General features: G+C 37.8%; 23 protein-coding genes, 3 long non-coding RNA genes and 3 pseudogenes across 32 annotated transcripts; 10 read left to right on the top strand and 19 right to left on the bottom strand.

Moving 5' to 3' along the window:
• Window positions 1–1,679: 1,679 nt before the first annotated feature.
• Window positions 1,680–5,101, top strand: LOC130510970 (MACPF domain-containing protein At1g14780). Of its 2 annotated transcripts, none has more exons than XM_057007724.1 (8): window positions 1,680–2,021; window positions 2,131–2,375; window positions 2,785–2,968; window positions 3,096–3,170; window positions 3,275–3,467; window positions 3,549–3,718; window positions 3,835–3,899; window positions 4,251–5,101. In XM_057007724.1, the coding sequence occupies exons 1-8, from the start codon at window positions 1,755–1,757 to the stop codon at window positions 4,921–4,923; spliced, it is 1,872 nt and encodes a 623-aa protein (XP_056863704.1). In that variant the 5' UTR covers window positions 1,680–1,754; the 3' UTR covers window positions 4,924–5,101. The 2 variants fall into 2 exon arrangements, with proteins under 2 accessions (XP_056863704.1, XP_056863707.1); XM_057007727.1 differs by having other exon boundaries at window positions 1,682–2,021; window positions 3,275–3,458.
• A 209-nt stretch (window positions 5,102–5,310) lies between these two features.
• Window positions 5,311–9,347, bottom strand: LOC108863590 (RNA-dependent RNA polymerase 1). Its single transcript, XM_018638068.2, has 4 exons — window positions 9,052–9,347; window positions 6,586–8,967; window positions 6,350–6,500; window positions 5,311–6,255 (listed from the first exon to the last, which is right to left on the bottom strand). Exons 2-4 carry the CDS (start codon window positions 8,946–8,948, stop codon window positions 5,437–5,439), a joined length of 3,333 nt encoding a protein of 1,110 aa, XP_018493570.1. The 5' UTR covers window positions 8,949–8,967; window positions 9,052–9,347; the 3' UTR covers window positions 5,311–5,436.
• Window positions 9,348–9,854: 507 nt separating this feature from the next.
• LOC108851442 (uncharacterized) lies at window positions 9,855–12,029 on the bottom strand. The gene is made up of 7 exons (XM_018624910.2): window positions 11,359–12,029; window positions 11,142–11,228; window positions 10,996–11,040; window positions 10,821–10,916; window positions 10,600–10,701; window positions 10,227–10,381; window positions 9,855–10,129 (listed from the first exon to the last, which is right to left on the bottom strand). Exons 1-7 carry the CDS (start codon window positions 12,019–12,021, stop codon window positions 10,048–10,050), a joined length of 1,230 nt encoding a protein of 409 aa, XP_018480412.1. The 5' UTR covers window positions 12,022–12,029; the 3' UTR covers window positions 9,855–10,047.
• Window positions 12,030–12,199: 170 nt separating this feature from the next.
• On the bottom strand, window positions 12,200–13,715 carry LOC108851538 (CRAL-TRIO domain-containing protein YKL091C). The gene is made up of 6 exons (XM_018625016.2): window positions 13,525–13,715; window positions 13,159–13,414; window positions 12,993–13,029; window positions 12,764–12,881; window positions 12,551–12,661; window positions 12,200–12,449 (listed from the first exon to the last, which is right to left on the bottom strand). The coding sequence occupies exons 1-6, from the start codon at window positions 13,594–13,596 to the stop codon at window positions 12,306–12,308; spliced, it is 738 nt and encodes a 245-aa protein (XP_018480518.1). The 5' UTR covers window positions 13,597–13,715; the 3' UTR covers window positions 12,200–12,305.
• Window positions 13,716–14,558: 843 nt separating this feature from the next.
• Window positions 14,559–17,820, bottom strand: LOC108813139 (microtubule-associated protein 70-4). 2 transcript variants are annotated; one of them, XM_057007735.1, is made up of 11 exons: window positions 17,438–17,820; window positions 17,248–17,333; window positions 16,934–16,999; window positions 16,676–16,846; window positions 16,423–16,593; window positions 16,157–16,312; window positions 15,921–16,067; window positions 15,761–15,832; window positions 15,166–15,687; window positions 14,894–15,087; window positions 14,559–14,817 (listed from the first exon to the last, which is right to left on the bottom strand). In XM_057007735.1, exons 1-11 carry the CDS (start codon window positions 17,634–17,636, stop codon window positions 14,781–14,783), a joined length of 1,821 nt encoding a protein of 606 aa, XP_056863715.1. In that variant the 5' UTR covers window positions 17,637–17,820; the 3' UTR covers window positions 14,559–14,780. The 2 variants fall into 2 exon arrangements, with proteins under 2 accessions (XP_056863715.1, XP_056863718.1); XM_057007738.1 differs by lacking the exons at window positions 17,248–17,333; window positions 17,438–17,820 and adding an exon at window positions 17,113–17,217.
• An 826-nt stretch (window positions 17,821–18,646) lies between these two features.
• Window positions 18,647–25,161, bottom strand: LOC108808518 (nuclear pore complex protein NUP155). The gene is made up of 13 exons (XM_018580649.2): window positions 24,755–25,161; window positions 24,436–24,605; window positions 24,229–24,355; window positions 23,864–24,126; window positions 22,105–23,722; window positions 21,803–22,015; window positions 21,462–21,709; window positions 20,865–21,228; window positions 20,408–20,601; window positions 19,958–20,306; window positions 19,558–19,776; window positions 19,139–19,464; window positions 18,647–19,048 (listed from the first exon to the last, which is right to left on the bottom strand). The coding sequence occupies exons 1-13, from the start codon at window positions 24,911–24,913 to the stop codon at window positions 18,940–18,942; spliced, it is 4,359 nt and encodes a 1,452-aa protein (XP_018436151.1). The 5' UTR covers window positions 24,914–25,161; the 3' UTR covers window positions 18,647–18,939.
• A 5,153-nt stretch (window positions 25,162–30,314) lies between these two features.
• Window positions 30,315–31,329, top strand: LOC130505094 (uncharacterized). Its single transcript, XR_008941574.1, has 2 exons — window positions 30,315–30,540; window positions 31,061–31,329. It is a non-coding gene; the product is annotated as an uncharacterized LOC130505094 (long non-coding RNA).
• Window positions 31,330–33,598: 2,269 nt separating this feature from the next.
• On the top strand, window positions 33,599–35,056 carry LOC108855411 (nudix hydrolase 18, mitochondrial). The gene is made up of 4 exons (XM_018629223.2): window positions 33,599–33,938; window positions 34,039–34,144; window positions 34,262–34,345; window positions 34,449–35,056. Exons 1-4 carry the CDS (start codon window positions 33,868–33,870, stop codon window positions 34,719–34,721), a joined length of 534 nt encoding a protein of 177 aa, XP_018484725.1. The 5' UTR covers window positions 33,599–33,867; the 3' UTR covers window positions 34,722–35,056.
• Window positions 35,057–45,819: 10,763 nt separating this feature from the next.
• On the bottom strand, window positions 45,820–47,023 carry LOC108861633 (protein PLANT CADMIUM RESISTANCE 2). The gene is made up of 4 exons (XM_018635542.2): window positions 46,866–47,023; window positions 46,570–46,641; window positions 46,240–46,452; window positions 45,820–46,144 (listed from the first exon to the last, which is right to left on the bottom strand). The coding sequence occupies exons 1-4, from the start codon at window positions 46,951–46,953 to the stop codon at window positions 46,062–46,064; spliced, it is 456 nt and encodes a 151-aa protein (XP_018491044.1). The 5' UTR covers window positions 46,954–47,023; the 3' UTR covers window positions 45,820–46,061.
• A 9,459-nt stretch (window positions 47,024–56,482) lies between these two features.
• On the bottom strand, window positions 56,483–57,434 carry LOC108861624 (protein PLANT CADMIUM RESISTANCE 2-like; annotated as a pseudogene).
• Window positions 57,435–61,730: 4,296 nt separating this feature from the next.
• On the top strand, window positions 61,731–62,618 carry LOC108861616 (pectinesterase inhibitor 11). Its single transcript, XM_018635519.2, has one exon. It carries the CDS (start codon window positions 61,776–61,778, stop codon window positions 62,379–62,381), a length of 606 nt encoding a protein of 201 aa, XP_018491021.1. The 5' UTR covers window positions 61,731–61,775; the 3' UTR covers window positions 62,382–62,618.
• A 147-nt stretch (window positions 62,619–62,765) lies between these two features.
• LOC108861605 (putative clathrin assembly protein At1g14910) lies at window positions 62,766–66,773 on the bottom strand. Its single transcript, XM_018635509.2, has 15 exons — window positions 66,585–66,773; window positions 66,429–66,498; window positions 66,242–66,339; window positions 65,939–66,077; window positions 65,715–65,842; window positions 65,501–65,593; window positions 65,354–65,404; window positions 65,152–65,217; window positions 64,993–65,058; window positions 64,834–64,914; window positions 64,664–64,744; window positions 64,419–64,580; window positions 64,251–64,329; window positions 64,049–64,164; window positions 62,766–63,928 (listed from the first exon to the last, which is right to left on the bottom strand). Exons 1-15 carry the CDS (start codon window positions 66,672–66,674, stop codon window positions 62,954–62,956), a joined length of 2,295 nt encoding a protein of 764 aa, XP_018491011.1. The 5' UTR covers window positions 66,675–66,773; the 3' UTR covers window positions 62,766–62,953.
• Window positions 66,774–69,464: 2,691 nt separating this feature from the next.
• Window positions 69,465–70,292, bottom strand: LOC108861637 (MLP-like protein 328). Its single transcript, XM_018635555.2, has 2 exons — window positions 69,997–70,292; window positions 69,465–69,916 (listed from the first exon to the last, which is right to left on the bottom strand). The coding sequence occupies exons 1-2, from the start codon at window positions 70,181–70,183 to the stop codon at window positions 69,636–69,638; spliced, it is 468 nt and encodes a 155-aa protein (XP_018491057.1). The 5' UTR covers window positions 70,184–70,292; the 3' UTR covers window positions 69,465–69,635.
• A 1,060-nt stretch (window positions 70,293–71,352) lies between these two features.
• LOC108861646 (MLP-like protein 328) lies at window positions 71,353–72,765 on the bottom strand. The gene is made up of 2 exons (XM_018635566.2): window positions 72,499–72,765; window positions 71,353–71,756 (listed from the first exon to the last, which is right to left on the bottom strand). Exons 1-2 carry the CDS (start codon window positions 72,683–72,685, stop codon window positions 71,482–71,484), a joined length of 462 nt encoding a protein of 153 aa, XP_018491068.1. The 5' UTR covers window positions 72,686–72,765; the 3' UTR covers window positions 71,353–71,481.
• An 829-nt stretch (window positions 72,766–73,594) lies between these two features.
• Window positions 73,595–75,425, top strand: LOC130510998 (uncharacterized). 4 transcript variants are annotated; one of them, XM_057007776.1, is made up of 5 exons: window positions 73,595–74,271; window positions 74,474–74,588; window positions 74,759–74,930; window positions 75,013–75,091; window positions 75,172–75,425. In XM_057007776.1, exons 1-5 carry the CDS (start codon window positions 74,191–74,193, stop codon window positions 75,280–75,282), a joined length of 558 nt encoding a protein of 185 aa, XP_056863756.1. In that variant the 5' UTR covers window positions 73,595–74,190; the 3' UTR covers window positions 75,283–75,425. The 4 variants fall into 4 exon arrangements, 2 of the variants coding, with proteins under 2 accessions (XP_056863756.1, XP_056863759.1); XM_057007779.1 differs by having other exon boundaries at window positions 73,765–74,271; window positions 74,368–74,588; XR_008944784.1 differs by having other exon boundaries at window positions 73,772–74,271; window positions 74,368–74,575.
• A 1,278-nt stretch (window positions 75,426–76,703) lies between these two features.
• On the top strand, window positions 76,704–77,428 carry LOC130511010 (uncharacterized). The gene is made up of 2 exons (XR_008944792.1): window positions 76,704–76,925; window positions 77,124–77,428. It is a non-coding gene; the product is annotated as an uncharacterized LOC130511010 (long non-coding RNA).
• A 441-nt stretch (window positions 77,429–77,869) lies between these two features.
• Window positions 77,870–81,374, bottom strand: LOC108861671 (O-fucosyltransferase 4). Its single transcript, XM_018635601.2, is given in 11 exon segments — window positions 77,870–78,385; window positions 78,481–78,671; window positions 78,771–78,938; window positions 79,063–79,230; window positions 79,344–79,548; window positions 79,709–79,906; window positions 80,009–80,097; window positions 80,185–80,252; window positions 80,417–80,486; window positions 80,724–81,071; window positions 81,074–81,374. Coding segments are annotated over 11 exon segments (1,680 nt in total). The 5' UTR covers window positions 81,101–81,374; the 3' UTR covers window positions 77,870–78,237.
• A 377-nt stretch (window positions 81,375–81,751) lies between these two features.
• Window positions 81,752–82,826, bottom strand: LOC108861681 (10 kDa chaperonin). The gene is made up of 3 exons (XM_018635612.2): window positions 82,642–82,826; window positions 82,395–82,534; window positions 81,752–82,067 (listed from the first exon to the last, which is right to left on the bottom strand). Exons 1-3 carry the CDS (start codon window positions 82,744–82,746, stop codon window positions 82,016–82,018), a joined length of 297 nt encoding a protein of 98 aa, XP_018491114.1. The 5' UTR covers window positions 82,747–82,826; the 3' UTR covers window positions 81,752–82,015.
• Window positions 82,827–83,663: 837 nt separating this feature from the next.
• LOC130511012 (uncharacterized) lies at window positions 83,664–84,773 on the bottom strand. The gene is made up of 4 exons (XM_057007791.1): window positions 84,531–84,773; window positions 84,355–84,436; window positions 84,143–84,259; window positions 83,664–83,955 (listed from the first exon to the last, which is right to left on the bottom strand). Exons 1-4 carry the CDS (start codon window positions 84,653–84,655, stop codon window positions 83,905–83,907), a joined length of 375 nt encoding a protein of 124 aa, XP_056863771.1. The 5' UTR covers window positions 84,656–84,773; the 3' UTR covers window positions 83,664–83,904.
• Window positions 84,774–84,937: 164 nt separating this feature from the next.
• LOC130511015 (serine carboxypeptidase-like 50) lies at window positions 84,938–86,563 on the top strand. Its single transcript, XM_057007793.1, has one exon. It carries the CDS (start codon window positions 85,061–85,063, stop codon window positions 86,423–86,425), a length of 1,365 nt encoding a protein of 454 aa, XP_056863773.1. The 5' UTR covers window positions 84,938–85,060; the 3' UTR covers window positions 86,426–86,563.
• A 1,088-nt stretch (window positions 86,564–87,651) lies between these two features.
• Window positions 87,652–88,300, top strand: LOC130511020 (uncharacterized). The gene has a single exon (XM_057007799.1). The coding sequence runs from the start codon at window positions 87,707–87,709 to the stop codon at window positions 88,139–88,141; it is 435 nt and encodes a 144-aa protein (XP_056863779.1). The 5' UTR covers window positions 87,652–87,706; the 3' UTR covers window positions 88,142–88,300.
• An 849-nt stretch (window positions 88,301–89,149) lies between these two features.
• On the bottom strand, window positions 89,150–92,284 carry LOC130511017 (sulfhydryl oxidase 1-like). Its single transcript, XM_057007796.1, has 11 exons — window positions 91,892–92,284; window positions 91,666–91,690; window positions 91,448–91,540; window positions 91,153–91,334; window positions 90,906–90,975; window positions 90,758–90,826; window positions 90,582–90,658; window positions 90,372–90,519; window positions 90,245–90,285; window positions 90,005–90,151; window positions 89,150–89,917 (listed from the first exon to the last, which is right to left on the bottom strand). The coding sequence occupies exons 1-11, from the start codon at window positions 92,113–92,115 to the stop codon at window positions 89,380–89,382; spliced, it is 1,614 nt and encodes a 537-aa protein (XP_056863776.1). The 5' UTR covers window positions 92,116–92,284; the 3' UTR covers window positions 89,150–89,379.
• A 1,472-nt stretch (window positions 92,285–93,756) lies between these two features.
• Window positions 93,757–95,113, bottom strand: LOC108856268 (uncharacterized). The gene is made up of 4 exons (XM_018630038.2): window positions 94,783–95,113; window positions 94,225–94,419; window positions 94,009–94,146; window positions 93,757–93,896 (listed from the first exon to the last, which is right to left on the bottom strand). The coding sequence occupies exons 2-4, from the start codon at window positions 94,417–94,419 to the stop codon at window positions 93,816–93,818; spliced, it is 414 nt and encodes a 137-aa protein (XP_018485540.1). The 5' UTR covers window positions 94,783–95,113; the 3' UTR covers window positions 93,757–93,815.
• Window positions 94,027–94,499, top strand: LOC130511031 (uncharacterized). The gene is made up of 2 exons (XR_008944808.1): window positions 94,027–94,150; window positions 94,232–94,499. It is a non-coding gene; the product is annotated as an uncharacterized LOC130511031 (long non-coding RNA).
• Window positions 95,114–95,502: 389 nt separating the features above from the next.
• LOC108818217 (uncharacterized) lies at window positions 95,503–97,687 on the top strand. 2 transcript variants are annotated; one of them, XM_018591234.2, is made up of 6 exons: window positions 95,503–95,865; window positions 95,996–96,192; window positions 96,263–96,515; window positions 96,868–96,953; window positions 97,048–97,139; window positions 97,263–97,687. In XM_018591234.2, the coding sequence occupies exons 1-6, from the start codon at window positions 95,680–95,682 to the stop codon at window positions 97,481–97,483; spliced, it is 1,035 nt and encodes a 344-aa protein (XP_018446736.1). In that variant the 5' UTR covers window positions 95,503–95,679; the 3' UTR covers window positions 97,484–97,687. The 2 variants fall into 2 exon arrangements, with proteins under 2 accessions (XP_018446736.1, XP_018446656.1); XM_018591154.2 differs by having other exon boundaries at window positions 95,504–95,865; window positions 95,948–96,192.
• A 13-nt stretch (window positions 97,688–97,700) lies between these two features.
• LOC108818128 (putative glutamine amidotransferase GAT1_2.1) lies at window positions 97,701–99,316 on the bottom strand (annotated as a pseudogene).
• A 277-nt stretch (window positions 99,317–99,593) lies between these two features.
• On the bottom strand, window positions 99,594–105,606 carry LOC108843679 (auxin-responsive protein IAA34-like; annotated as a pseudogene).
• A 17,198-nt stretch (window positions 105,607–122,804) lies between these two features.
• Window positions 122,805–124,232, bottom strand: LOC108843699 (putative F-box protein At5g62660). The gene has a single exon (XM_018616957.2). The coding sequence runs from the start codon at window positions 124,218–124,220 to the stop codon at window positions 122,943–122,945; it is 1,278 nt and encodes a 425-aa protein (XP_018472459.1). The 5' UTR covers window positions 124,221–124,232; the 3' UTR covers window positions 122,805–122,942.
• Window positions 124,233–128,017: 3,785 nt separating this feature from the next.
• Window positions 128,018–128,701, bottom strand: LOC130511044 (uncharacterized). Its single transcript, XM_057007831.1, has 3 exons — window positions 128,572–128,701; window positions 128,248–128,457; window positions 128,018–128,171 (listed from the first exon to the last, which is right to left on the bottom strand). Exons 1-3 carry the CDS (start codon window positions 128,644–128,646, stop codon window positions 128,070–128,072), a joined length of 387 nt encoding a protein of 128 aa, XP_056863811.1. The 5' UTR covers window positions 128,647–128,701; the 3' UTR covers window positions 128,018–128,069.
• Window positions 128,702–135,491: the final 6,790 nt, after the last annotated feature.

Below are 135,491 nucleotides of genomic sequence, written 5' to 3' on the forward strand. Positions count from 1 at the left end.
TTCAACCGAAACCTTGTTAGCATTACATAAACGATACACAGAGATTAGATTTTTCTTAATGTTTGGAACACATAGAACATCATTTAATCTTAGAGTGCGAGTAGAGGATGGGAGAGAGATGGAACCAGTGTGTGATATAGGCAGACCAGTGCCATCTCCTATCATAACCGAGTCGTCTCCGAGATAAGGCTGATGGAGAGAGAGGTTGTGAAGGTCGCTGGTTAGGTGGTGTGTGGCGCCAGAGTCCATGAGCCATGAGTTTGTGGGATGTTGAGCAGCAACAGCTACATTCGCTCGTGGTTGCCATGGTCGGACCTGAGAGCCGCCTGCATTCACGTACTGCTGAGCCATCTGTGTACAACGACGTGCACTGTGACCAAAGACTCCACAGATTTGACATCGTCCTTGGTAACCTTTTGTTTGACGTGGCTCTTGTTTCTGCGAGGAAGAGCCGTTGGATCTGTAGCCATTGTAGCCATTGTTCCAGTTTGAGTTGTTGTTGCCTCTGTTTTGTTGCACTTGATGTTGTTTGGGACGAGAGGAAGCAACATTAGCGGTCAGTGGAATTGATGTCGGAGTCGGGGCAGAGACAGCAAGGAGTTTAGCTTCCTTGTTGATGAGTTTTTCATGGATCTCAATGATGGAAGGGCTCGTGTCTCGTCCCTCGATCTGTTCAGCTACAGATTTGTACTCCTCAGGCAACCCATCAACGATGTACTCTATTTTGTCCTCATGGTCCAGTGGCTTGCCTAGAAGACCAAGTTGATCAAAAACGGCTAGTCAATCCGCGCATGTACTCGTCGATGGTCTTGTCGCCTTTGGTGTAGTGCTTCAGCTGGAGGCGAAGTTGTTGAATGTGTCCGCGACTTGGCGTTGCATAGGTGGTGCTCAGTGCCTTCCAGACATCTAGGGAGGTTTTGGTATTGGTAACGAGCGCCTGGATGGATGGGGAGAGGGTACCAATGAGACCGCTGTAGACAAGGCGATCTTGACGTCTCCACTTGGTGTATTCAGGATTTGGAGTTGTCTGCTCAGCAACTGTTAATGTGGGAGGTGGTGCTGTCTTGGTGCCATCGATGTATCCAGCTAAGTCATAGCCATCAAGGAGGGCATTGACTTGTAGACTCCACGTCATATAGTTCGTAGAGGTGAGTTTGGTCACGTTGATCATGTTAACATTCAAGAGGTTGAGGGTAGCATCAACTTGATCAACAGGAGGAAGATTCATGGTGTTAGAAGATCGAGATTTGAAAGAGAAGGAAGAAGTGAGGAAAAACGAGGAAGAGAAGAGAAGAAGAAGGGTGGCGGCTGGAAAAAAAAATTTAGGGTTATCGGAATGCTCTTGATACCATGAAAGAAGAGTATATATCTTATTCATTCATTGAGAATACACAAGGATATTTATACAGACTCAAGTCTTGTAGCTCAAGTAACTTATTAACAGAAACTTCCTAAAACATATGACTCGATATATACAATGATAAATGTAACATATCTTGTGTATCTTCTGATATACTAATCATTACGTGTCCCTCCGGAGACTTCGTAAACGCTGATGTTTCTCGTCGTTTTCATACTCTAATCAAAATATCACGTTCTTTTTCTTTTAATGTTAAAGATTATATAAATAAACAATAATTAAGTAGATGATTAGCCAACATTACAAGCTATCAACCATTATCTAGTTCTGTCTTATATATTTGCCTTTTTCCCACAAAAGACTCGAAGCTTAATAACAACCAGAGGAAACAGAAATGAACAGAGGAGGCGGCGGGGATGTGGTCGAAACTGTGGTCAAGAGTCTTGGCAAAGGTTTCGATTTAACGGCGGATTTCCGGTTAAAATATTGCAAAGAAGGAGACGGCGCCTCCGGAGATGACAGATTGGTTGTCCTCGACGAAACTCAAAACAGAGAACTGCATGTTCCTGGCTTTGGAGCTTTTCAGAATGTCTCCTCCGATATCAACTGCGACAAAGGAGAACGCACTCGGTTTCGTTCTGACATTCTTGATTTCAACAAGGTTCATCGATCATTTATTTACTTCATTAATTTAAAACTCTCAAACTCTTATTAGTTTATAGTTATAAATGTTTTATATGTGTGTGTATGTGTGTTGTTTCTGAGTTCAGATGTCGGAGTATTTTAATCAGAGATCGTCGGTGACCGGAAAAATACCGTCGGGAAATTTCAACGCGACGTTCGGGTTTCAAAGTGGGTCATGGGCAACCGACGCCGCTAACGTTAAATCTTTAGGTCTTGACGCTTCTATGGTAACGCTTTTTAATATACACATCCACAATCCCAATCGTTTGCGTCTCACTGATCGCGTTCGAAACGCCGTTCCTTCTTCCTGGAACCCGCAGTTACTTGCCAGGTTTATAATTTTTTTTTATTTTTTTCTAGATATTTAAAACTTTTTTTTTCATTTGATGCTGGCGGCATTACAGTGGAGCACACATATCAAGTTCTGGGTTGAATTCTGATAGAACAGCTGGGACATTTTTGACTAATTCTATGTTATAATTTAATGTGGAATATATCTGTATTTCTTCAATTTTTTTTTTTCAACCTAAGTATCCAAATTCAACGTTTCCAACTAAAGATCATTCAGTTCTTCCGGTTTACAGTTATTCAAAGTTTTATTAGTTTCCTAAACGAGTTTCTTCCTGATTATTTGGTATGAAAATGTAAACTATAACCACCAGCTTGGTTTTAAATAATTTTGTTTTGTCAGTATTATCGACTTATCGTAAGAGTAAAAATATAATTTTAAAATGGAATAGATTTATAGAGAGATATGGGACACACGTAATAACCGGGGTGAGCGTAGGAGGACAAGACGTGGTTGTTGTGAGACAAGACAAGTCCTCTGATCTCGATACCGACCTCCTCCGTCACCATCTCCATGATCTCGGAGACCAATTGTTCACCGGCTCTTGTCTTCTCTCTACTCGCCGACCTAATAAGGTCAGCGCAGTTTAAGTTAATTCTATAGAGTCAATTTCAACGCAAAACAAACGAGAATGTCTCCTCCTAAATAATATTGTTTTTTTTTTTTGCAAACTAAATTCATTATTGGAGTTTGATATTGCAGTTTCCAGAGGCGTTCAATGTCTTTGACGAGAAAGAAACGGTTGCTTTTAATAATTTCTCGATGAATTCCAAAGATGTAAGTTTCATAGAATCTAAACAACATATTGTGTCGCACAAAAAAAACCAACATATTGTATGATGAACATTTTCATCACTAGGAAACCAACTTTACATTTTCAGGGGATAACAGTTATATGCGCCAAAAGAGGAGGCGACGGGAGAGCAAAAAGCCATAGTGAATGGCTAATAACAGTTCCGGAAAAGCCCGACGCCATCAACTTCAACTTTGTTCCGATCACATCACTGCTCAAAGACGTTCCTGGCTCTGGTCTTCTAGCTCATGCCATGTCTCTCTACCTTAGATGTAACTTCAGTTATATACTCTCTAACCCTTGATATGTGACTATTGAAGGGAGTAGTAGTTTTGAAGGGGTTAATTTGGTAATTTTGACAGACAAGCCGCCGTTAATGGACTTACAGTACTTTTTGGACTTCTCTGGGCCTAGAACGTGGGCTCCGATTCATAACGACCTTCCGTTTGGCGCGGCGCCAAATATGGCTTCTGCGTATCCAGCTCTTCATATCAACTTCATGGGTCCCAAACTATACGTTAATACCACTCCCGTACGTAAATATATACACCCCTAGTTTTTTTGTGATAAAGGACATTACACCGCTAGTTCTTGCATTTTTTTTTTAATTTCTTTCACAATGCCCCTTATTTTGTTAACTAATTATAGGTTACTACTGAGAAGAATCCAGTAACAGGAATGCGATTGTTCCTTGAAGGCAAGAAATGCAATAGGTAAAAGGTTCAACCAAAGCAAACTTAAACTTGACATTTGTTTTTAGAAAATTACTGTGATTATTAGCCTAAGAAGGAACTGGTTATAACTTCTTGGTTATCAAGTGTATAACTAGAGCTAAACTTGAAGATAATATGGCTTGAAGCCAAACATAAGTTGGGCAGAGAAGGAACTAATGCAATAATTCTCTAGATAAGAAGATAATATATATGGAAGTCTAGAAACTTTTGGTCATCAAAAAGAAAAAGAAACTAGGTTTGATAATCCGCGTAACGATGCAATTTGTAATAAAAAAATATCTTCATGTACGTAGATATTGATATAATATAGTAATGTATTTTGTTCATCAGGCTGGCTATACACTTGCAACACCTAGAAAATACGAGGACAACGGTTGGTGAAAAGATTACCGACGATCATAGATGGAGAGGCTCCGACGAAATATCTGATAGCAATCGTTACTTCGAACCATTAAACGGTAAGATATTCTCACACGTTTGTACAGCTCCAGTGAAGTACGACCCAAACTGGATCACAACAACAACAACAACAACAAGCAAACACTCAAACAATGTAGCTTACATAGTCACCGGAGCTCAGCTCGAAGTGAAGAAACACGGCTCAAAATCCGTTCTCCATCTCCGTCTCCGTTTCACCGGAGTCTCTGATCACTACGTGGTTCAGAAAGATTGGGTCCATGGACCAGGAACTTCCCAGAGATCTGGAATCTTCTCTTCCATGAGCTTACCGTTGACTAGCGGGAGTGTTCATCATAACATGGTCACTAACAAAGACAAAAACGAGGTCGTTTTGGACTCCGGTGTCTACCCAAGAGGACCTCCTGTGCCGGCAAATAACAAGATCGTCAAATTCGTGGATCTTTCGCAGTTATGTCGAGGACCTCAAAACAGTCCTGGTCATTGGTTAGTCACTGGAGTTAGGCTTTATTTGGATAAAGGGAAACTTTGCTTGCATGTCAAGTTTGCGCTACTACATCACCAACGCCTTCTTGGCGTTTCTTGACAAAAAAAACATATCAGAAAGAATAATTTTGTTTGTTCTCTTTATTGATTTTGGCGTCTGTGTAAATATGGAGGCTGCGCATGTGTGTTTGATGGGCCTGGCCTATTCCAAAAAAAACTGTTCATGCACGTATAATGTTGAGAGGTTATTTGCAGTAGTAAACTTTTTTCTTCTAGTATATGTTATAAAAAATTGGAGTTATTTGCCAAAAAACAAAACAATTTTTTTGAAAGAAGGTAGAGAGAAATAGGAAGAGAAAAGAAGAGAGAGAATGTAATGTTGATCAATCAGTGAATTTTGATATTTTTGGTGTTAGTGGGTGCAATTTCCATAGAAATTCAGAGTCAATATTATTTTTTGTCATCAGCTTATTGATAGATTGCAAGATACGAAACTACTGATTTATTATTACAAACCAAACATTTAGTACAAAGAGCACTCCACACCAAACATTTTGTACATAGAAACTCACAACCAAAGGAAAAAAAAAGTTCATAAAAATCAAGCTAAGAATCAACTCAAACGCATGAGGCCCAACCGCTCAAGAGTCTCCTGCCGCTGACGCCTCCCAACATTCGCCTTCTTAATCCTCACAAGCTTATCATAAACGCACCACGCAAAGCTCAAGAAATGGTCGCGGTTCAAACCTTCATTATAAACTCCCCAGTAACTTGGGTGGTAAGTCACGTGATACCATGCCGAGGCCTTTGCAGATTCATCAACCACCTCTTCATCTTCTTCAGAAGCATTGAACCATGACAAAGCTTCCTTCCTAAGTGACCTAACCGCCCTTCCAATAGATTCCGCGTCCCGTCGCTTGGTGAAAGACTTGGACATCCTCATGATGCCACCACTAAGTATCTCAGCCTCTGTCTTAATCCCATAGTAGTCCATCAAATTGCCTAATTTGTAATCGTAGTTTCCCTTGTGGAAGAAAGCTTCATCAACATACTCCTCAAATCCGTTGACTTCCATGTCTTTATCATAAGACTTGGCGGCAACATCGAGAGTAAACGATTTGATCGAGATCAACGGTGGAGCACGCTCTTTCACCTCTCTGAAAAGCTTACCAATCACGTTTTTCGACTCGTACGTTGGTTTATCTGGCTTCTCCATGAAATCTGGATACTCTTTCACATAGAGATGCTGGGGTATCTCGGCTGCAACACCGGTTTTTGGGAAATCAACAGCGATAGAGAACTTTCGTGCAAGCTCAATGCATGGATCACTGAAAGCTTTGAGTGGTTCCTTATCAGCAAATGCCGTATGAGCATTTGCGATGATTCCAAGACTATCATTCACAATGTAGTTAGTGAAGTACTCTTCAATTTCCTGGGAAAAAGATTTAGCATATTCAAAATTATACTATCCAAATGCCAAAACAACTAACATGATATAATAAATAAACAAGTGATCTATATTTTACCTCAATAGTGACATCATGATCCAAGATTTGAGTTGGTTCAGGAGTGTAGTCCATTGGTTTAGACGTTCCTGTTGGAATGAGTTCAGGATCCCAACATACAAAGTATATATCTCCATCTAAATCACTCCCTGAACACTCATTCGGGTGTGGCCTATGCACAAACATTCAATGAACATTAGAGACTAATAAAGAAAATTTGTTAAAAAAAAAAATAATAATCAGAATCAAGAGTTTACCTCGAGCCCTTCTGAGGGAAAACAACACAGTCCACCATGTGACTCAAAGATAGGACGTTGACAGCTTGAAGAACACGCACGTCGCCGGGATGCAGACACGGGTTTTTCGCAACAACAACGAGTCCCGTGACGACGTATATAGTTCCAGGCTTAGTGGGATCCGTATACTGCACCACCACCTGACCGTATTCAAGCGTCCTGGTCTCGTCTAGGCAACCCATCATCGATCTTCCGCGAGGAACGAAAATCCGAGTTTTGGTCCGTAGCTCCAGCAGTTTCGACGCTCTGAAATTCTGAAGCATCATCGAGAGGAAAGGCTCGGCGTCGGGTTTATAACCGCACAAGATCAGCTCCTTGAGAATCTTCGTGTTCTCCCCTGGAGCCATCAAACCGAGAGCCTCGAAAGCCTCCAGAGGATCGGTCAAGATAGCGTCGAGCTGGTCCACGACTTCCCGCTGTTTCTTCTCAAAGACCTTGTCTTCGACTCCGAGAGTAGACAGAAGCGTGATCAGCTGTCTGTTCATATAACAAGGTTGGTACTTGGTCCACGCCAACACATCCAGCTTTGTGTTTTCTGACTCGAATTTGCTCATACTTTTCCTCAGAGACAGTTTCTTCGACGAGTTCGGATCCACAGCCACCACTCCTTTATACCCGCCGTAACGGATTTGATAAGCAGACGGAAAGAACTCTGTCAAGCCGCATTTCTTAGCCACCCGCCTAGCGAACTCAGCTGAGATCTTCCCAATTCCGTCTGAAAACACGTAGTGCGCCTCAAAAGTTCTGATCTCGACATCGGGAATCACTTCAATCTCATCTCTCCTGACAGTGAGCGTCTCCCTCGACGAGCTAAACGACTGGCCAAGCCTCGCAGCGTATTTGGCCACGTTTCGAATATTGTCGAACTCGCCCATCCAAGCTCTGATATCAGCCGCGGTGATATCGTCTACCGGCGCGAACATCCACGCGGAGTTCTCCCTCAGCTGGGAGGAAGAGAACGCGAGAAACTCAAACCTCTTATCGCCGATAACAATCCCATCCCTAAGAACAGAGTTGATCCTCTCGTATAGCTTGGTTCTTTTCACGGTAGAGGAGCGGGGAGAGAGGTCCATGGAGCGAACCTTCTCGAGGTCTTCGTCGACGAACGACACACGGAGGAAGTTGTTGATGTAGTTCGAGTAGTGTCTAAGCACGCGATTCGAAACATTAACCTCTGGGCCAGAGAAGTAGACTCTAGTAGGCGTGACTTGGACGCGGTACATGTACACGAGCCCGTCGTCGAGAGATATCATAGGAGACTGCGGAAGCTTTCCTTTCTTGATCCATTCCGAGTACTCTTCGCGTAGCCAACGAGCGGGAGCGTAGCAGCATTCAGGGAGGTGGAAGAGCTTCTCGAGACAGTGGTCTATGAGAAACCTATGGAATTTCCGCGGATCGAGGAGGTCGTAGAAGGCGTGATCGAGAGCCGGACCGGGGATGCAAGCGTTCTGTACCAATGTATTAACTTTGAACAAGATCTCGAAAGGGAGGTAACACCCCGGAGGAGGGTCGACAACGGGGACGAGCTTGTTCGCGTTTGACGAGTAGCTACGCCCGGATTCGACGGAGAAAGTGCTTGCTTCGTGCTCCGTGTAGTTTGCGAAGTTCTCTCTGAAGTCAGGGACGTTGAGATGAGCGGGAAGCTCTAAACAGAAGGCTGACGATTGGCTGATACACGAGGAAGAAGTGAAGTCTGTAGTTCTTATCCACTGCTCGTCGGACCCGTCGCTGTAGAAATCTAGTGACCCGAACAAGAGGTTGTTAGCAGGTTGTTGATCTTCCTTCTCGAAGATCTTAGGAGCGCCGATCACTTGAATCACAAGAAACTTGGAGCCCCTTCGTCGAGAATGCAGATCGATCTGCCATATGTTCTCGTAAGGAAGCTCGAGGCGGTACTCTTTCTCGTACCAAGACATGGAGAAGTGAAGCTTCCTCATCCCGGTTCCGAACGAGACGGCGACGTTTTGAGCAGTCCAGAAAACAGAAAGCTTCTTGGGAGAGACTTGACATCCGAAGTACATCTTCAGATTCGGGATGTTGTGCAGCGAAGCTCTGGGTTTGGGGACGATGTCTTGTTCGACTTCGAAGGCTTTGAGGTAAGACCTTCCGTAATCGAGACGTTGACTGGCTAGAGTTAGGATGTGTCTAGCGTGTCTCTCGGATGTGAACTGGACGATGGCGTAGACTCTAGGACCGCCTTTTTTGGGTTGTCTGACTTTGATTGCGTAGACAGTGCCTGTGCCGGTGAGCCTTTCGAGAAAGTTTTTGACATCCTCTGCGCTCACACCAACGGGGAAACCAAACACTTGAATCGTTTTCCCCATTCTTAGTAGAGACTTAAACCTAACAACAAGTACACTCGATTTTACTAAACAATCCAAGAACAGAACCTACGCTTCCGACAGTTAAAGAAAACAGAAGACTTACCGATTTACCGGAGGAAAAGGGTGAGGACGGAGATGACTGATCTGCGATCACAGAAGTCCGATATACTCGCCGAGTAAGTAGATGATGAGTGATCGCCTTAGGATTTCTCAAATATTTTAATTCTTTATTTATAAACACTGAATTGACCAAAGACAGTGCTTTGCTTTTTCGTCTTCTCTTGAGTCGTCGTCGTCTTCAAGGGTGGTCCCACTTGTTTGAGCCTCAATACTCTGCTTCAAGTATCCCGAACTGCTTATGTCCGATTGCTGACATCATCGTGGTAGAAACCTAATCGGACGGTGGGGAACTCTCGCTGATGTGTATTAAAGAGTCCTTAAGCATTATTTATAGGATGCAATCTAGAAGATTATTTTAAATATTCAAAAAAGGAATTTTTAAAAGGATAAAGGAAACAGAGATTGGAGGTGGAGATAGATAGGTTAAATATATAAAAACCCAATTAAAACAGAAAATCGAGAGACATTCGTTTTCATAATCACGATATTACTTTCGGTTGTATATCCCTTTCATTTTTTGATGTAGGGTAATGATATAACGACAAAGTAACTAAGCTTCTTAGCGAAGGAGTTCATCAGTATTGGATAACACTTTATTCAATTTAATAAGTAGAAAATAAAAATATTCGCAATCGTACGGGCTAACTAAACTACAAAGCGAAAAGGAAGGACAATGTGGGGTCTATTGGTGACTTGACTTGGTTAGTGCGTAGAATAATTGAGGGACCAGAGATCCTCTGTGACTAGGTCTATTTTAAAAGCAATCTGAACTTCTGAAGACCCACCTGATAAATTGAATCTTCCATTGATCAAACGGTACTGGTTCGAACCGGAAACTGGTAATGTTCAAAGCGTAGGGATGATTTCCAGGGACAATTCGTGTATGAAAAAGTAACAAAAACTGGTCCAAACAGGGACACAAAAAAAAAGAGACAAAGTCTGATACAGAGATGTCATGCCAAGTAAGGCGAAAACGAAATCAGAGAAGCATCTCAGCGATCTGAACAGCATTGAGAGCAGCTCCTTTGCGTATTTGATCTCCACATACGAATATGTCCAGTCTGAAATTCACATATAGTTTTATTATTAACCAAATGGAAAAAGAAAAAATCTCAATCGGTTCAATAGTAAATAAGAGTGAAGCTTTTTTTGAGTTACCCGTAATTGCCATCTTGAGACACGTCTCGCCTGATCCTACCAACGGCGACATCGTCTTTGTTAGAGACATCAAGTGGAGTAGGGAAGGTGTTAGATGAGCGGTCGTCTATGATATAAACTCCAGGTGCTTTCTTCAACAACTCCCTTGCTGTGTTCTGTTAAGATACAGTTACAAATACCGTTATAATATAAACCTGATGATAAGATTCTTTCTTCTTCACAGAACCTATTTTAACTTAACTCTGCCTACTAACGCTGATACCTTATAGAACTATCCAAGCATACAAACTTAAAAGAAACTAATGCTTCAAATGACTATTGAATTGAATAACAAATTTAGCAGCAAAATGGGTTTAACGTGTAATATTATTACCTCATCGAGGGGATTCTCAAACTGTAGATTCACACTCTCTGCATGAGCACGCATAACCGGAACACGTATACACGTCGCTGTTACTTTTACTTCTGTGTCATTCTGCCAAGAGCAAGAAAGGTAAAAGAGCCTCTTAAACACAACCAACATTTTGAAGAAAAAAAAGATCACAGTGAAGTAAATATGTAGATGTAGTAGCTCTTTATGTAAAACACACTCACCCAGATCTTCCTTGTTTCTTTAACTAGTTTTACCTCCTCCTCGTTGTAACCATTCTCAGTAATCGGAGCGTTATGTGAAAACAGATTAAATGCATACTGTAGAAAACATACAACCATCACAACTCAGAATCAAAAAAATTGAAATTATAATTCTATAACCAAATTAAGTATCAACCTGCTGCCCGAAGATTTTACAAGTCGGCGGTCTGCCCGCTAAAACCTTAAACAACCCCAATCCAAAAGAAGAAGCAGAATCACTACTCAGCACAATCATTAAGACCAAACCAAAGTCAAATGGATATGACTAAATAGAAACCAAACCTCGCGGGTCTGCTGCACAAGCTCCTCCATAGCTGCAGCACCTGCACCACTAGCTGCTTGATACGTACTAACCACCATCCTCTTCACCTATTGAAACCCAACAAAGATCGTTATCGCAAAAAAACACAAAGATGCAGACTTTTACCATCCCAAACGTCTGCATGCAAACTCCAAAGATCCAACCTTTCCATAAAAGAATAAGCCAAAAAGACCGAACCTTTGCGTGACGATGAAGAGGCGTAACAGCCATCAAACATATAATAGTGGAGCAATTAGGGTTCGCAATCAACGCCCCTTTACCGTTCCCGACTTTAATCCCATTCATCGCCTCGGGGTTCACTTCGGGTATCACGAGCGGGACGCCTTCGACCATCCGAAACGCGGAGCTGTTGTCGACGACGATCGTTCCTCTCTCCGCCGCCGCCGGCCCGAACTCCTTGCTTATGGATCCCCCGGCGCTGAACAGCGCGATGTCCACGCCGTCGAAGCTCTCCGCCGTGAGCTCCTCCACCGTGTACTCGCGCCCGTCGAAGGCGACGCGTTTCCCGGCGGAGCGTTTGGAGGCGAGCATCTTGACGGAGCTGTAAGGGAAGTCTCGGTCGGTTAGGACGGAGAGGAACTCTTGCCCGACGGCGCCGGTGACGCCGACGACGGCGAGGGAGGGGGCGGATTCCTGGAGAGACATTTTGACTCTTGCGGAGATGGCTCTGGGTTTAGGTCTGAGAGGGAGTTTGGAGAGGAAATGGGTCTGTGGGGTTTGATGGGTGAATGTCGCCATTGTCGCCGTCGCGAGGAGAAGGGAGAGAGACGGAGAGAGGTTTTGGCGGCGGCGCTGGATAGAGACGAAAGTTTGAGACTTCGGAGTACTATTCATTTTCATATGCTCTTCAAAAACTAAAAACAGCAGGCTTGTTAAATATAGTTGTTTAGAACGACACGCGCTTTGTACTTCAAAACATGAAATAGCAGGCTCATGTATTTTCATTGATTCTTTTGGGAACCTTTTAAGTAGAAAAGTTGTAACGATGATATTTTTGTTCTAATCATTACAGAACAGAAAGAGTAAAGCAGTACTGAAATTTAATAATAATGGATTAAAGCAGGGTTTAGTGTTTTATAATTGCTTCTCAAGAAGAGTTAAACATGGTTATTGTTTTGGCTTGTTCACATTTGTGGAGCAGTCTGAGGAAGAAGAACATCTTGGATTAGTGTGAGTTTAGCTCGGCCACCATATTCTTCCGGCAAGGCATCTACTCCGATCTCTTCTTTGAATTTTATCTCTTCTTCTCCATCCGTTACTATCACAATCTATACAACAACAACAAAAGGTTAACGTTCTGAGATTTTTTTTCAAGAACCTGTGGAGTGGAGATAAGGTACATCATCAGGAAATGGTTAAAGATTTAGACCTTTTCTTGAGTAGATTTCTCTAGAAAACGGCAGACGAATCTCCAAACGGACACGAAGAATCCAGGCATATGCAACATGTAGCATTTTGCAAGGCGTTCCGGGTAGTAAGACTGGAGAAACAAAACATGTTCCAAGATTTTAAAACAAGATGCGAGTTTGTTCGGTTGTGGTCTAAAATATTTTTTTGAAGAGAGGAAGAGTAGATGGGTTACTTGTAAGAACTGAAAGCTGGTGATTAGTCCACGAGCATCAAGGTTCTTGTATGTAATGTTAGCAAGATCGAAAACGGCTACTAACTTCTCATCTCCTACTTCTTTGTCTTTGATGCCACTGAAACCCATATGAACGAACCAAAAAGAAAAACAATTGTAATACAATCAAGGAACCGGAATATTTGCGTTTTAAAATGTTTTTGGTTTTAACTGATGTGTAAACAAACACCTTGCTATTGTTTTGTCTAGTACATAAACAACAAACTCTGCAACACCAAAGACATGAAAAGATTAGTCTCAAGAATCCACTGACTCGAAATGAAACTACTCAATAACAAGAGAACATGAATGCTGATATAAAAAAAAAGTCTTTTAACAGAGTGAAAAGTGATTACTCTTGAAGTTAACTGCATTCTTGGCAGGAAAATGCTTGGAGCATAAGACAAGCACCAAAGGGTGTCCGGATTTGGTTGGACCCTGAAGACAGATCTTTCCGAACTCCAACTCATCTCTCACTTCTGAGTCTGGGATCCCATTTGGAGGAACCATGGAGGCTCTCCACTTTTGCCAGTCTACAAACATCTTTGCTGCCTTGTCTGGATTCATTGATCTTGCCACCAGGAACCTCATCAACGTTGGTTTCTCATATCCCTTACAGAGTAGGAAACAACATAACAAAACAAAAAACAATCAGATATTTTTTGATATGGATTAGAATGGCTAAAAAGAACACCAACAAGTTGTTTCGGACTTTATATTACCTCTGTGGAAGAAGAGAGTTTCTCGACCGATGTTCTCAACTGGGTCAAAGCAAGTTCTTGACTTTCCTCCATTGTGTTTGGCTCTCAGATCCTCAGAACTCTAAAGGCTTTTCTGCAAAGATAATAAAGAGGGAGAGAAAGAGAGACAGCCTTTTGTGTGTTGGGTTGTTGATGTACAAACTAGACCTAGTACACACATACGAATAAGTCAGTTGAAAAGTAAATAGCTTTTATGTTTTGATGTTGACAGAAGCCTGAAAAAATATCAAAAAAGACTGGACAGGGCAGGGCCATAGAGGATGGTTTACTTGTTTGTATCATTACCCCGGTTCACAGCAAAAAGAAAACAGACAGCTGGAAGTTGAAGGTCTTTCTCTCTTTGACTTTTATTTTATTGCCTTGAAAGATTATACATGTGATTAGTTCCATGACTTTACTACTAAATCCTGAATCTTAATTATATCTACACATGTTTTTAGTTGCTTCTTTTGGAAACTAAAAGTCGTTAAAACGTTTTGACAAAAGTTTTGTCCTAGGCAGGCATGAGAGAAAAGTTAAAGAATAAATAAATCAGTACTAAAATTAAATAGTGTGCATTAAGGCGCCAAAGTTTTTTAAATGTTCCCAAAACTAATAGTTAAGCATAGTTTGTTGGTTACATTCCTAGAGCAGCCTGAGGAAATAGCATAGGTGGTTACGCTAACCGGTGAATGATACGGGACCGGTTCAATTTATGTGGTTACGTTCAGTTAAATTGTGATCAATTCTCTTTCTTGCCAGATTTGGTTTTGGGTTATCAGTTCTTAGAAAAAAAGAAAATATTAGGCTACCAAATATTTGACTAACTGAACAAGGGACAGATGGTTTGCTCTACGAGTGAATCTTTGTTTTTCAAAATTAGGTGGTTCAAAAGACGGTTTGCTTCGTAGAGTATATTTGTTTTCGTAAGGTGATTCTAGATCGATCTATTATATTGCGGTTGAATCCTTCTTGAGATCTAATTCGTTTGTTTGATATTGGCAGCAGACAAACAATCACACTGAAAGCTTAAAATGTTACATAATACAAAAGCCTTACCTCTTACACCAACACAACAAAATAAGCAAATACATAAGCCAATTTCTTTTTACACCGAACCAAACCGGTTTTTTTCTCTTACAGCTTTCACATCCAACCCCTCTTCCTAGTGATGGTTCATCAATTTGGTCCAAGAACAGGGATCAACCGGTTATTGATCGAATTGATTGTGCTTGTTATTATGTGCTCTTTGTCATCCCAATTCGTCCAGACAGTCTGCCAAATAGCCAAAACACGTAAAAAACAAAATGCCATAATTTTATATAAAGCTCATAGTATATGATATTGTTACCTTCCAGAAAGCAGTTGAGCAGTGTTTGACGATCCTTTAGAGATGGAGGAGGTACGTCTGGTTTTACTATCTTGCTGTCCTTTATCGACACGCATGGCAGCAACTTCTTTCCCCATCACAGCTACTTCTCTTCTCATCTTCTTTGCCTCAACTTCCATCGCCTTTGTTAATGTTTCAACCTTCTTCGCCAACATCTATAACATATGTTAAAGACTTTAGTATCAAAAACATTTCACTTAAAAAGGCTAGGAGAAGGCCCAAACTAAGCAAACCTCAATAGCATCATCCTTGTCTCTGAGGCTTTGATCTTTCTCATGAGCAGCTTTTCTTAATGTTATCACCTCTTTCTGCAGCAAATCGTACAAGACACCTGGGACACTATCCTTATTATCCGTTGACTTGTCATCTGATTCTTCTCCTTTTATTGAGCTAGGCGACTCGACTCTGCTGGTTCCTTCAGAAGACTGGTGGTGCGAAGGAAACTTCGATCCAGGTCTATTCATTACCACTTTGTTTCTATCCAATGATCTTGTTCCCCCATCGAAAGATGTAGAGGTTCCTTTAGCATGCTTCAATACAGTGCTCGCACTAGCAGTTAATGATCTCGACTGAGAACTTGGTCTGCTCTTGGTCACAGAACCATTTGATGATGAATATTTTGAACTCGGCTCAGCTCCAACAAGGGACTGTCTTCGTGAAGGCCCAGTGCTTGAACTTCGGACAACAGGCGCGCCTCTGTTGCTAGGCTTCTTTAGACTCTCTTCCAACACTCTAAGCCGCAGTAAAAATTTCTCCTGTAAATAAACCAGCAATCCCAAATTAAGTCCGTATTAAAAAAAAAAGTGCCGTTAGGTATGATTCTTATACCTTCAGCTGAGCTTCAGATTTTGCAGCTCGGTCAGCTACGGCAAGTTTGTCACGTAGTTGCTGCATTTCTCCCTGTCAAGACAGAAACAGGAGACGGCAACAGTTATAGTTAGCCACCACCATAGCAACAAGGGAAGTAAGGAACAAAAAAAGCAAAGACCTGCATGAATCTCCGTTCTTCGAGCCACTGCCTCACAGGCATCACTTGGTCGTTAGAGTCTTTCCACTCGTTTGCTACTACAGTAGCAACTCTGTTTGCATTAACCTTAGCACGGGCAAGTTCCCTTTCGAGAATTTTTCTCTCTTCCTAAGGAGGAAAATACCAAAAAAAAAGCCACAATTACAAAGACCAAAGATAAGAACAGTTCGTTTGGCAACTATTAAAGAAGTTGTTACATTCATTTCTTGAAATCTCCTCTGGTAATCTCTCACTGCATTTGCGGCTGCACCACCAGCAAGAACAGCTTCTTCTAACTCCCGCACACTCTGCATAAGCTTTTCAACTTCTGCAACCTTCTGTCTGTGCATCTTGTCTATAATTCTATTCTCTTCCTATTTTTTAACCAATGTAGTAACAGCAAAGAAGACCACTAACGTGGTAAGCAAAGGGAGATATCTCTAGTCTAATCCAATGAGGTAAAAAAGAGATGATAGAGACATACCTGACAAATTTCTATTTGTTTCATCAACTCTTGGTTCTTGTTCTGTAGATCATCAACCATTGAAGCCTTTGCCAATGCAGACTGAACTGTCCTTTCGGCGTCTAGCAAAGCTGCTTCCTTTGATTTGGTAAGGCGATCCAGTGATCTGTTGTCGTCTTGAAGTTTAGCAATCTACCAAACAAATAATGCGAAAAACAGATGAGAATGCTGCTAATGAATATCAAGCTATGTTTTTGGAAAGGCTGATTGATACCTCTTGTCTAGCGAGCTTGAGTTCAGCCTCTAAAGGAGCAAGAATGGCTTCAATAGGAGGCATGTCATCATCCTTCTGAGCAGCGTGAACCCTACGAAGAGAGGCTTCTGCTGCAAACTGAGCTGCCATGGAAGCCTTCTTTTCTTCATTTATTTTCTTGATTTCAAGGTTCTGTGACAACAAACGGTTAGAGAGAAATAGAATCTAAGAGAAATAAAAAATTAAAGAAATGAATAAAGAAATATCACAAAAACATACTTTACTCTGAAGAAGGTTTTCAACCAGTTTGAGTTTTCCGGACATCTTTCCCAGCTCATCGGTGAGCTTCAACAACACACACAAAATTAAACAACAGAGAGAGGTCAGTATACTTTCATATCTTATACGATGGTTGAGCAGTAGCCAAATAAGATCAAACTGAAGTGGAAATCACATACAAGAGATAAAAAATGAGATGAGTAAACCAGAGAAACTACTCCATCTTCAGGTTCAATAGGAAATGAAGTATAGATATTATGCAAAATCATGATAAAGTTGGGAGCCTTTTTTAAGTTAAGAGGATGAATGAACACCTCTTCAACAGCCTTCTCTCTTTGGCGTTCAGACAACTTCAATGCTTTGATCTCAGCTTGTGCTTCAGACAACTCTCTATCCTTGTCTGAGAATTTCAAAAAAAAAACAAGAATGATAAAAATCCCCCAAAAAAAAAACCCAAATTTCAAAAATCGTCTAAGAGAAAACGCAGCAGCAAACTCTCGTTACCTCTGAGTTCGTTCTCGAGACGATTTAGCTCGATTCTAACGGGATCGGAGCCGTGGAGTAAGGTAATGAACTCGTTATCAGCATCAAAGCTCGGCCTCATTGGCCTCCGTCGCGACAAGCCTTTGCTTCCTCCTCCTCCTCCTCCTCCTTCCCGATGAGACGCCAATGAAGGTGACATGTATCCTCCTCTTTCCTCCATTTTCTTTTTTTTTCCGATCTAAAAAATCCTCACCACAGTTCCAAAATCAAAACATGATTAAGAAGGAAGATCGGCGCGAAGCAGAGAAGAGTAGTAGTAACTCATTAGAATGCTTTGCTAGGGTTTTTAAAATCGCGAGAGTGAAAAGAACACTTTTGGTTTTTAGTTTTTTGGTAGAGAGAGTAGAGAGAGAGATTTAAAAATGAGGTTTAACTGTTATTATGCTTGACAACGATAGATGTCACTGTTAATTACGTTTAATCATCATCATATATGTACTACTGTTTAATTAATGTCGTCTTCGTCTTTGATCTTATTCGTTAACGCAGATATATAATTGTACCGTCTGCTTGTTTAGCGGGAAACAGTATTTGTCCTTTTCTGGGCTTATTTGCCAAATTATCATTAAAAAGGATAATTAAATTTTTAGTGAGAGATTAGAGAAAAATATAAAGAAAATGAGAGAGGGGTGTTTTTGGTTAGATAGTGTTTTTTGTGTGTGTAGGGGACGATTTTCCTTATTAAAAGTATTTATGTTTTATTTTAATGGTCACAAATTAGCAAAGGTTTAATCAAGTTTATCGCATAGCTTATGGATAACACCGGTTGGTGTATAATTACATTGAAGGATTAGGGACCATCTGATTTTTTGTATGTGTTGTCAGATTATTAGGGACCATTTTGCTATTCTGTCCAAACACATGTACGACAAATCACTAGAGACCATGATGTTTCATCATTCCAGTTTACCACTTTACTCCTAAATCAGATTTTTTGTTATCAAGCCTCAGATTAATTTTTGAGCATGTGTAATTGTTTTTCTTTTGTCTCGTCTCACTAATCCACATATATTACACGACGGTGGGTGAGAACTGCTTACCTTGCAAGATTGTTAGCAATAATTGTTTATCATTATTTCATTGAGTGAGTGAGCAATTGGGTGGCTCTAAAGCACTTGCAAAGAAAGACCTTCTGATACATCATTTTTGAAGTCAAGCATACATATACAATAAACTTACTAGAAACTTGAATAGTACGGTATGCCATTTATAACCAACAACACTCGGTAAACAAAATTACAGAATACAGATAAAAATGACACAAGGCCTCAAATTTTTAAGAGGGATTACAGAATAAAATTGTTTCTCTTTTAGTATTTTGATTTCTCTCTCAAGACTAAAGAGGGGAGAACTTTCCCCCCAAGAGTTGTTTTAAAGTTAGAAGAAAGCTGCTAAAAGCCACCTATAAAGTGAAGAAATTGGATGCAAACAGGGAGGAAAAAAACTGAAAAAGTGATGATGAATCAGAAGGAGAATGGACTTAAAAGAGACTCGTCAAGTTTTTTGAAACCTGCGTATACACTCTCCGTCATCGTCGGTGGCAGAGTCAGTCTCCTAACCTCTGTCATATACCTGTCCGTTATCATAAAAAACAAAAATTATATCTGATAACACCGACTATTTAAAACGAGTGAGCTTTGATCATAAGCCAAAGAAACTTGCCTGTTTGCGGCGGTTGCGATCTTATCACGGACCCCTTGGTTAACAACGGCTTTGTTCTCGTGCGCAAACGAGCCACCTAATATCAGTGAAGACCTTGTTGGACTCTGTCCCATTCTGTCTGATAATACAGACATTGCCCATTCCAGGAGTACCACAAGAACCGAACCAAGGAGACGGATTCTTAGATTCGGAGACGGTACAATGGCTACATTGGATAATAAACGGTCATAAGCGTTGAGCACAGGTTCAGCTGCGCCTTTGCAGGCGGCTAGTAGAGCTCGAGCTATGTCTTCGTCCCCGACGATTTCATTCCTCTCTGATCTCTCCTGTAAAATCCACATCCACCACAGTTTGTATTCAGATCCAGTTTTAACCTGATGAAAAGAATCAAACGACATAACGAGTAGAGAGGAGCTTACAAGTGCAGCTTTCTCGAGGTGAAGGCACAAAACATCGAGCGGTAAAACAACTCCATCGCCAGGATATATATGAGATCCCACTCTCTTGAGCACTGAACATGCTTCAGCTATCCCGCCTTGTGAAAGAGCTTGCTCCATGAGTCTAGCCCATGTTTCTCTTATTATGCTTGAGTCAGCATCGCCAGAATAGTTGGCAAAATAGAGCATTTCCAGACAGATCTGCATATGAGTGAGGCCAGAGAAGCAAACACTCAATAATAAAGAGAGCCGAAGATACTAGCACTGAATCTTTTCCAGTTAAACAATTTGATCTTATGATTTCCATTTGAAAACTACGAAAAAATGGTCCGAAACTACATTGAAAGATATATATATGATAGTTTGTGATTTTTAGACGTACCTCCCAGAGCTCAAACGGGACAGCATATTCATTATACAACTGCGTTATGCTTTTAAGTTCCACGGAGAGCTCCATGGCCTTTTCATTTGCTGCATTTGCTAAGCTGGCATCATCACTAGAATCACCATTAAGTTCTGGCTCAGAGTCCTGCATGGCAACCGAGGACTCGAAATCGGAAGCAATAGCTTCAAGTTTGTCTCTGATCTTAATTTGGAACTGAAGAACTGCGAGTTTTCCTTCAAGCAGATCAAGCAACCCACTATCACAAGCACTTTGAGCAGAACCTACTAAACCATCACTATTACTTGCATTCTTGGCCTGTAACACTGCCTGACTAAGGTATTGTCGCCTAAATTCACATGGCAGCAACCCATCAGAGATAGAAAAGGGAGAGTAGAAGGTATCAAGGTAATGTGTGACTTAGGGCAACTTTCAAGATATATTGTTTACCTTTGTTCGAGAGTAGGACTGTCCCCTGTAACAATTGCGCGTCTTTCTGCAAGCCGTAGAAACACATGAGCAGCAAGCATATGCTGTCTCTTCGACACATAGTATTTCGCAAGTAGATCAAAGTATTTTGCTTGATTTGATGAAATCTGTGTCCCTGACTGACCCAGCGGAGATGATCCAGAAACAACCCCAACCTATGGCATAAGAAGACAAAAATGAATAAGTCCTCGAAAACAGTTGCAGTGTCCACCGCTAAATCAGATTTGTTTTCATTTTTGCAGTTAGTGGAATACTGACGCTGCTAATTTCTAGCTATGTAGGATTTCAGTGTTACAGGAAGACAATGTTTGAACATTTAACCCTATACCTCTTCTATTTACAAAATTTGAGAGGAATCCTGATAATATAACATTAGAAATAATTTGAAGGGGTAGCCGCTAGCGTATAAATAACATACCTCTGATGCAGAATGACTGCCAGCATTCTGTAGAAAAGGTATCATATCTGGGCCTCCGTACTCCAGGAGCTCGTTTTCAAGACCAAGTTCTATCATGGCCGTGTATAGGTACTCCCGGAATGCTCTGTCAGTTGATTGCACACCAAGGTGAACGATCTGGCATATATATTGTCTACGTGAAGCCTCGTCTAGCATGGAACTAGCTAGAGATCGCAAGGCATTGGCAATAATTTCATAGCATTGTTTTCGCTGAGCAAGAGCATGTTCTCTGATGGAAGCATCAATTTGGTCGTTGAAAGCATCGCCATCAGGATCAAGGGCTTGCGCCTTCTGCAAAGGCAAGCAGACAACAGCTTCGTAGAACCTGTAGAAAATGATTTAAGCGTATATCAAAAGAATGAAATATTAGAAGAAAGGGCAACAAAACATGCATCATGTATCTGCATTAAGCTGACCGTCTCATCATAATGAATTAGATTTATGATTTTACTCTACTCTTGTGTGAATGCTTATCTGCGAAGTTCTAGATTTTTCCAATCATAAGCTAGCTTTACTGTCACTGAGAAAGCACTTTGGAATATTCTTTGAAAAACTAACCTCAATTCCTCAAAACGTTTGCAGACGGTTCTGAGATCAGCAGATCCAGGTACTTTACTCAAGAAACTGAACGCCTCTCTAGCAACACTCTCTTTCTCCTCAGCATCTACAGCTAAAGCAGCTCTTTCAAGGCGTTCAACAGCTAAGAAGAATTTGTAATCCGACTCCTTGAAGTAGCTTGGGCAACCTTCACGTAGTCGCCCACTAATATCGTCGACTGTTCCCCTGCCATCAGAGCCAGTATAATACTGGGGAAACAATAGTATCATATTTAAGTTAGCCATTCAAAACAATTAAGAAGAGGGAAAACTAAGGCTAGTCTAAATTTTAAAGAGAGGTACCTCCATGACGGCAGATATGAGCCTTGTTGCAATTTGGTCACCCTCTTCAGAACAGACTAACTGATGGAATGTCAACTGAACCAAAGCTTGTTTTAAGTTCGCGTCAAGCGCCTGAACTAATCTGGCAACATGATGTTGAGAAAGAAGTTGGAGTAGGAAAAGGGCTTCTGCAGATCTGAGAAGCAACTGCCTAATGCACTCCATCGCCCTAACCTGCAGGAGGGAAAGACTAGTTAAAGTAAGCGGACCAACTGAAGAGGACGAAAGTTAAACTAGATTTATCAGAATTCAACAAATATTACCTCCGTGGCAGCCAATTCAGCAGGACTATATGGCAAGCGCTGTCTTTTATTTGCGGATTCGGCTCCATTGGAATAGGCTCCAAACAAGCTCCTAACCATATTCCTTTCCGTAGCTCCCAACTCTGTACCAGTACCATACAAAATGGAGCCAGTTACACCTCCTAACCCAGCAACATATCCATAAAGCCCCCTTCTCTGGTTCCTTCTAGATCGTAAGAATTTCTCCAACGATCGAATCTTGCTTTCCAGCATATGCATCGCGCTGGTAGAAAGTCGACAAATCACCAGTCCGTCCGCAGACATGGTATCAGAACTTGGTTTTTTAGACATCACAGAAAGCTCCCATATGGGAAAAAGTAATCTTGACGTGCAAAGGCAGAGGCCTTCGTGAGCACCTGAGAAAATGGGTTCGGCTTCTTGAACAACTTGGCCCATGCTGAAACCTCCAGTTGCTGTTCTAGTGTTTGACAATCCACTACTGCCATCAAATTGTGGCATTCCTACCATTCTCGGATCCTCAAAAGCCTCAGCTGCTTTATCGGCAACAATGTTACTAATTAAATCTTCAAAATTTATTATCCGAGCAGCCAACATCAAGCACATTGCAGCTGCTTCGCCTGCTCCAAAGCGGGTGAAGAAATCTTCCAGAAGGGACCTTGGAGAATTAGATTCCAGAAGTCTTCTCAAGATATCAACAGGCCTATTAAAGACCAGTTCCATCATACCCATGGTGGTAAAAAGGACAATCTTTCTCCTTGGCAAAATATGCTGGGTCGAAAGATCACCTCTGGCCCAGAGTTTTCCACAAGCCTTTTCATAAGACTCTCCCGAGACTTCGAGTCCACAGTATTCAAGTTCTGAGTATAATGATTGAACAGTAGCAGCAGTATCGGGAGAGGGGAGTACATCTGCTACAAAAAGCATACGGCCTTCAATGGGTAGGGACGAGACTACTTCCCGTAACGCCCGAGAACTCCTTGAACTTGACCCTGAAGTGCCGCCAACCTGAGAATGCGCGCTCGAATCTTTGCTAACAACCAGAAGAGAAGACATAGCAGGTGGGGATGAATCTGAAAGGACAAGGGTTCCAACAGAATAAAACGCTGTGTCAACCTTCATGGAGAGATCCTCATTCGGAGTTCTACCAGCAAGAGATGCAGCTCCAAAACCAAGCCCAACACCGGCCCCCAGTGGAGGAGATGGCCTAGTTGAAACGACTTTTAAACAGTTCGGAGCCTGGCGGTGGTTGTTGAACCCACTGAAACTACTTCCACTCGAAGAGGTGGAGAGATACATCCTCCTACCATCTGATAAGGAAGCAACAAGATGCAACCACTTGGATTCGAGCATGGACAATGGTGAAATGCTAACTATAGTTGGCTTGTTAGCTCGACCTGCCGCTGCTGACTGTCGATTACCTTGGCTCACATCCTTCTGGTTTAACAGATTCCTTTCTTCTGCAACCATCTTGAGAGGGCCTTCCCCATTCGGCCCAAAGACATATGCTTGAAGTTTCATCTCTTCAGTTCGGGCATATAAAATCTGCCTTTCATTATCAATTACCATCTCCACAACAGGATCTACAGCTCCAAACTTGAATACATTTGGTACAACCCACCTAACATTGACAGAATTGGAGATAAATGTTTAAAAAACGATCAGAAGTAACATATGAAAGCTTGCTTTTGTCCTAGATCCCACAATCAAATATAAAATAGAACAGAAAGAAGGAAAAAGAAGACAAAAAGAATATGGGTACCTCGAGATCATACTACCAACACCTGCAGTAAGGCACACCTTACGGCAACGTTTATGCCATCCTGAGCCAGTTGTATACAGAAGCTCGTATATGTGACCATCACGTCCAGCCATGAAAATACGCCCTTTATTGGTACATGAAACGCATGTCATGGCTACTCCATCTGATGATATTGTATAGTCAGGCAGAGGCTGTACTGAAATCTCAGCATAAGGATCTCTACCATCAGGTCCTTCAATGCAGCAAACTCCAACAAGAACCAACTGATAGGAACGCACAGTTTTTTTTTTTCTCTCAGAAAAATTATATACAATACCACAAAACTAACAAAAAGTTGTGATCAGGTTGAAAAAAAAAAGTGTCACCTCAGCAGGAGTGGCCAACACCAAAAGATATTGAATAGCTTCAACAAAAACTCCAGGTCTACATTTAGCTAATCCAACCGCACAAATAGCCTGTTCTTCCCCGCTATACTCAGGACACTGCCCATCCCTAATATGACACTCGCTTATCAGTAACATCTCAAACTCTGAACTCCCCCCATGTAACTTAAAGGAAAAGAGCAACTTTACCTCTTGTCAAAACGCCACAAGAAGAAAGAGTTGTCAACGGAAGCCCAAGCCCGTCGAATCTCCGGAAAAATTCCACATAAGGCCGTCCCTTCACCACCTGCTGTATTATACCTCTCGATAAGTACAGAAGGCAACTCCCAAGTGTCACCCACTTCAATCAACGGTGGCCACTGCATCAAAAGTAAAACACACACACACACACACATATGTCAATGCTCAAATCCCAACGATATATCCCTTTCTTGTAATTGCTCGAATTAAAGAACCCAATAGCAACAAACTAACTAATTGCTTCAATTAAACCATTCATGAAGCTAACCTCTCTGGGATGAGTGGAGTAGGGATGACTAGCGTATCTGGAAGCTTCTAGAGCTTCTTCTAGATCGAGCTGAGATGCGGCTTCTCGGCCAATGCGGTCGCCGACGCAGAGACCCGCGTTCGTCACGTCACGCATCACAATCTCCTCGTCTTGCGACATGTTGATTGAATAACGAACAATACTGAAAAAAAGGAATCGGAGAACCCTAGTTGATACTTGGGAGCGAGAGAACCCGAAACCCTAGATCGATTTTGGCTGGTTCTCCCCCAAAAAGAGAGCGGGAAGAAGAGAAAGGTACGAACTTTTTTTTGGTTCAAATCTGGGAGCGAAAAAAATCGATTGGAGAAGAGGGAGAGGGAGAGGGAGAGGGAGAGGGAGGAAAGTGAAAGTGTGTGCGGGAGCAAAAGCCCACAGTAAGAAAGGGTTTATGATTTTAAGTAGGGAGGGTTTCTCGGTATATGCCAAACTCGCCTTTCCTTTTTCCCGGCTTGTTTTTTTTTTTTTTTTTTTTGTAGACAGGTAGAAAACAGACTCATATAGACTCTGTAATCCAGTTTGGTAACTCAGCATCCATGTGAACGACGAAACACGATTGCTGTCTGACACCTCGTGCTAGACAATCCGCCCTTGAATTCTCCGTTTTTTTTTTCCCGGCTTGTTTTTCGGCTCGAACTTGCGTCCCGGGTCGGGTTTTCTATTTCTCAATTTGCTAGCTATGAAGTTGTTGGAGAAGTGGTAAGAAGTAAAAAAAATTTGTCTCTTTATTAAAATTTATTTTTGTCATTTTCTTTTTGAGGTACTCTTTTGGTGACAAAAATAAAAGAGGCTTTTGAGATAATTGCCTCTATTATTAACATAAATTATTTTCTTTAGTCTATGTTCTTATATTTTGGCCATTTTAATTTTATTTTTAGTCAATACAAAAAAAAAATTGTATTTAGAATTTTTTCCATTTTCACTGGTTCAACGATTTCAACAGAAATATCAATAGAATTTCCTTTCTTTGGGCCGAGTCCAAAATACTTGTTTCTTCTTTTTTTAAAAAAATTCCATAGTTGGTTTTTCTAAGACCTTTGTTTAGTATGCGGGTGACTATTAAAAACAGTATAACTGTCTGATATTTCTCTATTTAAATATGAAAGTTTTTTAAAAAGTCACCAATCATTTACATATTAAAAGAGAAAAACTTGACATTTTTAAGTTGTGACTTAAGTTTTATTGGTAAGATGTCAACACCACAATTCTTCTCATAACCCTTATTAGAATGAACCTATTCTCTTTTAATTAGAAAGATCGGAACCCGAATCCACACAGACGAAGATTTGGATTGATTTTAATGATTTAAAACGTTAACCAAAAATTTAAACCAAGCGAAATTGAAAAAAAACTAAACTAAGTAAAAAGTTCAAACAAAATAAAAAACAAACCAAAGAAAAAAGATTAGACCGACCTGTTTTTTTGGTAAAAAACCCTGACCTGTTACATCTTCCTTCCAACATCTACATATTTCTTCTTCTCATACTTTCTTTTCAAACAAAAAAATCTTGAAATATGTAACAACTCCTAACAAAAATCAGATGGAAACGGCTAGAAAAGCAAGAAAAAAAAGGATGAAAACTTAGAAAGCCATTGTCAAATTGCGGGTTTGCAGAGAGATTGGAAGAGAGGAACGATAGAGGTGTTTTTGTCAATTTTCTTTTATCAAGAGACATAAAAAGTAACTTTTGCAGATGGATGTCGAATCCGCTACACATAACATATAACTATCTTAATTGAACCACTGGACTAAAAAATGTTTACAAAATATATATTGGATTGAGTGAGCTAGGGTTCGTCGCAAGAGAGATGATTTAGGAATTATGACTTTAAGGTTTTTATTTACGGGTTAAATTACATGGGTTAAGGGTCCGGTTACTATTTCAGATCATTAGATTATGTAATCCCGGTTTTTTTCACAAAAAAAAAAAAAAAAAAATCCCGGTTTACTATTTCTAATCGGGTCATTTTTCGTTAACTACGGTAGTCATTGGTTTTCATTTAAATCATTGAATATTAAATTCAGCTTAAACTGTTATATCTCGATATCAATTTTCATCTTAAACTTTGTGTATAAATAGGTTTTGAACTCTCAAAATGGAAATAAACAAGTTTGTATACTTATAAGGTGTGCAATTGAGACGAACATGAAAGATTGTGTGCAACTGTTAGTATATGATATTTATACCGTAGAAATAAGTCGTTTATCCAGCTTTTTCAGAAATTTTTGATAATTTTTTTCTTTGCAAGTAAATTTTTTGAAATTTTTGATATTCACTAGATAAATATGATATTCACTAGTTATTCCATCGTATGGTTGATAAGATATTGGTTGTATTTGTGTATCTAGTTCTGTCAACGATACGTGTTCAAACAAAAAAAAAAGTTCTGTCAACGATGTAATATTTGCTTTAAATTAATAAAATAATTGTAACTGACAAAAAAAAATACGACTCAATCAATGATGGATTTCGATGGAAATTAAGTAACTTATATTATTAGGATTCCAGGACCATGCATACCGATTGACCCCCCCCCCCCCCCCTCCCCATGATGGATTTCGATGGAAATGTAACTTATACTCCCTCTGTTTTTAAAGATGTATGTTTTAGGAATTTTTTTTGTTTTAAAAAGATGTATTTTTCATATTTTCAATGTAATTTTTGTCAACTAATTATGAATAATTGTGAATCTCAAAAATATTAATTGCATTTCTTGAGATTTTATTGGTTTAGAAATATAGGAAATATAAAATAAAAAACTATGCACTAATAAGTAAATTTTAATATGTTTTATTAAAAAGTGTGAAAATCTCAAAACATGTATTATTTAAAAACAGAGGGAGTAATTATTAGGATTCCAGGACCATGCATACCAATTGACCCCTCCCCCAATCCCCCCCCCCAACCACCGATTGGATTGGTTGTATTGTAATAATGTGGTATTACTTGTTGTAAGTATACTTTTCAAATAAATGTTTGGTTGGTTCAACAAAAGTGCCCCCACACTGGTCATGGTCTAGGGACAGTCCATCATCAGTGCACATGGTTTAAGCACGACCATCCTCACCGGCAGAATCAGGAACTCAATCTCACTTCACCATTTCTTATTATATTTAATTTATGATTGCCACATAATTCCAATTCATGTTGGAGGATGATCAAACACTATAACTAACATGGCCTTAGTTAAATTAGTTTGTCTTGTTCTCCAACAAAGTTATATATCAAGCTTTCTTAATTTAGTAGTATGATCCTTCAGGATATTTAATCATTGATGATTTATAGAAAATTATTAAATTAAAATATAGCAAGCTGATAATAAATGACAAGGAGCATACTGCTGTGTTATTGCCCATATAATCATAGGATAGCCTCGTGTGCTCGTGTCTACGTCCTAGTTTATCGGAATATACATTTTTGGATTATATTAAAGTATTAAGTTTATGAATACATGTGAGTTCAAATGGCTTTGCTATTTTGTCATCTATAACTACGACTTATCATTGCACCCAAAAAAAACTACGACCTATTTAAACTGTTGTGTTTTTTTTTTTGAAAAAAACTTTCAATTTAAAAACATACAAGATACAAGGTATGGTTTTTACACCAAAGAGTTTTAGAAAATGTGATGAGACAATCCTCATATTCAGCTAAGGCGTTAACTTAGAAAAAAAAGAAGCTCATGATACACAAGCCTAGTGAAACAAGAAAGGAATATGAAAACACTAAACAGTATGGTATCCACGGCTTCGACCTCGTTTACCTCTCCCCCGTATCGTTTTCGTTTTCTATTCCATATCTTGATATTTTGAAGTGGTTTATTGGCCTCCCATCTCTTTGACATGTTAAGATAAACTAAACTGTTGTGTTAGAAGTTTTCATTTGCTGAATTTCGTCAGAAAAAACTTAGTTAAAAATATAAAAAATCAACATACAAACACAAAGTCAAACCAGAACACCAAAAAACAACTAAACGGTGGCTTAGTGGTTGAGGATTAACTGTGTGAGTCGAGACAAGCGTTAAAGTATGTTTATTGCTACTTCCATTTAGTCACCATCAATATCTTACCGTATCTAAAGAGGATTTTATCACTCGATATCCTATAGAAACTTGTGGGCTGATGAATAGGTCTCGGGTGAAAAATCATAAAGGAATGGCTGGAAAGTTGAAAAGTAATGATAAATTGAAAAAAAGTAAGAAAAATGAGAAATTGTATCCACGTTTACCTCAGACACAATTTTCACATTTGTAATTCTGATTAAACATAATACAAAACTGAAATTCGTTGAACCTTGATGCATCTAGGTACAAGACAAAAAAAATCATATAGCATACACAAATATTTAAATCTCAAAACAAATGAACATGTATTAAAGTCCCAGAGTTAATTAGTAAAACGTCGTGTATATTTATATTCTTAAATGCATTTAATAAAATCATGTTACTAAATTAATAATAGTTTTCTCATTATTGTGAAAATGTTTTTTTTTGTTTTCATGTTAATAAAATACAAAAGGTGAAAAAAAATACAAAAGGTGTTTTGTTTTTCTCTTTAGAAACTTATATATCATATTGTTAACATATCAAAATCGTTGTAAGAAATAAATAAGAACATATTGTTTAAGGTGATTTTGTATAATCTCAAGAGCCTGAGCCATGCCATCTTTCGTATATTTGACCTGATATAATGTATGAAGTAAAATCATGTTTTATTCTTGTTCAATCTGATCTTGTTAAACAGAGGTGATGATGATAAGTGCTTTAGAAATTAGAAGTAATGTAGAATCTTGCATCTAAAATTGTCTCTCAATCACAAATCTTTTATAAATTAAAGGTACATAATTTTCTTTCCTTTATTTTCCTTTTTGGCTTTAGAAAGTAAAATACCTAAAACACTTATGTTTTGGTTTTAGCAAATTTATAAGTATAAATCTAATCAAATTTTCCAACCAAAATTCTATAGCAAAAATTTATACAGGTACAAAAAATTACAACATTAATTTTACATCAAATATATAAAGCTAAAGCTCGTTCCAATAAACCTCATTATTTGGTTTAACATTTTACAAACAATAAAATCTTATGTAGTAATTTCTTGTGGGTAGTCGTATAATCTTATCTACAGAGAATCTTATCACGCAAGATTTTACATAAACTTGCAGATGGTTGATACATTTTGGATGAAAATTCCTAAAGAAGTGGCTGAAAAGTTGGAAAAAGGAGGAAATATTAGGTTTCGCATCCACAGCTTACTTTATCACAATTTTCACATTTGGTCATTCTAGCTAAAAAAAAAAGGGAAATTAGGCCGTATAACAAGGAAAAAACGCATAATTCACTGCATAACCATTTTCCCTAACGTTTCTATATACAGCGTTAACTTTATAAATTAATACTATACTGCCCCTTCTTGAAACCGGTAAAACCTGGAACAAATAAAAATAATATTCTTAATTATTATATCTAAAAAGAAAAATGTGGCCTTATTGAGTTCACATATTTTTTTTTACTTTTTGGGATCTTCGTAGTCTTTAAGTTCTCTCTCGCACAGCTTCGCTTCACATCGTCATCTCTACCGGATTTGTTTTGAATTATTGATTTTTTCTTCATTCTTTGTAAACGCATCATCTTCTTCTCGTCTGAAATCGTCAAGCACACGATGGTGTTAAAGTTTCAGCGGCGAGTAAAACCAAATCGTCTCTATTCCACTTCATACCGTTGATTGTTGTCAGATCTCTGTAACTACTGTAAGTTTTCGGGTGTTTACCTTCAAATCTCTTCATACAATGTTATTTTTCTCTACTTGAGCTATTGTCGGAATTCGGGTACTATAATTGGTCATTACTATTGCATCTCGGATCTGATTTTTCAAATCAAAGTTTATCAATCGATTTAGGGTTTGAGTTTCCCCGGTTGTTCTTAGTCTTGTTAAATCTGAATTTTGGATTTTAGGGGAGATACACAGTGAATAGTATAGTAATATAGTTTGTTGTATGGAATAGCATCTATAATGCAACTTTTGTGTGAGATCTCTTACGCCTATTTTATTTGAGATGGAATAGAAAAACTATATGTTGAAACTATTCTATTTGAGATGGAATCGACTGACAAACTATTCTACTTGAAATTGAATTGATTGATATGTAAAGTACGTGCTACCATTCTTTATCAATAATCATATTGTTGAAATATAAAATGTTATTTTCTATATAAAATATAATGAATTATTCTTTCATAACCATATTTCCTTTTTACTTTGTTTTTCAGGTTTAGCATAGACGATCTAGATCTTCCAAATACATTGCTTGAGATATGCTTTGAACCCACTGAAAAAAATGATTAACAACGATTTCAACTTCTGTTGGATTGAGGTGATCAAGAATACATTAGTGGGTTCATGCATGTTCATTGTTATTTCATTTTCTCTTGATATGAGTTTTGTATCGGTGTATATATATGTTTTATATTAGTGTGTATATGATTTTGTAAAGAGAACAAATATATCAAATGTAAATGGAATAGAATTTATTATGACATCCAATAAAACATAATATAATGTAATATTGGACGAGAATGATATTCATATGCCGCCATAATGAGCTATACTATTATGCCACATAGAATAACAATGCATGTTTCATCTATTCTCCGTTTCGTTAATATTTGGACTGTATCGTGTATTATTATCATCCATTATTTGATACATATTCGTCTATCATATATGATAGAGACAATTGGATTCCAGCTGTGAATTGCTATGCGCGTGTTTATATTCCATAATAAGTCACCACGTCGTTTATTTTATGTATTGCTACTGGCAACCTATTATTAGAAGGGGCATAACCGGCTAGAACATGATCAAAGAGTCTGATATTAAATTATGTCAAAATCAATGTTAGTTACCTAATTTGTCATCAAAATATGGCTATTTGGCCAATAAGCCCTAAAAAAACTTGTTGAACCTCGATGCATCTAGGTACAACAACGCACATATGAGTGCACTGTGCACCTACATACGTATCCAATAGTGGAATGATTCCAACTTTCAAGATAAACCATGTAATCCCTTTTCTTTATGTAACCACTGTGAAATGATTAAATTGTAACTTATTACTCCTTCTGTTTCTAAATAAGTGTCATTTTGATATTTTCACATAGACTAAGAAAATGACAGAAATACATGTAAGATGTTATTAATTATACCTCTTTTACTAATAGTATTTAATATATATAAAATTATTTATAAAATCAATGTAGTTTACAATTAATTTCCAGTTGAAAATAAAAATAAATTATTTTAGAATTATAAAGTGATACTTTTTTAGTTTTTATATAACAGAAAATGTTAGAATGAAACTTATTATGAAACAGAGTAAATATTAGTTTGCAATTTTTAATAAACTATAATAAAATATATCACGAAGCTGGTGAAACCATTGTTTCATGTCGATAATATTTAATTTTTCATGTGCTAAGTTTTCAGATGGTAAAAGTAGTTCAAGATCAAACAGATCAAGTGAGACAAATGCAAATCAAACGGATCAAATGATTTGATATAACTGTGAATATATAATCAATTCAAATAATGAAGATTATATATTTAAATTATAAAGTTTGTAACTAAATAATCAAATATAGAATATTAGATACAAAACATAAACAAAATTAAATAATCTAAGAAAAAGTATTTTGATTTTTCTATAATATATTTGCAATATTATCTGAAAGTATGGTACATATGATATTTAATAACTCAATTTTGAAAAGATTAGAAGGAGCTAAAATATTTGTCTGAATTAGTTTAGAGGTAAAAAAAATTCTGAATCTAAAAACCGAACAAAATCCAATCAGAAAAAATGGTATCAATCAAAATCGACTAAATATTTAAACAAATTATCCAAATCAAACCCGAACAAATATTATAAATATTCAAATGTGACAAAAACTTTTAATTCCGAATGGAAGAGATGTCGTCCCGCGGTGTAAACATTAACGAGCCGCGTACGGAAAGCGACTTTCGTTTATTTTGTTTTGTAACTTTGTAAGATTATATTTATACTTTATAGTTACGTTATGTGTGTTCTCTCCTTATTAAATACACACATGTTGACAAAAAAAAAAATACAATGACATAAACCTGAACACCACGAAACGACGGAGAAATTTACATGCAGTGACTAAATCTTAACTACTTCTATGATTCTATCATTTTCTTCCATACCTCGATTTATTTATTTTATGCCTTACTCCCTAACTCCGTAACTATACGGGCCACGGCACCATTATTAAAAAAGTTGTCGTTTACGTTTCAAATTTTCAATCCATAATGCACATCCAATCAATATGCAATCGACAGATTTTTAAGTAAATTATTCACGTTCATATTTGCTCCTTTTCTCTCAATGATTTTTTACTTGACAGTCATCAAATAGCTCGAGAAATATGAAAAAAGAATTCTGAAAATTTAATCAATTTTTTTTTTCTGAACTAGGGCGGTTTTGAAACTAATGAATGAATCAACAATTGATTTGAATATTTTGTGCAAAAACATAACCATTGAAGTACTAAATATGTTTGGTTGTTGAAATGACCAAACGTCATTCACCATCCATATTTCTCTCTAATGATTACACCAAACACAAGTTTCACAATATACACAAAGTAAAAGATTACCAAATAAAACGAAAAGCGATATGGAACCAAACAAAAATGTTTTAGAAAAGTAAAAGATTATGAATTATTTTTGGAAAATGGATAAGAAAATTCGGCCGTTTCTCTATAAAAAGGATAAGCCACACAAGAGGCAGAGACAACGCCTTTTGTCTCATCTACATCGTTTCTCACTCACCTATCATAACTTCATAATTCCTATCCACTCTTTTTATTATAACACTCAAAACAGTTTTTGTAACTTCGATCTCCATACCGGCAAAAATACTTCGTGGGTTCTTCTCTCTTGTCCATATTCGTCTTCCATTTTAGCCGTCCAAACAAAACCGTGATCATTCTTGTTTTATACAATCCAGAGGTTTAGGTTCAGATTCTTCAAGCCCTTTGTTTAAAAATAAAATAAAATGGTGTGCGTGGTTTCTCGTACTGGTCGTCAGTTCCAAAGATACAACAAGGGACGCCGTCAAGTCGTAGGGTACGTAGACAGATCTGATATCGTATAAGTTAACCAATCTAGGGTTTGTCTTTCGTGTGATTTAAGCATCTGATATTTGACGATTGTGTGAAAACTGTAGGTGTATACCGTATAGACTCAAGATTTCGAGCGATGGCACAATTAGCGACGAATTTGAAGTTTTGGTCATCTCATCGCAGAAGGGTCATGCTCTAATGTTCCCGAAGGTACTTAACTGTTTTAACACCCAACATGATTAAGTACAAAAAGAATTAAACCCTAAGTCGTGGTTATTAGTCTTCAGGGTATTAACTATGTACTTTAATTTATTTGAATAATGTCAGGGTGGTTGGGAGCTTGATGAATCTGTAGAAGAAGCTGCTTCAAGAGAGTCTTTGGAAGAAGCTGGAGTTATTGGAGACGTCGAGGTAAACTTTAAGGCTGATCGTATAATACCGTTTTGGGATTATCATCTTACTGTAATCGTTTTTAAAAGTTTACTAAAAAGTATGTGTGTTGATCTTTGAGCAGAGACAACTTGGAAAATGGGATTTCTTGAGCAAAAGCAGAGGAACATTCTATGAAGGACTAATGTTCCCGATGCTTGTGAAAGATGAGCTTGAGCTCTGGCCTGAACAACATCTTCGTCAAAGAATATGGATGAAAGTAGATGAAGCAAGAGAAGCTTGTAGAGATTGGTGGATGAAGGAAGCTTTGGATGTTTTGGTCCACAGGCTTTCTTCGTCACCATCAATGAAGCCAATGGAAGAAGACACGAAGATTCCATTGATCTCCACCTGCTGAAATGAAGGCTAATCTCTCATGTGCTCGTGATTATTATTAACATCTTAGGCCAGAGCAACGAGAAGATTGTAGACTTTTAGGTGTTTGAAGCAAGAGTACACCATGTGAACTCGACCGACCGACAGATACGTGGCCACGTGGGGTTAGTTGGAACTTCGGTTTGTTACCAAAGAAAAACGTTTTGTGATTGTTGTTGTATTATGCTTGTGCAACTGCTTAAGATGGGAGGAAGAAGATTATAAAAAAGTAGAGACTGCAAACAAAAAATTTGTATAGTTACATTTCCTCTCTTTGTATCTCTCCCCATCTTCGTATATGATCTGATTCATTTTACATTTCCTCTCTAAATAAGATTAATAAAGATAATAATATGCAGAAAATAAAATTTCACAAGAAAACATTTAGTTATAAAATTAAAATAATTTTGCCAAATTTTAATACATTTAATGTCTCTATGTAGCTCGTAATCACTTTTTTAAAAAAAATAACGATTATGATAAGGAGAAGGCTTTGCAAACCCACCACTTAAATGTAATACATCTATTCTACAAAGATAAACGTTTTTAGAAAGAAAAAAGTCACTAGATTAATTTTGTGAGTTAATTTTTAGAAATTTTATTGTTTAATAATAATATATACTATTTTAAAAATCAATTGAATTACAATTGTATAAACTTTCTTGTAAACTGATAATAAAATAAAATGTTGCATTTATGTTATAAAATTAATTAATTTATAATATAAGTTATCATGCAAAATTTATCTTTGTATAAGGGAAAATTTTTTATTAAAAAAAATATTTTTAGTTAAAATAGAGACATGCCACCAAGTCCTCGGTAATATTTGTTTAGGAGTTAGCCAGTCGGGACAATAAAAGTAACACGAAGAACATGATGGTGATGTATTACACGTGGTTAGCTCATCCACTGAAATTTGGCTTCTTCGACTTCATCTTCTGAAGAACTTCCGTTCGCATTTGGAGATGGTCGTATAAAACTGTTTTTCTCAACTACTTGAAAGTGTCATCAGCCAATAACTTTGATTAGTACTTCTCACCTGCTTTAATGAAAACTGGAAAGTTAAAAATACTTATAAGTCTTCGAGTTAAACAGCGATTTTGTTATTATAAGTTGTGGAAAACTCGGATGTTCCACGTCTTAGATGTCATCCGCTTTGTCGGTACACAGCAAAAAATAAACATCCGGTGCGAAACACGCCATCCACAGTATGCAAACGATCAAAGTTCTGCTGAATTTTGTCGTTGACACAGACCCATAGTATTTGATTTATTGGACTAAACGAAATATTCGACCGCTTTAGGGCCCATTACTCATTTACTCTTGTTGACCCATTGCTGATCATGCAAAAAGTAATTTGTAGAGTACGACCGACTGCCACGCAGACTCGACTGATTCAGGCTTGTCACGGTAACGTACGACCGACCCAAAGCTTAAATAGAGGAATTTGTTAAAGTAGCAAAGCTACACAAATCTTCGAAATCACCGCCACGAAGATTGTATTGGGATCTCATTTTGCCTCTGTAGAAATTTGAGTAGATACATTGGGATACATCATGTTACTATGCTTACACACGCTAACGCATAGAAGGCTCCAACCTTAACGCTGCGTTTCCAGACCGCTATTACTTATTGCCATATCTCCCCTTTAGTATCACTTGAGAACTCTTTCACTATGGATCTCGGAGCAACATTAGCATGCTCCCATTAGATATCTAACTAATATAGCACTATTAAAAATAATACAATTATCTCATAAAGCAAAACATAGATGAGCGAACCAACAAAAATATACAAGTGGTAGTAAAGTATCTTAAAAGATTTTTTTTAACAAAAAAATTCTTTACACCTAAGAACATCAACATTAGTTAGAAATGCACTAGAACTCTCAAAAAATATATTTTATTGTTCTAAAAATTCATATAACAATTTGACATGTGTAGAACTATGTTATCAAAGAAGAGTTTTTCCTATTTCTTCTTTTTTCACCAACTATTTTTGTGTTCAAAATAGTTTAGAGAATTATTGAGAACATCTAAACGCTTGATCATCTCCAAATCATCCATATAATAAATATCTCTAAAATAGAATAAAAATAGAGACGAAGTTTTTTTTTCCAATGTATTTCTCTATAATATAAAATACTATATTTGCTTTTATAAATAGATGAATGTTATTTTCTCTTTTAAATATAGAGAAAAATATCATTTCTATATTTATAAATGCAAATATAACATTTCTCTATTATAGAGGAACCTATTAGAGCAAAAGTTCCATCTCTATTTTTTTTTAGAGATTTTTTTTATAGAAATGAGTTGTATATACTCTTAGAACATCATTATCGCTTGGGACTTTTGTGATGGGGCCCATACCAAAACAGGCAAGACGTTCATCAAATCATGTAGGACGTTTCTTATTTAGGGACAAATAGAGGAAGTCTAGGACTTTTAATGGCGGGACCCACGTCAAACCACGTTAAGGACGGAAGATTGAGACGTGCGATACTTATGGTCTTAATGCTCTAATCGATTTTCACTGTTTCATTCTACTGCATATTGATCCGTGCAATCTTGCGAATATGCGATCCTATGACGGAAGCAAAGGAATCCACTATTTAGGTCTGATTATTTGTTGGGTCAAAGCTATGGCTCAACAATTTTGGGCTAGATATTTTATATTTTTGTTAGGTTAAATTTTAAAATATTTGGGCTAGAGTTTGATTCTTGGTTAGATTCTAAAATGCTTTGGGTTAGTGTTCAGATTTTGAAGTCCAAAACTGAAACTCGTTTATTCTTCTGTGTTTTGCTTCAGTTTTTTTCTTAAGTCTCAATAGTACTCTGTTTTTCATCTTAACTTTTTCTAATGAAAAATAATTCTCTGTTTTGAAGAATTATTCTCTGTTTTCTTTTTCATTTTCTTAATATGATCATATAAGATAAAAAGTTGGCATTTGGTTATAAGTAATAACTAGATTTTGATCTGCACTTTCAAAATACGACATTATATTTAGTTGATAAATTTATTGATTTTTTTTTGCTTACTAATATGTATAAGCATAGGTGGTTGGGTTTCAGTTTTTTTTATAGTCCGGTTCCAGTTCTAATTTTTGGTTTTTTGGTACAAAATATATAAGTACCATTGGTTATTTGTGAATCTCGATTTAATATTTTAGTTTTTTTTGCTTGGTTTGGATAATAATTTTAAGAACCCATTTTGAGTGTAACATATGTACATTGTAATATGATATATACATATTGAAATGGTTAAATGATTTGCTGTAAAATGTTAGAATGCCACGGATTTGTATATTTGTTTGTTGTAGATTATGGTAAAAAATTGGTATATGGGAGAAAATATAGTCTACACATTTTTTAGTATTCTATGATATAAAACCATGATCTATTTTATATAAGAAAAGTGATTGAAGATGGGTCGTGTTTACTATAGTAAATTATCAAGAAGAAAACTAAATAATATGGGTGTAGGACCCGGCCAGTAAATTATACAACGTGGGATTCAGTCGATTTTCATATTTTGAAATGGCCGGCCAGTAAGTTATTATGTTTTCTGGATATTCCCTTAATTAGATAGATTTATTTTAGGCAATGATATAACTTGTAATATTATAGCAAAACCAATGGAAAAATTCTATGAAGGATTCTGCTTTAATAGTATAGATATATTTTGATCCGCATTTAAAAATGCGAGATTTTCTTCTTTTAAATATTTCACTGAAAATTTTTTATTCACAAAATTATTTCTTATAATTTTTGCCTAATATACGATTTGGACATAATATCTACATCCGAAAAATCGATTGGAAAATAACCCGAGAATCAAGATATCAAACTCGAGTTAATCCGACCTAAATATTTTTCAATACCAAACCTCATACATACCGAGAACCGAATGTATATACATATCCAAACATATAAATATAAATATAATTATATAGTTATAATTATACTTATAATAATATTAGTACCTAAAATTAAAATTATAAATCGAATATATCATTTGTTTATGTATTTATAGATAGAAATAAATGCTTTGGATATGTAATACACATATAAAATTATATATGTGATTGTTGTTGGGTAGTATGCGTAAATATTTTTGAAATAACTAATATAATTAATTAGCCATAAATATAGAAGTGATATGCTATTATAAATAAATTAGAAAAGTATGAGCAAAATTTGTGGGGAATTCTGCTTTAATAGTATAGATGTATTTTTGATATGGATTTTTGGAAATGATAACATTTTTTTTTGACTAAAAGGCTTTCAGAAATAATACCATTTGGTGTCAGTTATAGTCATATAATTGTAAAGTTGAACCATGCATGTGTTAACCATATTAATTGATGTCAGATTATAGTTATATAATAACCCGTTGCTATATACATTGACTTAATCGTTTTACAAAAAACTTTGTTTGCAACATGTTGAAGCAATGATGATTATTTAAACATCAGTTAGGCCTTTGTAACCACGATTTAAAATACAGTTTGTTTGGGTTTTATTTTATTATATATTTCTATATTTTGGTGTCATATTAATTGATGATAGATTCCTTTCTACAAAAGAAGAAAAAATATTTTGATAACTTTCTTTTTTCCCAAACGATAAAAACAATGATTTGGTTTGTATTTATTTTTGTCAGAATTTTTCTTTTAAAAAGATTTAATAAGACAATGGCATTTTATTATAAATAAGTTAGATTTTCTAATTTCGATTAGGGTTTCCGATAGACACAGATCAGCTCTGCGAATACGTATTTGGTTTAATTTATTTTGAGATGTAAATTTTTTTACACCATAGTATAATATGTATATTTAAAATTTGAGCTTATATTCAAATAAATATACTTACATCTTCTGCTCCGATCAAACCTATACTATGTTGTCAATGATAATACCTGAGCAGCAAAAAAAGTTAATAGAAACCATGGTCATTGACGCCCAGTTTCCAGTATACATATGCATGTCATGGCTGTCTCAGCTACATACTTGGCTGTTAAGGTGACTAAGTAGCCAGCAACTGCTGCTGTGGCAGTTCCATGGATTCCACCCGCAATGACCTGCTAACACAAAAAAATATGGTTCAGGTATGATCTAACATGAAAGCCAACTCTGCCAATCTGAGGTGCATCAATTTTCCATTATTAACTGACCTGTAGAAGGGTATTTATCCAAAACTGTAACTACGGCAAAGTTTATATTTTAATATCATTTTAGCTTAGGAAGTATAAAAAGTATTTTATCAAAAATGTTTAATCAAATTAGTTATCTTTCATATATTATGTTTCCAAGATTTTTTTTTCAGTTTTAGAGAAAAATAATTAAAAATAGGCTTTTAAAATTCAGAAGTTGAGTATATATTCACAAAATATAGTCATAGGAAATGACTTAATGAGGATATGTTTATATGATTACTTGCTATTATTTATTTTTTGATTTGTGTTTGAAAATAATGTGCTTTAGCATGTTTACTAAAGATTTAGAAAATGTATTAGTTAATAGTAAAATTAAGGAATAATTAAGGAGTACATTAGTAAAATAGTAAAAGATAAAGAGTATAAAAAATATGTTTATTTATTATTTTAGTGACATTCTATTATAAACAATTAATAAAATTTAAGATTTTTTTTATATTTATACTTCTGTTTTGATATCATAGATAATCATGAAAAACTTGTTTTCATTATCTCTCTTTATGGAATGTATCTAGATAATTTACAGGTGGATTCGCGATCAATAATTATAGCTATTTGGCTAAAAAGTAATGCATGGGTACCAACATGTGATGCAATATGTTTCACTTTGTAAAATCAACATTGATTTTAGTTATTTATATCCGTGCATTAAATGGCACATGCCAGTGTAAATTAATTGTTTTCAGAAATAGATAAAGTAGAGAATGTGAAACCTAGAGAACCTTACGCAAGATGTAAACTTTAGATTCTCTTATTCAGCTTAAGGTTGAGTTACAACGTCACTACTCTTTATATACACAGACACATGAGCTAACCCTAGACACATTGTGTCAGCACATGATTGGCGACTGAATAAGACAAGAGAACCTATTGAACGTTGGAGAGGTCTTAGCTGGATACGTTGTACGCAGAGCATCCGCTTTACATGAGCGTTGAACGTTGAAAGCTGTTGCAGAGCTGTTGCAGAGAATGGGCTTCACAGAAGACATTTCCGGAGTGGGCTTTAGCTTCATCTCAGTGGGCTTTATCACTTCCGGCCCGTTGCTCTCTATACTCCCCCTCAAACTTGGAGTAGAAGGAACAGAGACACCAAGTTTGTCTCTAAGCTTAAAGAACGAAGCTTGAGACAGGGACTTTGTAAAAATATCTGCAAGCTGAAGAGTGGCCGGAATGTGCTTTACCTCAAGAGCTTTTAGAGCAACTCGTTCACGAACGTAATGATAGTCCACGTCGAAGTGCTTTGTTCGCTTATGGAATCTTGGATTTGCAGTGAGACACACAGCTGAGAGATTGTCACAGAGGAGTAGAGGAGTTCGACACTGTGTTAGCCCCATCAGGCGCAAAAGGTTTTGAAGCCACACGATCTCAGAAGCTGCAGAGGACATGGTTCTGTACTCCGCCTCCGTAGAAGATTTCGAGACAGTATCGTGCCTTTTTGCTGACCATGATATAACATTAGAGCCCAGAAGCGTACAGAAGCCCCCTGTTGATCTGCGTGTATCTCTGCATCCGGCCCAATCACTGTCGCTATAGCAAAGCAGTGTTGAGTCAGTGTCTGCAACAATGCTGATTCCCATGTTGTATGTGCCCTTCACATACCGCAAGATGCGCTTTAGGAGAGAAAAATCTGCTTGAGTTGGCATGTGCATCCGTTGACAAATGTAGTTTACCGCAAATTGCAGATCGGGCCTAGTGATGGTTAGATACTGCAACTTGCCGGCGAGGCTACGGAAGTAGGTAGGATCGGGGAAGATCTCATCCTGACCACTAACAGTGCCAAGCTTGAGAGGCAAAGGCGTGGATATGGGAGCACAATCTGCCATTCCTGCAGTAATCAAAAGATCTCGGGCATATTTTTCTTGATTCATAAACAGCCCATTAGGAAGACGATGAAGCTGTATACCAAGAAAGTAGTGAGCCTCTCCCATGTCTTTCATTCTGAACTGGGTATTCAAGCATTGAAGAAGACTCTGAATCAAATCGTTGTTGTTTCCTGTCACTATCATATCGTCGACATACAGCAAAAGATAGATGACGTCTGATCCTTTGTGAAAGACGAACAGAGATGGATCAGGAAACCCACAAACAAACCCATACTCAAGCAGGAACATGCTAAATTTGTCAAACCAGGCTCGTGGTGCCTGTTTTAAACCATAAATAGCCTTCTTGAGTTTGCATACATACTCTGGCTTCTCTTCATCTTCAAAACCAGGTGGTTGTTTCATGTAGACAGTTTCCTTTAAGTCACCGTGTAGAAAGGCGTTTTGAACATCTAGTTGTCTGATGTTCCATTTCTTGGTGACAGCAACATGAAGAACAGTTCTGATAGTTGCAGTTCTGACCACCGGACTGAATGTCTCCAAGTAGTCTAGTCCCTCTTCCTGTTCATTACCTCTCGCAACAAGCCTGGACTTATACTTGTTGACAGTGCCATCAGCATTTAGCTTTAGCTTATGAACCCATCCACAACTCAGAGGATTTTGTCCTTCACTTGGAGGAACTAAATCCCATGTCTCTGTTTCATGCATTGTGCCAATTTCAGTTCCCATTGCTCCATTCCAACGCGGATCACGTAAAGCTGCTTTCAGTGTCTTTGGTTCCATATGCTCAGACTTGACAGTAAATAGAGCATAGCGAGGATTCGGCTTGATAATCCCTGCACGAGCCCTTGTAGTCATAGTATGAGTTGGGGGCTGTTGCATAGGAATCACTTCAGGGGGTACGTCTTGATCAGAATCCTCAGAAGAGCTACTAGAATCTGTTTGGACAGGAGAAGGAGGAGCAGCAGCGTCTGGTGCAACTGGAGGGACAGTGACAGGAATGGATCCAACAGTGATAACAGTTGACCGTTGTGGAGGTAATACTTCTTCAGGAACATTAGAAACAGAAGGAGGATCAGGCTGTTGCTGGTTCGCAGAGCGCCAAGCAAGCAGAAGGGCAGAGTCTGTCGGTTTGTGAAACTGACTGTAGATGTCGGAAAACGGGAAGACAGATTCTTCAAATAAGACGTGACGACTTATGTAAACACGTCCTGTTGGAGGATACAAGCAGCGATAACCCTTGTATTTTTCATTGTAGCCAATGAACACACACGCCAGAGACTTGGGGTCCATTTTGTTCTGCATATAAGGCCGTAGATATGGAAAGCATTTGCAACCAAAAGTGCGGAGAGATGTATAGACAGGAGGAGTGCCATGTAAAGCTTCGTAGGGACTCATGTTGTTACTCAGCACCGAGGAAGGAAGAAGATTCGCAATAAAAACGGCTGTGAAAAATGCCTCTACCCACAGTTGGTGTGGTACTTTACTGTGATAGAGCATTGTCAAGCCAAGCTCAGTGATGTGCCTATGCTTCCGTTCAGCCAAGCCATTCTGCTGTGGCGTGTGTGGACATGACATCAGCTGTTGGATTCCATGACTGGCAAGATGATTCAAGAAGACAGAGCTGATGAATTCGCCTCCACCATCACACTGAAACTTCTGTATTTTTGTGGAAAACTGATTCTCGACAAGGTTTTGAAAACGAACAAACACTGCGTAGAAGTCAGATTTCAACTTGAGAGGGTAAAACCAAGTAAACCGAGTGTGATTGTCAATAAAAATAACATAATATTGAAATCCTTGTGATGAAACAACTGGACTAGGTCCCCACAAATCACAGTGTATCCTCTCAAGAGGTTTTGAAGCCACAAAATCAGAAGAAAGAAAAGGGAGCTTGCAACTCTTCCCCAAATGGCACGCATCACACAGCTTCTGTAGACCAGAGTTGTGCATTATTATTGCCTTATTTCTTGAAAGCTGTTGAAGGAGCTCGTTGTTTAAATGACCAAGCCGATGATGCCAAACTTCAGCACTTGCTGTTTGTTGTCTCGATGAGTAGTAGACTTGATAGCGAGCATCCTTCAACTGATAGATATTCTTATGCCGTTTTCCTTGAGTCAACACCTGCTTTGTTCCCTTGTCCTTTACAATCACAGATTCAGAGTCAAAGGTAATCTCGCAAGGATAGTCAGAAGTTAACTTTGAAACAGACAGTAAAGACTTAGTGATTGCAGGACAAACTAGAACATCCTCTAGAGGCAGTGTACCTTGAGGGGTTTGCAGAGCTATTGACCCAATGTGTGTGATAGGAAGATAATCTCCATTGCCGACGATAACTTGATCATTACCGAGATATGGTTCAGCTGATTGCAGGTGAGCAGAGTTGTTGGTGATATGAGCAGATGCAGCCGAATCTGGATACCATTCTTGTCCTGGATACTGATCAGAAAGCTTCATAGTCGTTAAGGCATTGTGGAGATTGTCAGGAACTTGAAAGTTCTGATCAAAACGACTGTAGCAGCGAGCAGCCGTGTGTCCAAACTTGCTGCATATCTGACAAGTAGGACCACGAGAGCCTGAACCAGAGTGACCAGAGAACTGCTGTTGAAACCCACGCCCACGAGTAGAGTATGATCCGGATCCTCTGCCTCTGTAACCTCTTCTGCCAGTGTGAGAACCACGTCCTCTGTTGGAGTAGCCTCTACCAGCATGAAAGGCCAGATGTGGAGAAACTTCAGCGGTGGCTTGTTTGTGGCTCTGCAACTTGTCATCGAAGGTAATAAGCTTAAAGACGGCGTCTTCAAAGCTCATATCAGGAAGAGAGTCCATGGAGTGCTCAATCACGGTACAAATAGCCTCATACTCTTTTCCTAGACCACTTAATGCTCCGTAAATCATCTCATGTTCAGTGACTGGAAACCCTATCGAATCTAGTTGATCGCATACGTTCTTGACCTCTCCTAGGTATTCTGTCATCGTCTTTTGGTTTTTGGACATACCTTGAAGTTTACGTTGGAGGTCAAGCTTGCGAGTCGCCGAGATCCGGTTGTACTTCTTTCCCAGACTGAACCAGACATCGTAAGCTGAGTGAAGACCATACACGGAGCGCAGAGCCTCTTCTGTCAGAGAGCCAAACAACCACGCCATCACAAGTTGGTCTTTTCTGACCCAGCGAAGAAACTCCGGGTTTGCTTGTTCAGTTGTGACATCGCCTTCAACGGTAGTGACAGTAGGTGAAGGACGAGGAGTGCTTCCATTGATGAAGCCGAGCAGAGATTGACTCGAAAGAAAGGACTCAAATTGAGTCTTCCAAAGCAGGTAGTTTGAAGAAGAAAGTTTGAGAGTGACGCATTGAGTAATGGTCAGAGAAGGAGCTGACAAAGGATCCGTGGTATCGGCCATAGCTCTGATACCATGTGAAACCTAGAGAACCTTACGCAAGATGTAAACTTTAGATTCTCTTATTCAGCTTAAGGTTGAGTTACAACGTCACTACTCTTTATATACACAGACACATGAGCTAACCCTAGACACATTGTGTCAGCACATGATTGGCGACTGAATAAGACAAGAGAACCTATTGAACGTTGGAGAGGTCTTAGCTGGATACGTTGTACGCAGAGCATCCGCTTTACATGAGCGTTGAACGTTGAAAGCTGTTGCAGAGCTGTTGCAGAGAATGGGCTTCACAGAAGACATTTCCGGAGTGGGCTTTAGCTTCATCTCAGTGGGCTTTATCACTTCCGGCCCGTTGCTCTCTATAGAGAATAATAATTCAGAAAGATAAACTTGCACTGTTCTTGGGTTTTACTGACAAAAAAAACAAAATATAGTTTCCTAAGAAATTGCACCACCGGTTTCTGCGTTGATAATGCTCTAATCGAACTAATCGAACTATAAACCAAAGCCTAATAAACTCGTGCTTACCCTATAAACCCTGGATGTTAAATTAACTTTCCTATCAAAAGGTAACGTCGAAGGAGAAAGTAAACGGTAATATCAGCGACAACTATAAACAAATCTGCAAATTTTGAAGAAAAAAAACAAATTTAATTGAAATATTTATAGACTATTTAACCTCACAATTACAATCTCGACCAAACCAAATAAAAGACGTATACGTCAAAGTGACATGTTAGTCAAAGTGTCATATCCTTGACCGAGTATTGTACAAATATATACATTCACTTTCATAAATCATAACAAGCATATTACACAAATCCACACAGAGGATTAAACCTCGCTTTATTATATAAATAAATACATTACATACAAAGGAACGAATCCTAGCGGGTCATGCCGCCTTGGAAGGCTGGAGCACCCATCGCCACGCCTTGGTTCTGTTGTATCTGTGCGTTCCCGGCCCATCCTAAAATAAAAATTCCACATTAATTTTAATGAATGTAAATGTTTTGATATTACAATAAAACATGAAAAAGAAATCAGGTATAAAGAAATCAATACCAAGTTTCACATCGTAGCCACGGTTCTTGAGTTCACGGTATTGTTGGGTGAGAGCACAGAGCTCGCAGAAGAAATGTTTAAGGCAATCTCCACAATCATTGCCTCCAATATTGTATTGAGCTCTCATCTTTCCACGATAACAACACGAGTAGAGACATCCGCAACCCGTGAAACAACTTATTAACGTGTATAGTGCTCCAGCCGTAACACACGCTGAAATTTTCAAAACAGCAATTTATTTTATCGCTATCGCTTGCTGCTTTTCTTTGAATTTGACAATATATACATATAACTTGTTATATGGTTTAAGATTTAAGTAATTAAACTTACTGGTTGATCCTTGATCTACAATCTCCGCCACTTGGCCAAATGTAATACATGGACACCAGCATGTGATACAACCTGTTCATTCATTTTGGAAGATCAATAGTAAGTTTTGTTGGATTCTTTTTTCCATAATAAAGTATCAAGTTACAAATTAACTAAAAATAGATCAAAGTATAAACTGTAGACTGATAATAACCATATGATTAGTTCTTTATTATCATTTCATACGTACAGTTATATATGTTCAAAGAGCTAGGAAATAAATAAATATATAAAAACAGCCGGAATTTTTTTATTACAGTTTCCGCAGTCGGAGAAGCAATCACAGAAGCCTGTGGACCATTCTCCTTCAGCTTGAGGCTTGCCATGAAGGTGTTGAGCTTCCATCACGAAAGAGAGAGACTGGCAGAAAGGAGGATATTAACTTTTATAACGAAAAATATGTTTAATATCTTGATATAAACGAAGATGATGCTTGTATTTATAAGGACACTAGAGTCCATAATCTTTTTAACTCGTCAGAATTAACCTCGACTATTTCAAATAATAATTTACTTATCTTTGTTAAAATGAAAGGATATAGCCATCGCGATTACTTAATACTTCTTGACTTTTACCTTTTCTTCTAAGGTTTTGTTTTAAGGAACCCATTTTATTTAAAATGGATGATGATGATGACACACATATAACACTGTTTTTAATCATTTTTCACCAAAAAAATCATTTCTATGACGGAACTTCTTTGAAACTACCCATTATATTTTATTAAAATATGTAATAATCTCTTATTAAAAAAATCAACTCTAACAGAAAAAAATCACTTTAGATTTAGATACATGGAGCTAGAAATGATAACTATGACTATGAATATGTAGTCTTTAACCAAACATTCAGCATCATTGGGGCAAAAACAAATCAGAAGACTTTTCTAATTGATTTAAGTTACATGTTTTACTATTTCAGAACTCAGAGTGATGGAAAATTTGATAGGTTTTAGCTATATTTTGGAAAATAAAATTATTTCTCTCTTTTATAGATATCCCCATGAAATATCAATATGGTAGATATAGCCTTTAGTTATCTACTACATTATTCATGTGTTAAAAAATCCTACATGCATGACTCTAAAATATCAAAAATTAATTGGGGGATTTTAGAAAGAGAAAACTATGTGGTAGAACTCATGAAAGTTTCTGCTCCAAAATGTTATTACGGAAGATTATCAAAGCTCGCGATAAAAAAAAAGAACTTAAAGAAGTAACAACAAAATAATTGATTAAAATCGATAATAAATAATAAATTCCACGGTATAAATAAGAGAAATACTTAGTTTCACCGCTAGGATTTCGGTATTTCATATTCATTATCTTTAAAAAAAAGAAACAAAATATTGTCAAATTTTATTATGCTTTTAAAATAAAAGATAAATAGAAAATAATAGTAGTCGTAAAAAAAGTTTTTTTTTTAAAATACCGTCAACAAAACACTAAACCCTAAACTCTAACCCTAAATCATAAACCTTAAATCCATGGTAAACTCTTGGATAAATCCTAAATCGTTGGATTTTTTAAAAAAAAAATATTTTTAACACAATCAGCAAAACACTAAACCCTAAACCCTAAATACTAAACCCTAAACCCTAAACCTTTGGATAAATCATAAACCCTTGGATAAATCCTAAATCGTAGGATTTAGAATTTATCCAAACATTTTGGATTTACCAAGGATTTAGGGTTTACCCAAGAGTTTATGGTTTAGAATTAAGGGTTTAGGATTTAGTGTTTGGCTGACGGTATTAAAAATATATTTTTCTAGAACGTATTTTTTTGCAATTAATATTAATTTTTGTTTTTAGTTTAAAAATATTAATATAATTTGATAATATTTTGTTTACTTTTTTAAAAGATACTGAATATTAAATAATGAAATCCTATTGATTGGGTGAACCTAAAAGTTCACTCTAGGGGTGAATCCAAAAATTTCTCTATAAATATTATTTCTCGTTAGAAATCAAGACCGGATCATACAGAAGATGTCTGATGGCACGCAAGTGACTATTTCAATTGTCATATCTTTGACCCAATATCTTTATTTCCAGGTCCCCGCCAATCATTTTTACAAAATAGTGTCATAAAATTTCTCTATATATATTTTTTTTAATTTCTGTATATTACTAAAGTAGGAATATATATATAGAGAGAGAAAATATTAGAACACTAATTAATCTAACATGTTAACCTGCTATAATAATTTATTTTTATCCTGCTATATTATATATGACGTGTCATATAGTTTGTATATGAAGTATTTCGAGGCTAAAACCTTTTGTACTGTTTCCCTTCCAGTCAATGAGCATGGATTGATAAAAACTAAGTCTGTTATGTGTGGCCGTGTGGGTGTGGACATTAAAACGCGTGATGAATCACAAGTAGACGGGTTGCATTAATTAGCCATAGAAAAACGAAGGAGGTAGTTGTTTATTCAGTTGGATAATTAAGTGAATGTATGTATATATCATTAATCTTATAGGCCACCAATGGTCTGTTTTTTTTTTTTGAGCATACTAGTCCATTGGCCGATTTTTATGTCTATCAGTAAGTAATAATAACCTGATCAGTGGAGCGGGGAGGATATTGATGAAGTCGTCAGCATTCAGACAATATATATATATAAAGGCTTCATTTTGTATAATGTGGAAAATAAATACTTATGTAGATTAAAATGGTATTAATCATGGAAACTAAAATAACATGATAGTTTATTTTGTTTATGTATGAGTAGATATATATATATATATATATATACAAGATCGAAGAGGGCAAAACTTGAAATCAGTAAATGTAAGATGTTTTTGTAAGATATATGACCCACCATGTATAATGTAAGATATTTACTTATTTGATAATTTCAAATGGCCTTTAATTAGCTTTTGATGATATACTTTTATAGTCTTTGGTAGAGCTTATGAGCCGCCATATAAGATTATGATTTACTGTAGAAACAAAAATTTGAGAATGAAACTTCAAAATAATTTTGTGGATTTACCGACCACTGTTATAAAGGCTTAACTTAAGGTTTTGGAGTATAGTAGACTTTTCTTTGTGTATGTTATAAGTCAGAATCACCTTTACTAGTTTTATAATATATACTCCCTCCCTTAGTTTGATAAATAGTAAAAAAAATGGTTGAAATGTAATTTTCAAAAAAAAAAAAAGAATCACCTTTACTAACATGAAGAAAAAACTCAAAATTAAAGTAATTGAGCAATGTTTTAAAAGGTTTGCAATGCCCTATCTAATTATATTATCTATAAGAGAAACTTCATCATCTAAGTTTAGTTTTAAAATTCATTATGAATAAATGAAATGCTCTTATTGTATGAAATTTAATTCTTTTGGATACAAGACTCATAAATGACCAAGAAAATCCAAACACGTACCCGTTCATTATTTTTTAGTCTTTTGATTGCATTAATGGACATCACAGTAATTATATTTTACGTTTTCAAAGTACAATAAAAATTCTATAAATTAATATTGTTGATATTTTGATATTTTACTAATTTATAGAGTTTTAGATTCTTTTTATTTTAAGATATTTTTTCCTAAAGTAAAAAAACATATTTAATTTTAGCGTATATACATTAATTAACATTTTGATTTTTATTAATTTTATTATATTATTTGGTGTATATAAGATATGTTTCATAGAATTTAAATGTGTGCTTTAGAAATATCATTAAATATATTACTTGTTAAGAAATTATAAAAATAATTTAATTGTGAATATAGAACTTACAATATAATGGTTTGTTTGTATTTATATAAAATGTATATACATATAAATTATTAATTTATAATTTTAGTGGAACCATATAACTACATAGGATTTTATGAAAATTTATTATTTTATTATTTTATCGATTTGTATCAAATTTTGAACCGATCCAATTTGGAAACAGAAAAAATTATTAACTTATAGTATTTATTAATTTACCGTGTATTAATTTATAGAGTTTCTACTATAGTTATGTAAAACCCAGAGGGTTTTGGGTAATGGACCTTATAGCAATAAACCTACTATGAATCTTTCGGTCTTCCAATGTATATGGGATTCGAGAAACTTAATTTGGTTAGATATTTAACCCATTTTCATGTTGTAAATATCTGTCAAAGACTGTGCATTTTATACGTGAATTTTGATTTGATTCATCGAATATTTGTGATTTTTCGAAGCAAAATATATTTAAATCAATATCCGTTAAAAACGAATCAAATTACAAATACTAAAAAAAATCAGAGTCTGATATCCTATTCGCTCTGACTTTTATACAAATATATGCTTATGTACAATTAAGTATAAAGTGTAAATGTATAATTTTATATAACTATTATTTTAACATAGAAATTTATTAATTTTTATTATAAAATTACTTATAGAATTATTAAATTAAGAGATGGGTATAATTTTTTTATAAAATTTATAACTCTTCTAATATGTTTTATATAAACATTTAATTAATTTTTAAAATTGATGAAACATATAGTTTTAGTGATCTTTATTTTATATTTTATATTATGTAACAGATTTTTTGAACTTGTATTTTTCTAAATCTTTTTGTATCAAACAAAGATTTAATTAATTTTAAAAAATTTATGAAACATATAGTTTTATTGATATTTATTTCATATTTTATATTATGTAAAATATTTTTGTATTTTTCTAAATTTATTTGTATCAAACAAATATTTAATTACTTTTTATAATTTACGAAACATATAGTTTTAATGATCTTTATTTTATATTTTATATTATGTAAAAGACTTTTTGAAGACAAACTTGAATTTTTTTCTAAATTTATTTGTATCAAATAAAGTAGATAAGATATTTGTAAATATTCGCAAATATCTATAAATTTTTCGGACATCCGTATTTTTCGAAACAAAAGAACAAAAATTATATATCCGTAAAATACAAAACAAATTCCAAATACTGAAAATTATGGTGGTATTCGGTCCGCCTCCATCATCTATTACTGTTGTTTCAATAATTCCACACTCTTGACTAGTGTTGAGTCTGTTGACTAAAGTCTTCCCAATCTCTGATACATGACAATCTTCTTATGGTCGTGTAGACAAGATCCACTCAATAGAATAGCTCTCGATTGTAGACCAACAATTGATATTGTATTGGAAAGATATATACATCAAAGTTATGTACCACAGACTCTTTTTTTTGTATCATCTTATTGAATATTTACACAAAAATAAGCCTACCACCTCAGACAATACTACCAATCAGATCTTTTATCATATACTATATGTAATGTCGGCTACCTCCCCACTACATGCTATACACACTCATTTTCCAGAAGTGGCATTCGAAGTGGACTTTACTTCTTAAGCAACATGGTGTGAATCATTTACTAAAACGATGGTGGCATCACATGTTTTTTTCATTCACACACACACACACACAAATACACACACATATAACGAAATTTTGGCACCAACTTAAAAGCTGTTGTGATGGACTAGATACATTCCTAGGCCAAATGCTTAACTAAAGCGAGACCAAATACCCATGCGCTGGAAGTTAAACGTTCAACTAGAACCAGACATTCGTCATCAGATGTCCAATTCCTTACTTAGTAAGATATTGTTCATTTTAGGCATAAGTTCTTCACCAATTTGTTTTTGGATCGTTATTCCCAAAAAACTTCATATTGAGTGGGATTCGACCATATATATATTAGACTTTATTTTGTCTAATATTCGATGTGGAATTTAGATTACTTTTTTATTTATTCTGACAATTTTTTCTTCAAACTAAAGACCACGAAATCTTGGTTCTGATACCAATCTATTGTGAGGAACCATATGCACTCTTAGGTCAAATGCTCTACTAAAACCAGACCGGATATCCGTACTGGAAACTAGATGTTCAACTAGAGTCAAACGTTCCTCACCAGATATCCGACCCCTCGGTTAGTATGATATCATCCACTTTGGTTTAAACTCTTCACAGATTTAAATTTGGATCGTCACTGTCAAAAAATCTAATATTAAATAAGATTAGACCAGATATAAATGTGTATATATATATATATATGTACTATATTCTGTTTAATATCTAATGTGAGATTTTTGTGTATATAATTCCAACAGCTTATATGTAATGTGCTATATTAGTTTCTATTATCAAATCGATGATAGTCTCCTGAGACTACAAAGTAAATAAGATTTTTTTTCTCAATAGTTTGATCTCCTATATGATTGTATCTTAATCCCACACATTCTGGAAAAAAAAGTTTAGAAATGTTTAATAGTTACGCATGCGTACATTTTTTTCTTGGACAACCCTTTTTATATGGGCAGAAACACTGCGGGTAGGCAAATCTCCACATAGTCCATACGTGGTGAATCCCATCATCGTATTCTCTCACCGTACGATTCTATCGTGGTCGAGTTGCAACTGGTTATGTCCATCCAAAATCCCACTCACGTGCACACCCATAATTTTATTGAAAAACCTTAAAAAAGTATGGGTTTCTTTAAAGGTATCGCTAAGAGTTGAAACTATCAAGCCTTCTTTTCCACACCAGCCATGAAAAAAATGGACCAGAGAAAATGATTAGTGGCAATAAATGTGATCATATTGAACATTGCGAGGACACACATGTCAAAATATCTCCATCCCTCTACATAAACCCTCCAATCTTTCTTGTAAACTCCCATAACCTTAAGACATAAACTGAGTTTAAAAGATGGCAAGGCAGCTTTATACGTCAGCCTTTCTTCACATAGCCACCTTACTCTTCGTTTTCCGGACAATCTCAGCCGTCCGTTTCCCTCCTGGACCAACAACTAACGCCCTAGATTTCATCAGTGGCGGATCCACTTGAGTCAATAGGTTGTCAGGTGACACCCCTTAAATCAGTATAAATAATAGTTTGTTCCCAAAAACATTGAAAATTCAGTAGATCTGCTGGTAAAAGTCCCCTCTTGACACCCCTTAACCCAGGTTCGAACCTCACCAATGACACTGTGTTGCAACTAGTACGGATGAGCGCCGCGTTGACGGACGAGGAGACGTGTACTGATGGGATCACGGAGGAGATGGAAGAAGGAGAGACGAAGACAGCCGTTTGCGAGAGAGTCGCCGAAGTCAAAAGATTCACGAGTAATGTGCTTGCTATAGTCGACACGTACGCCAATAGTGGAGCCTAGCACTACAGGCGTTGACATGAATTTATAAATACTTGTGTATAATAAAGTATGATCAGTATAGATTTTGTGTGAATTCGAGGCTCTCGAATCGTCCAAATATGGAACCTAATTTGCCTCAAATATGAGAAGAAAGAAAAGGAGCTAAATGCACTCGTTTAGAAGAAGTATAAAGCCATGTCCAACGCAGGGTTTAAGAGCAGTTTTTTTACTAATTAAAAATGAAAAAATAAAGAAAAAGAAGTGAGAGGGATCCGAATCTCTTGCTTGACTAAAATCAAAGATCGAAGACTCAATTGGAAACAAAAATGGAATCAGAAATGCGAAAGTTAAACAACAAAAGATGAACTTAGCACTCCATTGTGTAGTTTAAGAAGCTGACCATTAAATTAAAGCCAAAGCAAGAGCATTTTGATCCAGGATTTCTAATGGATCAGGTGCTTCGCTGTTCAGACCCTGAGCAACACGGAGAGAATCAGAGACAGGTTAATGACAAGGACATAAAAAAATCTAAAATATAGATCATCTGCAATAAAACATCATCAATAGATCATTTGTATCAATTAAATTCGGTGGAGTTTCTGCTGAAGCAGGAGGTTGGATCTCCTCAGAGGGAATAACAGTACTATCTGAAGGCAATGATTAGGAAAATACCTATTTGTGTTTTTAAATTTGAAAAATACATTGACCCGGTCGGCCCCGAAGAAAATGCACTTAGTGCTACAGGATGGACTAGTCCGAAAGAAAATTCCAAAGTAGCGATAATTTAGTTCACAGAGGGTAAATATCTATAACTAATTAAAAACTAAACCAAATTGGAACTGTTATGATTTTCACTTTTAAAAATACGACTGGTTTCTCTGCTATCACATGTAAATGCATTTTCTTTTTGTTGGTAGCGGTTATTGTTAATCACAAAATGCTATAAATCGTTTTAAACTTCTCAAATTCAAAGACTTGTTTCAGTTAGCGTTTGAGGTTATGTGAAGGTGAAACAATTTTTTTAATTATATATTATAAAAAAGAAAATATTCAATAATTTTTTAAAAATTTGAAATAATAGAAATACTAAAAAATATATTATATATTATATATTTTAATTTATATTATAAAACTTTAAAACAAAGTATTTCCTATAATGCTTTTAAATATTTTTTTTATACTTTTAATATATTTTTGCATTGTTATTTTATTTATTAAATAATCAGTCAATACCGCAAAAAAAAATTGTCACCAATCAAACAATATTCCACACCACTTTTTATTTAAAAACGCAGTTATTTCGTACCACACTCCAATTCCACACCATTCAGAGCTTATATTCAGGGGTTACGCGGATTGAATACTTAAAAAGAAATACTGTATCATTATGGATTGCATTTTCTTTTAAAAATTAATTTGTTTTTTTGTAGATTTGGGATACCCAAGATTAAGCAAAAAATAATCTAGATTGATCTTTTATAATTTAGTTTACTCTTATTTATTAGATTAAGCTTAATTGTGTATCTAAGAATCTTTTTTGTCCTTTTGGAATTCTTAAATAGGATTTTGCTATTTTAGCAAATATAGTTTCAAGTCTTTCTACACCTCAATGCCATTTCTACAAAATGAATTTATATCTGACAAAACAGTGTAGCATGGGCCGAGCAGGTCATGCTATAAGTTTTGCTGCCGCTCTATGCTTTCCTCCTATCCTAAAATGTGTGGTATCATGCATGTGGTACATGATTATAGTTAAGACACGTCGACCTAAAAAGCGTCACAGTGAAAGAGACGAACTGAACCCGCGGTTCTTGAGTGAAAGCGCATACTTTGCATAAAATACGTTTAAAATGATCTTCGAAATCCCTAACGAAGATTGTATTGAGCTACCATTTTGCCTCTGTAGAAATATGAGTAGATAAATCCACATCCTGTTAATGTGCTTACCCACGCGGAGGATGCTCCAACATTACTTAACGCTCATGCGTTTCCAAAACCGTTATTTTTATTGCTATCACTCCCGTTTATAAGAACTTCAGAACTCTCTCATTATGGAATATATGTCTAGATAGCTTACAGCCTTACAGGTGGAGTGGATACGACCCGCGATCTATAGTTTTAGCTGTTTCCCTCAAGGTAATGCATGGACACCAACATATGATTATACAACCTGTTCAGTTTTGTAAAACTTAGCATTGAAATTATAGATTCGTAAGTGTAAGTTAATTCTTTTATTTAGAAATAGATAAAGGTAAAAAAGGTTTCCAATCCTAATTAGGTTTAATATTATACATTAATTGTATCATCCATCTTGAATGAGTGTAGAATATTAGTCCAGCTCTTACTTACTTCTCAATCTTAATCCACATTTAGTTATTTCATTTTATCAAATTCTCCACTTTTCCAAGTTAAAATACTCCAAATCAAACTCTGATAAATCAAATCGAACCAAACTAGGGTCTAAACGAAACCAACTTAAACCAAATCCCAAAAAGGTGAATCCTGGATGTTATATTACCTTACCTATAAAAAGGTAATATCAACGACAGCTATAAACAAATCTGTAGATTCTGAAAGAAATAAACAAATTTAGTTGAAATATTCGAAGTTGACATACAAACTCACAATTACAATCTCGACCAAAACCAAATCAAAGACGTCGTATAATGCCATGTTCGCCCATGTGTCATCATATACTTGACCAAGTATTTATACAAACATATACAATCACTTTCATAAATCACAAGATTCACAACAAGCATATTACACAAATCCACACAGAGGATTAAACCTCACTTTATTAAATGGCTAAATGAATTACATATAAAGGAACGGATATTAGCGGGTCATGCCGCCTTGGAAGACTGGGGCACCCATTGCCACGCCTTGGTTCTGCTGCCTCTGTGCGTTTCCGGCCCATCCTAAAATACCACATTATTTTTAATGATGTGGATATTAAAAATCGACAAAAAAACAGGTGTAAAGAAACCAATACCAAGTTTCATATCGAAACCACGGTTCTTGAGTTCACGGTATTGTTGAGTGAGAGCACAGAGTTCGCAGAAGAAATGTTTAAGGCAATCTCCACAATCACTGCCTCCGATATTGTATTGAGCTCTCATCTTTCCACTATAGAAACACGAGTAGAGACATCCTCAACCCGTTACTGCACTTATTAACGTGTATAGTGCTCCAGCCGTACCACACGCTGAAATTTTCGAAACCGCAATTACTTATCGTTATCGCTCGCCTTCTTTATAATTAAAGCTTTTTAAAAGTAATTAAAAACTTACTGGTTGATCCTTGATCTACAATCTCAGCGACTTGGCCAAATGTGATACATGGACACCAGCAAGTGATACAACCTGTTCATTCATTTTTGGAAGATCAATTATCAAGTGACAAAATAAGTAAAAGTAGATAAAAGTGTACACTGTGGATTGAAAGAGCTAGGGAAATAAATAAATAAATGACGGCCGGAGATTATTTATTACAGTTTTTGCAGTCGGAGAAGCAATCACAGAAGCCTGTGGACCATTCTCCTTCAACTTGAGGCTTGCCATGAAGGTGTTGAGCTTCCATCGAGCGCGAGAGAGAGAAAGTTAGGGAGAATGATACTAATTTTTTTGAAAGAAAAATATGTTTTATGTCTTGATAAAAAACAAAGGATGGTGCTTGTATTTATAAAAGCACCCGCAATGGTGGGTCTCAAGAGGAATTTTTATGAATAGTATTTTTTGGATTTTTAATTATTATTTCTTTTTTTCAGATTAAAAAAGAAATAAACAAAAATATATCAACTAACCGCGGATTGACACGGATTAAAAATTTCCTCTCTAAAGACTGATCCTTATTTAAGAATTTTAAAAATCGATGACACTCGTTTAGAAGAAATATAAGACTTAGAAATGTCCAAAAATATTCGAAACATGTACTCAATTCGTATTAAATTATTATACTTTTCAATCTTTTGGAAGCATGAACAGATGGGACGATGATAATTTCATACCTATACATGACTTATAGTCCCATGCAAAAATATATATGTTCTTTTGAAAATTTCAAATAATATACATGTAACGCCCGACCCGCCCATGGCAAATGAGCCATCCACGCCGGCTCTCTCGGTCCGTGGATCCCATTCCATCCCACGGTCGGTCGTTAATTTTCTAAGGCTCGAAATTATTATTTACTGACCCTACAATCACCACCCGACCTTTCCCTGTGCTTTGGCCTCACTTACACGGTATCGCGAATCACTTTCCGATAGGTCACCCATCATTTCACTACTTCAGCTCAAGCACGCTTAACTCTGGAGTTCTAAACGGATGTGTGACGGAAAAGATAAGTCAACTTTGGTGACATAGGTAGTCAAATCAATTCTTTTAAGCATTTCCGTATATCACAATTCGGGATGTTACAATACATGTTGTTCATTTTTATGGCAAAGTTATATACCAATCGCTACATCAACTATCATGTTGGTGTGAATGTTACATCAACTAATTTTGTTGACGAGAATGTTATGCGTACAAAAAAGTTACTAGAAAATAAGACAAAATAGTCATTTTATAAAAATATTATTTTAGAAATGTAAAATTCATAATTTTTTTACATTTATTAAAATTCACAAAAATTAATTAAATAATAAATTTTAGTCTTATATGAGATATTATAATAAGTTTACATCATACATGTATCTATTGGTTCAGGTTGAGTTTTCAGAGTTCAGTTTTATTTTGTAACACATCATGGAACCTATATTGATATGTTTGTAAGTATGGATCGACATTGAATATAACACATCGGGTTCAGATCAGTTTGTATCACATCCTAGAATCTATAATGTAATCATATATCGTTCGAATTTAGGTTATATTTTACTGATTTGGATAACCTGATGTAAAATCTAAATTTAAAAGAAATCATAAAATATATACTTATGAAGCAATATTAGCATTGAATTTGAATAAAATACATATATAATTCTTATAAGGATGGTATAGTGATATGATTACTAAATTTACAATTATATTTATTATAAGATTAAATTTTATTATTTAATTAATTTTTGTTAATTTTACTAAATAATATAAATTTATATTTTACATTTTCTAAAATATTATTTTCATAAAATGACTATTTTAAAAAGAATTGTATATGTAACATCCTCGTCAGCAAAACTAATTGACATAACATCCATATTAGTAAAATTTAGATGACATGACAACTAATGTGGTGACTGATGTATGATTTTTCCAAAAAGATAAATGTCATGTATATTATTTGAAATTTTTAAAAAATCAAATATATTTTTACGCAGTAATATAAATCAGGTAGAAAACTGAATATATTGCGATATACAGTAAAATCTCTATAAATTAATAATGTTGGGACTACATCAAAATTATAATTTTTTATTAATTTATAGAGATTATTAATTTATCGATATATTAATTAAACCAAAAATTCAATTTGGAACTATAAATTTTTATTATTTTATAGAGATTTTTAGTGTATATTAATTTATAGATTATTAATTTAAAGAGGTTATACTGTATTGGGATATAAAAGCAGCCGTCGGTCTTCTTTCTCTTGCTCCGGTGGTTGGTAGTTCTCACCGCCACCGGGAGCGGCTAAGACTCTGGGAAAAGAGGTTCTCAAAGCTCTTTACCGCCGGCTTTCTGTCTCCGGGAGGGGATGGTTCCTCTAGCATCTCTATCGCCGATTTTTGTGTCTCTAGGAAAGATTGTTTTTCTAGCATCTCGATCATCGGAACTTATCTTTTTATGTGGTGAATTAGTATTAGCTTGAAGTCGTGGGAATACTGCTTTTGTTTGGTTCTTGTTGTTTCAGTCACTTCATCGCATTCTAAGTTGGCTTTTTGGGTTCATTTTTTGTGATTTATGTTCGCTGTGGAGGTACCTACTAGACCTTATCTTGGTCTTTTGTGGCTTTGGGAGATGGTTTCTAGACGAAACAGTTAACTTGACTTTCAGTTTTTCTCTTGCGAGGAGGTGGGCAGTCTTTGTTTTGTACGTTACTTGGCTGCCTTGCGAGTGTCCGCGTGTAAGAACTGGTGGTCTTCTTTAACGTTTCCCCAAATAGAGTTTCAAAGTCTTTTGTCCTTGTATCTTAGTTTTAGTGGTGGTTTCTGGTCATGCAAGTTCTACATGGATAGCAACTGCTGGAGTTGGTGTAGATTTGACTTCTCGATTGTTTCTAATGTTGCTGATTCTAGTATGGCTTGGTGATATTCCCTTCAGGGTTGGGACTACTCAAAACATTTGTTTCTTAGGTCAGCTCCATTGATGTCGATTTCTTTTGGAAAAGTGAAAAGAATAAACTTGTAGACATATATGGGTTTTAGGCTCTATTTATGTCTTTGTTTTATTTTGTTTGGTTTATGTTTTTTGTCTTTGGTTTCTTATCGATACTATATATCTCAATTTTTCGGGTTAAAAAAAAGAGGTTATACTGTATTGGGAGATATTGGGGTATGAAATCGTTATTTTCCGGTGAACAGACATCACAGTCAGACTCTAATGAGCCTTAGAGCATTAAGCCTGATATGAATCTTTTGGGCTTTCAATGTAGTTATGATTCGAGAAACTTAATTTGGTTAGATCTTTGACCCATTTTTCATGTTACAGAAAAAAATCACAATAATTGTGTTGTTGCATTAGTATCATACACTATCGGCTAGTTGTGGCTAAAGTCTTTCCTATCACTAATAGATTACAATCTTTCATATGGTCGTGCGACAAATTCCACATAGATTAGCAACACAGTTGATTTTTGTCTTGAACAACAACAAGATTTCAGGATTCGACGGATTTGAAACTGTTTAGTATCTCAATTGTCAAGAAAACAACATGGATTTCGGTACAACTACCGGAGATGATAACATCGACTAAATAAAACTCTAACAAAGAGAAAAAATGGGTACTTGCAAGAAGCCAACACAATAACCGAACAAAGAGATATTGTATTGGGAAGAGATACAAACTCTATATTTTCCTTTTTAACTCGAATTTTTGTATGTATCATACATGGAATAGTGACACAAAATAAGTTTACCTCAAACAATACTATTACCAATCAGATCATTTATAATATATACAATATGTAATGTCGGCTACCTCCCCACTACATAGTATACACACTCATTTTCCGAAAGTGGCATTTTAAGTGGACTTTACTTCCTAAGCAACATGGTGAGAATCGTTTACTAAAACGATCGTGGCATCATATGTGTTTTCATTTACATATATGATAATATAATTCGCACTAACTTAAAAGCGCTAGATATTTTTCTATAATTCCAAGTTCCAACAGCTTAAATGTACGATATATTAGTTTCTATTATCAAATTGATAGTCTCTTTAGACTATAAAGTACGTAATAATATACTTTTTATCAATAATTAAGCCCTACATGGCTGTATCTTAATCCCACACTAGAGTAAGTAGAATCTAAAAAAGTTCCCCGCAAAGATAAATTTTAAATAATTGGAGCATTCTAGGAAAATTAATAAAAACGAAAATAATACACGTGCGGATATTTTATTTTCGGACAACCTTTTATATGTGCAGAAACGATGAGGGTAGGCGAATCTCCACATTGTGCATCCGTTATACTCACCGTCCGATTATATCGTGGTCGAGTTGCAACTTACGATTGGTTATGTCCATCCAAAATCTCACTAGCGACCCTTTTTTTTCTTTGTGGTCAAATCACTAGCGACCATTAAAAACCTAAAGTATGCGGTATCTTTTAAGGTACGGCAAATAATTGAAACTACAAAGCCTTCTTTTACACATCAGACATGAATAAAAAGCACCAGACAAAATGATTAGTGGCAATAGTGTGATTATAATGAACATTGTAAGGGTAGACATGTCAGATATCTCCATTACTCAATGCTTACATAAACCCTCCAATCTTTCTTGTAAACTCCCATAACCTTAAAACATAAACCGACTTTAAAAGTCTTAAAAGATGGCAAGGCAGCTTTATACGTTATCCTTTCTTCACCTAGCCACCTTACTCTTCGTTTTACGGACAATCTCAGCCGTCCGTTTCCCTCCTGGACCAACAACTACTAACGACCTAGATTTCATCCGTACGAGCTGCAACGCAACGCTCTACCCAGACGTGTGTTTCACGTCGTTAGCTGGCTATGCATCCGCCGTACAATATAACCCGGCGAGGCTAGCTAGGCTCGCCGTCGGCGTTTCCATTTCCCGCGCAAAATACACAACGGCTTACCTCTCAAAACTCTCACGCACCGTCGCCTCACCCGCCGTCCACGACTGCGTTTCCAACGTGGGAGACGCCATGGAGCAGATGCGTGGCTCCCTCCGTCAGCTCAGAGAAATGAACCACCGTCGTCCCGGGGCTCCGACGTTTAGGTTTCAGATGAGTAACGTGCAGACGTGGATGAGCGCCGCGTTGACGGACGCGGAGACTTGTAACGATGGGATCACGGAGGAGATGGAAGAAGGAGAGACGAAGACAGCCGTTTGTGAGAGAGTTGCCGACGTGAAGAGATTCACGAGTAATGCGCTTGCTATAGTCAACACATACGCCAATAGTGGAGCCTAGCACTATAGGCCTTGATATGAAGTTATAAATACTTTATACTAAAGTATGATCGCAGTGTGCTTAGATTTTGTGTGTATTCGAGACTCTCAAATCGAGTTTACTGAGTTGATTGTATTCAAAATTCAAAAACAAAGTTTGATTGTATTAATAGTATATGTCGTATCTCTTGTGTGTATGTACCAGCTGAGTTTATAACAATTTTTCCTACTGAAGTGAACAAATGGAATATTAGTTTTTGTTTGACGCTTTTAAACAAGAATTGAGGAATGACCAAATAATTTGATGTTTCGTTCGAAATCCCACGTGTCAAAGTTTGACTTGATAGTAGCACAGGTCAAACCAAGCGTAGGCGTCTTGCAAATCGCATTCAACAAAATAAAGCAATGCTTGCGAACTAGGGAGTGATTGTATTGTATAAATGTATAACAAATACTTTTATTTCTTTCTTTGGTCATCAACCAAAGAGAGATACCGTTTTACAATTATGTGGTTCACTCGGAGTCTTTTCTTCTTTACAAGATTTCCATAACTCAACAAACTTGTGACAAATGAAGCATTTACCAAAGCTGCGATCACATGCCACCAAAAGGGTTGCTGCTGTCAAATTGCTGATGACCACTTGCTGAGTTAGCTGGATATCCCCCAAAACCAGTGGTCTTTTGCGGCTCTGAAGCCGTTATTACTGAGAATTCCCCAAAACCGGAGTTCTTCTGCTCTTCTGAAACAGGGACTACTGGACCGGATGTCTTTTGCGGTTCTGAAACCGCGAATGCTGGAAATTTCCCAAAACCGGATGTCATCATTTGCGGTTCTGAAACCGCAGCCACTGGGGAATCCCCAAAACCAGACGTCTTTTGCGGTTCTGAAACAGCAAATGCTGGAAATTCGCCAAAACCGGATGTCATCATCTGCGGTTCTGAAACCGTTGCCACTGGAAATTCCGTAAAACCGGTGGTCATTTGTGGTTCTGAAACAGTGAATACTGGAAATTCCCCAAAACCGGTGGTTATTTGTGGTTCTGAAACCGCGGCAACTGGAAGTTCCCCTAAACCGTTGGTCACTTGTGGTTGTGAAACATTGACTACTGGAAATTCACCAAAACCGGTGGTCATTTGTGGTTCTGAAACCGCAGCTACCGAAAAGTCTCCAAATCCGGTGGTCATTTGTGGTTCTGAAAGAGCGAATACTGGATTTCCCCCAAAACCGGTGGTCATCTGTGGTTCTGAAACAACTGGAAATTGCACAAACCCGGTGGTCTTTGGCGGTTCTGTAACCGCAACTATGGCAAATTCTTCAAAGTCACCAAAAGGATTTGCAGCGCCTGGTGCAACCTGAAGCTCTTGCTGTTGTTGCTGCTGATAGGCTGGCTGGTAAGGGCCGAACGGGTTGCTTTCGGATGGAGAGGGCGAAATGCTGTTGGAAAATGCAAACGGGTCTTGAACCTCAAACGGATTGGGAGCTGGCGCCCCGAAAGCAGGCTGTTGGGCTGCTCTGTGGGTTACATCATCATATAGGCTGTTCAGTGTGAGCGTGTCTAAGCCTCCCGCCTGGAATTTGTTGCAGACGACAAAACCGGGTTATATCCAAGAAGCCACAAATTCAATTTACCAGTCCTTAACAGGATAATGGCAACTAATGATGCATGTTAGCACAAGAATAAATCTTACCAATTGTCTCTCTGTGGCTGCGGATATATCACTGCTAGGTGTTGTAACTAAGGCAAGCTCCCATCCTGACGGATCCGAATCTCTTGCTTGACTAAAATCAAAGATCGAAGACTCAACTGGAAACAGAAATGGAATCAGAAATGCGAAAGTTAAACAACAAAAGATAAACTTAGCGCTCCAGTGTGTAGTTTAAGAAGCTGACCATCAGTAGAAACTAAGGCCAAAGCAAGCGCGTTTTGATCCAGGATTTCTAAAGGATCAGGTGCATCTCTGTTCAGACCCTGAGTAACACGGAGAGAATCAGAGACAGGTTAATGACAAGGACATAAAAAAAAATCTAAAATCTAGATTATCTGCAATAAGACTTCACCAATAGATCATCTGTATCAATTAAATTCTGTGGAGTTTCTGCTGAAGCAGGAGGTTGGGTCTCCTCAGAGGGAACAACATTACTATCTGAAGGCAATGATGGTTCATGTTCTTCATGCGAAGGTTCACCAGAAAGCTCTTCATCCGGCCTATACGTCAGAAGCTGTATGTAGACAGAGTTTCTAGAAAATAAGTTACAAAAGAAAAGCAATGGCTTCAGTATAAATATGAGAATATAGACATTACCAGTGGCCCATCTGAGACGTCAACCATTTGAGGTGCGTCTCTCATATACTCCTCCATAGTTGCAAGAAAAGATTGTGGAGGCTTGAGAAAACAAAAACACAGTTATACCGTAATAATATTGTCCTTGCCCTTAAATATTGGATTGTAACAAACAAGCTCTCATCTAATACCTCTCTTAAAACAGGAAACTGGAAATTCCTAGCAAGTTCTAATCCTTTGCATACTTCGTAGAACTGAGAAAGGTTGCCAGCCTGCATAGATAGACAAACCCTCGTTAAGTGAAATCTAAATGGACCCCAACAGAGAAAAAAAAAACTCAACAAAGTTACCTGCAAACCCGCGCGCTTGTATATATCAAGGGACTTGACGGCATCATGTCTTGGCATTTCAAAGAACTGCAATATATGCATATATGAGACAGGGAAAAAAACAAATAACACATGAAGGGAGCGAGTAACTTCTGAGGGAAAAGAAAAAGCTGGGCCTACCTTTTCTACTAGATTGATAATACCTTCATTGATGGCACAGTACACTTTAAAACTCTCCTTCAACACCTGCAAATATAAATGTCTTAACTCAGTCTGTTCTTTCCGGATAGAAAATAAAATAACTTGACACGGAACTAAAAAGGTAAGAATTGGATTAAATCTGAACATGTAAGTTATGTGCCGGGGCTTAATTTTAACATACCAAAGCGAGTGCATACTGTATGATATGATTCTGCTTTGCAGCACCTTCTGGCTGAAAGAAAAAAAACACAAAAGAGTAAACTCAGTTCATTCGTCAAAGAAAGCTGCTCCAACACAATTTCACAATAAAGACATGAAAGAAGCACACCTTACAACCCATGAGCCGATGCAGAAGCTGCTGTAAAGCAGGCAACTGTTCCAAGAGTTCTTCACCATCTAAATCCCTTGTTTTGCTATACCCCTGGCAATCAAATTTCCCAAAACAGAATAATACCATTTAGAGAGGAAACAAAGTACACGAGACCACAAAAACCAAGTCCTGCGCAACAACAACAACAAAATAAAAATAAAAAAAACGATACCTTCTCCTGCCCCGGGGAAACTTTAGGAAGACGTTCAGCCTCAATATCATATTTCAAAACTCTGAAGCACTGAAGCCGTTCCTCGAGAAATAAAGCATAGGCGCGTACCCAGACCGAACAATCCCATGCTGCGAGAGGCAGAAGAAAGCAAATATCAAGTCAGCTAGGAACTCATTTGCTTCTAAAACACATTAGGAGGCCCCAGATTAACAGTAAGAACTGACCCGCTGTGGATGAGTCATCCTTGAAATTAGAAAGCTGCAGGAAGCGTCCTTTTCGGGAAAAGTTCAAAAGTTCTTCTCTAAATGTAGGATCTCCCTCCCTTACAAGCCGGTGTAGAACAAGCAATGCTTTTAACGCGACCTAGTGGGAAGCAGAGAACACACATATATACAAAACGAGTCATTCAAATATTATAAAGATCTGAGTAACCTAACCATAGCTGTGAATTAATCCTCGATCCAGAAACAGTAAACCGATCTGAGTGATTAACAATAATCATATACTTAAAACGGTGAGATCAATACCGTCCAGTTTCTGGTTTTGTGCAATCGACGAGAGAGAGTGTGAATGCAGTAAGCAACATCTGCTCGAGGCCTAGTTGCTGATGTTGCTATGAAGATCTCTAGTAACAGTTTCCCAGGGAAGATAAATCAGATCTGGAAAAAAAAATAAAAAAAAAAGTAAAAATGAAATGAAAACGGAATAACATACTCCTGAGATGCCGATCCTTGGGAGGACACTCAACATGGTTAGTAGCTTTGACTATGGCAACCTCTATATCCTGCAGGGAAAGAGAAGAAGAAAAAAAAACGAATCTATGAGAGAGATTTGATCTAAAAAATTGGATCAGAGTTATAGTGGAAATACGGCGTAATCGCTGTTGACTCGGACGAGGCCGACTTTAGTGGTGTCTTTTAAGGCTCCGTAAGCTCTTCGGAATGACTGAAGCGTTCCCATCGGAGACGAAGCTGTTTAGATCTCTCTCTCTCTCTAGGATCTTATAGAAAACCTCTGAGAGAAAATCTTTTGACGCACAGTGAAGAAACTTCGAAGAAACAAGGGAAGATAAAGAAAGGAAGGAGCTATTTTTTTTTTTGTCAAACAAAGGATTTCATTAATAGGAAATGGGTTTAGGCTGGGTCTAAGGCCCATAATACCTGTTTGGCTATACTGTCTGCTAGATCATTATCCAGTTTAGAGATATGATTAAACGAAATTGATTTAAACGAAAAAACAAGTAGAGAAATGTCGCGGAGAATGTTGAAAATTTCCAGCTTCATGGTCTTCTTGTTGATTAAACTAATGAGGGATTGTGAATTCGAGAAGAGGATCGCTGATTCAATACCGCAGGATATAGCAAAGGTTATGGCAGTTCTCACTGTCAAAGCTTCTGCCATTAAGAGCGATATTGGATTCGGCCCTTTTTATATTTTCTTTATTTTTCTTGTTCATTGTTTGACTAATTGCTTTAAATTTAATTTTTATTTTTAAATTGTCATCGGCATATTTTAAAATCTTTTTTGTTTCATTCATCGTTCCGGAACTGTGACTGGAGATTGAACAGTGCGTGACAACCGGTTTAACTGCGATGCGGTTCTAACATATAGATATATAGTATATGTAAAGATTTTTACTACTACTAACTACGGTGTGGAGCAAACTACGGTGTGGACCAGGACGCCGTTTACTATTTGAAACCATAATATCATTCATAATTATCTTTTTTTTTTACTTAAGTACATGATTTTTTTTTTTAAAATGTTTTTAATTAGTTTAGACGCAAAGGAAGGCTAATATAAACACGAGTTTGAATCAGTCTGCCCCTCTCTCTCAATTCTTAGGTGGTCTGCAATAATCATTGGCAAGGCATTGTGACCATCTTCATGGTTCAAAACTTGCTTTTCTGCTAATATTCTACTTTTAAACTAACCACATTAATCATTATCAAAAGATCCAAAACGCTGGCAACATAACTCTTATCAATACTTTAAAAAATTTCAACAGATGCCTCTTGTTTGATATGTTTTGTAATAGCTTATTAAAATAACGTTATACCTTCTGGATTTTGCAACGCATTTTTCATGTTCACGTCTTTATTTTTTGGAACACGGTGATTGCCATAGCATTTTTTTCTTCTTATAACTCCTTACGGTTTTAAATTGTACGTTTTATGGAACCTATTAACAATATCAACAACAAAAGAATGCATACGTCTATTAAAATTTGGTAGTATTTAATGTGGCATTTCATTGATTTTAAAAATTTATTCATAGATCATATCATGATCAATACTAAAAACAAGTATTGACAAGAAAATATAAAAAACAAGTATATATGTATACACCCATGTTTAATAGAGGATCTAATCCGGAGTGTGGTCGGATAGTAAGAGGACGGAGTTATATCACTAATATATTTTAGGTTCGATTCATCTAATGCACGAAACGAAGTTTATATTGTTCTTGAACACTTATACGTTGAAAAAAAATTGTGGGCTGCATTTTTCCTTAACTCTTTGGAAATTAGTGTTTATTCTTCTATAGGCCAGATAAATCAAAAGAAAAAAAAAATGAGGGGACCTAAGGGTTGTCTTTTTTCAAAAGCAAAGTCTTTTTATGAGTACCCTTAAGAAGTCGTGGAAAAGCATCGCCACCAACACTGGTGGGGAACAGAAGCATTAGTCAGAGTATTGGTGAAGCTCTGGTTACGTTAAACGTTAATACAGACAGGTGACAACAAACATAAAGTGGGCTGTCTAGTGCTAATGGGCCTCAGTGAACATTACATTTCATAAAATCTTAACTATCAAACATGATGGTCACGGTACGGCTTAAAAACATAAATCAGAAACTCAAATCGAAATAAACAAAAAAGATTTAAAGGTGTGGGGCAAAAAATGCAGCAAAGAGATCAACTTTGAGGTGGGAATGGGGAAAACATAGGATTATACATAAGAAAGTGGAAAGGGTGAGGGCAAAAACATAAGAGAGGAAAATATTCCTCAGATAATCGAATTGAATTCGAGATGTTTAAAACAAGATATAAAAGTTAGCTACTGGATCATGAACCAACTTATATTAATTGTTGTTGCCCCAATTTTTGATATAAATTCTGCATCTGAAATTAAAACTAGTGCAATGTAGGCTTTAGAAATCTTTGAAGCCCAATTATTGATCTTGGGTGCAAAGCACACCGCCAAACCATTGATCACAAAATTTTTAATAAGGGAAACTTTTATTATTTTAATAATTTTTTAGTCGTTTTAAAAATTCAAAATATTACATATAAAAGAAAAACTAATTTTTATTATATGTTTAATGTGATTGTTTAATTTTTTCAATAATATAAAACCAAACCAAAGAAAATGATACAAAAATTGTTATCAAAATGTATAATCATTAATTATTATGTATATGTTAATCATATTAATTATTAAGTAATTTCGTAGGCTTTTTAAAAAGAATTGAAAATATTCTTTTAAACACTACTAATGAATTTGAAAATTAATTTAATAAAAATATAATATATATACACGATTGTAATGCTCGAGGATTAATATGTAGGGGATGTGATAAAATATATGTAAGACTTGAAACAAGAATTATACTCATACTTTGGAGATATAAGTGAATTAGTATATTCCTAAAAAAAAAAAAATTAGTATATTCCTTTACCCTCCATGACAACATAAAATCTTTAATATTTGAGGATATATGTATTTATAAGAAAGATAGGGATGATGGGATATTATCATGAAAGGCACACATATATATCAGCATACAAGACCGCCATTATTTTTTTGAGCATACAAGACCGCCATTATTATCAACATAAAATGTACAAAAAGAAAAGGAGGTAGGCGGATGATTATGTGACAGACACGAAACTACATTTTATATTCGTCACGATAGATGATAATCAAGCCCCCTTCTCGTTCTTGAGAATGTGGTCATCCATGTCAGCAGCCAAGCTCTTGGCGAATTTCATGTAGTTGATGGGTTCAGGCGAGTCTTCGTTGCGCTTCTCCCATATCATAGTGACCTTGCAGACGCAGCCTTTCTCAGTCTTGGGGATGAACTGGAAGATGACGTCATACACCTTAAGCTGCTCCATCACGTGACCCTCAAGCCCTCTTAACGTCACCGCCATCTTGTCGTCGTCAAACTCTCTCTTCTCCTTGAACACCTCTTGCTTCCCATCTTCAGACACACAATCCTATAATTAACAGGAACCCTAGACAGTTACACGTGTAGAGAGAGAAACAGGGTAAAGAGTGAACCGCATGTATAGTTCCAGGACTTGATGGCGCCGTGGGAGTCCCAGTCGCCTTCGTGGACGAAGACACCTTGGATATGATGGCCGACAGCATCTGGGAAGAGGTGATTTTCGCTCCTCCACCTCTTGTAGTGACTCTTCGCCGACCCCTTAAGAGGAACCTCGGTCACGTATGTTCCTGACATCGCCATGGTGAAGCTTTCTAAAAAAGCTTCTGGTTACCTTCCCTAGGAAGTGTGTACACTTAATTGTGGTTGATGCAAAAAAGAAAGCATAGCCCTTCGTTTATATACTACATAAACTCGTCACAACATTACAAGACACCATATATAATTTGTATATATATATTTGATTATTCAAATATTTTTTTAGTTATTGAAATAATATCTTACTAAGATGTAAAATGTTTGATTGTAGAGGTCTGATGAATTTGGTTTGTCTTTTACTTGCAATATTTATTTCACGTTACGACTAAAAATATAACGTTCAAAACATCAAGAAAAAAAATACCTGGGCGAAAGAGATGGACAAGAAAGGTAGGTGGAAGTTCGACGGGTTTTAGGGTTTTAAATGCTCTTCAACGTCATCGTGGTATTGGTGAATGACACGCATGATCTATGTGTCATCGTCTCCACTCCTTACTTTAGGTTTCTTTGCAACCCATTTACCTTCTCAAGCAAAATGTATGCTTAATTTTTGATACTCTATTACTATTGATAGTATAAAACTTTAATGAGAAATATTTTACAAAATATTAAACACGATTAAATTTAGTCACTGTATATGATTTTTTTAGAATTTTAGCCTAAGATTTTGATAACAAGTTTTTCTTACTGAAACTAATTGTAAGAGAAAACACTAATTAACTTGTATGGATTCATATATACTTTTGGACAACTCCATTTGACCGGATCTGATCCGCTTTTTCAGATAAGCTAGGCTCAAATAAGATATCGTGGAGGCTGTTGATATTTCTATCTAAAATGGCACATATACTATTTATAAATTATAAGCAAACACAAACATTCATATAAATAAGCGTTGGGCATAAAACACCATAATGATAATAGGAAGTATCAGACTAACATATTCCGATTGATAATAGGAAGTATCAGACAAACATATATATTCGGAATAAACATATTCCGAATGATAATAGGAGGTATCAGATATTAGGAGGCGTCACGGAGAGGCACTTTCTGATCCGGCTCTGATAACGAGATACATTGATAAACATATTCGACAAGGCGATGCAACTGTGGTTTGCATCTAGATGAGTCTAGGCAAGGGAATTTATTAGGCTTAAGGTTTCTATTATCAGACTAACAAAGTCACATCTCATTGTAGTTTTTTTTTTTGAATCCACTTTAAGATTCATTCAAGAAAAAAAAGGAAGTATCATGCCCGAAACATAACGAAAAGTATATAGACACACACACACATATATGCATAAACGAAAGAGGATGTGATAGTGATCAAGCATCAATCATCATTCCTGGTTTTGGAGGATGTGGTCGTTCATGTCAGCAACCATCATCTCGACGAACTTCATGTAGTTGACAGGTTCAGGAGAATCTTCGTTCCTCTTCTCCCACACCATAGTGACTTTGCAGATGCAACCTTCCTCAGACGTGGGGATGAACTGGTAAATTACAACATACACCTTTAGTTCCTCCATCACGTGACCGTCGAGCCCATTGATCGTCACGACCATATTTTCGTCGTCCATCTCTGTCATCTCCTTGAACATCTCCTCCTTCCCGTCTTCATCACATACACAACAAAGATTCTTAAATTATGTATTAAGAGTTGTAATCAATTATTCCAAGAAAATTAGTTTTGAGATCGATAAGTATGATTGATTATTATTACACTCTTGTATCAAAAATATGTAATGTTAATATTCCAATCGTGTTTGATCTTTTACCCTATATATCCTCACTACAATAAAATATCTCTATTGCAACAGAAAAATTGCAACATTCATTATTATTATTAATTTGCTATGATAATGCAATAATGAATATTTGTTACAATTTCATTACAAATTTATTGCAAAATAACAGTTATAACAGATGTTGCATGTTTTCGTTACTAAACTGCAACCTATTGCAACATAAACAAATATCTTGCAAATTTCGCAAGAAACTTTCAGCACTTTTAAATCATTGTTAATTAGCAAAAAAAAATATATAAAAAACATGTGAAAAAAATGTGATTGATTATATAAACAAATATCTTGCAAGTTTCGCAAGAAACTTTCAACACTTTTAAATCATTGTTAATTAGCAAAAAATATATATAAAAAACATGTGGAAAAATGTGATTGATTATATTGCAATTTTGTATTGGCAACAAAATAATAACATAATGCAACAAAATATAATTATTACAATAGAGCTATTTTCTTGTAGTGATATTTGGTGCAAATATGTACTTATTTTATGTTAAATCAAATATGTCGCAGCCATGCAATACTATAGAGAAAGCGAGTATAGATACGGACCACGAGTGTAGTTCCAGATTTTAATGGTGCCGTGAGAGTCCCAATCGCCCTCGTGGACGGTGACTCCTTGGGTGTGATGACCGATGGCGTCGGGGAAGAGGTTATGCTCGCTCCTCCATCTCTTGTAGTGTTTCTCTGCCTTTCCCTTTAGAGGCACCTCCGTCACGTATGTTCCTGACATCGCCATTGATGAATCGATTAGCTTTTGATTGTTTTATTTAAAACTATGTTTTTGTTTAATTTTCTGATGTAAACACTACTATTTGTCCTTTCCTTTTATATACACAAACACAACATAAATAATACGGCATTTTCTTATACGGCATTTCATATTGTCGACGGTTTATTTAATTTAAAAAAAAATATTATTGTCAACGGCCCAATATATCATATTCACATATGTATATTCTTGTAGTTCAATTATTGACGTACATATACATTAATTTTAATAATTGTGCTGTTTGGACTTTCTAGCATGTAAACATCAATTGTTTTGTTCGGAAAAAAATTAGGCTAGTTATTTATAAATTTTCAGTTTTTTCATTTTCTACATCTATAGCTATTCTACGCAAAGTAAAATCTGTCATAACTATAGTAGAACTGGCGATCATGCAATCATTTCACAACATTTGTCAAACCGCTGTTTCTCAACTTGTTTAGATGATATAAATAATTTGCTTATTTATCTAAAAATCTCATTCAGGATATTCATGACGATTTACAACCTCACCAAATCTCATAGAAAAATAGGCCAGCCATTTGCGGACTAACACAAATCTCCCAAAAAGGATAAGTCAACTGGTATAGAAATCGTAAATAAAAAAAACAATTTTATAATATAAATAAGTTGAATGTTCTACAAAAGGATCACCAGTTACATATGTAAATGTGCTTAGAAAGCAAACAAGAGATGTCCAATGAATTTAATATTTGGAAGAAGCAGTGGATGTATTTCAACATAGCAATATTAGGTTATACATACAGATTCAAATTCAGGTGCCTTGAAAATCAGAGAAGCAAATCACTACAAAAAATATGAGTATTGGTAGCAGTTCGCGGTAGCACGAATTCATGAACTGCTACTAATAATGTCAAAATCAGACCATAACTCTATCGTAACATTAATTTCGTGCTAGCAAAGATTTTCATTAAGCGGGAGCCCCGAAAGTGTATTATGCAGCGGAATATTTATTTTGGAGCCAAAAAACTTAGCGAAATTTATGTTTTGGAGCGGCTTTTTTTTTTGGTAAAGTTATTTAAAAAAAAAATAGATGTTTTCATTCATCACGCACAAAAAAAAAATTTAGCATCTATCTCTCGTCGTCCTCTGTCCTTCGTTCTTCTTTTTTTTTTCTTTGACCAATGTCCTTCATTCTTCTTCTCCATCGTTTTCTTTCATCTATCTCTTATCACTTTCAATCTTTCTCTGTTTCTAGGGTTTAATTTTTCTCTGGGAAACAAAGTATAAGTTGTCTCAATCAAGGAAAATTGCCCTGCCCTAAATCTGTTTTCCTCTCTGACAGACAAATTGAGGAGGCAATCTCGACGTCTTGCCTCGACGCCGACTCTTCTGTTCACCCCTTCGTCGTGGTATCATCCAACGTTAGGGAAAGCTTCTTCTTGCACCAGTGTTGTCAAAGTTTCGGTCAACGGTGTCGTGCCTCTGTTCCTTCTCAGAGACTCTGGTGGTGTATGTGTAACCGAGCTCGCCGGAGACTTCATGGAGTTGAAACCAAATCTTATCTTAGAGAGATAATCAAAGAGAGAGATGAGGTTCGCACCTACTCCTACAAAGTGTTCGATGAAATGCCCAAATAGTTACATACTCTGTTTCTAACCGTGCCTTTCCTTTCTCTGCTTCTGCTGCAGATAATAGCTCAGATTTTGCATCAGATTGCTCAGATGAACGTGTTGCTTATAGATAAGAACATTCGTATTGATATCAAATTAAGTGTTGGCGTTTGTTTTGCTGCAGAGAGATGGTGCATCAGTTTCAAGATCATTGTACATGCCTGGGAAAAACAAAGTCATTGTACGAGCTGTCTCTTTTGACAACAAACAACATGTTTCCAATGAAGTAAGTGGTGGTGGTATGTACTGACTTTCCTTTATATTTTGCTGGATTCATGTGAATGATGAGTGTTGAATGTTTATATGAGGAATATATTGAATAATGAGAAGCTTTATCAATTGAAAGAAATGAATTTTCAGTCCAAGTTTTCACTCATGTGTACGTTCTGTCTTGTGTGTTCGTTATCAGATGAAATCACTTTGGTGTCATCAGCAAAGGACTGGTTGTCTGAAAACTATGGGCAAGGTGATGGGGCTAACTATGCAGAGGAAGAAGCCGCCAAAGAGGATGAGGTATTGCAGGAGACATTTGTGGCTTGGAGAGAGTTATATGAGGCAGAGCTTGCAATTGAGCTAACCAAGTGAGTAACTCTTCCTGTATATTTTCCCTTATTTGTTTCACAGAGTAACTAACATCTAATCTGTGGCCTTTAAACTTCCAAGGCTGATGCCGGAATCTGCTCTTACAGCACCCAAGGAGAAGAAGCTTACAGGAAGACAGTGGTTTGAGAGTGGCAAAGCGGTATATCTCAGAATCTTTGTTGCAACTATTTTGTAAACAGATGGCGTTGTTGTTAATGATCTGTCTTGCGCCATTTTCAGAGCAGAACAATGGTCGCTGCTAATCAAGAATCTGAGGAGGAAGATGATGAAGACACTGACTTTACATTGAGCAGCATTCAATCTCCATTACTCATAGATTCACGTTTTTAACATTCTTAAAATAGCAGCACCGGGATGTAAACATGTTTTTTTGCCTAAATAAACTTTATGTTCAAAAAAAAGAAAAAGTAAATGAATGTTAAAACTTATCTTTGAGAAAAGTTAGATTTAAAAATTTAACAAAACCCTAAATATATTTTAAACTTATTTTTGACATTTTTTAAAAAGATGTCAAAAAAATATTTTAAAACCCTAAACATAAACCTAAGAACTTCAATCTCTTCTCAACACTAAAAATAAATTAGAAAAGAAAAAAAAAAAAATTTTGAAACCCTAAACATGCTCTAAATTCCAACATCTAAACTTAAAATAATTTTCAAAATAAACATTTGTAAAAATTTATAACTAAAAAAAAGTATATAACTAAAAGAAATTATAAATATTCAATAAAAAAACTAAACAAAACCTAAACCCTAAAGTAGAAACTTAACCCCAAACCCTATTCCTCAAATTCCAAATATACTTCAAACTTAAAAACTTTAGATCTAAACATATTTTAAAATCCTAAACATAAATTTTCAATTTTCAATATTTTCATAATATAATTTTAATCTTAAACTCAAAATTTAATCAAATTAAACTGTAAAACTTAAACTCCAATAGTCAACAATAGTGGTATTAATTAACAGTTTTATAAAATTAAACTGTAAAATATTGATTATCAAATCTTAATTTTATATCAAATATAATTTTTTAAAAATTAAACTCAAACTCAGAATTCAATCTTTTTAAAAAATCTATATCTCACATTTAAATTCTAACCTCAGACACTAATCTACACCCTATATCTAATACCCTAAACCCCAAACTTATAGCCTACACACAAAATCATAAATCTATTTTTTACAAAACTATAATAGAAAGTTTAAATTTAAACTTCAAGTATATTATAAAAATAAAATTATACACTTATTCATAAATCTTATATCATTATTTTTATAAAATTTAAATGAATAACTTAATTGTTATATAAAAAATTTAGTCAAAATATGACTACAATTACTGAAATTATAACTATAAAATTTTCAAACAAAAATCTTCATATAACAATAAAATCAAAATGTAACCATTAAAAACTTGTAATTATTCAACATGTATAAGCTTTTATTCAGAATTTTGAAATTTAAATTGCAATTTTCTACTACTTTCTACAGATTATGCACATGAAACTAAACAACTAAATAATAGAAACAGAAAAGAAACGTAGAGTACCGTTTACTAGATCACAGCCGTCGATCTCACCTCCTTTTACATTATTCTTCTTATTTTAATAGGAATCCTAGTGACTCTTTTCTATTGGCTAATACAAGAAAGTGAGGATAACTTCCTTGTTCCAATATCAACCGTTGATGAATTTAATCTAAGGGACATAAACGTTTGATTTTTCTTTAATTGGTTTTCACTTTTCACGATCTCTGCTCCTCTCATCTTTTCTTCTTCTTCTCTATCGATCTCTGCTCCTCTCAAATTCTTCCGTCGCAAACCTAAAAAAAAATCAAAGATCCATCTTTTCTTCTTCTCTGGTTAATTCTCCATCTTTTACGAAGTACTCCACTTCTCATCTCGCTGGTTCGTGTCTCGAGCCCAAGAGAATCTCCAATCAAAACAGAATCTGAGATCGACTAAGCCATCGAGTAAGTTCCTCACCGGGGCTCCAACTAGGGTTTAGATTTGTAATCTCTAGTCCGTCGTTTTAATCGATTTGGTCCTTTTGATTCGTTTTTTAAGATTCATATTATATCTGTCTCTTTTGATTTTGATTTTAGCTCTGCTTTTGGCAAAGGATAAAATTTGAATCTTTTTCTGTTTATGTTTTGAAAACTGGGTTTCAGGATAAGCAGAAGATGAAGATGATCAAGAACAGCAGGAGACGGAGAGAAGAAGCGGAAGCAGAAGAATAAGCAACGACGGAGGAGTTTCATCGATGAAGGTTGTGGCGGCGGAGGAGGCAGAGTGGGGGAGACGGTGCGGAGGAGAGCGAAGGAGTTAGGATATTTTTTTTGTTTTTTAGATTTAGTTTTTAAACCTGGTTTGTGTGTATTAATTAGTAAACTGAAAACATTTGTAATCTGGTTTAATTTATAAACCGAATCAGTTGTAAACCAAAATTTTAATATAAACCGAAATAATTTGTAAACCGGTTTTATCTATACATCGAAATCAGTAATAAACCAATTTTAATATTAAACCAGATTAGATTATCATAACTAATTAAACAAATTTAATTATTTTATTTAAATTGTAGCATTATATATATGTCATTATAAAATATTTTACAGCACTTAAGAAAAGCCACATAAACAAATTTTATAGCTAAAATAGCGTGTTATTAATAAGTATAATATAACATTGGAGTAATGCTATAATATCTCTATGTTTTTACAGCACGCAAAAAACGCTATGATAAGAGGGAGGTCTACTATAGCTGCGGCTGTCACGGCGTTCTTCGAAACGCTATGAAATCGATATGATAGCATTTTTCGGGTGCTATTAATACCCATATTTCTTGTAGTGAATGGACGCTAGGAAAATTTTACAGAGGCACCACATTCACTAGAAGAACCATAAGAATCGATAATGAGAAGAATTTAAAAGCTACTGATAAAGAATTTATGAGAAAACAAAAAGGAACCGGTCAATGTACAAAAGCTTTGTTCTCCCCTAACCCTACATTTATTTGTGGGCAACCCAACACTAGACACTAAATGTACAAAACGCACAGGGTGATTCTTAGTAGGAGCTACTCTCAGTTCCTCAGTTTAAATACATCAACTTCAACCCGTTAAAAAATCCCACCCGTGGAGAATGCTTGAGAAGGCCCTGAAAGCACAAGCTAGTACTCTCGCTATCTCTCTGTTATGCGGATGTGGCCAAAGAATTGAAAGAATTTACAATGAAAGTAAATAATGGGACCAGATCACAGAATCTCTGGCAACAATTAATGTGTCAGGTAGTTGCTGTAGTTTTGTTCCTGCGGCACATACAGTCAGGACAAGGGAATATGTAAATGGAGTCACTAGATCGTTTGAGCTCAAACCCCTTGGAGTCGCTATGAGACCTCATGTTTAGCATTTGATGTTTAAAACTTCTCCAGCTGCCGGTGAGATCAGAAAGAGTAATTGAGGGATCAACAAGATATTTATAAAACCCAAAAACATGTACTTAGGTGGAAGAGTTAAGCATCGTTACCTCAACTTTGGATTGTCAAAGAGTACTGCTAATTTTCGCTTGTCTGGCCGAATCGTCTTTGAATGTCCTCCAAACAAGTACCTCCGATGCCCCATGAGGAAATGAGGGAAGTTCCCTCCTTGTGTTGTCACAAATACCTCACTGTGGAGACACACTGTGTAATCTAGTGCAGCCATTCTCGAGGAGAAACTCTGAACACAGACACATAATTTAATAAGTCAGAAACGATTCATCACGTGTATGATACAATCATACAAACAAATGGAAGAACATGGAAACAAGACGCCGACCTTAAAAGGAGCCAGTTCTTCCTCAGAAGCAAGCATCTCCTTCGTCTGAAGATTAGGGAACATCTCGAGCAGTGGAGCCATAGTTCTGTTGCCACCATATATCGGCCCAGAGGCCAGGTATATATATGTGCTTTTGTTGAAGCCCATTCCCCTAAGTATCAAACCCACCTGATAGGTGTACAAGGAAGATAATTGAACCAATAGGAACAACCTACTCTACTAATTCACATCATTGCTTACAAGGGTTTGCCCTTTTCACAGCTACTCTGATTATTCCACACTAGTATCTTACCTCTAAAGGAGTCAAAGGGCATTTGCCATTGAGCCTGTTAGCTCCTGGTCGTATCACGCGGCCCGGTTTTGTGAATTTCCCTTTCCAACCCCGTTCTCTTGCCGCAATCATGTCTTGTTTTTCTTGGTTTCCACCATCAAATACACAGCAAGAGAAAGCTACCATATCCTGCAAATATATTCTTATGACGTATTATATCTTTTCCCTCAAGACACGGATCTGCTTTTCAGTATATACAGACATGATATAGTGAAAGCGTTTCTCCTATACAGGTAACAAACCTCTTCAAAACGAAGATGCACAGAAACGTACTTCCCAGTGTTGTTTGCACTGAGCTTCTTCATTTTCTTCACCAGTGTTTCTCCTTGGGTCAGTATGGGTTTAGCAAATCGCAAAGCTACATTATTCGCCAAACATCTAAATCTCTGGATAGCTCTTGGAGCATCAAACGAAAGTCTATTTGCAAATGGGGAAATCCTTATGACCCTGTCACATGAAAAGACAACAAATACTTCGAAAACCTGTGGTCCTAAACCAGAACCAAAAATCCCTTAAACAAAAACAAGGCGACTTATTGTAGAAACCAATTGCATCAATGCACACAATGTTTTTTGTTAATTTTCTATAAGAAAACAATGTGACTCACTTTTCTTCAAGTAGCTTTGGCAGGACTGAGTCCCGGTAATAGCTAGTGGGCGCCCAAGCTTTAACTCTGAAATTGTAGACCTTTGTCAAGTTAAAGCCAAAACGCTCCATTAAGTACTCAGGAACCGTATCGACCACCCGCACATCATTTGCTAAGGTACTGATGAAGTATTCCTCATCATAAATGTCCCCAAATTTACTGCAAGAAAGACCCTCTGTTCAGAAAGTAGTTGAAAAAAGAGACAATTCTGCTGAATTAACAACAGCAACAGAAGACAAGAAAAAACAGATCATCCGAAACCTCGGGTCTTTCCAAATGCTGTGATAGTGAAAGTTGGGAATTACAAGGGTGGCATTAAGGTAGCCTGCCACAGCAACCGCATTGCATATCTAAGCAAAACATAGAATAGAGAGACAAAGTCAATAACTTTACCTAAGACAATTTTACTGTAAGAAGAAAAGATAGACAAAACATACAGAAGTCCGCTGCTGATTCAAGCCTCCATTTGCCTCAATGAATATGAAACCATTTGAGTCAGGCAAAACTACAATTGTCCCCAGTAGACAACAAAAAAGAAGAAAAGTTCATTAATTATGACACAGGGCCAATGTAGCTCTGTTCTTTGAGCAGAGCTTCATCAATTTGATAACTTTTTGGTATGAAATCAAAGCTGTGACTTCTTATTACATAGGACAAGGAAAGCTATACCTCCATTAGACTTGTTAACGCATGGCTTCCATTCGACGCCTTTATAGGAACGTTTCCAAATCGTTGATATCTAGAAATGAATACGATTTGCATATACGTGAGAAAGCTATACAGAGAAGACAGAAGCATCACAGGCACTAATCACAGGCATATATAACAAAGGATGGATAGTAGTAATAAACAAAGAGTAATGCATTCTCCTAAACAATTTGTTATCTAACTAACTGAATCAAAACCTATACATTTAAACACACAAACAGAGGATCTGAGGGAAGTGGCAAAAGTAAAACAGAGGCAAACCTCTCACCGCATCAGCCGTGGCATTATCGGCGTCAATCGCGGCGCGGAGCTTAGCGTAAACCTGCGGGCTTCTGTAGACGGATCCCGGCGCGGGACGGCGATGTATGAGGGTGGGATCGCCGGCGTCGAACGACGCCGTGCGCATGCGGAAGAGCATACAGGAGATGTAGACGAGAGGAGCGAAGAGTAGAATTCCCTGACGACGCCGGAGAAGAATCGACAAGACGATCGAAGAGATTCGGTGAGCGAAGGTTCGACTCCGAGGAGGTACGGTTGGTTTTGACCGGAGGAGACTAGGCGACGGCGGGGGAGAAGGGGAAGAGTGGGAGCTTCCCGGGAGCCTAATTTGAATCGTCGAGGATCTCTCTCCGCCTGGGAGACCATTGCTTTCCACCTCCTCTCCTCCAGTCAACAACGTGCTACGCTGTAATCCTTACATCCTTGCATTGTGAGAGTGGCGGGGGAGAGACTGTGACGAGAGTGGCGGGGAGAGACTGACGATGATAGACTAGTAGTATTACTATTTATATATACATGTAAACTCGTGCTTTGGAAGCGTGATCGATTCGATCACATGCACTTTGATCTGTGTTTTGAGTTCTACGGCTCTCTTTTTTTCTTTCTACGATTCTTTTTTTTTATTGAATCAATTTATAAATCTCTAATTGAATGCATCGGTTCCTGCTTATGGTAATTTGTATTATATAAAACACTCAGGACAAAGACGTGCACGTTAATGCTCCTAGTGACAAGATATGTTGATAATTGACACAAACTTATTTGCCGTACAAAATATAGACAAGACAATACTATAAACGACAAACAAGAACCCTTGTGTCTATTCTTTTGCTTTTTTTAAAGCAATTAAAGAACACAAAAGACACCAGTTTTACAAACTTCAAACCTGACATCTCGACCTGATTCAATTGACAAAATGTCAAAGCTATAGAAACAAATCAAGAGAGCAAGCAAGCTCACTTTCTAGTTGTAGAAGATAAAGAATGCAGTACTGGAATTCAGTGACAAAAAGCCGAATGATCAAGAATACGCACATTCAAGTAAGCCATCGTCACAGAAGGATTGGAATCACAAGATGCAACAATCCGGTTAACTTTAACTTATCTTAGGATTGATGACAATTTGGAAAAACTGGAACGACCGACTCAGAAGGGACAAATATAGTCTATTAAAGTAAATTTCAATGACATGTCCAACCACATAAACTAAAAATTATAAATAACTTGTTTGTTTCTCTCCCCATAACATTAAAACGCCAACAAGACCACCGCTTAGCCTTTCTCAATCTTCGTGCAACGTCCCCAAGACGTCCTCATCCCGGAAGAGATGGTACCTGCATCCATCACAAACAAACACAAGTTTGCTTAATTTGAGTTCAATTCTACAGTTTGCAACATCAATCAATTCGTGCATATGCCCCTGTAAGTGCCACTCTATTCTACTGATCAGTAGATTTTCCACTAATCAAGCATTCAATTACTCATTTCCAAAATTTTCACGATGTTACTGGAAAATCCTCTATCATTTTCATATCTAATTACCCTAACAATTGAGCTACCAGACATGAGGGACACTTTTAACAGTTATCACATTTACTCAATGATCTGAAAAAAAGTAAACCGCAATGTAATATCAAAGAACAAAACTGGTTTTAACTTACTCCTTCTCGCCTAGCTTGACCTGAGTACCGCCATACTCTGGGAGAAGAACAGTGTCGCCTTCCTTAACAGAGACTGGGATCAATTTCCCGTCCTTATCCCTTGATCCAGGTCCCACTGCTATCACCTTTCCCGAGTTCAGCTGTATTATCATCAACGAAAAGCTCATCGTTAATCAGATCTTTTGAAGTCAAATTAAAATCAGAAGATCAGATCAGATCGAGAAACGAATAAGCGGTAGTGTTATACCTTGGAGGCCTTCTCAGGGAGGAGGATGCCGCTTTCGGTTTTGGCAGGCTGGATGACTCTCTGCACAAGGATGCGGTTGAACGTTGGGATCAGACGCTTCATCATTTCTTCTCTCTCTCTCTTTCGCTCGGGGCTGAGTCGGAGGAACTGAACTCTAGGGCTTTTAAGAAGACGGGACGACGGAATGTTCTAGATAGCGGGTTGGTTTTTTAGAGGCCAAGGGTTTAGGGTTTTTATTCGCGCCTACTTGGGCCTATAATTAGTTTCTAGGCCTGCCTCATTTCTTGCCAGCCAAGTTCTTTACAGTGCTGCCTGCAATGACTGTTAATGGATTTGAAAAATAAATACGGACTCAATAAGCCCATCATGGACAGGTCACAACATTGTTCTTTTCCCAAACAGATTCAAGATATTTATGTTTCTGCACTCCTCAATATCTTTTTTTTTTTTTTTTTTTTTTGAAAGAATGTTAAATTTTATTCAAACAAAAAAAACGTTTTTACAACAAGTGCAACAAAATTGAATCTAAAAGAAACAAACTCAAGCAAAAGAAGAAAATAAATTCTTTTAGAATCTAAACTTCAAAGAAAACCCAAAATCCCCCTCAAACTTGACCATATGGAACAAGTCAAGTTTGGAAATGTCATGAAATTCCCCTCATTAAAAGAAACTGAAATTTTGAATGCGCATCCAGGGAATCGAACCCTGGTCAGTACCGTGGGAGGGTACTATGATACCACTATACCACTGCACTCCTCAATATCTGTGGATTTATTAAGGTTCTAGACTAATCAAGTATAGAAAAACATTTGCAAAGAAACAGATGGATAAAATGTGTCAAAATGAAAATCATCAGGGGAGGTGAACAGAAAAGAGAGTTGTTAATCATGGAGTTGGAGTTGGAGTTGGTTGTCAGAAGCTCAAGGCTGGCCCTCATTTGTGACTTGGAAGAAGGTTATTGGCAACATTGTTTGTTTGGCGCTGTTAGCCATGGTTGTTTACCTCATGAGGAGACTATATACTAATCAAAGTGCTCCCTAGCATTTTGCATTGTACAAAATATCAAGGCCTGGTCATATGTGTGCTTATTACATTGGCGCGTACGTTTCATGCTCTATACACCAAGACATTGTTATTATCTCTCGTGGTGGTAAACTAAACAGTCAGATTTATACAAATGAGGAAAAAAAGAGTTCGACTCTGCAATAACAAGATTAGCCATGTGTTGGTGCAACAAAAATGAGTGTTTTTATTAGTGACGCTCTAGCCAGTTCCATCGAGTTGACCTTGAGAAAGAAGGTGAGCCATGTATTGCTGCATTTACAAACAAAGAACTCAGCATCGCACTTGTTTTTTGTATTCGAGAGCTAACACACATTTCTATCAACATAATGGCACACGCAGAAAAGTCAGCCAAGTCCTAGTATTTATGGAACCAGACCATCAAGAAACTATGTTACGAAGCCAAATAAAGATCATAGAGAGAATTTAAGAAACATACCGAGTGGTAAACATATGGAGATTTTCCCTGGCGCTCAAAATGCTTAGCCATTATACAGAACTCGACAGGACCCCAATCCTCAGATTCATAGCAATTCCCAAGCGCCGCTTTGTACAACTTTAACACCGAACCAGAAATTGCATAATCACTAAGAGCAAATCGATTCAAAAAGACACAAGTCAAAATGTCTCAGTCAAGGAACAAGGACTCACCTTAGCTGTGTCGGTCAAAAGTTCGGTACCGGCAGGGTAAGATGCATAAAACTGATCTCCCCTTGAGAATCCTGCTCTTGTCCTACAAAAAAAAAATCGAAATTTAAAAAAGCAAGAACAACTAACAAATGAAGAAAATTGAGATCCGAGGTTAAGCTTTGAAGAAGTTTTGTTACGTGTTGTTTGTATAGAAGAATGTAAGAGCGGCAGTGAAGCAGTAGAATCCAGCGTAAGAGACGACCCGTCGTAACTTCTGGATCTTTAGAATCTCATTGCATACATCCAAGATCATCATCTTCATCCTGGAAAGTCGAACTCAGTCAAACCGAGGACGAATCAGAAACCTGTGGAAACTCCCTCGGGTATTATAACGAACACCTTGTGATCACTTTACCAAAAGAAGCAGAAGCAACATCAAAATTAAAAGGGCTTTCTCCAGCTTCTTTGGGCCCAATGAAGCCTTTATATTGGGTCATTAGAAAAGTATAAAATTATGTAAAGCATACCGAAAATAAAATTATTAAAATTAATAATTTATTCATGTTTATACAATTTAGGTTATTAACCACGTGTGGATGATAAAAAAAAAACAAAAATAATATTGGTAGCCACGTTACATTGGTTACAAGACAAAAACACAAAAGTAAGTTTTGCAGTCGAATAATACAAAGCGATCTTGATGTAAAGCCACGAGCTAGTGGCGATAATGAAGCACGTCCCTACACTCTACTTCTTGCTCTCCACTCTCCTCATCCTCGCCGTCTCCATCGAGTCTCTACAGCCTCCACTCTTTCCCGATGAATCTCTCCCAACTAAATCCGGTTACCTCCCGGTTAAACCGGCCCCAGGCTCCTCCATGTTCTATACCTACTACGAAGCCCAAAACCCAACCACTCCTCTCACCGACACTCCGCTCCTCGTTTGGCTCCAAGGTGGGCCAGGCTGCTCTTCCATGATCGGCAACTTCTACGAGCTCGGCCCTTGGCGAGTAGTTTCACGCGCCAACGTTCTAGAACCAAACCCCGGCGCCTGGAACCGACTATTCGGCCTGCTTTTCTTGGACAACCCCATCGGAGTCGGATTCAGCATCGCCGCTTCAAAACAAGACATACCGAGTAATCAGAGAGAGATGGCAGAGCAACTCTACGCATCCCTCGTGGAGTTCATCGAGCAGAATCCGGGTTTTGAAAACCGGCCGGTTTACATAACCGGCGAGAGCTACGCCGGGAAGTATGTTCCAGCCATCGGGTACTATATACTCAAAGAAAAGCCCAACGGGAAGATAAATCTAAAAGGCCTGGCTATCGGAAACGGGCTAACCGACCCGGTGGCCCAAGTCCGGACACATGCGGTCAACGTCTACTATTCGGGTCTGGTCAACGCGAAACAGAGAGAGGAGATAGAGAGAGCTCAAGAGATATCGATATCTCTCGTTAAGGCCCAGAGATGGCGTGAAGCAGCAGAGGCGAGAACCGAACTACTGACGCTACTCGGCAACATGACGGGACTCGCGACGCTTTACAACACGGCGCGGACGATACCGTATAGAACGGACCTTGTGGTGGACCTTCTGAACCAGAGAGAGGCGAAGCGGGTGTTGGGAGTGAGCGAAACGATGCGTTTTGAGGAATGCAGCGACGAAGTGGAAGACGCTTTACGGGGAGACGTGATGAAGAGCGTCAAGTTCATGGTGGAGTACGCGGTGGAGAGGACCAACGTGCTGTTGTATCAAGGTATGCTTGATCTGAGAGACGGCGTCGTTTCGACGGAGGAGTGGATGAAGACGATGAACTGGTCGGGGCTGGGGATGTTTCTGGCGGCGGAGAGGCGGGTGTGGAAGGACGAGGAGAACGGTGATCTGGCAGGGTATGTACAGAGGTGGGGGAATCTGTCACACGTGGCGGTTTCAGGAGCGGGGCATTTCGTTCCGACAGATAAGGCTGTTAACTCGAGGGATATGATAGAATCTTGGGTTCTGGGAAAAGGTCTGTTCGGTCGTGAAGATGTACATCAGACATTAACGTCAAGCGTTTTAGAGTCTAAGTCAAATAGATTTGATTCTGGATATTGAGTGAAAGACCTATTGTACTGGTTGAGATATGTAACACTGAATAAGAGTCTGTTTCTAGTTGGTCTTGTGATTTTTATTTACTTTCTCTTGGATATAGGTTCTTTTCTCCGGGGCTAATTATTTGCCTGTTATATGAAACTTCATCGAGATTTAAAATTAACAAACCAAACGGTGGTTGAAAAACATAATTTAAAAAAAAAACAATACGTTCAGAGATTCAGAAAAGCATGTAATGGCGATTGGAGGCGGGATTGTGATGAAAGATTCAAAGTGAAGAGTAGAAACTACTCAACACAAAGAAAGAGCACAGAAACCGTACTATGAAGCCATTTTATCGTTTTAGGGAAGGAGAAGCAAGGGCACCCCGTAGAAAACCTACGAGTATTTCAGAGCTATTGATCAAATCTCTCCCCTTTTTATTTTATGCTTCATTCCCCGATTCATTTTTCCGGCAAAAGAAAACACGCGCAAACGAAAAAACCAAACAAATGACTACTGAAGAACAACTCCGAAAGATGAAAAGACTAACAGAAACTAAAGCTTCTCTAGTCTCCGCTTAAGATTGGAATCCTAAAGACGGCTCTGGCTCAACTTGTGAAACTTGTAGCTTTTATAATGCGATAGCAAGTTAGGGCTGACGATTGTCACTGAAGGTGCCTGGGCTTACTTTAAATTGAGTTTGGAGTTAACTATAAAGCCCATTCAGCTTTACTAAAAAAAAATAGAGTCAATTATGTAATCAATGGCTGCTGGCTGCTGCTAGCCTGCTAACTTAAAAAAATGAGATAAACCCATGATTAGTTAATCATACGAGGCAGCATCTCGTACGTGAAAAATACATAAACAAGGAAAAAGAAAAGTGAGAGGTCAATGGTCATATAATTATTGGTTGTTGATACAATTATGAAGAACTGATATATTTCCAAATTAACTCCCATCATCTTTTTTATCTTCATCTGTTTAATTGTATACATACATAGCTAATCTTGAATGTCCTACCGTGTCGACAAATTTGTAAAAGACGTGTACCTGGTGAAATCGATAAGAAAACAAAACTGAAACTGAAGGAACATGAGGAATATGGTCCCATCAAAACTACGAGGAGGCAACGCGTATATTATTTTGTATTTTGTATTTTGTATTTTATCATTTTATTTTCTTAAACCTAAAGTAATACTTGGCCGTTTTATATAAGAAAACCTATTCAAATAATTCCTCTATAAATAATCTTACCCAAATCCGTCAACTTGTCTCCTGAGCAACAAAGAACCAAAAAAAAAAATGCAAGGCACACTGATCACAACATCGCCACTCAGGTTCCACCTGCTGATGACGTCACAAAGAATCACCAACGTAACCAAGAGACGAAGTCAAACCTTGGCGTGTGGTGGTGGCTACTACTACAAAGGAGGGAGAGTGGTAGACGAGAACATGGTGGTCCTTAGGAAACGGATCCACGAGATGAAGATGGTTGAGCGAAACTACGAACCTCCTTCCCATTGGATGCAGTGGGAGAAACGTTTCTACTGCGGATACGACGCTTCAATCTGTGACGCTCTCTGTATTCTCCAAACTTTCCTCATGAACTCTCGTCCCAGCGTTGCGTTTGGAGCGTTGCTTCTTGTCCTCGTTAGCGTTCCCGTCTCCACCGCTTTCTTTGCGTTTCGCATCCTTGACATCCTTCTTTGGCTTATCAATGCCATTCACGTAGGATGATCGTGTTTCGTGTAAATTGTCTTAGATGTGTTTGTATTTTCTTGCAGTTATTTCGTTTCCTAAGATAAGAAGATTCCTATTTTGATATGGTTTGAAAAATATTGTAGTAGTAGATATAAAAAGAGAGAGATCTAATCAGAGTGATATATATTGAAGAGATCACAGCCAACTGATGTGGTAGCTAGATTCTTCAACGACCTTAAAGCACCCGTTAAATTCAAATAAGTTTGTAGAATATGATTTCCAAACAAACAATTTCAACCAACCTTTTTTAAATTTATTTATTTTACTATGTTCAAATCTATGTATTCACCTCAACCTTTTTAAAATTTATTTATTTTACTATGTTCAAATCTATGTATTCACCTCTCTCTCTTTACGCTTGCTCTCTTTTTCCTTTCTATGTATTTTGTTCTTCTATTTGTAAATAAGTTGTTTAACAACAGTGTATTCTTCAGAAAATAGTATAAATGTTAACACTTGTATTAAAAATTCTATATATTATTCTATCTATCCATAGATGCTTGGTTTCTTACAGGGCTCAATATAGACATATAGTTCCCATTAAATGCTAATGTTAAAGTCACACATAGTTACAAAGAGTTATTGTTTTGATTAGAAATCGCATATATTTTGCAGTTTTAGGTGAAGTTAAAACCACAAATGATTATAGAGAGGCTAGTTAACAGCCAAACACACCACCGCCGCTGGTCAGCTTCTTTGACAAGGCAAGCTGGAGTATATTATTGGAATAGTCACCTCCAATATAATGCAGGAGGAGCAGGTCTTTTCTGTCGCAATCCCTCTGTCTGATCTCTATTCACACCCCGGTCATTGATATATATCTTCCATGGCAGGACAAGGTTGATCCTGATCTCAACCTGGTGAAGGCAAAGGCCGGTCTCTTCTAGGGGAGAGAGAGTATGATTGAAGGAGCTCCTAACAAGTTGGTGTTAAGATCATCAACAAAAGAGTTTTACTGTAGAGAAGGAAAAACAATTTTGAAGATGTCGGTTTAGAAAGATATGAAATGGTCTAATGTATATTCCAAAACTGAAGAGAAGAATCTATACAAATCTGTAAGAGAAAAAAGGGAACTGAGGCAGGCAGACTTTGGCATCTCAACCTCTAACGTCTTTGTATCTATCTGTCTGTAAGTTACGGACAAAAAAAGCAAAAGCTCAGCTTCAGTTCCAGCTAGTTTCTCTGCCTGAATGTCAAAACATGTGAGCTTAAATTCACCTCTCCTTTTCCCTCTCGATTTCATTGTTACTGAAAGTGTTCATAACCATAAAGTTACTGTTATATCTCTTTTGATAGTGAGGATTGTGGTAATACTTCCGGTTCTTCTGCTGTGTCCTCCAGTAGCATGCGAGCGCCCCAAACGCGCAGCTCGCAAGTGCTATCGCCAATGCAGCTCCCACCGGCACAACTAGAGCGTTGGTGGGAACCGCCATTTCTTCCACAGCTGCAACCACCACCTCCTCCTTGCTCCCACCGGATCCAATTTTCTTGTGAGAGGACACCAGTCTCTCTCCGTAGTACTTCTTCAAGAACTTGTAGACTTCGTCGTGATCCCAGTCAATGTTCTTCTTCTGAGTGCTGGAAAGATAGCACGACGGGCAGAACTGCTTTGGTGGCCATATCATCTTTGGGAACTTGGGGTCTCCTGTTCCAAGTGAGGCTTCGTCTTGCTTGAGTCTCTCGTTGACCTTGTTGTGCGTGCTCCACAGCCACAAGACGACATCACGTGCCTTTTTAAACGGAGTTTTCACGCTGTCAAAACACATGAGCAGCTGTTAAGATGAGGAAAGGATGCAAAAAAAGCCAACACACAGGGAGGATGTCTCTCTCTCTTTTTACCTTAAGCACATGTCGTGAAAATGCTGGCGGCATTCATCACACATGAAGAAGTTGTTGATGAAATCACAGATGGCTGTGAACGCGAACTGACTTTCTCCATCTTCGATTCTCACAGAAAGTGAATGCATCATGATCCATAATCCGCAGCTGCAGTTATATTACCATTGTTGAAAAGAGTATTCAAATACTAAAAAAACACTTGAGACCAAAGGACTGTTTCTGTTTGCAAAAGCACACTACCTGAATCCCCTAGTTTCGTTCTTGCTGCCACGGCAAAATATCTGGCAAAAAATGGAAGACTTTTAGATATCTCTGCGTTTTTAGGGGAAAACATTGAAAAGCAATTGTTAGTTAGACTCTCACTCACGTAATATCCACGCGGAAGATCCTTTCCACATATATGGAAGCTCCGTAGGGTTTTTTTCACTCCGGAATCATCATGGCCGTAAGAGCATTCGCCTGATGGGCACACATCATCGAAATTCACTAGAATTTCAGCACTTCCCTTACGACACCTATGAAAGAAGACAGTGAGCAGAAACACATGTAATGCAAATAAAGAAGATAATATTTCTACCTTGTTGAAGGATGATGTGGCACCAAAAGCTGGAGGAACCTGATAAACGAAGTGCTGGTTTCAGAGGACTTGATTGCCTGTGGGGTCATTCATTCATTCACTACTCATCAACAAAGGCTAAAAAAAGGGATTATTCTTGCATTGCATACAACAAAATCCAAAAGACTTGCTCTAACCTTATGTGACAAAATGATATCAAAAGCTTCTTCAGTTGCTTCCTCAATGTCATATACGGCCTGAGATATCTGTGACAACCAGCTCTATTTAGTTTCTTCGAATACCATTATAGTAAAAGTGGGGTGTAGATAAAAAATTCTAACAGACCTGTTCGTGATCAGATATATTTGGCAGGAGATGCTCCTTTCCAAATTTCTGATCATCCAAGCCATAAGAACTGCACAACATTGAAGAGAGAGCAAAAAAAAAAGAGATTTTGAGTGCGAATGTAAACGAATGTTCTCACAGGGATTTTCATATTATCCAACATAGAAAGAGAAATTCAAGCACAGTAGATATGAATTTTTGGTATAAAAATAATTAAAAAAGAAGCTTTCAATGGATGCTTGCTTACCTGCCTAACTGCTTGTTAATCCAGCTCAACAAAAGATCAGAAGTGCGCCAATCATCCATCACGATGATCTCACTTTTGTCTTGTTTAGGTCCCCAGCTGCCACCAACGAACTTTCTGGTAGGGGCCCAAAAGAGCATTGGATAATGATTAATGGAGAACTTGTCACACAGCTTCGCATTCATCTGCGCTGCCAGAAAAATTCACAGGGAACGGATTAGAATAAATTGCATACACACAACCAACGATTCAGTATTCAATCAATCCCCCAAGGAAGATGGCGCAAGTAAGTAAGTACCTTTATTGCACAATCAACTCGAGCCATTAAAACGAGGCCAGGATGTGCAGCGTCTGGTCCATTGAAGAGCCTTGCCACTTTTTCATAATGCGGCTGCAGAGTCAGTCACACAGTTTAAAAAAAGCATTGAATATAATAAAACAAGAATTTGATTAAGAGCCCTGACAAAGGGCATTGAGTAACGAAAGAAAGAGAGAGCACAGTAACTTTTATTTTACCTTGTAGTTTCTACATGCAGGACACCTTGTACCAATCATAAGTTTAGCCACAGACAGAACAACAACGATCAAATGTCAGTACGGCACAAAACAAAGCCTTTCACAATTCAATTGGTAAAAAGTTAAGTTAAATCTCAGGGGACTGGCAAACGTAAAAGTTAAAAGTCGAATAACAAATCACAAAAAAAAAAAAAAATGGAAACTTTGTTTGTTCAGACAAACTGACCAGTGAGCGAAGAACTCCAAAACGGCGTATTTGGCGGGGGTGTCTTGGAAGACTGAATCAAAGTTGGTAGCGTTCAATTCCACGGCGTTATCTTTCTGATCGTCCATCACATTGCCGATGTCTCGTAGAATTGAGCGCGATCCCGGTGAAAACGACGCCGCAGCAGCTTCAACGCTCACAAAGCCCACCACGAACAGGAGGAACATGTGTATCAAAGACATCATCAAATCCAGTAAGAGTGGTAACTTGATCCGAAAGCTCGAGACTTTTTCTTTTCAATTTATCTTCATTTTACAGTTTCACTCGAGAGACCGAAGAAGAAGCGCGTTACAGAGGGAAGATCTAAAAGAGAAACTGGAGCTTCCCTCCCTCCTTTCCGTTGAGAAACGAAGACAGCAACGACGTCGTATAAAGCTTTTGACCGGCGTCGATAGTTGTTGTTCTCTCTCCGACTCCTTTCATAATGGGCTTACTAATACCATTGTAACTAAAGCCCATTTTAGAATGACTGTTTAACTTGTTGGGCCTTTGGAAAGCGGATAAAATATGGGTGAGAGTATGATCTTGGAAAATATGACAGTGATGTGATTCCAACCACAAGTCAACACCATCTCTCACACGTTGACATATATACGGATATACCTCCTTTATACTGTGTTATTATTGCCACTTTCCTCCATTATCAATTCTTTTTGCGGGAAAAGAAAATGACACTAAAATGTATCAATCATGTGCACATCCTCTACCTCTAAAAATAAAAAATAAATAAAAGAAAAGTGAAATTATAACTCCAAGGTCCACGTGCATGAATTCATTTTCTGGTATCAGGAGAAGTGGCATTCATCTGACATATTTAATTCCCTGATTTGTGTGAGTATTAACTAACTGATAACCACTTTAGTATACTGTCTTCTCACTTCTTCATTTCCATAGACGTATTATGTATGTATGCATGCAATATCCATTGCTTGAAAAAAGTGAAACGAAAGATAAAAGAAAAATATACTAATACACCTTCAGTTAATGTATATTTTTTTGTGAACTAACTAGACAAGATTGAGAACGATTTTGAGCCAGTCTTTCTTTTTGTCAAGTCTTACTAAAATAGCATTTCAAAAGTCCAATCTAAATCTAAATATGTTTTTGCCCCTTGCCGTCAATATCTGGGCAGCCTTCATGACATCATTCTCGTTTTGGCCACTGGCTTGCTCCCTCACTGCTGCTTCATAGCAGCCGACAAACTTGCACACCTGCTCATTGATTCTCCCCCACCTCTGCTTACACTGACTCCACTCTCTTGGGACGGCGCCACTGAGCTGAGGGCTGGAGTTCACGTAGTCCACTATTCTCTTCCAAAAAGCTCCAGCCTTCTGGTCAGTGCTGACGATTGCATCCTTGCTGGTGTTCAACCAAGCACTGATGAGCACAACGTCCTCTTTGGTTGACCACTTGCGTCTTTGGTTAACGGGAGAGGCTTGGGGGTTTTGGGGAAAAGGTTCCATTTTTGTTTCGGTTTGGAATGTGTGTGTTTTAGAAGTGCATTAGTTATGTTTTTAAACTACAATTTGCAACTACAGTTAACTCTAACTACCAAACATTGATCACACAACAACTTCATTTAACTACACCTATCAAATCAGTAGAGACAATTATTTAAAGCTCAGTACAATCGCTCTTAATCACAGCAACCAACCAACAAACATAAAGAATTTATGGTAATTTTTACAAGTTCTAGTTTTAGCTTCTAGTTTAGTAAACACAACAACTTCTAGTATGAAGTTGTTCTTCTAGTTTAACTTTAACTGAACTACAAGTAGCTCAGTTAACGTTAACATATTAATAAAAAAAAAAACATAACGAGATCACAGCATCACAAAAGCATCACAAATAAGCGACCTATGAGATAAGACGGTACCTTTGCTTTTTAATCGAAGCACACCATCTCCAGGTCATGCACCTTCACAGTGAGAACATCGAGCAGACCAGAGAGGGTTTTAACCTGTTCCTGGACATGGAAAGAACAATGAAAATGAGTTAATACTCTCTTTTAATTTAACTAATAACTAATGAAAGAGCAACAAACAATAACCATTACAATTCAATGAATGATCACTAACCTCTAGAGACACGATCTGGTCATTGAGGATGGGCACCTCCTTGATAACCTTCTCAGCCTCCTCCAGCCGGCTAGTCAGCCTTTCGATCTCCTCCTGTACACCAATCACCCAAGGCTGACGGTAGTGGAGTCCATCACCCTTGGTAAAACCATGTACTCAAATTAAAAACATAAACAAAATAATAACAGAAACACTAAACTATGTTTTCTTTCTTACCTCGTAGTTTATGCAGGTGAAGAACCGTTTCCCAGGAAGAGTGTCGTGCTCCTCCTTCCTCTGAACCTCAGCAATCATTCTCCCACCGCAGTAACACCTTTTTGGAATACCATACTCTGAATCCGCCACATAGCCTAATGAGTTGTTGTACTCAATGTTCCTCTTTGCGTCTCTTCTCTCTGCTGCGGGATCCATCTGTAGCAGAAACACAAACAGAACTCATTAGCAAACTCATTAAAGTTAACAATCAAATGAAAACGAATCAATAAACCACTCATGGACGATTTTAAACCATCAAACGAAACCCAGACAATCGATTAACAACCCTAACCTAAAACCCCCAAATCAATTTGGAACCGTAACCCTAAATCCCCAAATCAACATCGAATCCCCGATTAACGAACCCTAACTGGGTAAATACAACCCCCATGACGATTATCGAAACCCCATGACAATATTGAACTCTAAAACTCGAAACGCCCAAATCGATTTCAAATCGAGTAACCGCTTTCGACCCGAACATGGACTCTACAAACCGTAAATCTAGTAGATACTCACCTGAGATTGTGTAGATGACACTCCGTCGTCGATTGGATGGAGAGAACCTTCGGGAATCGCCGTCGCACAAAATATCGCCCCCGAGAGAACAAACCCTAAATTTTAGAGAGAAAAGAGAAATGAGTCGAGTCACGAAGAAACCCTGCTTTCTTCGTCGTCAACGCGGAAAGGAGAAGCCAATCAGTGATCGACGCGTGGCTTGAACTCCCTTCTTACGGGTTCATCCGTAAGGCCCGGTTCACGCAAATAAACCCATTTTTCATTTTCTTTTATTCATTCGGCCCTTAGAACTCGAGCCCATGATCCGCTTTAGATCCGCTAATGCGGATGCTCTAAGGCTATCGATGAATTTGTTATATACTCCCTTCTGTTATGCTAAATTCCAACTTTTCCTCTTTTTTTTTTGTTTTGAAATCATCACAAAACCCTCCATATATTTCCAATTTGGAACATTGTAACTTTTATTTTTTAACAGCTTCAAATAATTTCAATTTTTTTGGTTAGAAAATTGTTTGCCAACCAAACAAAACAAAAACTTTTTTCTGACATACCACTTACAAGTGGTATGGGCCTTGGGGGTGTACTAGTAATGAATGAGAAATAGGGGTGAAGAAGTAAATAATCATAACTAAAATGGTCGAGTTATGCAATATAAAAAATAAATCAATCAGCGGTGTGATCTTTTATTTGACCATCTCCTCCTTCCCCTCTCCCTCTCTACTTAATTTTGTCTAAATCCAAAAATCTTTCTTTCTCCTCATTTGCTTCAATCGTGTTTAAAACTCCTGAAAGAAAAAATTCTCTCAATTTTTTAAATCCCTTCGTACGACCAGTGGGACGAGTGTTGCTTGCATCGTCTGTTCTGTGGTGTGTGTGAGTGAAGAAGAAGAAGAAGAGATGTTGGGAGCTGGTGGGTTTCAGTTGACTAAGCTGCATAATAAAGCTCAGAGCGTCGTCAGATCGATTCACAGTCAAGAACGCGGGTCTGCATTGGAGGAGTCGACAATAACAAGTAATGTAGAACGGTTTTTGGAGTCAGTCACACCATCTGTGCCTGCTCACCACCACTATCTCTCCAACAAGGTTTGTTTCAAAGTCAATACCTTTTTTTTAATTTTTATTAATTAAAGACAAGAACTTTTCGTTTGTTTATGGGATTCATTAGCTTAATGGAAGTGAAAAGAGAGGCAGTGATGTGGTTGAGTTGTTGCAGCCTCCTCCTCCTTACTTTGTTCTTGGAGATGTATGGGGATCGTTTGCAGAGTGGAGTGCTTACGGCACTGGAGTTCCTCTCTCTTTGAATAACAACAACTACAAGGATCGTGTCATCCAATACTACGTTCCTTCTCTCTCCGCCATCCAAATCTACGCTCCTCCTTCTCATACCTTTAGCTCTTCTCTTCAACCAAGGTAAACAAAAACAGTCAATTATCATGTATTTTCAGACTAAAGCTTGAGTCTTGTCTTTTTGTTCTTTAAGGCGGGTAGGTGAGGAGAGCGACAGCAGCGATTTCAAGGATTCTAGCAGCGAAGGAAGCAGCAGCAGCGAATCAGAAAGAGATCCAAAAGAGCAGATGATCTCTACAGCTAGTATGGACCAAAAGGAGCATCCGGAAGACTCGTCCTCCAGTGATGATGATGGCGACGAGCCTTTAAGAAGCTCTCAAGGCCGTTTGATATTTGAGTATCTTGAACGTGATCTTCCTTACATCCGTGAACCCTTTGCCGACAAGGTTTGTCTATATTAACACTGAGTATCAAGTTATCAAGGCATGTGGAGAAAGTTATTTAGAAACCATATGGATTCGGAAAACAGGTTAAAGTGTAATTTAGAACTAACAATTTTATAGTTTGAAAATAAATTCTTATACGCGGCTACACGGAAGTTAGGTACTGAGAAAGGCTTGCTTGCTGTAATCAGATTAAGTTTTAACTTTTCTAAAAGCAAACACTTGAAAGTAACATCAAATATTTTTACCTATGAAAGTAATGCTGTGAATTAAGACTCAACAACTCTTCATGTCTAGCAACTTCTCAAAGGAAAAAATACAAATTTCATTAGCTGTTTGTTTATGGCCATTGCAGATGTCTGACCTGGCCTCTAGATTTCCCCAGCTGAAGACGCTGAGAAGCTGTGATTTACTACCCTCAAGCTGGTTTTCTGTGGCATGGTATTCTTCTTTGTACCATGTTTTTTTTTTTACTCCAACGGTGCCCCCCCCCCCCCCCTTGTGTCTCTAAGAATCCCTTTACTATACTTTGTAGGTACCCTATTTACAAAATACCCACAGGACCAACGGTCAAGGATCTGGATGCTTGTTTCTTGACGTATCATTCCCTTTACACACCCGTTCAAGGTAAAGATTAACCAGTTCAGCATTATTTATATGTTGAAAACCTACCTTCTTCAAACAATTTGTTTAGGTAAACCAACACCAATAATACGTTTAATTCACTAGCTATTTTTGGGCACCTTGTAGGTGTAGGCGTTACAACACAGTCTATGTGTGAGGAGGTGCAGCCAAGGGAGAAGACAACGCTGCCTATCTTTGGCCTTGCCTCATACAAGTTGAGAGGTTCTGTATGGACAAGCATCAAGGACTCTGGGAACCAACTAGTGAACTCCCTTTTCCAAGCCGCAGAGAATTGGCTGAGGTTGCATCAAGTCAGCCATCCTGATTTCATCTTCTTCAGCCGATGATGATGATAGGATTATTATGACGAGAAAAGATGTAGGAACTCATATATACATTACATATATACGGAACTTACTTCATGTATTGGGTTTGATCATTCGAACTTTATTGTGAAGCCTGCTCAAGTGGTGATGTATACAGAAAACTAATTTTCTTTTTTATTATGTAAAACATGTTTTTTTTTTTGCAATAAAAAAGAAGCTAATAGAGTTGAGGGGAAAGACTATTATGTCTCAGTAGTAGGTTCCAGCAGCTTCCTCTTGATGGCATCAGAGCAAAGACGAGCCATCATACGGTGGAAAGAAAGCAGGTCAGATAAACGCTCGTTGGACAACTTGTCCATCGCTCTCTCTTGCACCTCTTTCCTTTTCATATACACACACGAGTTCCTCACCGTTGCTCCCATCTCCTTCAGCCTATTCTCTTGTTTCTTGCTTATAACCATCTTCCCCTCTACAAGCTCAGCCATCGACAAGCTTTTCACTAGCGTCCTCTTCTTCTTCGTATTCTTCTTCAGCTCCATCACAACTTGCTTCTTCTGAAACGCGGTCACAGCTTTCACAAACTCCTGATAAGCAGTAGCACACCCCGGATAATCAAACTCATCTGATCCAGACACCCTCATCCTCTCGGGATGAAACTGCAGACCCACCAAGAACCGACCTTCCTCCGGATCGTACCGGTTCGGATCGTAGAACCCTTCTACCAAACCGTCAGGAGCGTACGCCATCGGCGCGAAACGTTCACCTAGCCTCTTCACGGCTTGGTGGTGATACGAGTTCACCATTATCTCATTCCTCCCCTCGAACCATCCGTGCAACGGTGCAAGGGAGTCTCCTCCACGACTCTAGCCTCGTGCCTGTGCTCGTCGTAGTTGTCGTAGTCTATGTGCTTCGTCTCCGTCCCGAGCTCCTTATCGATGTCTTGGTATAGAGTTCCTCCGGCGGCGACGTTGAGGATCTGAGAGCCGCGACAGATGCCTAAGAAAGGAATGTTTCTTTCGAGACAGAGTTTTGCTAGAGCCAGCTCGATGCTGTCTTTCTCTCTGTCGATGGTCGTGTCGCTCGCGTGCAGCGTCCTGATCTCTTCCATGTCCTCCTGCGAGAGTCCTTCTGCGTCGGTGTAGAGAGATGGGTCGACGTCTTCTCCTTCGCAGAGGAGGACGCCGTGGATGGGCTCGAAGCTCTTGAGCATAGAATGTATCCCGCTGACGCGTGGCACGATGACGGGTACTGCACCGTTTGAGACGATGAGATCGAGATGGTACTCTCCCACGAAGTCCACGAACTTGTTCTTGCGGAGAGTTCGACGAGAGACGATGAGAACTCTGGGGAGGAGCTTGGACGTCGTCGAGAGATCATTATCATTAGCAACCACCATGTTTTAATTAAATATCTTTGTGTGTTTAGTTCTTGTCTTTTTCTTTGTATGTTTTTATGTTTTTTTTGTACGTTGTATTGTGTGTTTATGTCTTTGGTTGTGTTTCTTTATTTATAGAGATGGGAGACGCAGCGAACAGGCAATGCACAGACGCGCACTCTGTCAACATCATCATGTTTATCTGTAGTTTTTTATTGGTCAAAGCTTTACAACAACATGCTGGCGTGGACTTTTCTGGATATACCCAAATTAATCTTCCTTTTTGTTAGGTTTAATTGATTTTTAAGAAAACGTTTCATTTACATATCTTTGTAATAATAAATGTGTTTTGCGATGGATTAGATATGAATGGATGACTCAGTGACTTGTAACCAAAATTAGGCAGGTATATAGCATTACTGTCTTTATTACTTTTTTTTTATATGTACGTTACTCATATCTTCTGTATTTGGAAAGTCTCGAATTAAATTATGGTTATCACGTTCTACGTTAGTAACTAAAAAACATCATCCTAAACAACCACTGTTTTTTTCGGTCAGTTAGTCTTCTGTCACTCATACGTGTAAGATAACGTCGTAGACTTCAAACAGATCTATATGAATGAAAATGTAAGTGGAAGATAGATCTTCCATTGTTGCCAACACAAAGATTTAAAAAGCAAAACCAGAAAGAAGCTGACATGGACATTAGAACAGAGAGTTAAGGGGGATGAATGAATCGTCAATGTTTTTGTGCTTAAAAAGGAAGTAAAGAATCGTTTCTTCTTTTGATTCTCAGCCAGTCCACGTTTTCTACAAACTCCCTGCTATTTTATAATCTCAACTAAGTAAATATTACAAAGTTTGTATACAGAGAAAGTCTTGAGAGCTTACTTCCATGAAACATCTCCAGCATTCCTCCAAGTACCTTCTCTGTCTCTATAGACCAAAGAGTACTCAGACTCTGTCTCGAACAACCTCAATCCGGACACACTCTGCATCCCTGGAGAATGTACCCAACTTCATACAAGTGCCAGTTCTGGTTGACTTATCTTTGAATCCCTTGAAGAGTATAGTAGATAACTGGATATATTTGAAAAGACTTAAAAGAAACTGGTACTAAAGCTTTCCTTTCTTATCAAAAACTTTACCAAACATGTCCTCTAGTTGATGAGCAAGAGTTGAATGCTCTCCATGATCAAGAATGTTGAATTATATAATCTAATCTCTCCTTAATATATTTACATAAGTTAGTTATTTGACAGTTATTAGTCGGTTATTACACAAAGAGTTGTGTCTCTTCATGAAGAGGTGTGTCTCTTCTATGTATTGATTCGATCTCTATATAAAGATCAATCACTTGTTGTAAATATTATCACAGAATCTCAATAATACAAAAATATTTCCAGACAAGTTAACAAAACTCGTAATTTGTCAAACAAGTCTTAAATGTCTATCTTATTTCTTTCTTATTCTGAACTCGTGTGTAACACACTGCGATCTTTGTGTAACACAAGCGGTTGGTAAGAGATTAACATGGTATCAGAGCTTTACGTTTGAGAGGACGAAGAAGAAAGCACTATTGAGAGAAACACCTTGCGTGGAAAAAAGGAGGCTAGAGGATTTTGGCATACGATTTATCAAGAAGGATGGTGATGCAGAATCAAAATCAAATCATACCCATATTTGATGGAGAGAAGTATAACTTCTAGAGCATCAAGATGACAACCATTCTTAAGACCAGAAAGTTATGGTATGTGGTTGAAGAAGGCGTGGGAGCCCCACCAGCACAAGTGGACGAGACCCCTGAAACAGCAAGGGCAAGAACGCTTAGAGAAGAAGCGTTGGCAAATGATACGATGGCTTTGCAAATCTTGCAAACTGCCGTATCAGATGAGATCTTCTCAAGGATTGCAGCAGCATCAACATCCAAAGAGGCGTGGGATGCATTGAAGGCAGAGTATGAAGGCTCTCCTCAGGTTCGTTTGATTCGGCTTCAAACATTGCGAAGGGAGTTTAAGAATCTGAAGATGTATGAAGATGAAGACGTTAAGACCTTCACAGATAAGTTGGTTGCTTTGGCAAATCAATTAACTTATCATGGAGAGCAGAAGACTGATGTTCAACTCATACAAAAGATACTCATCTCTCTCCCAGCCAAGTTCGATAGCATAGTCAGTGTGTTGGAGCAGACAAGCGATTTGACTTCAACAAGGATGGCAGAGTTGATCGGGATCTTGAAGTCTCATGAAGCAAGGCTGGCTGTAAGAGAAGAAAGCACAAGTGAAGGAGCATTCGATGCTCGTGCTAAACAGAAAAATTCTGGTGTCACACACGACAACTCAAAACGCCATGGAGGCAAGAAGTGGTGCGGTTCCTGCAAGAAGAACAACCACAATGAGAGTGAGTGTCTGAAGAAACAGAAGAAGGATGATCCAGAGAACGATCACAAGAGTAACAAGAAGTGTTACAACTGTGGTAAGTTAGGCTACTTTGTGAATCAGTGCTACTCCAAGAAGAAGGAGAAAGCACATGTAAGTCTCGAAGATGAAGACTTGAATGAAGACCACACGTTGTTCAGTGCGAGTGAAGCAGCAACAACAGTGATGGAAGATGTCTGGATAGTTGACAGTGGAGCAACTAATCATATGACAAATGAGGAGAAGTATTTCTCAAGACTTGATAGGAGTATCAAGGTTCCAATCCAAATTGGAAATGGAAGTGTAGTCATGACAGCCGGTAAAGGAGATATCACTGTCATAACTAAAGGTGGCAAGAGGACCATCAGAAATGTGTTCTTGGTTCCGGGAATGGCGGAAAATTTGTTGAGTGTTCCACAAATTGTTTCAAGCGGATACCGGGTGAACTTCCAAGAGAAGAGATGCATCATAGATGATGCAAAAGGCAGGAGGATAATGGATATCCCAATGACTCACAAAAGCTACCAGATCAGGATGAGATCGGCTCAAGAAGAGGGAGCCATGAGCGCAAGTGAGCAAGCCAAAATGGAGACATGGCACAAGAGACTTGGTCATGTAGGCGACAAAAGGTTACAACAAATGCAAGACAAAGACTTGGTAAAGGGGTTACCAAAGTTCAAAGTCAAGAAGGAAGCATGTGAGGCGTGTATGCTTGGAAAGCAATCACGCAAGAGCTTCCCAAAGGAATCTCAAACTAAGACAAGAGAAAAGCTTGAGATTGTGCATACTGATGTATGTGGGCCGATGCAGCACCAATCCATTGATGGAAGCAGGTACTTTTTGCTATTCTTAGATGATTATACTCATATGTGTTGGGTATACTTCATGAAGCAAAAGTCAGAAGCCTTCTCACTATTCAAGAAGTTCAAGGCAATAGTAGAGAAGCAATCGGATTGTTCCATCAAGACGTTGAGATCAGATGGAGGTGGTGAGTTCACTTCACAAGAATTCAAACGGTTCTGTGAAGATGAAGGAATCAGTAAGCAAGTCACCTTGCCTTATTCACCACAACAAAATGGTGTAGCGGAGAGCATGAATAGGACCTTGGTGGAGATGGCTAGATCAATGTTGGTTGAGCAAGACTTACCGCTCAAGTTATGGGCAGAGGCGGTATACACTGCTTCATACCTTCAGAACCGTCTACCATCAAAGGCAATAGAAGAGGATGTCACTCCTATAGAGAAGTGGTGTGGACACAAACCAGATGTGTCACACATGAGGATGTTTGGTAGCTTATGCTACATACATATTCCGGACCAAAAGAGGAGGAAGCTAGACGTCAAGGCAAAGCGTGGAGTCTTTGTTGGATATAGCAATCAATCCAAAGGCTATAGAGTTTTCATTTTGGAGAATGAGAAGATTGAAGTATCAAGAGATGTAGAGTTTGAAGAAAACAAGAAGTGGGATTGGGAAAGGCAAGAAGAAGTCAGGAAGACATTGGAGTTGTCTATGGAAGACACTCAAACGCCTACTCAACAAACCGAAGGTACTTCTAGTCCAGTTTTCATTCAATATGATGATCATGATACGAGTGATGAAGATGGAGAAACTTCTACCCCACCAAAGAAGTTCAAGTCTATGATTGAGATCATGGAAAAGGCACCGAGAGTAGATCTTGATGAGGCGGCTCAAGCAATAGAAGCTTGTCTTCATGCACATGAAGAACCATACACTTATGATGAAGCGTGTGGTAGCAAGGAATGGAGAAAGGCGATGAATGAAGAGATAGCCATGATTGAGAAGAACAAGACGTGGGAACTAGTGGACAAACCAGCAAAGAAGAATGTGATAAGTGTGAAGTGAATCTACAAGATCAAGACCGATGCAAATGGCAATCACATCAAGCACAAGGCGCGGCTAGTTGTAAGAGGGTTCTCTCAAGAATATGGTGTTGACTACCTTGAGACGTTTGCCCCTGTCTCAAGACATAATACAATACGAGCCATACTCGCATATGCAGCTCAAATGAAGTGGCGTTTGTATTAAATGGATGTGAAGTCAGCTTTTCTCAATGGGGAGCTAAAGGAAGAAGTGTATGTCACACAACCGCCTGGGTACGTGACACAAGGTAAGGAACACAAGGTGTTAAGGCTACACAAGGCTTTATATGGTTTAAAGCAAGCCCCAAGGGCATAGTATGGAAGGATAGATTCATACTTTCTTGAGAACGGCTTCAAGAGGAGTATGAATGATGCAGCTTTGTACATCATGAAGCAAGGAGGAGATGTGTTGATCGTGAGTTTGTATGTGGATGATATAATCATCACAGGAAACAATACTCAGATCATCAACATATTCAAGGAGAATATGAAGAAGGAATTCGAGATGATGGATCTTGGATTGTTGAGCTACTTCCTTGGAATGGAAGTTATTCAAGACGATGGAGGCATATTTCTTTCACAAGAAAAATATGCAAACAAACTTGTAGATAAGTTTGGGATGCGAGACAGCAAGAGTGTAAGCAATCCTCTTACACCACAAGGGAAAGGAGGAAAAGTTGAAGATAACAAGGAATATGTAGATCCGACTAAGTATAGAAGCATAGTTGGAGGGCTTTTGTACTTGTGTACATCAAGACCGGATGTGATGTATGCAAGCGCCTATCTCTCAAGGTACATGTCACAACCTCGCATGAAGCACTACCAAGATGCCAAGAGGGTGTTAAGGTATGTCAAAGGAACTTCAAACTTTGGAGTACACTTTACAAGTGTGGAAGAACCAAGAATTGTTGGCTACTCGGACAGCGATTGGGGTGGTTCTAAGGAAGACAAGAAGAGCACTTCAGGTTATGTGTTTACACTTGGTTCAGCCATGTTCTGTTGGCAGTCAAGCAAGCAACAAACGGTGGCACAATCCACGGCTGAGGCGGAGTACATAGCCGTGTGTGCAGCAGCAAATCAAGCCGTGTGGTTACAAAGACTATTTGAAGATTTTGGTCAGAAGTTTCAAGGAGGTATTCCGATCCTATGTGACAACAAATCAGCAATAGCAATTGGGAGGAATCCAGTGCAACACAAAAGGACGAAGCACATAGAGATCAAGTATCATTTCGTGAGGGAAGTTGAGCAGAAGGGAATCATTGAACTAGAGTATTGCAAAGGGGATGATCAACTCGCAGACATTCTCACAAAGGCATTGGGCGGTTCAAGATTTGAAGATCTCAGGAAGCAATTTGGAGTCAAGTCGAGATATGATTAAGGAGGAGTGTTGAATTATATAATCTAATCTCTCCTTAATACATTTACATAAATTAGTTATTTGACAGTTATTAGTCAGTTATTACATAAAGAGTTGTGTCTCTTCATGAAGAGGTGTGTCTCTTCTATGTATTGATTTGATCTCTATATAAAGATCAATCACTTGTTGTAAACATTATCACAGAATCTCAATAATACAAAAGTATTTCCAGACAAGTTAACAAAACTCTTAACTTATCAAACAAGTCTTAAACGTCTATCTTATTTCTTTCTTATTCCGAACTCGTGTGTAACACACTGCGATCTTTGTGTAACACAAGCGATTGGTAAAAGATTAACAAAGAACACGGACCTTGCGTCCTACCACAAACCCATCCATGGTCACCTTTACATAACCTCACTTCTGTCTGCATCCTTCATTACTCCAATATAGCTTCTCTATATTCGCCCAGAAACTCTCCACGGCTGGACTGCAACTCATGTATAGCTTCTCTATATTCGCCCAGACCTAACACAAATAAGAACAGAAAGAAAAAAGAAACGAGAAGGCTTATTGCGCTGTGAAAGTAAAGAAGACACTTAATGTTGCAAAGTAGCTCACTATGGCCAGATGTGTGGTAAGTCTCATGTTGTATGGTTCTAAGACTGAGACCTAAATCGATTACGCTGCCACCCTCCATGGTCTAAGAGTCAATATTCCTGAAAGAACTTTTGAAAAAAACTACAAAAGGTGGATATGGACTATTGTTGCTTTCTATGACAAAAGCATATACAAGTACAGAACAAAAAGAAAAATGGAATAAAAAGGTGAGATGAATGATATGGAATTTATAGCACACAGCTAAGGCTGAGAGTGTCAGGAAAGTTAAGAGAGACATAGTTGCAGACAGGAGAGAGACAAAAGACAAAGAAGAACCCATTACCAATCACACAAAGGTGCAGATTTGTGGTCCTTTTGTTGTTTGTCTGATGACACTAAGTGCAAGGGATGGGGGGAGGACATCACATATTCAGAGTTTGTAACCCCCATTATATTGCTGTAATATTTCTGGCCAGCTAGCACAAAGAAAAAACTGAAATCATCAGTATGATCCAAATCAGGATTGTATTATACTAATCATAACAGACAGATCTCCATCTTGTGAGCTGCCTCAATAATATCAGAGAGTGTCGCCAACTCAATGTCTCAAGTCACAAAACCTGAAATCACTCAAAAAAATATATATATCAGAAGTCAGTATGGTCTAACATGATGATGTCAGAAACACAGTATCTTTCAAGAGAGAGAGAGAGCTCTGTTGGTATATACTGGACAACTCAGTTTTATCATTAGTTACATCATGTCTCCCACACCTAATTACTGAGAAGTAGAACTGTGAGCTTAGTAAATTCCAAAACAAAATATACACATGAATCCATGTCTATACGGTTGCTCTTGTGGATAACATAAGCCCTCCAAAAGAAGCGGTGCAAAGGAGCACAAAACAACAAATGAACACTCCAAGGCAGGGATCTGCAGGACAATAACAACAAATGAACCATTTGATTCTGGGAATTCACATAAGACAAACCAAAATATGAATTTGTTTGTATAACTCACCCTGGACGTAAGCTCAAGTGTGTTGAGCTAGTGGTCTCCAGACAACAGTAGGAGCAGCGGATTTTACCATTAGATGGTTTGCTTGGTACATTACATATGCCCTGATCGTTGCCTTACCACCTTGAGAACTAGGAAGATGCATATTGAGTGGAGGTGGAAAACGCAACATTCTAGAAGACAGAAGACAATCATGTTGAAGATTAGTCAATAAAGCCGCTGTTCCTGCATTAAATGTTGATTGATGTAAAGGTTGCAGTGGTGGTGCAACCATTTTAGAGAGGTTAACGTTTTGAAAACTATTGGTGTTTGATTCTATGATGAAACTGTAACGACCCGATTTCGGTCACAGAGTTCGTTAGCATGCTAACGCCCATGCACTCACCCAAAGGTCTAATATTTTCCTATAAATACCAGCTCATCTACTTTGTTTTCTCCACCAAGTTATCAAGAAAAGTTTTAGAGAGAGAGATAGTGAGTGGAGTTGTGATCCTTTTGCAGAGAGAGAGTCGCCTGAGCTCGTCGCCGGAGCCACCGCGTCCAGTGATCACGTCCAGCCAGTCACCACCGTGAATCCCCTTAGGTAACCGCCGGAAACCCCTTGCATTTTAGGTTTAGTTTCGGCCGTTTTAGTAAATCAACCATAACTCCCTAACCGTTGAGAATTTCTTGCATGCAAGACCACCATCGTGTTCCTCTCGTCGAGACGAATCCGTAGCCACCAGAATCGCCGCAATCGGAGCTCAGACGAAGCCGTACGCGCCTCCGGAAGTTGGGTCGTCGTCACGCGTGTCGTCCACGCGCCGCCGCCGGAAATCGCCTCCGCCGCCGGCCACCGCCGTTCTCCGCCGCCGGCCACCGTCGTCCTCCGCCGCCGCTCCGCCGTCCTCCGCCGGTAAGCCACCGCCGCCCTCCGCCGTCGCCGCCGTTGACCGCCACCGGTGACTCGCCGGCGACTCGGCCAACTCGGCTGAGTCGACCCGGTGAGTCAACTCGGTGACTCGGTTAACCGGTCGGTTTGATCGGTTTAATTGATTGCGATTTGGTTACAGTAAACCGGACGGTTAAAATCAATTGAAATTCGGTTAGGATAAACCATCGGTTAAAATCAATTGAATTTCGGTTAGGATAAACCGTTGGTTAAAATCAATTTGAAATCGGTTAAGAAAAACCAATTGGTTAAATCAAATTGATTTCTGGTCAAGAGTTGACCGGATTGACCTTTGACCAGCGGGTTGACTTTTCCGTAGACTTTGACCAGACCCGTTTTGAGTCGTTCGAAAGGCGTTTTGACTCGAATTTTCGCCGTGGTTTCAGATTTGGAGTCTATTTGAGTAGCTGGAGTTCATAGATACCACTTCTCTTCATTTGCTAAGGTGAGGGTCTATTCTGTAAATCCCGTACCAGTATAGAATTCTTCCTATCGTAGTGTAGTCTCGAAACATGATATGTTTGTGTGAATTGAGTATGTTTGATTGTCTTGTTTGTTTATTATTATTGATTGTTAAACCGGAAATAGGATAATAGAGGATTCAACGATTGAGTGAATTGATTGATGCTAAGAATTGTTATACATATGTAAATATATATATATAAGCGAGTCCATGTGTGGAGATTGGCGGGGGTACAGAGACGTTTGTACTTACGACGCCTATGATTGAGGAGATTGGCGGGGGCACATGACGTCTGTGCTTACGACGCCTATGATTGTGGAGAGTTGCGGGGGTACAGAGACGTTTGTACTTACGACGCCATCAGGTTAGCGGGGTACAGCTTGGACCACTGTATTACGACGCAAATGGAGTGTATATATCTATATCCTTATGAGGAAATGCGGGGTGCAGAGAGTATATCTATGTGCTATCATCGCATTGTTTGTAGCATGTCTAAGTGCACTAGACATATATTGTTGTTCTATGTGGTGTAATAGGCGCCGTGTTTGTTTCATGTTAGAACTAGACTTCCATAGTGGGAGTTCTATTTACTCAAGTCTGTGCTTTGCGGTTTAGTTTCCCATACCTCACTGAGCGACTCCCCTGTTGCTCACCCCTCTTTCTTTTCCCCTTTCAGGTGAGACCGATGAGCAGGAGTGATCATATCGGACTAGTGCTACTATTTGGGCTCGTGGGCTTTATCGTTTTATCTTTTATCGTTATTGGGCCTTTAGGCCTTCGGACTTCTATCGTTTACGCTACTTTCTATTTCCAGACCTTCGGGCTTTTGTTGTTATTTATATTTCGGATGTTTATTTTCGGATTTGACTTTATGATATGACGTGGATTTTATTATCCGTATTATTATTATTATTCCCGCTGCGTTACTATTTATTTATTTATTATTATTTTATCTCGAATATTTTATTATTGTTCGGAAGAGACGCGGTCGCGTCAGTTTTTGGTATCAGAGCCGTGTTCCGTCCCGGCTCCGACCCGGGATGGCGATCTTTGGAGACTCGGTTTTTATTCGGTTTTAATCGGTTTTCAAATGTTTATGGGGATATGGGGATTTTAAAAATAAAATAAAATAGCACCTTTCCGTTAGATATCACTCCTTTAATTGTTGGATTTAGTCAGAAGTTAACTCAATTGCCTTCATTTCAGATGCCGCCGAGGAGAGCTACCCGTGCTCAGATCGCTAGAGATGCTAGAGAGGTTCAGGACGAGCATGTTCAGCCCGCAGTTCCGCAGCCCGTTGCTCCGCAGATTGATCAGGATGCCATGAGACAGATGATTCAGGAGTCAGTTCAGCAGATTGCCCAAGAGGCAGCCAGGCAAGCCGCTCAGGAGGCTGCCCGGGTAGCTGCTCAGGAAGTTGCTCGACAGATGGCTGCAGCTCAGCAGGTTCCGCAGGGTCCTCAGATTCATATGCAGCAGGTTCCACCAGTTCAGGTTCAGCATGATCATCAGGTTCCAGCTCAGCAGGCCCCAGCGCCACAGTATCCGCAGGTTCCTATTCAGCCAGTTCCGGGTGTCTTTCAGGTTCCGCCGCCGCCGCCTGCTTTTCCAGTGCATGTACCCGAGGTTGATGAGACATTTATCAGGGTGTTGTCACAGATGAAGTACGTGAACTTGGAGCATTTCAGTGGTACCACGGACCCTACACTTGCTCACGATTGGAGGCACAGTTTGGATAAGTGTTTGAACACTATCTCATGCCCACCAAGGCACAAGCTTAGGATTGCTGAGTTGTATTTGCGCGGAGATGCAGCAGTATGGTGGGATGGAGTGCGAGTGATGCACCGTGGCGAGATGACTTATGATGATTTCTTGTATGCATTCAACAAGAAGTATTTTCCAAGAGAAGCTTTGGATGAGAAGAAGAATGATTTTGAGAGTTTGAGGCAGGGTGGAAAGTCTGTGAGAGAGTATGAGCACGAGTTTCGCCAGCTTCACAGGTTTGCGGGAATTGGTATGGATGAGGAGGATCTTATCAGGAGGTTCTTAAAGGGGATGCGAGTGGAACTTCGCGGTAGGTGCAGTATGGCCACCTATACCAGTTTGGAGGATCTGGTAGAGAAAACAGTTGTGCAGGAGAAATGTATGGCAGAAGAGCAGAAGTATTCCAGGGCAGTTCAGACTAAGTCCGGAGGATCTTCTTCCTCTCAGAAGAGGACTTGGGAGCAGACCGGGACACCTCGTTGTGGGCGTTGTCGTCGCCATCATTTTGGAGAATGTTTCCAGTGTTCCAACTGTGGTCTGTTGGGACATCTTTTGAGGGATTGTAGGAGGCCTCCGCGCGCTCAGGTTGGAGCGCCAACAGCACCAGTAGCTGCTAACAGGAACTGTTACGGGTGTAACCAGCCAGGTCACATATTCAGAGATTGTCCGAGGAGGGGCAATGTGGCACTTCCACCGCCACCAAAGCGTTTAGCCATCGCTCCACGTGTGTTTACGGTTGGAGAAGCAGAGGGAGCCGAGCCGATAGCGGGTATGCATCCTTATCATACTTGTTATGTTTGTGTACTATTGGATTCATGAATATCATTTGTAGTTAGTAAAAAAAATCTCGTGTAGGATTGGTTTCGGTTGGAGGTGAGCCCGCTCACACCTTATTTGACACGGGAGCTTCTCACAGTTTTGTGACTCCGCGCTTTGCTAAGTGTTGGTCTTTTCGAGGAGTCTTCGTGCAGAAGGCTAAGCAGATTCAGACTGCCGGTTCAGAGAAGTTGGGAGCAATCGGTATTCATCACGACGTACCAGTTACACTTGGAGGAGTTGAGTTTCTCGGAGACTTGACAGAGATGGAGCTGAGTTTCTACGATGTCATACTTGGGATGGATTGGCTATCACGACATAGAGTTGTATTGGATTGCCCGGATGCAAGAGTTAATATCCCTAGAGCTGAAGGGAAGATCGTTTTCCAGGGGACTCGGGCACACCAGGGAATTTCTATTGTCTCCATGTTGCGTGCAGAGGAATTGTTGGAGAATGGAGCAGAGGGATTTTTGGCGACCATTTCGATGGACAAGGATGATGATCAGCTCGAGCTACAAGATATTCCAGTGGTTGCCGAGTATGCAGATGTTTTTGAGGCTTTAAAGGGGCCACCACCAGCTAGAAGTGATGTTCTTGCAATTGAGGTGGAACCAGGGGCAGCACCAGTTTCACGAGCCCCTTACCGTTTAGCTCCCGCAGAGATGGCTGAGTTGAAGAAGCAGTTGGAGGAACTATTAGATAAAGGTTTTATCAGGCCGAGCACTTCACCGTGGGGAGCACCAGTTTTGTTTGTGAAGAAGAAAGATGGAAGTTTCAGACTTTGTATCGACTACCGAGGTTTGAACAAAGTCACCATCAAGAATAGGTATCCGCTTCCGCGTATCGACGAGTTGTTGGACCAGTTGCAAGGAGCTTCATGGTTTTCTAAGATTGATCTAGCATCAGGATACCATCAGATTGCCATAGCAGAGGGAGATGTACGGAAGACGGCCTTTCGTACACGCTACGGACATTATGAGTTTGTGGTGATGCCATTTGGGTTGACGAACGCACCAGCAGCATTCATGAAGCTAATGAATGATGTATTCCGTGAGCATTTGGATAAGTGTGTGATCGTTTTCATCGACGATATCTTGGTTTATTCTCGGAGTAGAGAAGAGCATGCTGAGCATTTACGGATTGTGTTGGAGAAGCTTAGAGAGCATCAGTTGTTTGCTAAGTTGAGTAAGTGCAGCTTCTGGCAGAGGAAGATCGGATTTCTCGGTCATGTAGTTTCAGAAGAAGGAGTTGCGGTAGATCCAGAAAAGATTAAAGCAATTTCAGAGTGGCCGACACCTAAGAGTGCGACGGAGATCCGCAGTTTTCTCGGTTTGGCAGGATACTACAGGAATTTCGTCAAGAGTTTTGCTAGCATTGCAAAGCCAATGACAAAGTTAACGGGCAAGGACGTCAAGTTCGATTGGACAGATGGGTGCTCGGAGAGCTTTGCTGAGTTGAAGCGACAACTGACTCAGACACCAGTTTTGGTACTCCCGAGGCCAGGGATACCATATGAGGTTTACACTGATGCATCAGGCACTGGATTGGGATGTGTATTGATGCAGGAGGGCAAGGTCATCGCATATGCATCACGACAGTTGAGGCCTCACGAGGCTAATTATCCTACGCACGATTTGGAGTTAGCGGCAGTTGTCTTTGCGTTGAAGATTTGGAGGTCGTATTTGTATGGAGAGAAGGTGAAGATCTTCACTGACCACAAGAGTCTGAAGTACATTTTTACTCAGACGGATTTGAACTTAAGACAGCGTAGATGGGTGGAGTTGTTAGCAGACTACAACTTGGAGATTGCTTATCATCCGGGAAAAGCTAATCAAGTGGCAGATGCCTTGAGTAGGCGCAGGAGCGATGTTTCACGAACTAAGGAGGTTCAGGAGTGTATGGGAACACTTGCTAGTCTCAGATTATGCGCCACTACGGTAGACGGAGAGACAGTTGGCCTCGAGGCGGTAGATCAGGCAGATTTACTATGGAGGATACGTAAAGCTCAGGATGTCGATAAGGCTTTGTGTAAGCAGATTGAGATCGAGAGTATTGGATATCACACAGCGTCGAGCGGGATGTTCATGTACCGGAACCGAGTTTGTGTACCCAGTGATGAGCTGTTAAGAAAGGAAATCCTACAGCAAGCACATCACTCTCGTTTTTCTATTCATCCGGGGAACACCAAGATGTACCGGGATCTGAAGCGTTACTACCATTGGCCTGGTATGAAGAGGGATGTTGCTACATTTGTATCGCAGTGTCAGACCTGTCAGATGGTTAAGGCTGAGCACCAGGTTCCTAGTGGGTTATTGCAAAACCTGCCATTGCCGGAGTGGAAATGGGATATGGTGACTATGGATTTTGTATTGGGGTTACCGACTACTTCAGGAGGGAAGAATGCCATATGGGTAATTGTGGACAGACTTACCAAGTCAGCCCATTTCTTAGCGATTAAGACGACCGACGGAGCAAGTCAGTTGGCGCAGATTTACATCGATGAGATTGTGAGATTGCATGGAGTTCCCGTGAGCATTGTATCGGATCGAGACGTAAAGTTTTCATCTATATTCTGGAAAGCCTTTCAGAAGGCACTTGGGACAAAGGTCCATATGAGCACAGCTTACCATCCGCAGACCGACGGTCAGTCAGAGAGGACTATTCAGACCTTAGAGGATATGTTGAGAGCTTGCGTTTTGGATTGGAAAGGAAGTTGGACAAAGTATTTGCCTTTAGCAGAGTTTGCCTACAACAACAGTTATCACTCGAGCATTAAGATGGCACCGTATGAGGCTCTTTACGGTAGGCCTTGCCGCACACCGCTTTGTTGGACAGAAGTGGGGGAACGACGTGAGATTGAACCTGCAATGGTTCAAGAGACGGTAGAGCAGGTTGAGATGCTCAAGGCTCGGCTTAAGGAAGCCCATGACCGTCAGAAGAGTTACGCAGATAAGCGGCGTAAAGATTTGGAGTTCCAGGTTGGCGACCTGGTATACCTGAAAATGAGAACATTTCAGGGAGGATCTAAGACTCGGAAGCTGAAGAAGCTTAAACCGAGATACATGGGACCATATCCTATTTTGGAGCGGATTGGAGCAGTTGCTTACAAATTGGATTTATCGGCAGAGTTATCTGACTTCCACGATGTGTTTCATGTTTCCGTTTTGAGGAAAGTTGTTAGAGAGCCAGAGCTCATTTTGCAGCAGCCACCAAGTGATCTTGGCAAGAATTTATGCGCGCCTTGTCAGCCAGTGGAGATTTTGGATCGCCAAGTGAAAGCAGTTAAAGGAATGATGACCATGTTGGTCAAGGTTCGTTGGGAGAGAGATGGGATTCGAGAAGAGACATGGGAGTCTGAGCCTCAGATGAGGATTGATTATCCAGAGTTGTTTGGGGATGGTGTTGGACAGTCGGCGGACGACTCGAATTCGAGGACGAATTCTTTATTAGTGGGGGAGAATTGTAACGACCCGATTTCGGTCACAGAGTTCGTTAGCATGCTAACGCCCATGCACTCACCCAAAGGTCTAATATTTTCCTATAAATACCAGCTCATCTACTTTGTTTTCTCCACCAAGTTATCAAGAAAAGTTTTAGAGAGAGAGATAGTGAGTGGAGTTGTGATCCTTTTGCAGAGAGAGAGTCGCCTGAGCTCGTCGCCGGAGCCACCGCGTCCAGTGATCACGTCCAGCCAGTCACCACCGTGAATCCCCTTAGGTAACCGCCGGAAACCCCTTGCATTTTAGGTTTAGTTTCGGCCGTTTTAGTAAATCAACCATAACTCCCTAACCGTTGAGAATTTCTTGCATGCAAGACCACCATCGTGTTCCTCTCGTCGAGACGAATCCGTAGCCACCAGAATCGCCGCAATCGGAGCTCAGACGAAGCCGTACGCGCCTCCGGAAGTTGGGTCGTCGTCACGCGTGTCGTCCACGCGCCGCCGCCGGAAATCGCCTCCGCCGCCGGCCACCGCCGTTCTCCGCCGCCGGCCACCGTCGTCCTCCGCCGCCGCTCCGCCGTCCTCCGCCGGTAAGCCACCGCCGCCCTCCGCCGTCGCCGCCGTTGACCGCCACCGGTGACTCGCCGGCGACTCGGCCAACTCGGCTGAGTCGACCCGGTGAGTCAACTCGGTGACTCGGTTAACCGGTCGGTTTGATCGGTTTAATTGATTGCGATTTGGTTACAGTAAACCGGACGGTTAAAATCAATTGAAATTCGGTTAGGATAAACCATCGGTTAAAATCAATTGAATTTCGGTTAGGATAAACCGTTGGTTAAAATCAATTTGAAATCGGTTAAGAAAAACCAATTGGTTAAATCAAATTGATTTCTGGTCAAGAGTTGACCGGATTGACCTTTGACCAGCGGGTTGACTTTTCCGTAGACTTTGACCAGACCCGTTTTGAGTCGTTCGAAAGGCGTTTTGACTCGAATTTTCGCCGTGGTTTCAGATTTGGAGTCTATTTGAGCAGCTGGAGTTCATAGATACCACTTCTCTTCATTTGCTAAGGTGAGGGTCTATTCCGTAAATCCCGTACCAGTATAGAATTCTTCCTATCGTAGTGTAGTCTCGAAACATGATATGTTTGTGTGAATTGAGTCTGTTTGATTGTCTTGTTTGTTTATTATTATTGATTGTTAAACCGGAAATAGGATAATAGAGGATTCAACGATTGAGTGAATTGATTGATGCTAAGAATTGTTATACATATGTAAATATATATATATAAGCGAGTCCATGTGTGGAGATTGGCGGGGGTACAGAGACGTTTGTACTTACGACGCCTATGATTGAGGAGATTGGCGGGGGCACATGACGTCTGTGCTTACGACGCCTATGATTGTGGAGAGTTGCGGGGGTACAGAGACGTTTGTACTTACGACGCCATCAGGTTAGCGGGGTACAGCTTGGACCACTGTATTACGACGCAAATGGAGTGTATATATCTATATCCTTATGAGGAAATGCGGGGTGCAGAGAGTATATCTATGTGCTATCATCGCATTGTTTGTAGCATGTCTAAGTGCACTAGACATATATTGTTGTTCTATGTGGTGTAATAGGCGCCGTGTTTGTTTCATGTTAGAACTAGACTTCCATAGTGGGAGTTCTATTTACTCAAGTCTGTGCTTTGCGGTTTAGTTTCCCATACCTCACTGAGCGACTCCCCTGTTGCTCACCCCTCTTTCTTTCCCCTTTCAGGTGAGACCGATGAGCAGGAGTGATCATATCGGACTAGTGCTACTATTTGGGCTCGTGGGCTTTATCGTTTTATCTTTTATCGTTATTGGGCCTTTAGGCCTTCGGACTTCTATCGTTTACGCTACTTTCTATTTCCAGACCTTCGGGCTTTTGTTGTTATTTATATTTCGGATGTTTATTTTCGGATTTGACTTTATGATATGACGTGGATTTTATTATCCGTATTATTATTATTATTCCCGCTGCGTTACTATTTATTTATTTATTATTATTTTATCTCGAATATTTTATTATTGTTCGGAAGAGACGCGGTCGCGTCAGTTTTTGGTATCAGAGCCGTGTTCCGTCCCGGCTCCGACCCGGGATGGCGATCTTTGGAGACTCGGTTTTTATTCGGTTTTAATCGGTTTTCAAATGTTTATGGGGATATGGGGATTTTAAAAATAAAATAAAATAGCACCTTTCCGTTAGATATCACTCCTTTAATTGTTGGATTTAGTCAGAAGTTAACTCAATTGCCTTCATTTCAGATGCCGCCGAGGAGAGCTACCCGTGCTCAGATCGCTAGAGATGCTAGAGAGGTTCAGGACGAGCATGTTCAGCCCGCAGTTCCGCAGCCCGTTGCTCCGCAGATTGATCAGGATGCCATGAGACAGATGATTCAGGAGTCAGTTCAGCAGATTGCCCAAGAGGCAGCCAGGCAAGCCGCTCAGGAGGCTGCCCGGGTAGCTGCTCAGGAAGTTGCTCGACAGATGGCTGCAGCTCAGCAGGTTCCGCAGGGTCCTCAGATTCATATGCAGCAGGTTCCACCAGTTCAGGTTCAGCATGATCATCAGGTTCCAGCTCAGCAGGCCCCAGCGCCACAGTATCCGCAGGTTCCTATTCAGCCAGTTCCGGGTGTCTTTCAGGTTCCGCCGCCGCCGCCTGCTTTTCCAGTGCATGTACCCGAGGTTGATGAGACATTTATCAGGGTGTTGTCACAGATGAAGTACGTGAACTTGGAGCATTTCAGTGGTACCACGGACCCTACACTTGCTCACGATTGGAGGCACAGTTTGGATAAGTGTTTGAACACTATCTCATGCCCACCAAGGCACAAGCTTAGGATTGCTGAGTTGTATTTGCGCGGAGATGCAGCAGTATGGTGGGATGGAGTGCGAGTGATGCACCGTGGCGAGATGACTTATGATGATTTCTTGTATGCATTCAACAAGAAGTATTTTCCAAGAGAAGCTTTGGATGAGAAGAAGAATGATTTTGAGAGTTTGAGGCAGGGTGGAAAGTCTGTGAGAGAGTATGAGCACGAGTTTCGCCAGCTTCACAGGTTTGCGGGAATTGGTATGGATGAGGAGGATCTTATCAGGAGGTTCTTAAAGGGGATGCGAGTGGAACTTCGCGGTAGGTGCAGTATGGCCACCTATACCAGTTTGGAGGATCTGGTAGAGAAAACAGTTGTGCAGGAGAAATGTATGGCAGAAGAGCAGAAGTATTCCAGGGCAGTTCAGACTAAGTCCGGAGGATCTTCTTCCTCTCAGAAGAGGACTTGGGAGCAGACCGGGACACCTCGTTGTGGGCGTTGTCGTCGCCATCATTTTGGAGAATGTTTCCAGTGTTCCAACTGTGGTCTGTTGGGACATCTTTTGAGGGATTGTAGGAGGCCTCCGCGCGCTCAGGTTGGAGCGCCAACAGCACCAGTAGCTGCTAACAGGAACTGTTACGGGTGTAACCAGCCAGGTCACATATTCAGAGATTGTCCGAGGAGGGGCAATGTGGCACTTCCACCGCCACCAAAGCGTTTAGCCATCGCTCCACGTGTGTTTACGGTTGGAGAAGCAGAGGGAGCCGAGCCGATAGCGGGTATGCATCCTTATCATACTTGTTATGTTTGTGTACTATTGGATTCATGAATATCATTTGTAGTTAGTAAAAAAATCTCGTGTAGGATTGGTTTCGGTTGGAGGTGAGCCCGCTCACACCTTATTTGACACGGGAGCTTCTCACAGTTTTGTGACTCCGCGCTTTGCTAAGTGTTGGTCTTTTCGAGGAGTCTTCGTGCAGAAGGCTAAGCAGATTCAGACTGCCGGTTCAGAGAAGTTGGGAGCAATCGGTATTCATCACGACGTACCAGTTACACTTGGAGGAGTTGAGTTTCTCGGAGACTTGACAGAGATGGAGCTGAGTTTCTACGATGTCATACTTGGGATGGATTGGCTATCACGACATAGAGTTGTATTGGATTGCCCGGATGCAAGAGTTAATATCCCTAGAGCTGAAGGGAAGATCGTTTTCCAGGGGACTCGGGCACACCAGGGAATTTCTATTGTCTCCATGTTGCGTGCAGAGGAATTGTTGGAGAATGGAGCAGAGGGATTTTTGGCGACCATTTCGATGGACAAGGATGATGATCAGCTCGAGCTACAAGATATTCCAGTGGTTGCCGAGTATGCAGATGTTTTTGAGGCTTTAAAGGGGCCACCACCAGCTAGAAGTGATGTTCTTGCAATTGAGGTGGAACCAGGGGCAGCACCAGTTTCACGAGCCCCTTACCGTTTAGCTCCCGCAGAGATGGCTGAGTTGAAGAAGCAGTTGGAGGAACTATTAGATAAAGGTTTTATCAGGCCGAGCACTTCACCGTGGGGAGCACCAGTTTTGTTTGTGAAGAAGAAAGATGGAAGTTTCAGACTTTGTATCGACTACCGAGGTTTGAACAAAGTCACCATCAAGAATAGGTATCCGCTTCCGCGTATCGACGAGTTGTTGGACCAGTTGCAAGGAGCTTCATGGTTTTCTAAGATTGATCTAGCATCAGGATACCATCAGATTGCCATAGCAGAGGGAGATGTACGGAAGACGGCCTTTCGTACACGCTACGGACATTATGAGTTTGTGGTGATGCCATTTGGGTTGACGAACGCACCAGCAGCATTCATGAAGCTAATGAATGATGTATTCCGTGAGCATTTGGATAAGTGTGTGATCGTTTTCATCGACGATATCTTGGTTTATTCTCGGAGTAGAGAAGAGCATGCTGAGCATTTACGGATTGTGTTGGAGAAGCTTAGAGAGCATCAGTTGTTTGCTAAGTTGAGTAAGTGCAGCTTCTGGCAGAGGAAGATCGGATTTCTCGGTCATGTAGTTTCAGAAGAAGGAGTTGCGGTAGATCCAGAAAAGATTAAAGCAATTTCAGAGTGGCCGACACCTAAGAGTGCGACGGAGATCCGCAGTTTTCTCGGTTTGGCAGGATACTACAGGAATTTCGTCAAGAGTTTTGCTAGCATTGCAAAGCCAATGACAAAGTTAACGGGCAAGGACGTCAAGTTCGATTGGACAGATGGGTGCTCGGAGAGCTTTGCTGAGTTGAAGCGACAACTGACTCAGACACCAGTTTTGGTACTCCCGAGGCCAGGGATACCATATGAGGTTTACACTGATGCATCAGGCACTGGATTGGGATGTGTATTGATGCAGGAGGGCAAGGTCATCGCATATGCATCACGACAGTTGAGGCCTCACGAGGCTAATTATCCTACGCACGATTTGGAGTTAGCGGCAGTTGTCTTTGCGTTGAAGATTTGGAGGTCGTATTTGTATGGAGAGAAGGTGAAGATCTTCACTGACCATAAGAGTCTGAAGTACATTTTTACTCAGACGGATTTGAACTTAAGACAGCGTAGATGGGTGGAGTTGTTAGCAGACTACAACTTGGAGATTGCTTATCATCCGGGAAAAGCTAATCAAGTGGCAGATGCCTTGAGTAGGCGCAGGAGCGATGTTTCACGAACTAAGGAGGTCCAGGAGTGTATGGGAACACTTGCTAGTCTCAGATTATGCGCCACTACGGTAGACGGAGAGACAGTTGGCCTCGAGGCGGTAGATCAGGCAGATTTACTATGGAGGATACGTAAAGCTCAGGATGTCGATAAGGCTTTGTGTAAGCAGATTGAGATCGAGAGTATTGGATATCACACAGCGTCGAGCGGGATGTTCATGTACCGGAACCGAGTTTGTGTACCCAGTGATGAGCTGTTAAGAAAGGAAATCCTACAGCAAGCACATCACTCTCGTTTTTCTATTCATCCGGGGAACACCAAGATGTACCGGGATCTGAAGCGTTACTACCATTGGCCTGGTATGAAGAGGGATGTTGCTACATTTGTATCGCAGTGTCAGACCTGTCAGATGGTTAAGGCTGAGCACCAGGTTCCTAGTGGGTTATTGCAAAACCTGCCATTGCCGGAGTGGAAATGGGATATGGTGACTATGGATTTTGTATTGGGGTTACCGACTACTTCAGGAGGGAAGAATGCCATATGGGTAATTGTGGACAGACTTACCAAGTCAGCCCATTTCTTAGCGATTAAGACGACCGACGGAGCAAGTCAGTTGGCGCAGATTTACATCGATGAGATTGTGAGATTGCATGGAGTTCCCGTGAGCATTGTATCGGATCGAGACGTAAAGTTTTCATCTATATTCTGGAAAGCCTTTCAGAAGGCACTTGGGACAAAGGTCCATATGAGCACAGCTTACCATCCGCAGACCGACGGTCAGTCAGAGAGGACTATTCAGACCTTAGAGGATATGTTGAGAGCTTGCGTTTTGGATTGGAAAGGAAGTTGGACAAAGTATTTGCCTTTAGCAGAGTTTGCCTACAACAACAGTTATCACTCGAGCATTAAGATGGCACCGTATGAGGCTCTTTACGGTAGGCCTTGCCGCACACCGCTTTGTTGGACAGAAGTGGGGGAACGACGTGAGATTGAACCTGCTATGGTTCAAGAGACGGTAGAGCAGGTTGAGATGCTCAAGGCTCGGCTTAAGGAAGCCCATGACCGTCAGAAGAGTTACGCAGATAAGCGGCGTAAAGATTTGGAGTTCCAGGTTGGCGACCTGGTATACCTGAAAATGAGAACATTTCAGGGAGGATCTAAGACTCGGAAGCTGAAGAAGCTTAAACCGAGATACATGGGACCATATCCTATTTTGGAGCGGATTGGAGCAGTTGCTTACAAATTGGATTTATCGGCAGAGTTATCTGACTTCCACGATGTGTTTCACGTTTCCGTTTTGAGGAAAGTTGTTAGAGAGCCAGAGCTCATTTTGCAGCAGCCACCAAGTGATCTTGGCAAGAATTTATGCGCGCCTTGTCAGCCAGTGGAGATTTTGGATCGCCAAGTGAAAGCAGTTAAAGGAATGATGACCATGTTGGTCAAGGTTCGTTGGGAGAGAGATGGGATTCGAGAAGAGACATGGGAGTCTGAGCCTCAGATGAGGATTGATTATCCAGAGTTGTTTCGGGATGGTGTTGGACAGTCGGCGGACGACTCGAATTCGAGGACGAATTCTTTATTAGTGGGGGAGAATTGTAACGACCCGATTTCGGTCACAGAGTTCGTTAGCATGCTAACGCCCATGCACTCACCCAAAGGTCTAATATTTTCCTATAAATACCAGCTCATCTACTTTGTTTTCTCCACCAAGTTATCAAGAAAAGTTTTAGAAAGAGAGATAGTGAGTGGAGTTGTGATCCTTTTGCAGAGAGAGAGTCGCCTGAGCTCGTCGCCGGAGCCACCGCGTCCAGTGATCACGTCCAGCCAGTCACCACCGTGAATCCCCTTAGGTAACCGCCGGAAACCCCTTGCATTTTAGGTTTAGTTTCGGCCGTTTTAGTAAATCAACCATAACTCCCTAACCGTTGAGAATTTCTTGCATGCAAGACCACCATCGTGTTCCTCTCGTCGAGACGAATCCGTAGCCACCAGAATCGCCGCAATCGGAGCTCAGACGAAGCCGTACGCGCCTCCGGAAGTTGGGTCGTCGTCACGCGTGTCGTCCACGCGCCGCCGCCGGAAATCGCCTCCGCCGCCGGCCACCGCCGTTCTCCGCCGCCGGCCACCGTCGTCCTCCGCCGCCGCTCCGCCGTCCTCCGCCGGTAAGCCACCGCCGCCCTCCGCCGTCGCCGCCGTTGACCGCCACCGGTGACTCGCCGGCGACTCGGCCAACTCGGCTGAGTCGACCCGGTGAGTCAACTCGGTGACTCGGTTAACCGGTCGGTTTGATCGGTTTAATTGATTGCGATTTGGTTACAGTAAACCGGACGGTTAAAATCAATTGAAATTCGGTTAGGATAAACCATCGGTTAAAATCAATTGAATTTCGGTTAGGATAAACCGTTGGTTAAAATCAATTTGAAATCGGTTAAGAAAAACCAATTGGTTAAATCAAATTGATTTCTGGTCAAGAGTTGACCGGATTGACCTTTGACCAGCGGGTTGACTTTTCCGTAGACTTTGACCAGACCCGTTTTGAGTCGTTCGAAAGGCGTTTTGACTCGAATTTTCGCCGTGGTTTCAGATTTGGAGTCTATTTGAGTAGCTGGAGTTCATAGATACCACTTCTCTTCATTTGCTAAGGTGAGGGTCTATTCTGTAAATCCCGTACCAGTATAGAATTCTTCCTATCGTAGTGTAGTCTCGAAACATGATATGTTTGTGTGAATTGAGTATGTTTGATTGTCTTGTTTGTTTATTATTATTGATTGTTAAACCGGAAATAGGATAATAGAGGATTCAACGATTGAGTGAATTGATTGATGCTAAGAATTGTTATACATATGTAAATATATATATAAGCGAGTCCATGTGTGGAGATTGGCGGGGGTACAGAGACGTTTGTACTTACGACGCCTATGATTGAGGAGATTGGCGGGGGCACATGACGTCTGTGCTTACGACGCCTATGATTGTGGAGAGTTGCGGGGGTACAGAGACGTTTGTACTTACGACGCCATCAGGTTAGCGGGGTACAGCTTGGACCACTGTATTACGACGCAAATGGAGTGTATATATCTATATCCTTATGAGGAAATGCGGGGTGCAGAGAGTATATCTATGTGCTATCATCGCATTGTTTGTAGCATGTCTAAGTGCACTAGACATATATTGTTGTTCTATGTGGTGTAATAGGCGCCGTGTTTGTTTCATGTTAGAACTAGACTTCCATAGTGGGAGTTCTATTTACTCAAGTCTGTGCTTTGCGGTTTAGTTTCCCATACCTCACTGAGCGACTCCCCTGTTGCTCACCCCTCTTTCTTTTCCCCTTTCAGGTGAGACCGATGAGCAGGAGTGATCATATCGGACTAGTGCTACTATTTGGGCTCGTGGGCTTTATCGTTTTATCTTTTATCGTTATTGGGCCTTTAGGCCTTCGGACTTCTATCGTTTACGCTACTTTCTATTTCCAGACCTTCGGGCTTTTGTTGTTATTTATATTTCGGATGTTTATTTTCGGATTTGACTTTATGATATGACGTGGATTTTATTATCCGTATTATTATTATTATTCCCGCTGCGTTACTATTTATTTATTTATTATTATTTTATCTCGAATATTTTATTATTGTTCGGAAGAGACGCGGTCGCGTCAGAAACATTCTCAGATTCTTTGCATGGATGCATTATACATACATAACTCATGAATCATTAGCATTCAAGCTTCAAAAATTCTTCCATGTCAACAAAACTTGTCCTATATGGATTGATGATATTAAAAACAATAAAAGAGAACGATTGTTTGTTTGCAACATAAATTCAACAAAACTTATTAAATAAATAGGACGATTGCATATAGAGCAAAACTTAATTAGATAATGATAATCAAGTTTCCAAGTGTATAATGCTTTCACACTTATCCATAACCTTGACAACCTTGACATACTCGTTCGGCTTTTCTCTAATGATATTAACCTCTCTCAAATCATTCTCTATCAGATGGTAATAGAGAAGGTAACTAGGACGAGACAACCTCAAGATAACCTCATTGTTCTGACCCGTACCATGCACCCTCGAACCCATAATGATGTCACCTACTAAATGCTTCTGACAAGGCTTCAAAACCAGAGTCTTCCTCGACCATGTTCCAACCAGACCATCCTCCAAGATCCACAACTCCGACACCCCAGTTTCTCTAATATGTGTATAATCAAAGAGTGCGGGTTTCCCACCATGCTCTATGAAACCCACTGACTGACCAAACTGAGACACTGCATGGGGGGGTGTTTTGACCACACGGAACTTTTCAGACCTAACATCGAAACAGTAAACGGCATCGAAACATGTATGATTGAAAACCCGATAATATATAACTCCGTTGATACATAGTACTTCTCCTGTAGGAATGTGAGGTTGATCATCATCCTCAATTCTTTTCCAAAAACCTCCGGGTTCTAGTACAAAGACCCAAAACTCGGAGGTTATCCACCTCTCAAAAACATTGCAGACTATTTTGTATTGATCAAGAACAGGATCGTATCCGAAAAAGTAGAGATGCTTATAACGACGAAGTTCTTGTTGAGCACAGATGTTGGATTTGACGGCTGGTAAGGTTAAGCTTTGTCTAGTGGTGGGATTATAGATACATGCTTTTCTGCGAAAATTGTATAAAATCAAACCGCGAAGAGACATCATCCCATGTACTCCCTTAGCTTCCTTCGATGGGAAAACCAAATCTGGTTCCAAGGATGATTCATCACTATCAATAGCCGAAGATAATGTTAATGATAGGAGTTGAGACGTTGTAAAGTCCACTGAACCATGATGCGTAAAGTGTGTCACAAAATTATATCTCTTGTATAGGAAAACTGGTTCTCCCATCGATGGAGGAGATAATGAGATCTTCTTAGTAAGATAAGCGTTGCAAAAATATCTGGAACGGATCAGACCAGACCAGAGCTTTGAAACACACCTGAATCTCATAAGCGATTTAGCAGGCAGTCTCCTCAGGATCTCGACTATGATATCAAAAGTAATCTCTGGCGCCACGGAATAGCCTCTTCTTTGTTTTCTTCTCCTTTTTCCTCCTAGTGCTCTTCTCGTCGCCTTTGACGACCTCTTCTTCCAGTGAATAGCCGAGACCATAGACGGATACTTAACCATAGCTATGCCTGATTCACAGGGACTCTCTTTTTTCAGATATATATATATAATTAAGCATAGTTAATGTTCACCGGTTAGGGTTTTGAGATATCTTTGTAGAATTGGAAAATATCTACGTGATGATTGTTTTAGATTTTGATTTTTGGTTTTAGAATTGGAAAATATCTAGGTTCTAAATTTTAGATTTTAGTTTTTGGTTTTTAGATTTTAGATTTTGATTTTTGGTTTTTGATTTTGCAATAGATTTTAGTTTTTGAAAAAACATGAATGGTGATTTTAGTTTTTGGTTTCTAGTTTTTGGTGTTTGCTTTTAAATTAATAAAATGAAAACGTTATTAATACTAAAATATTTATTTGAGAAATAAGAAAGTATAAAATATTATTATTAAAACACACATACGCTTATTTTAAAATATAAAAAACAGCAAAACACAAAATAATATAATTCTATGTTTAAATATCGTAAAAAAATTCTATGTTTAAATATAAACTTACAATTAATTTTATGTTGAAAATCAAAATTATAGAATTTAATAATTGTTCTAGTAAATTTTAAAATGTAGTAAATGTAGAAACAATGAAAAATATTAATTTATTTTTTAGATATTAGTTTTTTATGGCCATATTTAGATTTATATTTTTTTTATATTAGTTATTTGACTATTCTGTAAATATTCGGTTCTTTTAAAATTTATATGTTTATCTAATCTTTTAATAATACTATTTATATGTATTTTTTAAGAAACGTGACACACTAAATCAATAAATCAGCAAATTAAGTATTTAATATTTTCTTGTTAATTTGTTATTATATTAATACATAAACTAGATCTTGACCCGCCCAACCGGGCGGGTATTTATTTTATGTTTTTTTATTTATAAATGATATATTTGTAATATTTAACATAAATTTAGATTGAAAATTAACATTTGTAGTTATAATAAGAATTAAATGTTTAAAAAAATATTTTGATATAAATTTTAAATTCCTAATTAAAATAATATAGAGATGGGTCATAATTTTTTCCAATTCCAAAATCTTAGCATTCTTAATAACAAATAAAATAATTTTTAAATACATAAAATATATAAACATATTTGAAATTAAAATAAATTTGTTAAAAAAAATCTTACGCCATTGTTGTTTATTTCTATAGTTTGACCCGTGGCCGTATAAATATTTGCTTTCACTTCAATTGTTTTCTTTGTTCTAATGATAATATATATATATATATATATATATATATATATATATATATATATATGAGTGTAAATTAATATGTATTACATAATTGTTAGTATACATTTTAAAACAAAAATTTTATATATTATTTTAAATAATTATATTATGTGATTTTAATCGTCTATTATATCACAGTCTATCATATAAAAATCTGATATTTATAACTAATTGGACTTATATTATAAAAGTGTTATACTAACAATTTATAAATAAAATATTTTATATTTTATCTATATGATATATAAATTGATTTTGATGTGTGTTTTTATTTTATTATTTTTATTGATAAATATTGAAAAATATTAAATGTTAACAAAAAATCTATTAGAAAATTTATTTTGGTTAAGATTCATTCTATTAAAGAAATCTATCATTTAAATTAGGAAAAGATATTAAATACTTAAATCTATCATCTAAATAAGGAAAATACAAAATTCTCTACTATCTTTGTTACCAAACAAAATTAAATTTTTTTTAGACTCATATCCCTGTTACCAAACAAAAGTTTAAAGTACTTCTACTTTAATAAGATAGATATTCAGACATTTTAATAAGAAAATTTAAAAAACTAACGTGCATTGTTGAAAACCAAGAAAATGTAGTTTTTGGCTTTGCTTGAAAATAGGTAGTTAACTACAAAAACTAGTTTCCCTATATTTTAGGGAATCCATTTTATCAAAATCATGATTGGTAAAAAATTAGATTTTGGAAAAACAAAAACCAAAAAACCGTTTTAGAAACCACAAACAATCAACCTCCTACTTTTCTTACTGCTCAAGAAAACGGTGTTGTCAAGAGTTGATGCTATAATATTTTAACATAAACTGCTAGATTTTGATCGTCCTTAAAAGGGCGAGTATATTATTTGAGGGTTAAAAAATATTTTATGTAATAAAAATTATGATTTTTGATAAATTATATGATTTAATTTCGTAGTTAAATCATATTACATGTATATAATATGCGTAGATAATTATTTCAAGAGATCAACTTAAACATTCAATGAGCTTTTTTATTTTCAGAAACAGAGTTCAATAAAAAAACAGTTTGACCTGTTTGCATAGTTGGACTTGGTGGCACCAACGCACAATATAAAAATGGAGTGATTTGTTGCATAGTTGGACTTGGCACACTAAAGAACAATATAGTTTTGGTATTGGAATTCATTAGTCACGATATGGACTCATGAGACACTTTTTAATTGGATGACTAGATACTGACCCGCCCTTAAGAAGGGCGGGTATATTTTCATTTTAATTTATTTTCTTTATTTTTAAGTTATTGTCAAATATGTTACATGTATGTTAGTTTTCGGATGAATCGATATTTATTTTGAAGATATATATATATACTGTTTAGTGGGTTATAAATCTGGTTTCCTAATTTTGTTTTCATTTTGGGGTTTTGTTTGGTCAAAAGTGTTAATAATGTGATTATTTTATTATTTTATATTCAATATAAAGTAATCTAAAAACAAAAATAATAAATCTCATGGTTTCTTAAATTTTGGTTACAATTTGTTTTTCTCTTAATTTGGTAATTGTATTTAAATACATATAATAAAAATTGTTAGTGAATATAAAGTTAAATGACATAAAATTGATTTATGAGTCTCATGATTTATTGGGTTTTGTTTAGATTCAATTGTAAAATACTAATGGGCTTTACTTTGAGTATTGACATATTGTCTCCTTTATGTTTCGAAGGTGTAAAAAATAAATAATTAACATTTTGCAATCTGAAATGAACCGACAGAAAACAATTAACATAATTAACATATTGTCTCAAATATTTATGTCTATGCTATCAAATGAACCGACAGAAAACAAATCTAGATCTGTCCAAGCTGATGTTTCTTCTTTTCTGTTCGAAGAGATCTTTCTTCTTCTCTTTTTTTTTTCTTTCCAAAAAGATGTTTATTCTTTTCTCAGTCAGCTGGAAGAAAAGCGATAGGATTATGTAAGTATATGTTTTCGGATCTAGCCTGTAATCAGGAAGTTCTTGTTTTGATTAAAGATTCTTGCAATGCTCGTTTTGTAATTTCTTTTGTCTGTGCGCTTACTCCTTTTTTTAATACATGCAAGAAGATATAAGTCACCGATGGTTAAGAGAAGGAGACGAAGAAGGGTTCTTCATCCGAAGGGAAGATGGCCGGTGATCGGAGAGACCTTAGCCTTTATTGCGTGTGGATATTCTTCTCGGCTTGTTACCTTTGTGGAACAAATAAAGTCTTTGTAAGTCTTTTTTATTAATCCATTTGATAAGATTTTTTTTTTAAAGCAAACTTTTTTTGCAAATCCGTTAATTAAAAAAGATTATGAATTAAAAATCAACACTATTTTAAAATCCGTTTGGTAATTTTATTTTTAAAGAGAGCTCTTACTGAGTATTTTTTTCTATACGTGCGACAATATTTAGGATGGAGTTTCCGATTTGGAATAAATGGTCAATAATACAAAACCACCAATAGTCCAGATTCATGTGAAGCTCGTTTAAGTAAAGATGATGAAAGGCGAAGACTTATAGCACAACCAGATGAAGAAAATGTTTCCACTACAGAGAAAAGATAAGTTTTTTTTTTGTTTCTCTGCTCTTAACTCATTTTTTTATGGTTTTAGCTTACGGGTTTTTAACCTTTCTTTAGTACGCTTTGATGTATGTGTTTTCAATACTCCCGAGCTCTCTTCAGCATCATCCAAGTAAGATCCCTGTTATGTCATAATATTAGTCAACTTGAAGTTCGAAAATAGGTTATAGAAATATAAGTTAGGTATGAATAATTACCACACCACCACTTGTGAAAGTAGACTCCAAAGCAGAAACGTTTTCTGATTGAGAACTTGCCATTAACAAATTAATCATAGACCAAACCTTTAAGACCTTGTAGGTATCTCCTCCATAAGAAACGTTTTCTTTTTCAATAGAAACACCAAATTTGAATGTCTTTCCAACAATGTCCTTAACTGGCTGAGGCAACAACTCTGGATCATCAATCTATAGTCCACAAACGATATTAGTCATATTTCCATACAATATATGAGCTCCATATATATATATATATATATATATATATATATATATATATAAATAATCAAGAAATATTTTTACCTCTTCCATAGAAGCATTAACAATCTTCGATGCCTTTTCCATTACAATCATATTTGCAATGGTATCAAGCAGCATGAACTTGGTTGTGCCAGTATCATCCTTAAGGATCAAATGAAGCTTAAACCTAATAATACACAAATAAAACCATGTAAGTAAGGAAACAGAGTTTAGTTATCAATATAATTAAATCTAAATAGTATACATACTTAGGCTCGACATTAGTCACGAACTTGTTGCACTTCTCACACCAAAAAGCTGGTGTGCCGCCATTGTTTGCCACTTCAAAGGTTCTATGGTTGAGATTACATCCAAAATAAAACCAACCATAATCGATGTCTATAGCATCAATTGTACACACTATGCATTTCCCAATCTGTAAAATTACAAAAGAATTGGATCAGGGCGAAAGGGTATAGAGCTATTAATATACAGCATCTCAGCAAACAATTTAACCATAATTATTTTTAATAATTAAAACCTTAGAATTTTGATTTTACCTTTAAATGATCCCAGCTTTGCAAACCTGAGTAAACAAACAACAACTCCTTTGTGTGCTTGTTCACTATAGGTTTCCAGCATCTCAGCAAACATGTTTTCAATGGTCTTCCACTCACCAATCACACATTTACTACCCAAACTCATAAACTGATTATGTCTACATGTTGCGTAGATTTATCACCCTGCAATAAAAATATATAACTGGGCTTCACTACGTGATTTTTGAGATAAAATAAGAAAGTATAGAAGTATTAAAGATATATTTACCTTTGAATCAGCAAATATGATTTCGAGAGATTCACCAAATGCAGCGTTGTTTTGTTTCCAGGTGTGGATCGTTTTCACCTGAATACACCAGTCGCTTCTGCGAGGCTTCAGCTGTGAAAGGTAAGATATCTTTTGTGATGGTTTCATTTTTACTAATGAGAAGAATGTTGTTTTGATGAGTTAGTCGTTAGTGTAGGGGTAGTATATATAGGAAATAATATAAACGTTTAGGTCTTAAATTTAAAGAAACTTATTTAATTTTTTATTTTTTTAAAAAGGTATCTATGGGAGAATATGCCAAACCTGATATCGATTTTAGTTTTGATTTCTAAAGAATATTGTTTTTTTTTTGAATTGGAGATTTTAAATTTTGACTGAGAAGTAATATTTGGATATCTTGTTGTTAGTAGTTGGTTTGAAATTTAGTTTAAATTGGAACTGCTTTGCCCATTATCTGATGGTTCGTGAATATAGCTACATGAAAATAGGAGGAGAGTTTGTTTAAAAAGTAGTTATTAAATATAGTGTGTTTTGGTTTTTTTATTATTTTTAAAAAGAGCGTGAGTATGGGTACATAATTTTCGGAAGTGAGTTTGTGTGGAGAGGAGTTATGGAATTTATTTATTTATATTTAGTTTGTTGGTTTAAATATTTAACGAATTTAATATTTATATCTTGTAAGATGTCTGGTTCTTAATTTTATTCATTGTATAAGTGTATCTTATGATTACAGAAAACTTATCAATGTGTTAAAGTGTTTGATATATTTAGTGTTTAGGGATTTGATCCATTTTGTTTTGGGGTTAGAATATTTAGGACATTGACTCCTAGATAATGTAATTTATGTTATCATATGTATTGTTCCTGATTGAAAGCTTTAACAAAAAGTTAGCTTACAATTAACATATGCTAATTGCTATTTTGATTTATTTTTTTGGTATAGGGTTATGTTTCTTGAAGAGTGGTTGGCAAAGATGGCGATGAGTTGATGGTATAGGGTTATTGTTTATTTGGCAAAGATGGTGATGAGTCGATGGTGATGAGCTGAGGCAAAAGTAATATATATGCTGTGTAAAGACTATATTAATGAGCTATAGAGAATACATATCATCATTCTCGTGCATATAGGTAGTTAAGTTGATGTTTTTTTGCTTCTCTAAATTACCCTTACTGAATTATTTTAAAATAGACAAATCCATAATGGCATAAAAAGTAATATACCAGGTAAAAGTGAGGGTAAATCAAAAAAAAGGATCCTGAATTAATAGTATTGATATTTTATATATAATCTTTGGTGTATTATGTCGAGTAATAAATTTAAGCTAACTGATAAGAATATTGATTGTTGTATAGTTAGAGAAATATAAGGTAACTAATAATAATATAGTTAGAGAAATATAAGGTAAGACCAAAAATAATAATTAGTTAGTGAAAGAGTCCAAAATGACTTTCATAGGTAAATTTATTTAATCTCATTTCCTTTTAATAAAGTAGACTAGATTTTGACCCGCGGTTTCAAACCGCGGGATAATTTTTCAAATAATCTAAATTTATTTGATATAAATTTGTATTTTTTATTGTATCTACATTTAGATGTTATAAAAGAAACATTATATTGAGTATTTTAAAATCCGTCCCGACCCGCTGTTAAATCGACAAATTTTGTGGTCTCATATACAATCCGGTTTAGTTTTTAATAAAAAAATATTTAAAATTCCTATAAAACCCATAATAACAGCTAATACCCAGGATCTGGCTATCGGTTGAACTAATAGATGACCCAATATGCAATCCAGTTTGACTTAAATTATTATAGTTAGAGTATTCTAATATATATTCATGAATGTTCAGATGAATGATGAATATATAATGAAAGTGATGTTCTAATTTTAATACTATTTTTAGTCAAACTAAATTTCATCTTGTTGTAAGCATAATGGATCAATATTTGAGAGGATGCATATTAAAAATAAAATATATTTGAGCATCAACCATTTATATAACGTCTATTACAATTTACTAATTTATGTTTATAAATATAATTTTCATTTATTTAGTAAGTTTACTTTTGTTAGTCACATGTTATTAGATTTTTTTGATGTTTTGTTTATGACTTATGTTAAATTTAAAAGTTAATTTCATTAATCGCATTAATTTTGATTTATATTTGTATTATATATTAATTTTTATTTATATTTTTCTTATATATATAATTATATTTTACAACTAATTAAACTATTGACACATACTCTCTTGCATCAATTTATGTTTTAATGTAGTGTTTTATGATATAATTGTGTTAATATATTTGTTGAATTAGTTAATATTTGATAAATATATTGCATGTGTTTGAATAACCCGTAGAACTATGTTCGTAAAACTATCAATAATAACATGTTTCATCGTATACTAAATATTAATAGTATCAAACTATTACTATTTTTACCACATATATATATATATATATATATATATATATATATATATCTAATTTTAATACTCTAAATATATGAATTATATTTTTATATATTTAGTGAGGGTTTTGAAGAAATTGTTTTTTTGCATTTCGATTAATATATAGCTGTATATATATACAAATTAATATATATATATATATATATATATCATTATTTATCACACTAATAATTAAAATATAATTAATTTATTATTAAATTTCGTATTAATTAAATTATATTCATTAGTTTAAAATAATAAATTAGTTAGTTAGCTCCTTAGTTTTAGGCATGATGTATATTTAATATTAATTAAGTTAAATATAACTAATTCAAAGTTACAAATAATTATTTTCAAAAATAAAAGGATCAAATGATCACGTGGATTATAAATATATTAACAAAATTAGTTGATGTGATTTAACATTATTTTATTTTGTTATAATTTATTACAATTTATATATTACATTTGGTTTATTTTGAATAAATTTTATCCTTAGTATTCACATTATACATTTAAATACACATATATTTTAAGTCTTGATATGTTTTTATTTTATATCATAACTCTTAACTTGTTTAAAAAACTTTTTTAATATATTCTGTATGTGGAATGATAATAAAAACAAAAAAACAAACTTAAGTATTTTTTCAAATGTTTTAAAAACATAAAACATTTTTATATAAATATTTAATCAAACCGATTTTCTTTTGCACGTATGTAGGAATCAGTTGCATATCGAGTAATATCTTATTATTAATAGATACTTGTTAGATTAAAAAAACATTATGTGATAATAATTAATGTATTTATTTTAGTTGGACTGTTATAACTTTTTTTGTAGTCCAAAATATAGTCGATAAATATTGCTCTTGTTTTAATAGTATTGATGGGTCTGACTGGTAACTATTATAGGAACATTAGGAACGAATAAAAATAAAATGAGTAGGAATGAAATTTTAGGAATGATGAGGAATGATGACTCCTATCAAAATGAATTAGGAACAAATTTGTTCTATAAATCTCTACAAAAAAAAGAATGAGAATGAATGACTATTCCTCGTGAATGGTAAAAATTTTAAGGAATGTTAAGGAATGTCGTGTTCCTCTCCGTTCCCTTGGTTACCATTCACACCCATGTGTTTCCTTGCACCATCTAGAGTAAAAAGAATAAATATTTTAACATATATATAAATTATATTTTAAATAAATTTTATTAATATGGAAAATTTTCTTTTTCTTATCTATAATTTAACATAAATTTGACTTAATTAAACCAAAACATTAAGATAAAAATAATTTTGTTTATTTTAAATTAGATTTAAGAATATGCATGTATAATTTAAAATGATAATCTTAGATATATTTTTATACCTATTCATTTTAATTAAATAAATTTGTAAATTTTTATAGATATATAAGAAACTAATGATTTACGAATAAATTTTTCAATTTTTCAAAAAAAGTATACATTTTTGTTGAAAATTAATTAAAAATATTTATAAAATTTGTAGATATATAAGAAACTAATGATTTCACGAATAAATTTTTATAATATTCTGAAAAATTGCACAAATTTTTGAAAAATTTAGTAATAAAATTATATAATTTAAAAATCTATAATAAATGATATTTCGAAAATTTTAATGCCATATTTGAATTTTTTTTAATTTTGATTTATGAGTTATTACCATATATTCTAAAAAAACCTAAAAATAGAAATCAACATTAAATGTAATATATGAATTATTACCGTATTTTAAAAAGTTTACAAAAAATATAAATTAACATTTAATGTAATTGTCCATGTCATATTAAGCTATAAGTCGTTAATTATAACAGATATGTCATTTATTTTTATGAAAATAATTGTAAAGAAAACATGTGGCAAAATTAAAATTCTTAAATAATGTATAGGCGATATAGGGGATTTTAGCTAGGATTATTGATTTTTCATGGGTTGCTGGGCTCACGATAAACTTGATGTATTATCCACAAAGCACAATCCGGTTTAAGATTTTTTAAAAGCCTCAGACACAGACATATACTAAACCACAGGGGCTGGGCTCTTTGTAGGAACGACGAGACAGGGTTAAGGTCTACCAACTAGGGTTTGTCGTTCGTTCTATTCTCTAGCTTCTACTCTAAGCCAATACATATGCCTTGGGTTGATGCTATGATTTGACATAAAATTAAAGCAGGGTTTATGGACTTGTCATGAGCTATACATGCCAATGGACTACCTGAGGGCTGAGGCTTTGACATTCACATACAACTTATCCCCCGCCAAGAAAATCACATTAGAACGGCCAGAATGGTGAACCATGGCCCAACTGACATTAGACTGGATATAGATAACTAGTGCTATTGAAAGCTAGATTGCATGGTATAATCCCACCTGCTCCTACTACAAGAAACCCTAGACCCATAAGTTAAAACGCTATCTGGCCACCACTTGGCCCGATACACGAGCTAGCTGTTCCACATGGAGCTGGATGTAGTTGTGGCAGGGCAGCAGTCAATAATATCAAAAAGTCTACAAAAAGGACCCATTTCACTGATCATAAAGTTTTAGGTTATAAACCAAAATTGCTTGTGGATGACGAAACCGTTAAAGAGGGTGCATCTTTACAAGAAAACATGCGATGACTGCGACGGTGAGAATGCGACGGTGAGAGCCTTGTATCCACCGAAGTAATTGTTGCGGAGGAAGGTAGCAATTCACCACTGCAAAAAGGTCTACCCAACCGGTCTAACTCTCCTCGATGCTGTTGTTTATTAAGGATATGATACTTGGGATAACAGGCTCCAAATGCTGCAGAATAAAAAATACACAAAGACCATATGGAAACTGAGAATCTATACAATTTAACAGTATAGAAAAGTCTGAAGCATTTCAGGCTTTGGTTAAACACCATAGAGAGCAGCTTTGCCAGATACTCTGACCCCATTTTGCTGGCTAGGTGACCATAGTCAGGACTGGTCTCAAAAATATGCCCGCTCGTTTCTTCTTGCAAGCATCACGTCAGCATTCCTACTAATATCTGCTTGTGAACGGTTCACTATCCTAACCGCTATTCTCGGTGAACTATTCTCGGTGAATATTCCTTGTATGGCATGGTAAGTTTCATGACACCATTTGTGTGATTTCAGCATCATCAATCTTGATTCTTAGAGTTGTTTTTAGTCTTTCAGCTATACAAAGAAACTCTTGAGAATGGAACAAAAGTGGCTATAAGATGTTTACCTTCATCAAATAAATGCTCAATAAGGAATCTAAAACTGAGGCTAGACGTGCTTGCCAAGCTTAGACACCCAGACCTAGTTTGCTTGTTGGGTCATTGCATAGACTGTGGTGGAAAAGATGATTACAGTGTTGAGAAAGTCTTCTTGATTTATGAGTACATTCCAGATGGGAACTTTCAATCTTGTCTCTCAGGTTTGAAGCTCAAATCTTTGTTGTGTTTCAGCCACAAAGATTGGAGGTTTCTGAAAAAACTTTTGTTGGTTTTTGAGCAGATGATAGTTGGGGTAATGCTATGAACTGGTCAGAGAGATTGACTGTTCTTACAGGTGTTGCAAAGGCTGTTCATTATCTTCACACTGGAGTTATACCTGGTTTCTTTAGCAATAGACTCAGGACTAATAATGTCTTGCTTAATCAACACCGGTTTGCTAAGCCGAACGAGACATAACACAGT

This window comes from Raphanus sativus, chromosome 1 (genome assembly GCF_000801105.2).
Source record: "Raphanus sativus cultivar WK10039 chromosome 1, ASM80110v3, whole genome shotgun sequence".
Classification (NCBI taxonomy): Eukaryota; Viridiplantae; Streptophyta; class Magnoliopsida; order Brassicales; family Brassicaceae; genus Raphanus; species Raphanus sativus.

Excerpts from the sequence above, each read along its gene's own strand:
- LOC130511012 (XM_057007791.1), bottom strand. The coding sequence starts at position 84,655 with ATGAAGATGATGATCTTGGATGTATGCAATGAGATTCTAAAGATCCAG. Across the intron at positions 84,437-84,530 it reads TTCTTCTATACAAACAACAC|GACAAGAGCAGGATTCTCAA; the intron begins GTAACAAAACTT and ends TTTTTTTTGTAG. Across the intron at positions 84,260-84,354 it reads TTTTGACCGACACAGCTAAG|TTGTACAAAGCGGCGCTTGG; the intron begins GTGAGTCCTTGT and ends TCGGTGTTAAAG.
- LOC130511017 (XM_057007796.1), bottom strand. The coding sequence starts at position 92,115 with ATGATGTCTTTGATACACATGTTCCTCCTGTTCGTGGTGGGCTTTGTG. Across the intron at positions 91,335-91,447 it reads GAGTTGATTGTGCAATAAAG|ATGAATGCGAAGCTGTGTGA; the intron begins GTACTTACTTAC and ends CTGGCAGCGCAG. Across the intron at positions 90,827-90,905 it reads ATATATCTGATCACGAACAG|ATATCTCAGGCCGTATATGA; the intron begins GTCTGTTAGAAT and ends TGGTTGTCACAG.
- LOC108855411 (XM_018629223.2), top strand. The coding sequence starts at position 33,868 with ATGGTGTGCGTGGTTTCTCGTACTGGTCGTCAGTTCCAAAGATACAAC. Across the intron at positions 34,145-34,261 it reads ATGCTCTAATGTTCCCGAAG|GGTGGTTGGGAGCTTGATGA; the intron begins GTACTTAACTGT and ends GAATAATGTCAG. Across the intron at positions 34,346-34,448 it reads GAGTTATTGGAGACGTCGAG|AGACAACTTGGAAAATGGGA; the intron begins GTAAACTTTAAG and ends ATCTTTGAGCAG.
- LOC130510970 (XM_057007724.1), top strand. The coding sequence starts at position 1,755 with ATGAACAGAGGAGGCGGCGGGGATGTGGTCGAAACTGTGGTCAAGAGT. Across the intron at positions 2,376-2,784 it reads AACCCGCAGTTACTTGCCAG|ATTTATAGAGAGATATGGGA; the intron begins GTTTATAATTTT and ends AAAATGGAATAG. Across the intron at positions 3,171-3,274 it reads TCTCGATGAATTCCAAAGAT|GGGATAACAGTTATATGCGC; the intron begins GTAAGTTTCATA and ends TTACATTTTCAG.
- LOC108851442 (XM_018624910.2), bottom strand. The coding sequence starts at position 12,021 with ATGAAAATGAATAGTACTCCGAAGTCTCAAACTTTCGTCTCTATCCAG. Across the intron at positions 10,917-10,995 it reads GTAAAATCTTCGGGCAGCAG|TATGCATTTAATCTGTTTTC; the intron begins GTTGATACTTAA and ends TGTTTTCTACAG. Across the intron at positions 10,382-10,599 it reads TTGAGAATCCCCTCGATGAG|AACACAGCAAGGGAGTTGTT; the intron begins GTAATAATATTA and ends GTATCTTAACAG.
- LOC130511015 (XM_057007793.1), top strand. The coding sequence starts at position 85,061 with ATGAAGCACGTCCCTACACTCTACTTCTTGCTCTCCACTCTCCTCATC.
- LOC108861616 (XM_018635519.2), top strand. The coding sequence starts at position 61,776 with ATGGCAAGGCAGCTTTATACGTTATCCTTTCTTCACCTAGCCACCTTA.
- LOC108861633 (XM_018635542.2), bottom strand. The coding sequence starts at position 46,953 with ATGGAAGCTCAACACCTTCATGGCAAGCCTCAAGCTGAAGGAGAATGG. Across the intron at positions 46,453-46,569 it reads TGTAGATCAAGGATCAACCA|CGTGTGTTACGGCTGGAGCA; the intron begins GTAAGTTTAATT and ends TGAAAATTTCAG. Across the intron at positions 46,145-46,239 it reads TGGCTACGATGTGAAACTTG|GATGGGCCGGGAACGCACAG; the intron begins GTATTGATTTCT and ends TTTTTATTTTAG.
- LOC108861646 (XM_018635566.2), bottom strand. The coding sequence starts at position 72,685 with ATGGCGATGTCAGGAACATACGTGACGGAGGTGCCTCTAAAGGGAAAG. Across the intron at positions 71,757-72,498 it reads AATCTGGAACTACACTCGTG|ACGGGAAGGAGGAGATGTTC; the intron begins GTCCGTATCTAT and ends TATGTGATGAAG.
- LOC108808518 (XM_018580649.2), bottom strand. The coding sequence starts at position 24,913 with ATGTCGCAAGACGAGGAGATTGTGATGCGTGACGTGACGAACGCGGGT. Across the intron at positions 19,777-19,957 it reads TCCCGTTTGAGCTCTGGGAG|ATCTGTCTGGAAATGCTCTA; the intron begins GTACGTCTAAAA and ends ACTCATATGCAG. Across the intron at positions 19,049-19,138 it reads ATCGCAACCGCCGCAAACAG|GTATATGACAGAGGTTAGGA; the intron begins GCAAGTTTCTTT and ends GATAACGGACAG.
- LOC108818217 (XM_018591154.2), top strand. The coding sequence starts at position 95,680 with ATGTTGGGAGCTGGTGGGTTTCAGTTGACTAAGCTGCATAATAAAGCT. Across the intron at positions 96,193-96,262 it reads AGCTCTTCTCTTCAACCAAG|GCGGGTAGGTGAGGAGAGCG; the intron begins GTAAACAAAAAC and ends TTGTTCTTTAAG. Across the intron at positions 97,140-97,262 it reads CCTTTACACACCCGTTCAAG|GTGTAGGCGTTACAACACAG; the intron begins GTAAAGATTAAC and ends GGCACCTTGTAG.
- LOC108861637 (XM_018635555.2), bottom strand. The coding sequence starts at position 70,183 with ATGGCGATGTCAGGAACATACGTGACCGAGGTTCCTCTTAAGGGGTCG. Across the intron at positions 69,917-69,996 it reads GTCCTGGAACTATACATGCG|ATGGGAAGCAAGAGGTGTTC; the intron begins GTTCACTCTTTA and ends GTGTGTCTGAAG.
- LOC108813139 (XM_057007735.1), bottom strand. The coding sequence starts at position 17,636 with ATGGAGGAAAGAGGAGGATACATGTCACCTTCATTGGCGTCTCATCGG. Across the intron at positions 17,334-17,437 it reads TCTCGAGAACGAACTCAGAG|ACAAGGATAGAGAGTTGTCT; the intron begins GTAACGAGAGTT and ends TGAAATTCTCAG. Across the intron at positions 16,313-16,422 it reads AACAAATAGAAATTTGTCAG|GAAGAGAATAGAATTATAGA; the intron begins GTATGTCTCTAT and ends GTTAAAAAATAG.
- LOC130510998 (XM_057007776.1), top strand. The coding sequence starts at position 74,191 with ATGTGTAACCGAGCTCGCCGGAGACTTCATGGAGTTGAAACCAAATCT. Across the intron at positions 74,589-74,758 it reads CAATGAAGTAAGTGGTGGTG|ATGAAATCACTTTGGTGTCA; the intron begins GTATGTACTGAC and ends GTTCGTTATCAG. Across the intron at positions 74,931-75,012 it reads CTTGCAATTGAGCTAACCAA|GCTGATGCCGGAATCTGCTC; the intron begins GTGAGTAACTCT and ends TAAACTTCCAAG.
- LOC108856268 (XM_018630038.2), bottom strand. The coding sequence starts at position 94,419 with ATGGATCCCGCAGCAGAGAGAAGAGACGCAAAGAGGAACATTGAGTAC. Across the intron at positions 94,147-94,224 it reads TCACCTGCATAAACTACGAG|GGTGATGGACTCCACTACCG; the intron begins GTAAGAAAGAAA and ends GGTTTTACCAAG. Across the intron at positions 93,897-94,008 it reads ACCAGATCGTGTCTCTAGAG|GAACAGGTTAAAACCCTCTC; the intron begins GTTAGTGATCAT and ends TTCCATGTCCAG.
- LOC130511044 (XM_057007831.1), bottom strand. The coding sequence starts at position 128,646 with ATGCTGCTTGATACCATTGCAAATATGATTGTAATGGAAAAGGCATCG. Across the intron at positions 128,458-128,571 it reads TTAATGCTTCTATGGAAGAG|ATTGATGATCCAGAGTTGTT; the intron begins GTAAAAATATTT and ends TGTGGACTATAG. Across the intron at positions 128,172-128,247 it reads CTTTCACAAGTGGTGGTGTG|GGATCTTACTTGGATGATGC; the intron begins GTAATTATTCAT and ends ATGACATAACAG.
- LOC108863590 (XM_018638068.2), bottom strand. The coding sequence starts at position 8,948 with ATGGGGAAAACGATTCAAGTGTTTGGTTTCCCCGTTGGTGTGAGCGCA. Across the intron at positions 6,501-6,585 it reads TTCCCTCAGAAGGGCTCGAG|GCCACACCCGAATGAGTGTT; the intron begins GTAAACTCTTGA and ends GTTTGTGCATAG. Across the intron at positions 6,256-6,349 it reads ATCATGATGTCACTATTGAG|GAAATTGAAGAGTACTTCAC; the intron begins GTAAAATATAGA and ends TCTTTTTCCCAG.
- LOC108861681 (XM_018635612.2), bottom strand. The coding sequence starts at position 82,746 with ATGATGAAGCGTCTGATCCCAACGTTCAACCGCATCCTTGTGCAGAGA. Across the intron at positions 82,535-82,641 it reads TCCCTGAGAAGGCCTCCAAG|CTGAACTCGGGAAAGGTGAT; the intron begins GTATAACACTAC and ends ATGATAATACAG. Across the intron at positions 82,068-82,394 it reads GTCAAGCTAGGCGAGAAGGA|GTACCATCTCTTCCGGGATG; the intron begins GTAAGTTAAAAC and ends TGATGGATGCAG.
- LOC130511020 (XM_057007799.1), top strand. The coding sequence starts at position 87,707 with ATGCAAGGCACACTGATCACAACATCGCCACTCAGGTTCCACCTGCTG.
- LOC108851538 (XM_018625016.2), bottom strand. The coding sequence starts at position 13,596 with ATGGAGGAAAGTCAAGAACTTGCTTTGACCCAGTTGAGAACATCGGTC. Across the intron at positions 12,882-12,992 it reads CTAGACAAAACAATAGCAAG|TGGCATCAAAGACAAAGAAG; the intron begins GTGTTTGTTTAC and ends TATGGGTTTCAG. Across the intron at positions 12,662-12,763 it reads CCAGCTTTCAGTTCTTACAA|TCTTACTACCCGGAACGCCT; the intron begins GTAACCCATCTA and ends TTGTTTCTCCAG.
- LOC108843699 (XM_018616957.2), bottom strand. The coding sequence starts at position 124,220 with ATGGTTAAGTATCCGTCTATGGTCTCGGCTATTCACTGGAAGAAGAGG.
- LOC108861605 (XM_018635509.2), bottom strand. The coding sequence starts at position 66,674 with ATGGGAACGCTTCAGTCATTCCGAAGAGCTTACGGAGCCTTAAAAGAC. Across the intron at positions 66,340-66,428 it reads CAAGGATCGGCATCTCAGGA|AGATCTTCATAGCAACATCA; the intron begins GTATGTTATTCC and ends AACTGTTACTAG. Across the intron at positions 65,405-65,500 it reads ATCGGCTCATGGGTTGTAAG|CCAGAAGGTGCTGCAAAGCA; the intron begins GTGTGCTTCTTT and ends TTTTTCTTTCAG.